Consider the following 130,682-nt stretch of genomic DNA (forward strand, 5'->3'; position numbering starts at 1 on the left):
GGTTTGGCACCAAAGTCAGAGGGTACTTTAGAGCTGGTTTCTTCTCCAGCCAAACATGTTCTTCATCAGCAACACAAAAAATAAGAAGGCATGAACCTCATCTGATGTAAATGTGTTGATGTGACTATAAGCGACACTGCAACAGCAAAGCAACATTCATTTACACCAGCTGAGGCTCTTTCCATGTGGCTTTTTTCAGCAAAGCACGTGCTTAAGACTCATCGGCTTCAAATACATTCTTAAAATCAAACACCTGCTTAAATGCTGTCCTGAATCGGAACCTGCATGTTTTCTAAATTTGTTTCTAGCTTATAAAAAGGAAATGTGTTTGTTTCTTTTTATCATGACCAAAAGCTGTTAACAGTATCTATCTAATTTTTACATTCTTTGTTTACAATAAATTTTAAGGGCCAGATCCCTACTGATGTAAATTGTGACATGGCTTCACTGAAATCTGATTTAAATCCGATGAGACTCTGGCCCTATATTTATAAACATTTTGATTCATAACCTCACCCATCGCACCCTTTTAACTACTAAATTTGTATGCAGACCAGATGGGAGGTTCCCACAGGTATACATGGACTAAAAAAGGTATATTTATCACCACAAATACAGGCATATCTATAATTTACGTATCATGTATACATATTCTATCCCTTCAGGTTCCAAATAAGGGAGGGGCGTAAATAATATTGACTTAAGTGCTTAAATATGGTTTTAGGAACCTAACACTAGGCTACCCATTTTGAAGATCTTGGTCTGTTAATGCATATCTTCACATGATCTTCAATATGGCAATGCTACTGACACCTCCATAATAAAGTGTCTAATCACTGTGGGATCTAGGAACATGCTTCATCTTCAATACCCCATACAGTTCTCCTATTATCTTAGACCACGGGTGGGCAAACTACGGCTCACGGGCCAAATCTGGCCCCTCAGGCCTTTGGATCCAGCCCACGGGACGGCCCTTCATGGCGCCGTGGGCCCTGCGCCGCTCTCCAGAAGCAGCCAGAACCACGCCCCTGAGGCCCCCAGGCCGGGGGGCAGAGGGCTGTGTGCATTGCTCTTGCCTCCAGTCACGGCTCCCCGCAGCTCCCATTGGCCGGGAACAGTGATCCACGGCTAATGGGAGCTTCGGGGGAGGTACATGGAGGCGCAGCAAAGGCAGCACACATGGAGCCCTCCACTACCCTTCGCACCCCACCCCCAGTGGCCGCAGCGCTTCCTGGTGCGGCGCGGGGCCAGGGGAGGCTCCCTGCCTGCCTGCCCTGTCCCTGGCCCCGCACACCACACCCCCACACACACCCGGCACCCCAACCCCCTGCCCTGGCCCTGCATATAATTTCCCAACCCAGATGTGGCCCTCGGCCCAAAAAGTTTTCCCACCCCTGTCTTAGACTTTCCTATTGTCTTAGACCCTCCTCTGCGCAAAAGGATAATGAAAGTAAATTTCTAAGAAGCTAATCAAAACATAATTTTTAAAAATTTTCATTGCAAACATTTTTAAACTTGACATGTGCCTGTTTACAATTTCCTCTGTTCAGAAGACTATTAGAAATATGCTGTGATCTGCTTCTAGAACAGAAAACAATGGCAATAACCAGGGCCACCCGGGGGGGGGGGAGAGCAAGTGGGGCAATTTGCCCCGGGCCCCACAGGGGCCCCGCGAGCCTGGCTGAGAATCCCAGCAGCGGTCCGGGTCTTTTGCGGCATTTTGGCAGCGGGTCCTTCAGTGCTGCCGAAGACACGGAGCGAGTGAAGGACCTGCCGCCGCCGCAGACTCGGAGCGCCGCCCAGTGAGTACAAGCGCCACAGCAGGTGGCGCCTTTTTTTATGTCCGCTCCCCTGCTTTGCCCCAGGACCCCTGAATCCTCTGGGCAGCCCTGGCAATAACTCTTGAACTGAGAGATTATTAGTTTAATTAAGTGATGGGATAATAGGGGGCATTCAATTCACAGATTTCAAAGTTGAACCACAATTGCAGTAGGGTTAGAGAAGGAAATTCCATGTATATTGGAGACCTAATGTTGCATTATTCATGGGGAGATTAATAGTGTACTGTCATTACTTGAAAGTTTGCATCTGATTACTCTTCTCTTCAACACCATGCCATAAAAGAAATGGGATTTTTAAAGATGTTTTATGACCTTTGCCGCAGTTAAAATCTACTGCATTCATTTTCCACCCCCAAAAAAAACCTAGCTCAATCAATGAATTCATCCATTAATTTGTTAAATTTATCTTGAGCTTTTAATACAAAAATATTTGTTCTAGTTATAGAAGTCTTTGATCTTTTATGAGGTTAATAAAACTTGGTAACTATTTCTGTAAGCAGCTTTTGCCCTTTTTTAACGTCTTCTTAACTCTAGACAACATGAAAAGAATAACAGAAATCTGTATAAAAGTTGTGTTCATTTTATTAGACTATGTTAAGTGAGTCTTAGAGCTTGTCTAGGCTGGGGATTTCTGCACCAGTACAATACAGACTGAGGTACCTGCACTGCTGGGAACCCTTACTGTAAATGATCTGCATTGGCTTACACATTTTATATCAGTGCAATGCATCTACACTTGCCCCCTACCTGCTACATTAGTGTATCTACATGGTGCAGAAAAACACAAAATAGACCAACCCACAGTCCATATATATGGAGGGAGACTCAAACATTTATTCCCTTTGCCTCAACTCAGAAGGGAATGTAAAGATGGTTGGGCTTGAGGCTCAAGGAATGCAACATATTTTCCACTCTGCAGTCAGTCAGCTTTGCTTGCATGGTACAAAATGAGAGCTAGAACCCTGACCAGGCTCTCTCCTGCCCCATTTGGGGTGGCAAGCCATGCTAACGGTATTATCCCAGAGTGCTCCTTGCATTCAGATGAGCACAAGCACCATGACCCTGAGTGGGGGTGCAAGCAGGACGAAGGCTCATTGCACCCTCCCCACCTTTTACACCCATGAAGCTGACAGTGAAAATATGGCCCTTATTTTTCAACATGCAGTAGTATATGGATCATATTATGGTGATTATAATTGTTTTATAGTGAATATTTTGCAATGCATTAACAAAATACTTGGTGGAATTGAACTGAAGGCTGTTTAAGTGTTTAACTGCATTGAGTTGCATTATTTTTCATTTTTCTTTTATTATTTGTGATGTTAGATAACTAGCATTATTCAGAAAGGTTAATATATTCTATAATACATATTGCTGCTAGGTAATGCTGTATTGCTTTAACTGAAATAGAAATGGGAAGTACATTTATGAATGTAAATTCCAGAACTGTAATAAATAAAAGCTGTATGAAAAAAGGGCTGCTGAATTTCAGGCCTTCTCTCTCTCTCTCTCTCTCTCTCTTGTAGAAGATTAGGTTTGGAAAAGACCTCAGGAGGTCATCTAGTCCAACCCTGTGCTCAAAGCAGGACCAACTCCAACTAAATCATCCCAGCCAGGGCTTTGTCAAGCTGGGCCTTAAAAACCTCTAAGGATGGAGATTCCACCACCTCCATAGGTAACCCATTCCAGTGCTTCACCACCCTCCTAGTGAAAAAGTTTTTCCTAATATCCAAACTAAATCTCCCCCACTGCAACTTGAGACCATTACTCCTAGTTTTGTCATCTGCCACCACTGAGAACAGCTGAACTCCATCTTCTTTGGAATCCCCCTTCAGGTAGTTGAAAGCAGCTATCAGATTCCCCCTCATTCTTCTCTTCTGCAGACTAAATAAGCCCAGTTCCCTCAGCCTTTCCTCGTAAGCCACGTGCTCCAGCCCCCTACTCATTTCCGTTGCCATCCCCTGGATTCTTTCCAATTTGTGCACAGCCTTTCTGTAGTGGGGGGCTCAAAACTGTATGCAGTACTCCACATGTGGCATCACCAGTGCCGAATAGAGGGGAATAATCACTTCCCTCAATCTGCTGGCAATGCTCCTACTAATGCAGCCCAATATGCCGTTAGCCTTCTTGGCAACAAGGTCACATTGTTGACTCATATCCAGCTTCTCATCCACTGTAATCCCCAATTCCTTTTCTGCAGAACTGCCAGTACCCAGCCTGTAGCAGTGCATGGGATTAATCCATCCTAAGTGCCGGACTCTGCACTTGTCCTTGTTGAACCTCATCAGATTTCTTTTGGCCCAATCCACCAATTTATCTAGGTCACTCTGGACTCCATCCCTACCCTCCAGCTTATCTACCTCTCCCCCCAGATCCTGTAGGTTCTGCCTGGTGTTGGAGCGCAAGCCATAAGCTCAGAGCCAGTGTAGCCAGTTCTGTGCCTTTCCCTCACATTCTCTGCACTGAGGCAGTGGGAAGGTGCTCTGGCTATTCCTAGTTGGGAGACAGTCCCAGGGGGACTGTTTTAGCTGGTGGAGTTTTGAGCAGCACCATGGTGTCTGTCCAATAGAAACTGAGGGTGGCAAGAATCTGAGCCACAAAGTCTGTGGATTCATGTTTCCTGTGGCAGTGATGTGTCCATAATGAAGTCTGATGTGTGTTAACTACAGTAAAGAATAATTCGAGGTGTGAAAAACCACACAATATTTTTCCCCTTCACTGTTCATCAGCCCACATGCAAAGTGAAAATACAGATCTCTGATTATTATTCACATAGGATACCAACACATTACATAAACAGACTCCTAAGTCTTTGGCTCTCTCCCACTCTACTTATTGTCCCAGAGACAGAAGGAAAATGCCTATTATTAATGGGCATTAGTTCATTACAAAAACTCATGAAAAGGAGAGTAACAGATTTATTCTTTTTTAGAAGGATTTTGATGTAGGCAGAATGCCTGGCATGTGGGTGTGTGGATTATATTGCATTAAATGCATTGTGTGCGGTGAGCCAGATTCTCTACTGCCTTGAGCCTTGCCTAGTCATTTAAACCTGTGCAAAGTGATTATAAAATGCTGCCTTTCTGATCTGCTGGCATTCCCCCAACTACTTTGTGTTCATATTGCACAAATATAAATGGTGAGAGGCAATGGTGAATCAAGCCTTGTGCAGCAGTGTTGGGAATGAGAACTACATAGTGGTTCTTTCAGCCATTCTGGTCACCAGCTCATGTCCCAAATGTAAAATCATGTGTTCTAGGTATGTGACTTCATCCAAGTACAGCCACAGTGAAGTTTTTTTTTTTATTAGTGCCTTGTCACTAGGACCTACTGATGCAAACTGATCAATGCGTAATTGTCTTGGAAAAAAGTCAATCAAATTCTCAAAAATCAGTCTTGCCTGGGGAACATAATGGAACATTCAGCTATATCTTACACAAGGGATTTCATTTGACATGAAACATATTAAAGTGAACAAGATGTGTTGGTTTGAGACCATAATCCTGAAAAATCTTTTTAGCAAGGTTATTCCAGGCTGTTTTATCAGGGAGAGTTTTGCGTTTTTAGAAATATTTTGCATTTATAATTGGGAAATATGTGAAAGCTGCTGTCAGTTCATGAAACTAAGCTGCAAACCTGAGTGTCTGTGAGAGGAAGATGTGTAAAAAAATAGCTAGTTATAAACTAGTTGAATATGTAAAAACATCCTTGAAAAGTTATGAATAAAAGAACAATCTCTGTAGAAAACTAAAACAAAAAACCCCAAAAAGCAACAGCACAGGCTAGTGTTTATAATGCTAGTAAATAATGTATCATATCTTTTAATAGTACCTACTACCTTTTTAGTACATAATAGTAACATAGAGAGGTTTAAAGATTTGTCAGTAAAACACTTAAAGGTTCTCTTTTCCAGGCAATGCATGTGAATATCTTCCATTAAAGTTTATTAGGAGTCCATTGCCTGGAGTATAGCCCCTTAACTGGTAGGAGAACTCAGTTTGCTAACGTAAGACAGCATCTCCATATAGATCCAAACTTTTGCTTTGTCATTCCAGACAAAATGAAGTTGCATTTTGTTTCTAGTATCGCTTTCTTGGGTCTTCTGAAATAGATTTACCATTTTGTTTGTCCCTTCCTAATGTGTTCTCCTATACTTAGTAACTCAGTTAGTGAACTCTTTCCTTCATTTGTTTGACAGCTGGTCCTTCACAGCCAGTCCATAGTGTGGGGCAGGACCCAGGTGGAGAGAGGGAGTCACTTCCTTGGGTAGGCTCTGGTGGTTTCCAGCCAATCACAACCTTCCTTAATTATGGAGGCTGCCTTGGTTAATTCCCAATGCTTGTTTCATGGGCTGGGGTTGGCTGGCCAATAAGGGGTCATCTATAAAAGAACCGCAATGGGAAGAGGTGACCTTCCATGATCCACTCTGCACTGCAGCATGAAGAAATGCCTCTACCATTCACAAAGTTAATAGTCATAGATTAGGTGTCTGTCAAATTCACAGCTGTGAAAATCATGTCTCAGACTGTGAAATATAGTCTCCCCCCTTAAATATGGTCTTGTCCGTGAAATATGGTCTTTGGCTGCCCAACTTTGAAGGCAGAGCTGAGAGCAGCAGCTGCTGGCCGGGCACACAGCTCTGAAGGCAGGGTCACCACAAGCAGCAGCAGAGAAGTAAGGGTGGCATGGAATTGCTACTCATACTTCTGTGCTGCTGGTGGTGGCGGTGCTGCCTTCAGAGCTGGGCGCGTGGCCAGCAGCTGCCACTCTCCTTCCACCCAGCCAGTCAGCGCCACTGCCAGCAGCAGAGCAGAAGTAAGGGTGTCAATATTGTGACCCCTAATAGGCTTGCAACCTCCTTTTGAGCCAAGGCCCCCAGTTTGAGAAACTCTGTGGAGAAATCACACATTTTTCGCAGGATGGTCATGGCATAAATAGCATATTTTGCGAATGTGTAACACATTTGTGAAATTTGCTACTTATTCCATGACCAAACCATGAAAAATGTGTTTTTTTGCCACAATTTAAGTAGACCCGCTAATTATAAGGCCAGAAGGGACCACAGTGATCATTTAGTCTGATCGCTGTTTAACGTAGATCATAGAAACTTCCCTGAATTGATTCTTCTTTCACCTACAGCAGATCTTTTTGAAAATCTTTCAATCCTGATTTTAAAATTACCAGTGATGGAGAATCCACCACAACCCTTATAAATTGATCCAATGATTAAATACACTCATTATTAAAAATTTGCCCCTTATTTTAATCTGTTTGTCTAGTTTCAATTTCCAGCCATTAAATCTTATCAGACCTTTGTCTGGTAGATTGAAGAGCCCTCTATTATCAAATTTTGTTCCCCATGTGGGTATATATAGACTGCAATCAATTCACTCCTTAAGCTTCTCCTTGCTAAGTTAAACAGAGGTAGTTCCTTGAGTCTGTCACTATAAGGTATATTTTTCAATCCCTAATCATTCTTATGGCTCTTTGAACCCTCTCCAATTTTTCAACAGTTTCAGCAACAAGGGAAGTTGCTGGAATTGTTATCACCGTTTCAGTGACCTTGGACAAAAAGAGGATTTATTTCTGATGAACGTTTTGATGGTCTACGGAAAGGTTGTTATTTTTCTCTATAGTCCATTTCAGAACTTCTGTACAGCTATGAAAAGAAGCCTTACACTCAAAAGAAAGAAATGAATAAGGTAGGTATTAGTAATGACTGGACTATGGATATGTCAGCTCTTCAACAGCAAAAAAAGTCCACAAATCCCAGGAGCAGGTGGTTGAGCACAATCTCCTGATAACATTGAAAATCCCCCCAATTGTTTGCACAGAAAACTCATCTAAAGTGAAAGTAATGAAACATGAACAATTTAATTAAAGCCAGAGGAATCTGAGTGTGACCACTGAAGGGCACAGCAGCCATCTCTCTCACTCATATCATCAAAATACTTACATAGAATGACACAAGACTGAGTGGAGGTAGTACTGCTACTGGGAGATTTATGTTGCTCTGTTAGTCTTAATGAGGAAAGGCCAGATAATCAAATCTGGCCTTCTTAAACACATGCCCATAAACCATCATTATGATTCTTCTAGATCCACAAACAATTTTTCTCTTTGAGCACCTCAGAGAAGCCAAGAAAATAGTTCAGTTATCCTCTTCTATTGCTCACAGATATTTGCAAGCAGATGGTGATTTGATCAATTGTAGCAGCACTTGTTATTATAAGATCTTGTATTGTGTTTGTTTGAGAAATAGGATTTGACCATGACATTTAGCACTGCGTCATAATGTGCATGCACAAAAGAATATATGTAGCTTGTACAGGCAATCTTATCTTTAGTGTTTCCTGAGTGTTAGCCATGCAACCATAACATTCTTGACTCTTTATGTGTCTTTTGAATGGAAACCCATCTCTTCAACTTAGTTTTACTGGGGTGGCGGGGGAAGCCTTTCAAACACATCAGCATCTTCACACTTTTTCTTTTTATATTCCAATGATAACATTAAGCTTGAACATGCTGGTATAGCTGGAAGAGAAATATTTTTGTGTTGACTTTTTGTAGAATACACTTGTCTGATACTATCATGATAGCTGCTATGCAGTCTCACTCAGAGAAAGATGAGTCAGAATCAGAACCTATTACCTAAAACCTCCCAAACATTGGTGATTAATGGAACATAAAAGCTGAATTACCCCTGGTTTGGAATTTGGAAAACTAACATTAGGGTTGGTTGAAAATTTTCCATCAAAACTACTTTTTGACAGAAAATTATGTTTGCCGCTAAATGAAAACTTTTCCTGGAAAGTGTCTGATTTCAACAGAAAATTTTGACTTTTATTTAAAGAAAACAAAATTTTGGTATCCATTTTTTTTTCAACAAAAAGTCAATAATTTTCCAAATTATTTAGTTTATAATTATATGGTAAAAATGAGAAAGGAAGCAATTTGTCAGTAATAGTGTGCTGTGACACTTTTGTATTTTTAAGTTGGATTTTGTAAGCAAGTAGTTTTTAAGTGAGGTGCTCAAGACAAATCACACTCCTGAAAGAGGTACAGTAGTCCGGAAAGGTTGAGAACCACTGTTTTAGCACATGTAATGACAGGTTACATGTGTATGCCCCCTACTGTCATTAGTTACCTCAGGAGTGTTCTGAGTGCCAGATCCAGATCCTGCTGAAATCAATAGAAAGACTTCCATGAGGGTTAATCTCCACCTTTTTTGTATTTGTGTCGTAGCACTAACAGAAACATATATAACAAATTAACGGAGAATTTTAGGTCAATCATCAAAAGACTCTACTGAGTGTTTGCACATTTTTCTGTCTCAGTTTTATATTAGTACATCATCCATAACATCCTCTGTCACTCTGACTATTCAGATAGTGGTCAATAGTAGGTCAGACAGTCATCCAGGAGTAGAAGCAGGAAGCTTTTTGAATATTTTCATGTACAAGACGACCATGTTATAGCTACATGTAAGCTGAGAAATTAACTTGAGAAAATCAGTAATGGAGGAAAAAATGTGAGGGGTAAAAACCATGCTCATCTCCTAACATTAGAGAGAAACAAAATACAACCATTCATCTGATTTATTGAATAAAATAATAAAATAAAAATATGTTGACTTACTGAAGAGCTTGAGAAGATTTCAGTGAGACCATTATCTGTCTTATTTGCCAAGATACTTGGGGAAAAAATCACAATTGCATTTAACCACCGAGACACAAGAGTAATAGACCAGAGAAGCACTTGTGCTTACACAAAGTACTGCAAAGCTCTAAATCCTCTCAGATCTACTAAGTAATTTGAAAACAATGGATTTCCAGGAACAATAGGCGAAGGTAGTTTAGAACATACATTTATTGTACCAGAACACACCAGTGGTTTATGAGCATCTGGTGTACGTCAATAATTTATAGTTCAAAGGAAGGGATAATTGATTACAAAAAAGGTTGAGGCCTATGTAAACTGAATATAGCCAGGCCAAAGGGTTTGGGAAAGACTGTACGTTGCGTTTGATAGTTAGGTATTGAAAGATTAATCATCATCAAAGGACCTTCATCCTTTCTGAGTTCCCAAACTGTGGTTACATATACCACAAGCAGTACATGAGTGAGCTTGCTGTTCCATTCATTCACTTCACAGCAGTTTTTTAAGAAGGTGGTATGTGAAGCAATACAGTTTGCGAACAACTGTGAGTAGACAGAATCTCCTGGAGAAGGCACTAATCTCTATTGTGTGTTTGATCCTCAGAGAGCTGTCTTGGAAAACAGAGGATACGGCCTTTGACTGAGGGGGCTAATAAGACGGCCCATAGATGAACAAGAGAGAGATCTCTGTGCACACAGCAGCACAAAGCTGTTGCACTGACCAGGTGAGGATGGAGAAGAGCCTTGCTTTCTGAGGAGGAAAATTTTCCTTGCTTTTCTTTAATCAAGCTAAGCCTGAGATTTTGCGAAGTGCTAGGTCACCTATGTGATGCCAACCATTTCTTTTATTTTAGTCTAGTTTTCTATCTCCTTTTAATCTTAAAACTGCTGCTGTGTGGGTTTTTCACACATAGCACTTTCAAAGAGAGCAAAGTCCTTCAATCCTTAAGCAAAGGCACCAGGAGTTTCTGGAGGCTAAGCTCCACTCCCCCTTCTTCAATCTCAATCAAACACGGATGTCCTCTCCCATGGGAGATGTGTTGCAAAGGGCTATAGTGGATGCACATAAAGATGCCCAAGGACTGAAGCTGGAGATATGAGCTGGAGGTTTAAGTGACCATCTAGATAGCCGGTCTTGTCTCTTACAGTGGTCAATGCTAGATGCATCAAAAAAAAAGCTTAAAAATGCCAGGATGCAGCTAACTATGCAATATTATTCAAGGGAGACATTTTTTTCTTGGCTCCGCTGAGGATTATTGTAAATCCTAACTCCGGTGGATTAATAGTTCTTGCCATTTTTATTGTAACTCCTTTTAACTGCAGAATATATTCTTCATACAAATGTCAGTTTAAACAAAATAATATAAAGAGTGTGACCCTGAAAGCATCCTATGTGCCAGACTCCCATTGAACTCAATACATGGCTGGATTTGTCCCTCTGCTGTTTACTTCAGTGAGTAAATTTCAACCTTATTTCCACATCTACAGACCAGTCACAGAAATTACTCTTAATCACCCTTCTTTGGTTTTGAATGGCAGTTCTCTAGCTGTGGAAATCAAGCTGAGTCTTATCTTGACTATTTCAGGACTAAATACCAGACCCAATGCAAGATTCTTTGATAACACCTTCCCCTGCAATGGCATCATCCCAGGATCAACCCACATTTGGGGAGGTTGCGGGGGAGGAAGTAGATGGCAATAGGTCTGCTCTTCCCACACACATGTGCATGCTGGGTACAAGGCAGGCTGTGAGCATATTGCCATTTAGAGCACACTTGGTGCTATTGTTTACTGTTGTTTAGCACTTACATAGCAAGCTAATAGGACTTTCCAAATTTTCTCTGATGGATGGATTAAAAGGGTGTTTAAACTAAAAAGTGATTTAGTAAAAATGGCCTCATGGGATTCCGTTGATTCTCTGACACTCACTCCAGCGGCAATGTGGTCTGTTTACAAATAAGTGTGGGTTTTTCTAACTGCCAGCCCTGAAACCTCAACCTGGGATCTGAAAGTCAAGCTAGGTTCTTTTTGGCTCATATGTCATCACTGCAGCTATTACAGAAACAAAAATTCTACAGGCCCAGTTCTTTCCTCTCTTAAATGAGATTCCACATGTGTAACTGTAGGCAGAATTTATCCTTCTGTTCGTAGCTTTGTTAACAATTCTGCTGATGCATGAGCAAGAACACAACTCAGCTCGTATTGATGCTGCCATCTTGAAATGTAAAATCTAAACTGCTGTGACCCTGAATACACATATAGTGGGATTTACTCCACAGAAGAGTTTATGCAATGTTTAAATCACCAATTAAGACCCATTTTTAGGATTTAAGTGGTGCATGGGATTTTGCATGAGCCCTGTGCCCAAGGCCTATTGGGAATAGAACCATAAAAGTAAGAGAGTGCCATTTTTTCATAGGGCCTGATCCAAAGCACATTGAACTCAATGGGAATTTTCCCATTGACTTTAATGAGAATACATTCAGGCCCATAGCAGGTCAGTTTGTGACCCTGCTGTGGTTTAAGTTCCATATGTGATGCCTCGTACTCCCTTTATCCTTTGAATTGCCCATCTTTGAAGTTCCCTCTTGTCCGAAGCTCTATCATCTGAGATTTATTATTAATTTTCCTTAAGCAGCTCGCAGTGGTTTTAATTAGAAAACTGTGAGAGCTGAATCCTTCCAATCATTTTTACACTGCTTGCTTTTTCGGTGGTATTTATGATTAAACAGTTTTCCAGGGAAATACCTTTTTGGAAGACAGAATGAGGTTAGCGATAAAAGCTTTCGAAATATTGTGGGCTTAAAGAATAGATTCTACTTTAAACATAAACTGTCGTGAGGGGGAACAAAATTACTGAATGATATTATTTAACATGCTTTTCTGAGCTCCTTTTGTGGGTTTTATAAAGGTAATTGTTTTGTATGGGATGTTGCTGTGGTGGTGCTGTGATTGTTATAAAGATACTCTGATTAAATTATGCTTATTTCTAGTTCACTACAAGATTGTTCAGTGGGAAAATGGGCATGTATATACCTACAGTCAACATACAGACTATTGAGAATTGTATGCATTTTCAACAAGTGTATTTGCAGATTTACAAGGCACTTTGTAATGGTTCCTTCAACACATGCGAGCTCATTACCATACAGCCTATTATTCCCACATGGAAAAACATTTAAAATAAAAAAACAAATCATTACTTTGTTTCTTGCTGTTTTCAGCACAAACTGTTACAGGCTTTGAAAGGTTCATGTCTGTGGCAGTTTTTGTTAAACTGAAATCTTCAATAAAAATAAAACCATTCATCAGCCCTTCCCGACTTGTATGGGAACCCTCGGACACAGGGTCTAGTTGTACATTACTGCCTTTGCCTTCCTTGAGCTTTAGGCCCCACATGGGCAATGGAATGACCCCACCAACTTTGGATCAGGCCTCAAATTCTTTTAATAGATGGGAGGTGCTGGGAAAGGATGGTGGCCTTAGATAGAGATGGAGGTAAATGGATTGATGGATTTGGGAAAAGGGGTGGGGGAGTATTGTATCTAGGGAATGGCCTGATTCCCTAGTGAGGAAAATAATGAACATTTCTGATGATGAAGATATAAAAAGGCATTTTCATCTTTGTTAACAAATCATGTAAAAAATTTGATTTTTGAAAACCTGAGACACCAGAGTTGATACACAAATAATGTGAGTGCAGCCACATACCAAATATGTGTGCACATTCACTACAAATATTATATTTGCATCTAGGAGATTTGCATATGCAGATGACCAATTTGGTATTTCTTTTTGGGTACACAGCTATCCGATTTGCACATACAATAGCGGTCATCACGGCAGATCATAGCACGTGTTTTTGCGGGTAATTGTGGGTTTCTCACAGTTTAAAAATCAGGCCCTAAAGTATTATTAGAACACAAATGTTCATGCACCCTAATCCATGCATGCCTTCCACTTCCCTGTTTTAAATTAAGCATGTAGTCCGCCATGGCTAAACAACATTCAAAGCCATTGAACTGAACATGTGTGACAGGATTTCAGACAGCTCTTTTTAGATGTAAGTGTCCTTTAATAGAGTAATGCAGATGTTTATAATGAATACAATACATTTCCCATACTTCAGAATTAAATTATTAAAACCTGGGCATGAGAACCTGATTATAAGACTATAACCTGGGGTAAACACTCAAATAGAATAGAAATATCTTACTAGTTTACAAAATATACAGCAATTTACAGGATAACATAAACTCCCAGCATACTGCTGAGCTATATAAGTAGATTCAATTGTTTTTAAAGTGCACACACAAATTAGCAAACAATTCCGTTTTTGCTTGAGTTGCATGCACAAAAAGCATTCAGGGTGAAATCTTGCCTCACTGACATCAATGAGGATTTTGCCATTGTCTTCAGTGGAGCCAGGATTATGCCCTCAATGTCCACATGCAAATCAGTGCTGCAAATCTTCAAAGGGGGCCAAATCCTCTGCACCAGCCAAACTCCACTCTGTGCAGGGCTAAAGAAGGAGCAATGCAAAGATGGCTTTTGTAGTTGCCAATACAGACAAAGCACACAGATGCCATTTTTAACATTAAAAAAATAAAAACATACCAGTGTGATGACCTATCTTTAGGAACCAATAATACTGGAATGAAAGAAGGAGTTATAGACACTACAGTAATAGATATTGAAATCCAGAAGAATTTCTGGATTTTCTAAAGTACAGTATGAAATAATGTAGACCCTAAATTTGATAGTGTACTTTTCAAAAGACAGTAACAGCTGGAGATGATCTGTGTTTTCATTGTATACCTAGAAATTTACCATAATTTCCTGGTGTCCCCCTTTCGCTGCTGTATCTAATCCTGTTTTGCTGCTGTATCTATCTGAGGTCAGTTTTCAAAGGGGGCCAATCCTGCTCTCATTGAAGTCAATAGGAGTTTTGCTGTTAACTTCAGTGCAGTGAAGGATGGGACTCTGAAAGTTCCTCCTGAAGGTACGAGGCTAAAAATAATACAGGACTCAACTAAGTTAAACAGAAAATTCCTGCAGCAAACATAAAAAGAAACAGAAGTTCTTATAGTAGCACCTTCAGTACATTGTTGTTCTTCAATTAGCATAGTGCTGATTCAGCAGTTTAATTAGTAAGAATGTCCCTTCTTTCCAAGACTCTCTTTTCCTGCCCTGGTTAACAATCCATGCCATCCATTTTTTCATTGTATTTCATCTATTTAGTTGTGAGATTCACAAGGGTTGAATATGTCATTTTTAGCAGCTTCTGCACTAGGTGTGCTGCTTGAATAAGGACTGCTGACATCTGTGAATCATAAAAAAGATGGATAACACGAGTGTAGATGTAGGCAGATTTTAAGCAGACTAGTTAAATAACACTTAAAACCCATTTAATTCACATATGTGCAATAACGAAAGTTCATCTAACACATAAATAATTCACGTTCTGACGCAAACCAGTTCCTCATATTTTAGATGTCTTTTTGATGCTAATGTTTCACGCACTTAGCCCACAGGCGTTCTCAAGTTAATAACCCTCTACTTGTTCCTTACTTATCTAGGGTTGTGCTCTTGATTTTGTATGATGTGTAGTGTATTAAACAGTCACAGTTGTATCATTTTCAGCACATAGCTGCATATGATTTTTTAAGGTATTTCAGAGGCTTCCAAGACTTTCTTCAATTTGAAATCTTAAGAACATAACCATACTGGGTCAGACCAATGGTTCATCTAGGCCACTATCCTGTCTCTGACAATGGCTGGCCAGTGCCAGATTCTTCAGCAAGAATGGACAGACCAGAGCAATTCTGAGTGACCCATCCCCTGTTATCCAGTCCAAGATTCTGGCAGTCAGAGGTTTAGAGCAACCTGAAGCTTGGGGTTTGCATTCCTGACTAACCTGGCTAATAGTCATCAGTGGATCTATCCTTCAAGAACTTATCTGATTCCTTATTTTAACCTAGTTATACTTTTGTCCTTCACAACAGCCCATGGCTACGAGTTCCAAATCTTTCCTCATTTGAAACTCTTTTCCTCATTGGTTGCTATGATATTGTAAGTGTTCAGAAGTTTCTCAGTTTGTCCTGCATTAATTATTATTTTTATTTATTTGTATTGTGGTAGCACCTAGGACCATGGACCAGGACACTATTGTGCTAGGCACTGCACAAATGACAGTCTCCACCCTCACTTTGCTGTATTGTGTTATTCTTTCCAGTAAACAATGCCACTCCTGCTCATTTAAACTTCATAGACCATTCCCTTTAGCGGTGTGCAGTAAGTAAAAGGAGCATTGCGTTGATTTGAATATCATAAGTTTCTGTTTTATCATGGCACAAATGTCCTGTTTTTAGCACTAAACACAGTACATTTTATTGGGCTAAATCTCATCAGTGACTCCAGGTGTTTTTTTTTCAGATAGAAACTAGGAAAAAGTTTAATAGTATAACAACTGTCCTTTTAATTATTGATGTCTGTAACTCACATAAGGAAGTAATAAATACTCCCAGGTACAACTTGTGGGTTTCCTAAGATCCTCTCTCTGACCACCACTAACATTTGGCCAATTTACACCATGATTCAATGATCTCTGAAAATTCGCTGACCTCAGCCTGTTGGCTACTCATTTTTTTTTCTTCAAAATAAAATGCTGACTTTTAATTATCAAATTCACAGGGTCTCAGTTCTACAGGGCAATTTATAATATTCATGAGAGCTGGGACTTAATTAAGTTTTCAAGACAGACCTGCCCAGGGGAGCAAACTTGGGCCCCTAGGCAGGCCCCTGCTCCCTGGTGTAGCCCAAAAGGGATTTTGCACAGATGTAGGGATGTGTCATCACAGAGCAGCTTTCAGGACCGGGGCCTTGGGGAAGAGCAGTCATTCAAACAGAAAGCAGCTGCCTTTGCTTATAACTTTCTGGCTTGTCTCTATAATTATTTCAGGGGTGTGTGTTTAAATAAAAGCTCTTTTCGAACCACACTCTTTTCTGGCTTGATATTGTAGAGAAGTCCCCATTATCCTGGAGGTCAGTCTCTTATTCAGTGACACTGCTGCAGGATCAAGTAGGAAACAAAGATTATGTGGAAAAGGGAAAAGTTAAGGCATAATGTCAAATGTCTTGGATAAATAGCAAAAAGCACAGGAACAAAATTATGGAAAACATGAAAAGTAGCCCTGGATCTGAAAGTCTTTTTTTAATGAAGCTGCAGAAGCTTCCAAGATAGGCCCCCCTATCTTAAAATGTATGTGATCTTGTGGAACACCAGAGGCTACATATTGTGACTGCTCAGTGTGCTGACAGGATTCCTGTTTGGTAAATTGTTTGGGAAACTAGTTTGTAATAAGCAACAGAGAGTCCTGTGGCACCTTTAAGACTAAGGCTACATCTACACTACGGGGGGGAGGGTCGATTTAAGATACGCAAATTCAGCTACGTGAATAGTGTAGCTGAATTCGACGTATCGCAGCCGACTTACCCCGCTGTAGGGACGGCGGCAAAATCGACCTCTGCATCTTCCTGTCGACGGCGCTTACTCCCACCTCCGCTGGTGGAGTAAGAGCGTCGATTCGCGGATCAAATGTCGCGTCCGGACGGGACGCGATAAATCGATCCCCGAGAGGTCGATTTCTACCCGCCGATTCAGGCGGGTAGTGTAGACCTAGCCTAACAGATGTATTGGAGCATAAGGTTTCGTGGGTGAATGCCCACTTCATCGGATGCATAGTCTGTAATAGTAACAGCAACAGCCCTGCTGCTATCATGCTCTGATCACCCAAATGGTATGTGCATAAGGCACCTAGTCACTTGGGATGCCTGGATGTCTAGTACATTGTTGTTGCTCCCTGAAACAAATAATCTAGAATAACAAGGTTTCCCTTCCACTTTGTCTCCCTAAACTATTAGACCTCGGTTCCTTATAACAGGTAAAAGACTGAAGGTGGAAAAAAATAATGGATCCCAATATAAATTCCCATCCTCTTATGTATGTCCAGTTAGCACTAGCTGCAGCCCTATTAAATTCAGTGGAACAGTTCACAGATGTTCCAAAGGCAAAGCATGCACCATTTACCCTCATAAATCCAAATAATTTTCCCGTGGTGCAACTTCCCGGTGGTAGCAATGGTGGAATCTATGGCATAGAGGAATCATGTATGGTTTTTTATATTATGATGACTGTCCTTACTCATCAGACAAGACAGCTGTTACAAAAAAAAAAAAAAAAAAAAAAAAAAACTTTGCTCTGACCAAACTACAGCTTCCACCAGTGGATGTGCATTAGTGGTGATTTTTGTGTCTGATTTTCCTGGTGTAGAAAAGGTCAATGGTTCAAAAACTCACTGGGAGTTAGGTGCCTAAATATCTTTTAAAATCTGGGCCTTAAATGCATGTCACATTTGAAAATGGGTCTTAGACTATTAAGTCACGGGTCATTTTTGAAAAGTTTACCCCAGGCTTTTCTGGCTCTTGTATGATTTAGAGCTTTTTCAATTAAAACAAAATGCTGGTGTAAATCAGGGAAGTCAATGGAATGGTGCTAATTTACACCAGCTGAGGATCTTGTCCTCTGTCTCTGTATAAGTCAATAAACCAGCGTACTTCATACAAATAAGATCTGCATCCAAATTAAAATTAAGGGCTCACGACTTACCAAGGAAATCCATTTGCCAAGCATAGCCATACGCTCGTATAAAAGCATTCTCTTTTATTACAAAAGTTTTCAATTTTGTATAGTTTGCCACACCCACCACAGCAGCTGATTCTCAGTCCCTTGTTAATAGTCCTGTTATAGCTACATAGGTAACAGGCAAAGTCGCTTGACAAAGGAGATAAAACAGAAGTACTTCCCTGTAGAGCTTTGCCCTCACTGAAGTCCCACCTCCCACCATGCCCCCTTCTACTTTCTTTGTAGATCCTTACCTTATGTTAAGTGGCAATATCAACAGACCCTCCTTTCCAAAATCACTCGTTTCCAGAAGTGTTGTAACTCAGCATAGCTTGCTGTATCTGCCATCACAAAATAGCAGACCTAGTGAACCCTCTGCAATGTGGTAACTGAACATTTATAACCTCACAGGTTCCTTTGAATTAATGTTATGATGAAAAATATATCTGTGTTCACCAGCTTCTTTAAAGGAATCTTTTTCTTTGTTTCTGGCTTTGGTCTGCTATCACACGTATTGGACTCCAAGGAATTTTAGTCCCAAGGATAGAAGAAAGCCAAAAAATGTAGAAATCCTGTAGTAATAGTTGCACTTTGGTATAATTTGCAAAACATTAGCCATTGCTTTCACTCATTATGCCTAAATTTAGCAAGAAAAATGTATTTTGGGCAGAGGCATATACTTTAATTAACATAAAGAGAAGCTTTCTTAAAATGTCCTTAAAGGAATGCACAATGTTTTTCTCAAGAGAATGAGAAATCAATGTTGCTATAGTCTGCAGGAAAAGGCTATGGATTACCTGTAAATTCATGCTGCTCCCTGACATAGATCATTTTCCAAATCAATTATGCAGTTTGCGGCATTGCAGAAAGAATACTGAAGGTTCTTGAAACCAACTCATCACAAATGACTGGAATGCTAAGGAGAAAATATCCAGTCTGTTGTGGAGATATATAGCAGCATAACTTCTGCTGGTGGTAATGAAAATTGGCTGAGCAAACACACCGCCCACCGTACTGAGCGAAAGGAAACTGAGACACGATGAAACGCCCCAGAAACTCATGGAATGGAGAGGATACAAAGTGAAATATTTAAGTTGATCTCCAGACTTTAGCCACAATAATCAAACGTGGTTGTTTAAAGTTAGACTTGCAAAAATGAGTCTGTAGCTCATCCAGTGCTTTAATTTTACACACAAAGTGCTGAATTCTAACCTCCTTTTGTACTGATAAAATGGCAGTCAGTGTCTGTTACAGCCATGTCCTCATGCCAGGAAGTAGCACCATTTCCACTGGTTTGGGGGCTGTCAGGAGTCAGAATGGGAAGGTAGAAGAAGATGTTAACTATACAGACACACATATGGGAAGATGTGAAATATGGGCCTGATTCTCCTCTCACTTCATGTGTTTATACTATGTACCTCAATAGCATTCAGTGCGGTTATTCTTGATTTTACACCCATGCAGGTGAGGGGATGAAACAACCTCTGTATCTTGCATTGTGTTTTTCCACCGCATTACAGAAAATGCATGAGAAAATAAATGCACTTTATTCCAATACTTAGTGGGTGTGAATCCTGGCTCTAAGAATGGGAGTTTGGAAGCCTTACATCTCTGCAGTGAAATTAATTACAGGATGGGCACCATTGGGTTCACAGTGATTTCAAATGGACAAGGAGCTGTCTAAAAAGACAGACCAGGAGCTGAAAATAATTGTGATGCTCCTAGGGAGCTTGTACATCCTAATCCATTCAACCTGCAGTCAAAAATTACTGCAAAAACCTCAGGAGGGTTTTTCACCCCCAGGAACAGACTGGCATGATAACAGGCCAGGCATAATTACTGTAACAGAAAACCTATTAGGGAAGCTATTGTCAGTTGCTACAATTTTGTAGAAAATTTAATGATAGATATTTATTTAGCCTTATAAGCTATGTCTGCCTTTTTGCATTGCATGTCATTTTATGCTTAAGCAAATGCAAAACATATGTTAGCCACCTTTTTTTGCTGTTTACATTTTGCTGAGTAAAACCCAAGCAGCTGTTTAAACCTTTAAATATGTTTTGTTTAGTAGAACCAAAATATATTATAATTTATTAAGAGTTACCTTGTATATGCAGCTATATAGTGTGTTGCTCTGGGTATCTCTCTGAGAGTTAAGTGCCAAAACCCCAAAAATAAATTCCTCCATTCTTTATGCTAAATACTGTCCTTGAACCTTGCATAGAAATCGCACTGAAATCAATGGCAGTTCTATCACAGATCAAGGACTCCGACTATGTACATCAAGGATCAAACTGCAATAAGTGATGGTTCTTTCAGAACTCTTGGGTGAATACCATCCGGTCTTGGTGACTTAGTACTGTTTAATTTATCAATTTGTTCTAAAGCCTCCTCTACTAACACCTCAATCTGGATACAGTTCCTCAGATTTGTCACCTAAAAAGAATGGCTCAGGTGTGGGCTCTGCAGTGAAAACCAATGCAAAGAATTCATTTAACTTCTCCACAATGGACTTGTCTTACTTGCATGTTTCTTTAGCAACTCAATTGTTCAATGATTCAATCAATTGTTCAATCAATAGCCCATTGATTGTTTTGGCAGGGTTCCTGCTTTTCAGCTACTAAAAAAAATGCTGTTAGTTTTTGTGGCTTTTGCTAGTTGATCTTCAATTTTTTTGGAGGGGGGGCTGCCTAATTATATGTTTAAACTTAACTTGCCAGAGTTTAGGCTCCTTTCTATTTTCCTCAGTAGGATTTGACTTCCTGTTCTTAAAGGATGCCCTTTTTTTTTTTTTTTTTTTTGCCTTTAACTGTCTCTTTTGCGCTGCTGTTTAGCCATGGTGGCATTTGTTTAGTCCTCTTATTGTTTTTTTCACTTGGGGTATACATGTAGTTTGAGCCTCTATTGTGGTGGGGTTTTTTAAGTTTCTATGCAGCTTGCAAGCTTTTCACTCTTGTGACTGTCCCATTTAACTACCTTCCTCATTTTTGCACAGTTCCCCTTTTTGACATTAAATGCTACTGTGGTGGGTTTCTTCGGTATTCCACCCCCCCTCCTTCCAACAATGTTATATTTAATTACATTAGGGTTGCTATTACCAAGTGGTTAATCTATATTCACCTCTTGGATCAGATCCTCAAGAATTGCCTCTCTCCTTGTGGGTTCCAGGATGAACTGCTGCAAGAAGCAGTCTGTCTAGAAAATTAATCTCTGCATCCCTTCCTGAGGTGCCATGTACCCAATCAATAAGGGGATAGTTGCAATCACTTATTATCAGATTTTCTGTTTTTGTAGCCTCTTGAGCCTCCCTGAGTATTTCATAATCACCATCCTGGTCAGGTGGTTGGTAGTATATTCCTACTGCTATATTCTTATTACTCAAGCGTGGAATTTCTATCCAGGGAGATTCTATGGCACAGTTTGATTCATTTAAGATTTGTACTATATTTGACTCTATGCTTTCTTTCACATATGGCACCTCTCATGCACCAGCACAACCTACTCTGTCATGCCCTCGATATTTTGTACCCTGGTGTTGGTGTGTCCCATTGATTATCATTGTTCCACCAAGCTTCAATGATGCCTGTTATATCAATATTCTCATTTAATACCAGGCACTCAGATTCACCTATCTTATTGGTTAGACTTCTAGGGTTTGCATACAACCACTTATAAAATTTTTCAATATTTAGTTGTCTGCCTTCATGTGATTTAATTGAATGGAACTCTTTTTTCATTTGACTGTTTCTCTTCAATTCCTACTTGTACTTCATCAACTCCTCTCCTCTCCTCTTTTCTAGAATATATAGAGACCCCTTTAATAAGTCCTCCCCTCAGGGACATCTCTGTCCTAACTATCTGCTCCGCCATGCTTGTCAGTTTTCGCCCAGCCCTCAGTTTAAAAACTCCTGTACACACTTTTTAATTTTACATACCAACAGTCTGGTTTCATTTTGGTTTAGGTGGGGCCCATCCTTCCTGTACAGTTCTTCCTATACGGTGGAGGAGAGGGATGGAGGGGTCTGTGCTTATCCAATGAATCCTGCAATGATAGAGCAATGACCCCTTCCTGACTAGATATACACAACTGCCCATCACTTTCAAGTTTCTTTTGCTTTTAAACAATAAGTTGCTACAAAGCAAAACCTTAAAAGCCAAACTTAGCCCTGGAGCCTGACTCTGTGCCCACTGAAATTGGTGCATTGCCACTGCACCTGCATAGGGAAAGTCAGAATTTGGATATGAGGGTCTTTGGGCAACGTTTGCTTTAAAGCACGACACAGCTCCCATTCTGTTCTGCCTACAAGCACAAGTATTCCATTCGCTTCAATGGAACCTCGCTGTAGGATTCCATCATGCAGCTTTGAGAGGAGAATTTTGCCCTATGATTTCAATTTGATGGTAAGATGATGCCACAGTACATGTGTCATAACTATAAAGGAATTGGTAACAGCTGTCCTGTGTACAGTACTATAAAATCCCTCCTGGCCAGAGATTCCAAAATCCTTTTCCCTGTAAAGGGTTAAGAAGCTCAGGTAACCTGGCTGGCATCTAACCTAAAGGACCAATAAGGGGACAAGATACTTTCAAATCTTGGGGGGGGGAAAAGGCTTTTGTTTGTCTTCTTTGTTTGGGTTGTGTGTTCGTTCTCGGGACTGAGAGGGACCAGACATCAATCCAGGTTCTCCACATCTTTCTAAACAAGTCTCTCCTATTTCAAACTTGTAAGTAAATAGCCAGGCAAGGCGTCTTAGTTTTCCTTTGTTTTCTCAACTTGTAAATGTACCTTTTACTAGAGTGTTTATCCTTGTTTGCTGTACTTTGAACCTAAGACTAGAGGGGAGTCCTCTGAGCTCTTTAAGTTTGATTACCCTGTAAGGTTAATTTCCATACTAATTTTACAGAGATGATTTTTACCTTTTTCTTTAATTAAAAGCCTTCTTTTTAAGAACCTGATTGATTTTTCCTTGTTTTAGATCCAAGGGGGCTGGATCTGTATTCACCAGGAGTTGGTGGGAGGAAGGAGGGGGAATGGTTAATTTCTCCTTGTTTTAGATCCCAGGGGGTTTGGATCTGTATTCACCAGGGAATTGGTAAAAGGTTTCTCAAGGCTTCCCAGGAAGGGAATGGTGGCAGCGGGACCAGAGCTAAGCTGGTAGTTAAGCTTAGAAGTTTTCATGCAGGCCCCTACATTTGTACCCTAAAGTTCAAAGTGGGGATATAGCCTTGACAACATGTTTGCCATCTCCCCTGATCTATGGTAGGCAAGGCAAGTTCTGAAATACTTGGCCCAGTATTTATTCTTGCAATGGTTTCATTTTTCTGTTTAAAAATTATTTTACAAAAGCAAAAAATATCACTTGATCAGTGAGAGAGCGGGAACTGTGTGTGTACAACAAAGTTGCATTGATATAGTAACTGTGTATCATTAAATTGTTTAATAGTGGCATGTAATTTCTCAGCATGTGATGACTAATTTAATACTGCCCTGTGACTGTCATGTATGTATCACAGTTTGGGATCAGATTATCCCAGATTTTTGGTTTCTGAGCCTGAAGTAACACCAAGCAAATAGATGTGCTATTTCAATGTATTGCTATTTCCTCCTCCTTTTACATGTTTACAATAAGCAGAATAGTGGGTAAGTGATAACTATTGGAATTGTTGTACTAATTATGGTCCTGTCCCATGGGGATAGATAGATTCCCATTGACTTTAGTGGGTATTGGACCAGATCCTGTAACACCTAAAGGTTAAGAGGTAAGTGTTACATAGTCAAGAGGTTGCTTTTATTACAATCTTTTCTTGCCTAGGTTTGATGAAAAACCTCAGTTATCAACGAGATGTACATGATCCAATATGACATGAAAAGGTGCCGTGTTATTTTTTAAAAGGTTAATAATTATTTGCCTACTACAGCTTTGGAGCATAACTGTTCAACATCCATTCTTGGGTTTTTTACAGATGCAAATCAGTGCATTTCTGAGAACCCAATAAGTTACAGGTGACAAAGATGCAATTGACTTCACATGACCAGAAGTTGATTGAAAAGCCTTGTACTTTTCCCGGTTGATGGTCCAAATGAAAGTTCTAAGAGAATTCAGTTTTTGTCGCATTTATCTCTAGTAGCATTGATGACTGCAATTCTATTAATAAAAGGTTGCCCTTGAGGGTATGTCGACACTGAAGAAAAATATAACCCACAGCGCCAAGTTTCAGAGCCTGGATCAACTGACTCGTGCTATAGGGCTAAAAATAGCAGTGTCAACATTGCCACTGGGGCTGGAGCCCAGGCTCCAAGGCCCACCCTCCTCACTGGCATCCAGGGCCTGGGCCCCAGCCTGAGTGGGAATAGCCACACTGCTACTTTAAGCCCTGTAGCAGCAGCCAGCCTCAATTGGTCTTGGCTCTGAGACTCCTGCCATGGTTTGTTTTTGCAGTCTTGATGTACCCTTAGAAAGGAAGTATGTGCTTTTGTAGGTCAGAAAAGAGATGGCTTGACTCATGTGAGATTTAGTCTCTGTATATGGCATTTTATGCAAATAAGGGATGGATTCCTAATTCCTTTCAACGTGATTTTAATATGTAATTTACATATGTACTGTTGTTTGCTTTTAAATATCAGCAGCTACGTTAAAGGTGAAGTAACAGCAGAAGGTATGCTCTAGTGAATGTAGACCTGCCAGATCACCACATTAGATCTGCTGCAATATCAAGTGCTCGATCTGTCAGAGCCTTGTTACACTATATTGATCATCATAATTAAAGAACAAGTAATTGATTGGTATGGGTCTGGAGAACTTTTTCAAGTATCCCCTAGGCCAGGGGGTCTCAAACTGGGTGTCGGGACCCCTCAGGGGATTGCGAGGTTATTACATGGGGGGTCGTGAGCAGTCAGCCTCCACCCCAGACCCCTCTTTGCCTCCAGCATTTATAATGGTGTAAATATATAAAAAAGTGGTTTTAATGTATAAGGGGGGGCGGTCGCACTCAGAGGTTTGCTGTGTGAAAGGGGTCTCCAATACAAAAGTTTGAGAACCACTGCCCTAGGCCTTCTTGACCTCCCTCAGACTCGCTATGCCTGTTAAGGTTAATATACTTTCTATCATGAGTCACTCCTCTCATCTATAGTACATAATAAACTAGTATGTGTCTGGGTTTCCCCTGTATGGAAAGTAATACCTGTGCAAGTGTTTGTTTGAATACTTATTGTTATACATAGCTGAATGCATATGAGTTTTGGAACCTGGAACCTTCTGGTACCTGCATTCTACAGAAGCACGAATTTTTCATGACTTGCCATTAATGACCACATAAGAAAAATATAAAATTAGTGCATCCCTTTTTGAAATGATATTGAAAGTCTGAGCCTAATGCCAGAGAGTAAGAACCAGGGAGGAAGGGAATGATATAAACAGAATCTCTTCCATGCCGTAGCTCTCAGTAGACTTTTTCCCCATGGATGTGACACTGATTCAATTTTCTACATAAATTACATGCTCCTTGATCTGCTCAGTACAATATTCTTCCTGTGTAGCCCACATAGAAACCTTACAACTGCTATTCAGTTGATAGCTTTTTCTCCTGATAACCCTTGATGTAGAACACACAAAAGATTAACTTCACCCTAGTTACAGAGTGCCCCAGCCCAAAGCATATGCACCACTTCAGCTTCCTTTGAGGGACTCATAAGAAACATATGGTGATATTTACTCCCATACAGAAGGTCAGCACAAAGTTCATGCATCACTTAAGTGGTTTGCTAAGCAGAGCTTCTGCAATCATCCTGTGAAACTTTATTTCAGTTATTTGGGGTCTGTAAATGTATTGATCAACAAAATACAAGGAAGAAACAGATCAAAGACCTTTTGATCTAAAATATTTATTTGTACTGGACCAAAAAGGTGTCGCATTACTTTTATAACAAACAATATTTAATGAATGCATCATCTCTTTCTAATGCGAGCTGTACATTGTTTCTTATTAAAAATAATGTAGCAAAAAGAAACTAACTCAGGGCTTTGGTTTACTTTATTTTTCAATACGAAGTAAAAAGTGGACCAGTCACAAGTGATCTGAGATTAAACCCCACAGCTCTACTCAACCTAAATTTCAAGAATCCTTTAAAAAAAACTTTTACACAGTATTGTTAAATCCCATATAAAATAATTTACTATTTTAAATATTGTTTAAATATTTAATCTTTCTTTAAAACTATTTAATTTATGGTTGGAATTTATTTTTGGCATAATGACAATTTATTTTTTAAATATTAAAAAGCTTCATATTCAATATAAAAACAGACAAAGTAATGTCCATTGTCCAATAATATTGTACATGATATCAGTGCTCTAGAGTGAGCTTTTTAATGTGTCTGCCAGACAAGTCACTTGAGAGAACTCACTCACCACAGTGTAAGATCATAACAGATCACTATCAACATGTATCTTCTATATATTATATACACATAGAGTATATAGTATTTAATTTCCAACTTGATGCGTAGGGTTTTAAGTTTACTTCCCCCAGCATTTAGATCAGACTATCTTTTAGCACACATATATATAATACCTACAGTTTGGAAAGAAAATTTTACCTATTTTGCTCAGCCCAGCAGTCTGAAAATTTACAACTGTAAGCAGTATCTTCACATAACAAAATTAAAATTCATGGTTGTAATTGCTGGCAGCTGTCATCTTGCTATAAAATGGCAATATTTGTCTAAAAGGCTGTCTCCACTCTAGGAAAATTAGGACTCATAATTCATCATTGGTGCATTTCCATGTTGGTGATGATGGAGGCTTTAGTGTAGACAGGATGCTGGCGTCTTACCACCAAGTTGTCAAGCCCTATTCTTAATAGTGTGAAACATCAGTGGTAGAACACCTGAGATTTAGATATACTACGGCCTCCACCCTTGCTACCTGTGGCAGAGTTGCCCCATAGGAAAACTATAGGTCCCACTTTTCCAAGTGTACACACAGTATGGTAACATAGGAGCTCAACGTCAAATTGTAATCCACTTTCCATCTGGCTACACAACTACTTCAACAATGAACTTTTGAGTGTAAATAGAAAACATTTTGTTTAACACTAAATTCCATTTGATGGGAAGCAGTGTAGTCTGACAAAACATTTCTACCACCATGTTACATGGTACCAAAAATTATGTCCACATCCAGCCAGATGGTCACATTAACAACGTTTTCTAAGCCAACATGTTTAGAAATAATTTTTTTTCGAGGGAATGGATAGCTCAGAGTATTGGTAAAGATCTTTGAGAACTACAAGTAGATGAGCAAATCTCAAGAATATATTCCATCGATAGTCACTCAACTAAACAATTGAATTTGATTCATCCTGTACTTGCTCTCACTTTCGGGGAATATGATAACAGGTGAATTGGCTACTAGGAATTTTTGCTGACTCAGCACATTTTAAGAGCTTGTTTAATAAATATCTCTAAAGACATTTTCAACTTGAACACAAGTATTTGCACAAGAAAGTAGCCTGGCAGAGCATAACTCCTAGAATCAGGGAATTATACCATGTGACCTGGGTTTCCACACAAACTCAGATACTCATAGTGAACTGCTGATGAGCAATCTCCAAACCAAGAATTATTCGGTGAATAATTTTGAATAAATACATCCGAGAAACTGATTTCCTCATGGACAAATCAAAACCAAAGAGACTAAATTAACTAATCAGTATAAATTATTTGCTCAGCTCTAGATATTATAGGTGGGATTCTGTGCTGCACTGTGAGGCACAGCACAGGGGGAGGGGAGCTAACATAGCTTTAAGCCCCACCTTGCACCTCCTGATCCTGGCCTCCACAAACCCCTGAGTGCAACATGCACAGGCCTGTCTAAATTACAGCAACCTCCCTGCACTGCCCTATGGGAAGCAGCACTGCCAGGAATCTCCACAGTGCAGTGTATTGTGGCTCAACACCCCTCCCACTGCCAGCATGCCCCCTATGCCAGAAGAATACTCCCCCAGCTATAGAGAGGACTTTTTAGGGGCCCCTTTCACCACTCCAGGGTTTTTATTTGGCAGCAAGTGACCAAAGTGGGGATGAAGCTCTCACCCAAACCTTTCAACTGAATGTCTGTCATTCAAATCCAGCTAAAATCCGTAATAACCAAAAGTGGCTCCTATCCCATTGCTCTTACAGCTGTCAGTTGGATTTGCAGTCTAATATCCACTTCAATAAAAACCTCCCACAACTGGCATCAATTTGCAGCCTTCTTGGCAATCTCAGAACTGAACTAGCTTCTGCTGCCTAAAGAGAGCCCCATCCTCTGAGATCATAGTGCAGGCACATTGGCAGGACAGAGTAGGGACACTTTTCAGCACCTGTTTTGTAGACACAGGACTTCAGTCTCTAGCACTTTCCTTGAGCACCACATTCACTTGAGAAGTTTAACATTCCATGGGGAGAATTTTAAAGGTACAAATTTTAAATGTTAGGCTCCTAATTACTTATTTGTGCACTTAAAACTTTGCCCATAGAATGATTTTCTAAAAAGGAATTCCTATTTAACGCTTCCTGGTGAATATTTACAGATTATGCACAGCAAGAAGAGTTTTCAGCATTAACCAATGCACTGAGCAAAAAAGCTAAGCAGTTTTCTTTCCATAATATGTATTGGTAAGTCAACAGAAAGATGATGCTGTATGTAAAATACTGTGCATGCATCAGACAAAACATTAATTCTGAACATTTAAATGGCTCGTTTTGCTTTAGATTTGCCATTTGTTTTTGAGTTTGTATAGAGATTGTTATTTTTCCCACATTGGAAAGCAATCACAAAAAAGACCCGAGTCTCTCTTTAACAAATGAAGATGTAGAGATCTTGAATCCTGCATTTTCCTTTAAAAAAAAAGACAGACATCTATATAGCAAAATGGGTTCAACAAAACTTAGCAGTTCAAAGAATGTCTTTGCTGGAGAAGGCAGTGGGTATAAGCCCCAAAATTAAATTCCTTGACAAATCATTTGAAGTGTATTTTAAAAATTCAGCCCACACTTTTAGTGCTGTTAAAATTAGGATCTATGCTTCAGAGCCGGCTCCCATTAAAGTTAATAGTGTCCATTGTGGCAGCCTCAGTTTTTAGGAGCCCAACTTGACACACTTTTCAGGGGCCTGATTTTCAGTATTGCTGCGTACCTGCCCTCTGAAAATCAGGGGTCAGCTTGGGCCCCTACATTCACTAGTTGCTTCTGACAACATAAGCTGGTGGGAGTGTTCCCTCATTATAGCGTTTGTGTCGTTTTTTGGCTAAGGGCCTGATCCAAATCTCAACCCTACAAACTGAATGCCCTATTTACACACTTCAGTGGGAGTTAAGGTCCCTCAACATCTCACAGGCTGGAGTGAGCCCTATAGACATTTTACTGTTTTTAGATGGGTCACTGAGTAAGAATATATTCATGATAAGGCATGTTATTTTTTTTTAAAAAAAGACCATGTACTCATCTATTTGCTACATAGCATACCTTGGAGGATCACAGACATTTTTCAGAATTAAGCAAAATCTTTAGACACAGCCTCTACAAAGTTTGGTGCGGACATTAAAATGCCGATCGTACAAATGATTGTGAAGACAGAAAAGGCCATCAAGCAGAGACGGTCTACCACGGAGGCTGCAAACTTCCATTCATTGCAAATGGCTTCCTCCTCGTCCTGGTCTCTGAATCGGTTTGCAATATATCGGACCTCCTCCAAGATCTTAGCCAAATCTGGGTCACCTTCAGAGGGGTGTCCACTGTGCAGGAGAGTCTCTTCTTCTGTTGGCGAGCAGGTCATCCTCCCACAAATTACCCCAGAATCAGTGGTCGGAGTGCAATGGACCCCTTCCAGCCCCCGGAATCCAATATAGAGCATATTCCCATTACTGGCTTGTTGCCCACTCACAGTGTTCATATCCACACTTGACAAGCTACATCGACGCTGCTTATGCTGACAGGCAGGGCGTACTTTATCTTCCCCTGGTCTCTTCATCCTCAGGAACCAGGCACACCAGTTCAGAAGGATGATTCTTGTCTGGAAGAAGATTGAGAAGTAAAACATCTTTGTAAACAGAAAGACTGATCATCATCAATACCTATTTGTATTGTAAAGCCCTGGTGCTCTCTGCTCCCCTTAGGTGCGGTGGGTGCTGCCACACGCCCTGGCTTGAAGTGGTTTCCATTATATACAGGGTTTATTACAATTTGGCTAAATGGCTCTCAGCACTTCCACTGTAAAAACTGTTCCAGCGCCCCTGTGCTCCCTGGTCTCTATTTGCTGATCTTGCCTGGTAGCCTAGAGGTGATGTCATAATTGTCCTACAGTCACTCTCAGCCATTGAATCCACTGTCCCACTCCCAGCAGTGCTGCTAATGGCCATATGCAACTGTCAAATTATTACTGCTGTGGGCTGGTCTGACAAGTATCTCAGTAATGTTGATTTTTTATCACATTCATGTCAGAGCAGTGACATGACAAACTTTGCTGTTTTTAAATTGAAACTATGGATTTTCCTTTTATTAGAAAACAATTATTTTCAATGAGACTCAAAATAGTTTTCTTTATACTTGAGGTAATAAATAAAATAAGTGTTACAAACAGAAATAAGAGTGAAAGAATTGCAGTCTAATACTTCAGTGCTTTTTGGAGGCAGTTGCTAAAAATATGCCATACTAATTGGATTGGATTGCTATATTTTACAGTGTTTTTACTATACTCGCACTCAACCCTTTTATGACAGCTGATTGCAAACTGTATAAAACAGATCTGCATAAACCACAGAGCACAGATGGAAAAGAAAAGTCCTTGGTAAAAAAGATTAGTTTCATTCCAGTTGCAAATCAAATCACTAGGTTTCATTTTATTGTTTTTTGCACTGCTGTTCTCTAGCAGCCCTAGAAAAAGGACAGATGAGTCCAAGAATGCTCCAGTTCAAATTCAGGCTTCCAAAATTCAGCTCAATCAGGATTTCAAAAAGTAATTCCAGTGTTTCTTTTTCCTAGTCATAATGTCATTTCATTGTTTCAAACCACATGTAACTCTTGCAATGTAATTTATATTGGATTTAGTCCATTTGTTATGATTCTAGAATGCCACTTAGAGTAGATATACTCCTGATGACATTTTGAGGGTAAATGTTTTTGCTAAAGACAGATTTCACATGCCCTTGTCTTTATATTTTTCCCCACTAATGTAATTCAGCTAAAAAAATAGACCACCTTTATTAACCCAAGGCCTGATCCAAAAGCCTATTGACTCCTACTGAGTTCAAATGGGCTTTTGATCAGGTCTTCAGTGCCAAGTCTTGCTTATTTTACATGAGTATTCCAACTGATTCCAGTAGGAATATTTATGCAAATGCAGTCATCAAGATTTGGTTTTCTAACTCACACTGCATTGGTCTATACATAATCAGTTCTATTTTTGCATTGACTGATACTTAACCAGTTCTCTTTCAATTTAATTTCCAGTGCCACCACTTAACTGGCTATAGTGTAAGCTCTTTGGGGCAGGGAATATCTAATGTCTGTAAGGCACTGGGGCATGGGACTGTATGAAGTAGTGATCACTCGTTCCTGCCTAAAATCTAAGGAGAGTACTTTCCACCTTTCACCTGATGCTGCAGGATGCAAGGTAAAATATATGGGAATTGAGAATGCACCTTTCCCTTTGCAATACCAACCTATGCAGGACTCATAGGGTATGTCCACACAGCAATTAAACACCCACAGCTGACCTGTGTCAGCTGACTGGGGTTCGTAAAATTGGGGTGTAGACATTCGGGCTTGAGCTAGACCCCGGCCTCTGGGGTTTAGACATACCCTTAGCATGATCTCATCAATATTCAGTTACTATGCAAGATTCTAGTTCTCAGCCATGTGCTTTACATAAAAACAATAATTCATAGTACTAGCTCATGAAGATGGCATTATACTTCAGGGAGAGTGGAATATGACAGAGATACTAACTTTTCATTTGTACTTGACATAGTCCCCTGGCTTGATGGTAAAGTCAGTATATAACTCATAGAAAGCTCAAAAATTTTCGCTTCCACCTTAACATACCTCTCAAAAAGATGGTCACAGCTGCAGCTGTTCACAAGTAAACAATACTTAAATCTATAGCAGCTGCTGTAATGAAATGAATGTGTTCTTATTGGACACAGTACTTCATGTTCTAGGGATTTTAGTTGTATCACAGGAAATTCTTAAAATAGAAACAAGATGACTATCTTAGTTCTTGCAAGTGTTTCCCTCTTACTGAAAAATGAGAGGCCCACAAAAGGAAACGAATGTGGACATTTTTGCTCAGCTGTGAAGCTTCAGGGGGAGGGGGGAAGAGAGAAGGGCATCAAGAAGTAATGGGTCACCTACCACTATGACACATCTCTAATCTGAAAATGTATATAGTGAAAAAGTAGATATAAATGAACTGGAATCAGACCTTACCCACTTTGGCATTTTTCCCCCATCTGGGTCATGATGGTGATATTGCAGAACAATAACAGTGACAACAACAGAAAGGCCAACAATAATCATGGTGCTGGCAAAATACTGAGCTGCAAAAATAAACACATAATTAAGATATGTAAAATTATAGTGATATGCAGTGCTTCATACATCTATTATTGTGTGAATGCATACACCTACATAAATAGGTACTAATCTGACGGAACACAGTTGAAATGGAAAACAAATCTGATTCTACACCAGCTACTTTTTAATGCATTTGGGAGAGATTTTTTCAAAAGCAGAAAGAGTAGTCAAGCTCCTATCTCTCACTGATTTTTCAATGGGAGTTGGCAACTGTTATGTTCACAGTATATACATAGGGAAAATAGATAAAAGAATTAAATATTCATCCTGTAAAGTTGCAACATAACACTGCTTTATTTCTTAGCATCCAGAACCTAACACCCAAGAACCAAAACCAGAGAGCGACAAAACAGTCTGCTCCCTAAGAAAGAGAGGCAGAACTTAGCCCACTTAGCCCACTGACATAAGACACATATCAGACTCTTCCTTACAGAGCCCCCTACCCTGCAAACAGGACCAGGAAACCCCATACATATTTAAAGTGATCATGTGTAATTTTAACAGTTTTTAATACAACATAAGCACCTGACTCTTTTTAGTGCCTTTGAAAATCTCCCCTTTCGTTATTGTTGTTATCATTATTAATTAGTTGGTTAATATCAGAGAGAGTGGTTGGGGTTTTCTGCTTATATATCAATTGCCATGTGGAGGAACTGTAATGGAAAATTCCCTCCCCCTTCCAGAGTATATTTCAATCTGCTGTTTTATAGAGCCCTCGCTTACTGTGTTCCAAGATGCAACAGCTGCATACTCCAAAGGAAATTCTTTGGCATTATCCCCAGCGACATCCCATTTGTTTTCTTTATTATGCTCCAGATCTTCCAGCAGACCAGAGACAACCCCCCACAAGAGGACCCTGCTTATGACAAAGGTTCATTGGATGCCAAGGTAGTAAGGGAGGGAACTATTATGAGGCTTGAGTAGGTGGGAGGCCTGCAGTGACCAAACACTTCAGTGAGCCCCTGTGGGCACCCTGCCCACTCTGCAATGTCTCCTACGCCCGAGTGGTTTCTCACCCAAATGTCCATATGTGACCCCCACTGCGCTTTTGTCCTCCACCAGTGTATCCCAGCACATGTTCCACAACCATTCCCATTGTCCCCATAGTGTGCTCCCTATCTTCTTCCCAATATATGTTCCCCCAGAACAGGGGTGGGCAAAATTTTTGGGCTGAGGGCCACATCTGGGTGAGGAAATTGTATGCAGGGCCAGGGCAGGGGGTTGGGGTGCGAGGTGTGGTGTGCAGGAAGGGGTTCAGGGCAAGGGATTGGGGCAGAGCAGGGGTGCGGGGTGTATGAGGGGGCTCAGGGCAGGGGGTTGAAGTGCAGGAGGGGTGTGGGGTGCGGCAGGGGATTCAGGGGTGCCGGTGCAGCAGGGAGCTCAGGGCAGGGGGTTGGGGTGCAGGAGGGGTGCAAGGTGCAGGCAGGGCGTTTACGGCAGGGAGTTGGGGTGTGGGGCTCCCTGCATGGCTGCCCTGTCCCTGGCCCCGTGCCGCTCCCGGAAGCGCTGCAGCCACTGGGGGGGGGGGGGGGGGGGGGGCGCCGCCCGCCCCCCCCTTGTTGCCCCCCCAGGTACCCCCCCCGAAGCTTCCATTGGCCGCGGTTCCCCGTTCCCGGCCAATGGGAGCTGTGGGGGGCAGTGCCAATGCATGGAGGCCTCTGCACCCCCCCCCCCCACCTGGGGGCCACAGGGATGTGGTGCCATTGGCGCCGCGGGCTGAATCCAAAGCCCTGAGGGGCCAGATCTGGCCCGCAGGCCGTAGTTTACCCACCCCTGCCCCAGAAGAAAGTGCTGAGCAGCCTCGATTCCCACTGAAATCATTGCTCTGCACCATGCAGGATCAGACCTAAACATCTCTGATTCAACTGCTGTAAGCACACACATCATACACTTTCTAACTGCGCCTTATTTTTGGCTTTGAAGTGATTTAATTCCAACTTGTCTGATTAAAAAAAAAAGAGAGCGAATAAGTTAAGGTTACCTATTAACGGCACAGAATCTGATGTTGCTGGCATAATTTCTGCCACAAGTAGCATAAAGACAGTAAGAGACAACAAAACTGTTATACCTGAAAGATAAATATGAAGTACAGAATTAGGACAGCAGCTTATCAGTTAATTGCTATCCACTAAAGAACAGATTTGAAGAAATGCTGTGTGAAATTTATTCTCACAATTCATACCTTTACACTGATTTACTGATTGTACTCAATCCTGTTCTCTTTTGATACTACTTTAGAGGGTAGAAATCTTGCCAAACTAGTTTTAATTTTTTCTAAATCTGTGCTTTTAATAAATCTAATACAAAAGCCTTCATGATTAGGTCCCAATTTTTGTGCATTTGTACAAATGTAGGAGCTGGATCTAACATACCTCTATCCCGATATAACGCGACCTGATATAACATGAATTCTGATATAACACAGTAAAGCAGTGCTCCGGGGGAGGGCGGGCCTGTGCACTCCGGTGGATCAAAGCAAGTTCGATATAACGCAGTTTCACCTATAACGCAGTAAGATTTTTTGGCTCCCGAAGACAGCGTTATATAGAGGTAGAGGTGTAATTTATTTTTGGCCTTGTTAAACCTTGCTATACTAATAAAGCACTGTTCACTTTGCATCACTGTCCAAGGGATTTGATAAAATATGACCAATTAAAGTACTCCTTGTTTTATGTTCCATCACCCCTTTAGAAAAGTTCACGAAGGAGTCTTTTGTTTTGAGCTTTCAATAACTTGATACAGTATGTGATGAACTGATCAATAAGTTTGGAAAACATGAAGCTAAAAAGTACAGTAGTTAATCCCAGAAAACAGAAATTGCTCTGGGAGAGAGACGGATGTTCTCTCTGAAATTAGCTGTTGATCTCTGAGAGTTGCTTGCTCTAAGCAGTTCTGATACTGATTTCCGGATTTTGATTTTTGTTGCTCACTGATCTGCCCCTCTGAATATGACTCAGCTGTTGTCCGGATGGGATCTCAGGACTAGATTGGCACAGAGGGAACCACTGTCAGTTGGAAAGGGACTGAAGGACAGGAGAGCACAAACGAAAAATACAGAGGGCAGTCAGAAGTCAAGGGCTAAGGAAGCTGTTCTGAAATCCAAGAGAAACATACACTAAACATTAAAAGGGCACTTGTGTAGAGCTGCCCAGTTTATATTCTATCTTTTGAACAACCATTTTCATTAAATAGAAGTGAATACATTTGTTACGTCATACCTTAACTATCATCACACAATCCAACATTTAGCCATAAATTTACAAAAAGAAGATAGCCTTACCACTAAAATATTTAAATGGAAGGAGCCCAGCTTTTTCAAAAGGATGCAAAGGGTGACTCCTGGCTCTTAATGTATCACTTACTAGTAAGAGGAATATAAACTGAAAATAATGCCAGACTAAAATGCCCATATACATGTTCTTTACAACATAACCTTTATTCAGTGAAATTATTTTTTCCCTCCAGCACGTAAGTGTCAAACAGTAGCCCTATTTGTAATACAGAATTATACAGCTAAACATTGTAATGCTACTGGTACGTTTTTGTTGTTTATGTAACTCCTAGCTCCATCCTACCTAGTAGTATGACCTTTTCTTTCATATCTTTGCTAAGACACCACTGTAAGATATGCTTTAAAAACACCTACATACATTTATTAGATTGAAATGCAGCAAGACAGACAAACTTTTCCCCTGAGCATGCTGAGGCTATACTGAAATCAGAAGCCTTTTATAGAGCCAACTTTTAAAATACTTGGTAATGTGTTTACCTAGTGAGATCTTCTCTCCTGAGTCAGCTGGAAGCAGAAAAACTAACAGGGCAAGTGCCGATATCAGCATGCAAGGAATGAGAAGATTGAGTCCATAATACAGAGTCCTACGTCTCATAGTCACTGTGAATGTCACATCTGGGTAAGGTTCTTTACAACAGTCATAAAAACTCTCACTCCTCTTTCCAGGAACTCCTGCATAGAAAAAAAAAAAAAACAGGGAGAAAAGCAGAAGCTAATCTGCATATAACCTATGTTAATGTAGAAGTTACATTTAGACAAAAGTCTCCAAGTATCATCTCTGAAGTCCCACAGCAGGTAAAATGTTCCTCTTTAATTCCAATTCTCCTCTCTGTTACATGACCAAAATTAGGTAATAAAGAATCTGAGTCAAAAAGGTTTTCAATGAACTTGCAATGATCAGAGTTCTCTCAATGCCTCCACCTTCTCCATATGTTCTTCACCTTTTATCTTTTTTTCCACCACATTTCAAATGCCACTGTCTCAGACCTTCATAGCGTATACCAATCCACGGCTTGGTGACCCTAACATATAGCTTCTTTTTTCTGATATCTACAAAGAATGCTGGTTCATATGTCTGCCAAGGATCTGTTAGGTCAATGGACTGATGGATCAGCATGCATTTGTACTGGTACTTGCTACCTGAGCTGTGTACATTTTTACTATCTGAAAAAAAAAGATAGGGGGCCTGATCATCATTTACACAAAAATCCTTTTATACTGATCTACCTTTCCATCCACTTTAAAGCCCCTTTACACTCCCAAAGTACAGAGTGTAAATGAAAATCAGGTCCAAGGAGCTTACCTACTAGATCCCACTCTCCATTTGAAATGTATCCAGATATATCTGCTTCTTGCATTTGTAAGTCCAAGGACCATCCACCATAGGTCCAGGATCCAAACTTCAGATTACACTTCTGAACATCAAATGGAAACCAGCGCACATCTATGTAGCATGAGCTCTTGAATATGCCTAAAGTAGAGTGGGCAAAGTTAAGCATGACAGATCAAGGACCCATCACTCAGCACCTTGCAAGATCAAGTCCATAAACATCAATTGGCACTTCCTATGAGCAGAAGGGTAGGAGACTCCATGGACCATACTAAGGACCGCAGTAGATTTAATTTACCTGGGAAGCACTTGGATACTACAGGGATAGTCTCTCTATAAGACCCTAAGATAGACAAAAGAAACCTGATTCTAAGAATTATACTCTAGGGAATAGAAACAGCACCAAGTGTCCAATCAAATACTGATCACTATATTTCAAAATTTCAAATATGAAATACAAGTATTCTCAGGAATGAGCTACAGACCAAAAGAGAAAGTGTTTGGTGCATCATTTCAAATAGCAAATCCATCCAAGAAATTAATAAACTACTTACTATAAGAAAGAATTCATGAACAGAGAGGCCAAATTCATGGAATAAATTATTCATGTTTAATTATTCCCTCAGCTTTAGGAAAAAAATATTCTTTGTCTGTTAAAAGGTCATATTTTTATTTCTATTCATAATTCCAGACTTCTGAAATCATAAATTGATAATAGGAAATGGGGCTAAACCAGTGATATGACAGAGGATTTACATCATTGCAATTGATCATTTATTTTTGTATGGTGGTATCCATGCAAGGATGTGTTCTTAAATGATGCATGCATAGGTACTTATATGTAGTTTATATAGTTTTAAATCTAGCAAACAGGTACTATCTGGATTTATATGTACATCGCTACCTCGATATAATGCGGCCCGATATAACACGAATTCGGATATAACGTGGTAAAGCAGTGCTCCGGGGGTGGGGGGGACGAGGCTGTGCACTCTGGTGGATCAAAGCAAGTTCAATATAATGCGGTTTCACGTATAACGTGGTAAGATATTTTGGCTCCCGAGGACTGCGTTATATCGAGGTAGAGGTGTAGTATGAAAGAGTTTTTATCCAAACTGTGAGATGACTTCATATATGAGTAGGCGAGAGCTATTACATGAAAACAATCTATTTCTTACCTGGGGGTAGGTATTGGCAGTGTCCTGAAGAATTGACTAAAACATTGGTATGAAACGTCGCATCAAATCGCTCATCAGCACTAGAATGGGAGGGAAGAAGAGCTGAATTACACTCTGATGGAATCAATGAGGTCTTAAAGAATTGCAGTATTCTTACAAAATGTGGATTTCCCCCCCCCCCCCAAACCAAAAACCTCTTGATTGTTTTCTCCTCTAACTCCAACTTTATCCCAATGTCGTGTACCTGACTTCAGTGGAGTTACTCCTGATAAACACAGCTGTAAATCAGCAGTTAATGGTCTCATTTGCGCGCTCTCTGATCAACTGGTCTATAATCTAAGATTAGATTAATTACAATGGCATCGCTGATTGGTTTCAATTTGTGAAATAAACCCTTCCCAAAAATCCTAGAGGAACTCTACAAGGAGAGCTGGCCTCCTTTTGTTGCCAGCGGCATATAACTTTCATTAGCATTAAGAGGAGTTAATGAACATTGAGAGGATTTATGACCAATTTCTCCTCCTTGCCTGCCCCCAATACGGCCAATTACTTTTGCTCAGTGAAAAGACTATTTAATATAGCTTAAAGCCTGGTCAATCCCCACTGACATCAACAGGCGTCTTCCATTCACCTCTGTGGACACAAGATTAAACTCTGAGTATTTAACTCAGAATTGACAAATCAGGAGGCTGGTAAACTAAAATCAGCCCTTATTATTGTTTCAGTTTTTAATCTAATAGTGCTGTGAAATAATATTACTATTAGTGCTGTTTGTAATGCCTTAGATCAGAGGTCATCAACTGGTCGATTGTGATCGACTGGTCGATCCTGGAGCTTCTGCCAGTTGATTGTGATCTCCTGCTGCTAAACGTCTGGTGGCGCAGCGGGGCTCAGGCAGGCTCCCTGCCTGCCCTGGCCATGCGCCGCTCCCAGAAGCGGCCAGCACGCCCCTGAGGCCCCAGGGAAGTGGGGAGGCAGGGGTCTCCCTCTGCATGCTGCTCCTGCCTGCAAGCACCCTCCCCCTCCCACAGCTCCCATTGGTCAGGAATGGGGAACTGTGGCCAATGGGAGCTGCAGGGGGCAATGCCTGCAGAGAGGGGCAGCATGCGGAGCCATGGGCTGCAGGGGCATGATGGCTGCTGCTGGGAGTGGTGTGGGGCTCGGGCAGGCAGGAAGCCTGCCTTAGCCCCGCTGCACTGCTGACCAGGAGCCACCCAAGGAAAGTGCCTCCCAGGAGGCACCCGCATCCCAACCTCCAGCCCTGAGCCCCCTCCCAGAGCCAGAACCCCATACCCCCACCTGCACCCCAACACTCTGCCCTAGCCTGGAGCCTCCTCCTGCACCCAAACTCCCTCCCACAGGCTTGCACCCCAACCTCCTCCCATACTCTGAAACTCTCGTCCCCCATCACAGACCCCAACCCCCTGCCCCAGCCCAGTGAACGTGAGAGTGGATTGCACTTAAATTCAAAAAGTAATCTTGGGCATAAAAAGGTGGGAGCCCACTGCCTTAGATTATCAGTATAGATGCAACTGTTATTAAGATTAGGAATGAATTAGCTTCTTTCATTTGTTTTAAAGCATTGCCTAATTGCGTATTTGTGTGTGTACAAAAAAAAAATTATTGCCAAGTGATATCTCAAATACATTTGACCTAGTATGAGGAAGTTCTATGGCTTGTTTTATACAGAAGGTCGCTCTAGATGGTTACAGTGTTCCCTTTTGGCCTTCGACTCTGTCAGTAATGATTTTCTTAGGAGATACACAAGCTAGAAGCTGCTATACGTAACATATATTAAAATGAACCAAAACCAAACCAACCCAAAAAAGCCACTCTTTGTTCCTGAGACAAAAGTTTAATGGATTAACTGCCTTAATTCTATTTATGTTATCAACAAAGATTTTTAAGCTAGTCATAATAGCAAATAGCTACATATTGTTGACTGTTCAGGCTGGTTCCAGGCCTCCTCCTTTCTTCAGGCTATTAAATGAATTTGGGGTGAGTGGAGTGATGGGTATTTGGTTTGTGCCATGTCTTTTTGTTTGTAAATCATGTATGTGTGTGTAACTGGTACATTTTAAAAATCATGAAGTGAGGAACTACTGCACAATACAGATTCTGAGGCAGCTCTCAACTCATGATATTTCCAGATGTTTGGGATGCTCCAGTGACAAGGTCTGTAAAAGTACCACCTGAATGGAACGTCTTACAAGGGTTTGGGGTGAGACTTTCCTTTTGCCAGTGTCCCATGAAGGATTCTTTTGTTCTATATATGTGCAGTACCATAGTACTCTGCTGGTAAGTAACCCTAAGCCGAAGTAACATTCACCGCTCGTTTAAACCAAAATCACCCCATTTGGGTAAGAATTTTTGCCACTATCAAAAACAAACCAGAAGCTTGGTGTAGACAGCTTGGGTTTAGATCTCCTAGCTGTGGACCTGCACCTGAGAAAATCCCAGAAAATACAGGTGAAATTAGCCTGGGCCACAAGGAAATGCTGCCAGCCCCTCTTGAGACACTGAAAATAGGTGACAGCACCCTCAGTCATCTGTCTCCATGGCACAGTCTGTGCTTTAGCTGAACAAGAAACCCACGTTATCTACAGGATGGTTTGAACTTGACGAGGCTCTGCTCTCCCTGCCTATTAGCAGTTTAGATTCTTCTCAACTTCAAAAACAGCATCAGCAGAGTAGGCTTTGGATCTGAGCTAGGGTGAAGGTACAATATTCATGAGCCAGAAGGATAAGAGGCATTGTCAGTGAGTTCAGATGCAGAATTAGGGAGGGCTGTGGATTGAGGGGTGTTAAGGAGGACTAAGGTGGATAAGGAGTATTAGAAAAGGGTTTGAGTCTAAAGGACTCCAACACAGCAAATTCTCCATAACTGAAACTGAGGGTGAGAGGAAGCTGTGCGCCCTTCTAGCACAGACCCACTAATCAATACTAAGAAGCTACCTTTATTGTATGCATTGTTTTTAACCAATCTGTCTGGTATAAGGCAAAACAGAATTATTTTGTATATACCATAGATCGAAGCATTGATTTTGTAGACAGTACTGCAATTTAGGTCAGATATTCCAGTGAGGATTGGTAATTGCATTGATATATTTTTGAATACTGTAACTCAGTGCAGTCATGGAACAAGGCAAGAAGTGTTTGATTAATAGCTACGTATACTCAAACCACTGTATGCTTCCCAATAATTAATATATTTTAAAAAACTAATTCTGAATAATTTGCAAAACAGAGAAAAGAGCCAGATCTGCAAGAGTAATTTGACCAACTGTAGTTACATTGTTTTCAAGTTATGAACAGAAAGTTTACATATTAAGCAATGTAGTTGTCAGTGTCTCTGAAACAAATTAACGTGAAGTCTGAAGACAGGAACAGAGCTAAATTTTGCAACTGTGATGTGCATGGATATTGGTTAGAGAATGTGTTTTCAGAGAAATGAAAGCAGAAGATGCAACTCATTCACTTTAAAAGAAAAAAGGTCCAGTTCTGCACCCCCTACTTACATTAAATACTTACTCATGCAAGTAAATGCACTGACACCAGTAAGGGGTGCTGGCTGAGGCCCAAACTAATTAGAGTTAAAAACAAACATAATGCTGTGTAACATGAGTGGGGACACTGAGGTACATAAAGGAATATTAATGTACTGGGCCAGATTCTAGCCCTCTCTGCCCTCCTACACCTCCCCCCAGAGGCTGAGCCATGCACCACACAGTTATTCCTGAGGATCTTAGCCTGTCCCTCTCCCCCCGATTTCTGGGAATTTTGCGTAGAGTAAAATTTTCCAAAGCATCAAAGTGACTTAGGCGCTTAGTCCCATTTTCAAAAGAGACTTGGGTGCAGAATTCTGACTGAAAATCATCAGTAGGATTTAGACCTCTTACTGCTTTTTAGAAATGGGACTAAGGCACATTTGAAAATTCTACCCATAGTCTAGATTTTTAATTGCTTTCTGAAGTGCAATGCTTCAAATTGAGATAGTTAGCTACCATGTTTTTCCTAATGAAGCTTTAGAACTTCATCACAGGGTATCATCATGATATGGATATAATAATATGGTCACATAGAGGGGAACAGAAGAATCGGACAGTTTTTTAAGAGGTGAAGATACTGATTGGTATAAATTGAGATGAAACAGCTCTTGACTTAAACACAAGGGCAGTTCTGACATGGAGGCATCTCCTCAGAAAACGAATAAATGTAATGCAGTGTAAAACTGTGGTGCACATTCCAGTGATGAGCTCCTAGGCAGCAGGCAAATGGCTAAAGAGCCATGCCACTAACTTTTAAGGTATTATGTAAATTATCAGCTGTGTTCACTGGCAGCCACTGATGAGCAAGGAAAGGAACTTTCCAAAGTGGCTTTAGTTTGCATGTACGTGCAGCTAAAATAGAATACCAGGACTCGAGATCTACCACTGCTCAAACACAGGTCTTCTATTTGTACAGCAGACAGAGTTGGACTTAACAATAAATATGCTATTTATTATTGCAATAGGCAGTAAGTATGCCAATGTAATTACTACATTCACCCCTCCATATTGGGACTGCAACACATACTCCGTACGGTAGGCCTGCCCCACAGATGGCCATCCTTGGAGTAAGTGTGAAGGAGAAAAATTGTTGCTGCATGCAAGGGAGCTTGACTCCATACCAGCTCTGCCCAGGAGACTGGGGGACGAGGGGAAGTTGGTAGTATCCTTAAGAAGGAGACGGGGGCTGTACTCAGACTCATGAAGGAGACGTGCATGAACCAAGGTCTGCAGTAGCAGTCGTGGTGAAGCTGTGAAGCTGCCAATAGTATGCCACTGAGGTGATTTCGATTTTCTCTCCCCCTAACGCCTCACATAGTTGACTATATATTAAAATGTATTTTGTATCCTGAAAGCAGATGGTGAAAGTCTACAGAATAAAAAATCATCACAGAGTAAAAAAAACTAAATTGTGGTTATGAGGCCTAATTAGTCAGAACATTGTAGCTGGAAAATGATAATATCACTAATAAGCACACCACTAATATGGGTGTTCACCATTTTTGCAATACTGTACTATGATAAATTTGCACAAAGTCTGCCTTGGGTTGATATACAGTAGAACCTCAGAGTTACGAACTGACCAGTCAACCATACACCTCATTTGGAACCAGAAGTACACACTCACACAGCAGAGACCCAAAAAAGGGCAACTATAGTACTGTGTTAAATGTAAAACTACTAAAAAATTAAAGGAAAGCAGCATTTTTCTTCTGCATAGTAAAGTTTCAAAGCTGTATTAGGTCAATATTCAGTTGTATACTTGTGAAAGAACAACCATACTGTTTTTGTTCAGACTTACGAACATTTCAGAGTTATGAACACCCTCCATTCCCAAGGTATTCGTAACTCTGAGGTTCTACTGTAGAAGTTTTAAAGAGAAATGAAGGCTTGCAGCTACTATTAATAATAAACTGGCAAAGATTATATACAAAGGCACAGTGGGCTGATAGTAAAGTTTACGGTAGCTACAGTGGGCTTTCCTCCATTAGGATACAGCTACCAGTCAACATAAGTAAGGCTTGGGGAAATGGTTAAATATAAGAATAAATCAAAGTGAAGAAGCAGTCTAATATCTATGGCTTTAAATTTGCAGTTACAGCTACAAGTCCATATATAAGTCAACAGGAAATGAAAGTACCTGTTGCAAAATACCATGCAATTATACGAGACAGTTGTTAGAAGACAATTATGCTACGCTAGTCACAATGGAAAAATTACACAAGAATACGGATTCCTTTTAAAATATAGTCACTTCAGTCATGTAATTAAATTTCTGCCTGTAGGATTTTTTGTAATAAATATATGTACCAAATAGTATTAGTTTTCAGTAATCGTGGTGTAAAGGTTAATGTACCAGGATTATAAAAATAACATGAACAAATTACATTAAACTTCCAGTTATATGAATTAGAGGTATATATCGTTATCATAAACAGTGTAAGTATTCACCTGTACAATCAAGTATATCAAAAAATTTCAAAAGTGGCCTCTAATTTTGGGTGCCCTGATACCTAGGTACTGATTTTCAGGAGGTGCTAGTATCCGCCTTGCCTATTGAGTGCTGTTGGTTTTGAGAGAGCTCAGTATCTCTGTAAATAAGCATTTTGCATGCCCGGCATTGGACAACAAAGTAGAGGTATCAAAAATTATGGGCAACATTTCAAAATCAGGCTTAAAATAACTTTAGTTTGCATCACTGAATAGAGAAAAAATCTATATATCTGTTTGTTAGTATGTTAGATATGATTGTCATACCTCATTGTATACATCAGTACACCCTCTTCCAAAAGAACAGATTTTAAGGCATGCACGTAAACATCTTAGTCACTGGTAGTCTGGACATGAATGAACAAATTGTCCACTTTTGGAGTTGCCATTTCACTGCTAGTCATGCATGAGAGAGCGAGAGAAATGTAGCCAGGATCAGGGACTGGAAAAGACACTCAAGAGAAAACTAATTTGCAGCAAAAGATACATTAAGCAAAATCAATGTGAAAACACCTGCTCAGGCCACATGATGCTCCATCTTATGAATGGAACATTTCAAGGATTTTTTTTTATGCTGATGTGTGGACAAGTGCAGTGCTAATTACACTGCTTAAATTAGAAACAACCACCTAATCCTGACAGCAGTTACGCTAGGTATGGGGAACTCTGTAGCAGAATTCATCCTCAGTTTCCTCACTCATTTAGCGCTGAATGCAAATGCACACAAGCATGCTATAAGCAGGGCAGCAATGTGGGCCCTAGAGAGATGCACTCAAGTGGTTGACAGTAAAACCTTGTCACTATGTGCTGCTATAACAATATTGTGAGTCAACAACACCTGTGACAGTGACATTACTCATCTAGATGATTATCAAGTAGACGGGGGGCAATGTAACTGCAACTGACATATTGGATGCAACTACTGTATACAAAACTAGTCAAACAAACAATGCAACTTCTGAAAGGGAGAAGGGAAATCTGGTTGTTACACACAGCAGGGGTGTGTTTAATCAGAAAACATATGGCAAAGACAGGAAACAAAATCACTAGCAGCCATCAGAAAAACAAAAGGGTCATGTCATTTCCATGGACAAAGAATGATAGGAAAACCTCTTATCTGGCACATAAGAACCAGGAAAACAGATGTACAATACAGATATATTGTCTTTCCCTGAGCTGGGGAATTATATACCTACACCTGCAGCTGACTGCAGAAAAAGACAGGAAGTTAGAGACTAAAGAGCAGCCATCTGTCAAAGCTTTAATATGGCTGCTTTGGTAGAAAGAGTGGCTAGCTAGCAGTGCCAAATGGCATTGCATATCCTAGAGGGCGTATACCTAGGGACTAGGAAAGGGATTGGCTATGGCCATCCCAACCTGTGAATCACTTATGCCCTGCCCAAAAGCACACTGAAGTCAAAGCCAGCCTGTGCTGGAGGAAGCTATACGTTGCTAAACTGCTGCTCCACTGAGCATCCAGCAGACATTATCCCTTCGTATCACCTGAGTGCTGGCGCTGCAGTCCCCAAACCTTTGTACACCCCCTGTCCCTCCAGAGCCATAATTTGGCCCTACAGGCAATTTAGCAATAATCTCAGGTGTGACTGCATTAACCAAAATTTAAAAAGATATCACAGGCTAAATTCTGCTCTTTGTTACACCTCTGCTGATTTCAGTGATACTGCAGGAACACTACTCAGGCTAGAATTTGGCCCAGTATAGCCACACTACAATTAATCTGATTGGGCCCCTCCCCTGATTTAAAAAAAAAGGTACGTAGTCAATGGGGCAGGTTTTGGTATTTACACTGGTGTAACTAAGCAATGCCGTTGACTTCCTCAAGGTTCCTCCATAGTTACAATGGCGTATCCAAGATCAAAATCTAGTCTTATGGCCTAGCTCATGCTGCCAATTTGCTACAGTAATTTTTGATAAAAGCAACAAGGAGTCTTGTGGCACCTTATAGACTAACAGACGTATTGGAGCATAAGCTTTCGTGGATGAATACCCACTTCGTCAGATACAATTTTTGATGAATCTGTGGGACAGGAAGGGGGCTAAAGAGGCCAGAAGACTCCTTTAAACCAGTGTTTCTCAAACTGGGGCCGCCGCTTGTGTAGGGAAAGCCCCTGACGGGCCGGGCCAGTTTGTTTACCTGCCCCGTCTGCAGGTCTGACTGATCGCGGCTCCCAGTGGCCGTGATTTGCTGCTCCAGGCCAATGGGGGTTGCAGGAAGCGGCGCAGGCCAAGGGACGTACTGGCTGCCGCTTCCAGCAGCGACCCACGGCCAGATCAGCCGGACCTGCAGATGGGGCAGGTAAACAAACCGGCCCGGCCCGCCAGGGGCTTTCCCTACACAAGCGGCGGCCCCAGTTTGAGAAACACTGCTTTAAACTAAAGTGAGATTCTGCTACTCTTTAAAACACTTCTAATAAAAATATTCAGGAACATAGGAATTGCCAGCCCAGATCAGCCTCCAGGTCCAGCTAGTCCAGAATCCTGTCTCTGATTGTGGCCAGCACCAGATGCATTGGTGTAAGACTCTCTCTTCTTCCCCCCACTGCCCTGCACCGATGGCAGGTGTGGGATAATCTGCCTCCTCACGTAGTTCCTATCCTGATCGCTAATACTGAGATATTGGCTTAAGCCCTGAAGCAGGAGACTTAACACCCTTCCAAAAATGTTATTTATCTTAATAATGTTGGATATTCTTGTTATCCATCTAATGTCTAATCCTTTTCTAAATCATACTAAATTCTTGGTCTTAATGTCCCGTGGCTGAGGGTCCTAATTATGTGTTACAAGAAAAAGTATCCCCTTCTTAATCAGTTCTGAAATTGCTTCTTTTTAATTTAGTGGAACATGTTCTTGTGTTATGAGACAGAGTGTTTGCTGAATCTTCTGTAACTAAGAGTTCAAGACACTATATGAACTATCAGCAGTAGCTGAGTGTTTCTCTGTCTTCCTATAACTGTTATTTGTATTGTGGTTTTTTTAATATGAAATGTTTCTTGGAATGTGCGTCATACAAGATACATAGGTTTTTGTCTGTTAGGTAAGCAGAGACATCCGATTAAAAATTCATTGAAAGAAATAGAAATATGGACCTAATTTTTAGAACAGCCTCACCCCCAGCTTCCACTGGTGCATCCAAACTCTCACTTTGGAGCACTAAATAGGTTGTAAAAGAGGATGAAGAGCTTGTTCATTTCAGCAACCGAACTGCATGGGCAACCCTTAACTGTGCATTTCCTGGTTTTTCAGAAGTCTGAGTTTTGCTCAACTCAAAGTTCTGCATGGGGATGACAGGCCACCAAGCAACTTCAACTCTGTGTTACTGTATATTTTTGCCACTGAATTTCCTAGTTTTTTGAACAGGAAAAGCTCTATTGTTGGTAGGAGCTAGTAGTAATTTAGGCAGCTGAACATATCATGTCTCTCAATTTGCATACCGAGACAACCAGACCTTCCCACCCACACACATCAGCCCTGCTTTGGCACACCTTCCTAACCACACCTCTGACCCATTCAATGTGTGCACCCCTTCAACCTGGCCCCCTCCCCAATACTGTACCCAGCACGCCCCACTGCCAGCAGGGATCACATCTCCCTGAAGTCCTCCCTCCCTGGTATACAAATATTTCTATTGTTGTTACATCCCCCACCATATAACCTAACTGACAGACAGAGCCTGGAGCAAAGGACAACTATGTTACAATAGAAGGGTGCTCCTGGTCATGTTTTAGAATGGTTGGAGGGTGTGGTTTGTGGCACAGCTGGTGAGAGAAATCACAGACAGGGTTTCTGTTCCGAAATCCTAACAGTTTTATGTTTGAAAGAAAGATCTCTGGCCTCTGCCCAATAGAGGTTCCCCATCTCTGAAAACCAATGTAGTGTCAGAGCTTCCAATGTTTCTATGTCATACAATACACATTTTTGGTCAGCCATTAACCTTCCACTTTCCCAATTAATGTTTTTCCAACAGTTATTTATAACTTTCATGTTGTCACTGTAGCAATTATTTAGCCAAATCAGCAAAAACTCTCACAGCACCTGGGCACAGTCTGATGTAGTCCAAATCTGCTCTCATACATTGTATGAAGCGCATACCAGGAATAAGGCCAGATCATTTCCTCCCAAGTCAATCATCACAATGTCCAGTATACCACAACCTCTTAAGGCACAAGTTGGATGCTACCAACTAGGCAAAACAATGATGGCCAATGCAGCCCACTTCTTTTCAACCTGGCAGTCTGTAGGCAACAATCCCCATGTCATGGTGTACTCCTTGCTCTCCCACAAACTTCTGCAACCTTGTGGTCCAGAAGTTGTCCAGAACCCACACACTAGCAACCTTGACAGCACTCATATTTCTTTTCCCTCAGGGTCAAGGACCTTTGCTGTCAGTTCCAAATCTCCATGCTGTCTTTTTTTGGAAAGACCATGTTAATCTGCTCCCAGATCACGTACTAGCCAAAATACAGATCTTCTCAAACAACCAATCAAAGGTCTGCTTAGCACCTGTCCTCATTTCCCACTCCCTCCATCACCGCAACCCTATCCCTGGTCCCCCATTCCCACCCTCCTACACACAAAGCTCACTGTCTCCAACTCCTCTTCACCCAATAGAACAAAAATGTTGGTTAGACCGGCTGGTAACTATTCTGCGGTGTTCACAGTAAACCTCCTCGTAAATTAAACACATTATAACAGACAACCTGCAGCAAGAAACATGAGTTATTAAATTGTTATTGCTCAGGAGCACAAAGGTTTGAACTAGAAATGTCAGGGGTTGTGTGTTCACCGGGGCAATGGGGTCGGTATATTTCCTCGAACTGCCCAGATAAGCATAAAGTGGCTGCATAGAAACCCCCGCACTTTTTTTTTTATTAGTGCATATGGAATGTAATAATTCCACACTACATATCTATGCAAACAAAGAACATGTTCTTAAATGCTGTTCTGAGGTTGGGTCCCTCAAAGATTTAGTGCAGTGTTTCTCAAACTGGGGCCGCCACTTGTGTAGGGAAAGCCCCTGGCGGGCCGGGCCGGTTTGTTTACCTGCCCCGTCCGCAGGTCCGGCCAATCACGACTCCCACTGGCCGCAGTTCACCGCTCCAGGCCAATGGGGGCTGCTGGAAGCGGTGCAGGCCGAGGGACGTACTGGCTGCCGCTTCCAGCATCTCCCATTGGCCTGGAGCAGCGAACCGCAGCCAGTGGGAGCCACAATTGGCCGGAACTGCGGACGGGGCAGGTAAACAAACCGTCCCGGCCCGTTGGAGGCTTTCCCTACTCAAGTGGCGGCCCCAGTTTGAGAAACAAGGATTTAGTGGGTGCCATGCACTCGCTTTGATAAAACTCAACAGATTAAGACCATTTTGACCACATTGATTCAACACTCATCACTAGCTCTTCGCAAAAAAAAGCCAAGCGAACAAAAAAAATACCTAAAATCTTTTTGGAAAATGGCTGTTTTGGAGAAAATGTGTGGGGGGTAGGGGCTTGTATCTCTGCAACACCTAGTTCAAATGACCCCAGATTTGGATCACCAACCCTATCCTGTACCCTGCTGAGGCACACCATATTTTAAAGGAACATGACTAAGCATGTCAATGTTAGAGGACTTTAAAAGGTCAACCTTTAAACAGAAGTTGGGACAACTCAACTAATGTGGCACTACTATGCCACTATAATACATACACCATTCCTGTTCAACTTGGGGCTGTCATAAAGGTGCTCTCTCAAATACAGACACAGAGCAAGGACATGGCGGAAAACAGCTGTATTAAACTATCACCTCCCATTCAGTCTTTCCCGCTGCGAGTGCCACTGCTAGTAGAGGAAAAAAACATGACAATACGGCTACTGCTGCTGGTAACAGTACACACTCTGGAGTTGCTACTAAACATCCACCGCCTCAGAAATGGTTTGCAATAGATGTTGGTAACATTGTCCATTATTAGGTCTCAGTTAATGAGAAGTTCTGCTTGTTTCACTTCTTGTTCTATGACAACCCCATAAGAATTTGATGCTATCTGCCATCTTCAATCGAAGTATTGCCAAGCTGCATTTCAAAACAAAGTGGAGACATTTCTCAATCTTATGGCATAATGTACACATGGGTTCTGAACAGTCTCTAGACTGAAAAACAAAATCATACAATTTAAGGGATAATTCTATAGCCACACTAGACACTAAACACTAGAAGATAAAAAATTATAATCACCCAATCCACAGAGATACTATATCATGCCAAATACAAATGTGCTAATCTATTGTAGCTTCCAGTGGAGTCCCCTGCTGTGTCAGATGGACAGCACTGCAGCCAAAAGCCCCAGGCTGTATCCTTTGTGTGGTCTCCCAGGCAGTACACAGCAGTGCAGCAGCTATCCTTGGAGAGGTGCAGCATGCCACCTACTCTGCTGTGCTAGTTGCTGAAGAGAAGGACTGGGCTATGGCCTTGCTCTTATTCCACCCTTTCAACATCCAGTACACATGGTTGCTGCTGTAATGGCACAGAGCCCCCTCCCTCTCCACCCTCCTCCCCCCACCACTCCCCAGTTGCTGATTCTTGTTACAAAGTGGGGTGGAGGGAGGGGAGAATGCGTGTGCCTGCACTCGGTCCCACATTGTCAAGCATTTTTCTGTTTTATTTAATTTCATTTCACTCTTTCAAACTCATCAGTTAGGCTCCAATTCAGAGAGGCAGTCCTACTCAGTTCAACACTTAAGCATGGGCTTACAGTGAAGCAAGCTGTTCTGAACAGGGATGCACTTAAGTACATGCTTGAATGCTTTCCTCACTCCATTTCTAGTTTTTGTGCTATTCAAGGCAAACATTTTGAAACTCTAGCCCAGTGTTTCTCAAACTGGGGCCACCACTTGTTCAGGGAAAGCCCCTGGTGAGCTGGGCCAGTTTGTTTACCTGCCCTGTCCACAGGTCCAGCCGATCGCGGTTCCCAGTGGCCGCGATTTGCTGCTCCAGGCCAATGGGGGTTGCAGGAAGCGGAGCGGGCCAAGGGACGTACTGGCCACCGCTTCCAGCAGCTCTCATTGGCCTGGAGCAGCGAACCGCGGCCAGTGGGAGCTGCGATCAGCTGGACCTGCGGACGGGGCAGGTAAACAAACCGGCCCGGCTTGCCAGAGGCTTTCCCTACACAAGCGGTGGCCCCAGTTTGAGAAATATTGCTCTAGCCCCATGTCCTTTGTTCTGAGAGGCCATGCAGGAAAAAAAATGAGTATACAGCATACATATTTAATCTGAATAGTTGTTATTTGTTATTTTCCCATTATATGTTGTGGAATGTATTTGCAAAGTGTGCAAAGACCACACCTGAGAATGAAATGAGAACAGTGTTGCTTCAAATGAGCAACACTGGTAATCAGAGGAGTCAAGAACCTGGCAATATTAAAGCAAGCCTTTGGCTTAATCCTGCTCTCAGATATTGTACGCTGGCAAGCACTGCTGTACAATCAGTTACAGTCCCTGAATATGCAGGCCATGTATCTGATTCTACAAGACATGTGGAGATGCACATGCACATATATGCAATTTCACCATCAACACAAGTGAAATGAATATATAGACTGAAAATGCTACAGTTATTCAACACCAAAACTGGAGGAGAGAGGTTTTAAGGTAAGTTTTGTTTGATAGGTTCTTTAATTATTTTGCCCTGCAGAAAACAATATTGACACTGCATTGGTAGTTTTTGTTAGCATTCAGCAGATTTTTGACACAAAAAGGAATGCTCTAGTCGGAGGCACTAAATTAAAGATGTTCAGAGTCTACAGATGGAGGTTTTTAAATAATAGAAGCTGTTTTTCCTCATGCTCTCACCCATCCTTTATGGCAAATATCAGTCCTGCAACTTCCATGAAAACTTTTTAACCTATTCATTATTTAACAGGGAGGCAAACTGATCCAGCAAAGAAATGTTTAACACAAAAATCAGTATGGATGGATACTTTGTAACATGGCACATGAACTTTAAACTATGTAACATTAAAAAAACTGTGTATTATACCTATTTATAATTGTATGGTCATGTGACATTTATGACTGTATGGGTATAAAAGAACTAGCTGATAACATATGGCACTGATTATATCACACATACACACACACACTTTATCATTGGAAATTGTAATTCTGCTATAGAATAGTTACTCTGAGTATCAAATTGAATTATTGGAAACAAATTTTCAAATATGCCATCTGAGTTGTGCACACAAAATCTGCACATACAAAATAAGTGACTGTACACAAACAAGTATTTGTGATGATTGTAGTTGGAGTGCACATATGCATGTATTACAGACTCAATTTGGTGCCAAAGTCTGTTCCCAGCTTGTTTATGGAACTTTTTCTTAACAATGAGTGAGATAAAAGCTGTACAAAGAGGCTGCTGTATGGGTATAACTAAGGGCAGAATCTGACTTGTTGGATTTACACGAAAGGATGGAGAGCACACTTACTTCACAAAGGAACTACAATAAAGCTCCTTTTGTTTCATAACAGAAACCTACAATATACCATATATGATGTTGATCCAACATTAGCAGGAATGGTGCTCAACTAGCAAAGTCTACTAAATCCAAAAGCCATCAAGATCTGTGACAATACAAATGTACAAGTAGATTTGCTAGCTGAAGGCTATCTTTTCCACTTCATACATTTTGAGTAGAAGTTTTAAAAAAATCTGTTTAAAACTCAGTCAACTTTGTTGTAAAAGTAACATATCTGAGCTCCTGATAGAACTTTGGTGACAGTAGCACTGAAATTACTGTTAGAATCTGCTCTCGCTTCTCCTGATATGGTTCGTATCCCTGTTCAGACAGATGGTCTCATTTTTACAGTATCATAGAGCCTTGGACTATATGAGGCAATTAGTGTAATCAAGGTAATTCTCAAAGTGTTAATATTAATGAAGTGAAATAATTTATTTTCATAATACTTAAGAGAAATTTGAATTCAAAAGAGTAGCATTGGGTCCCATGGGGCTAAATTCTGCCCCATGTGTAACCCATGCAATCCTGTGGATTACATTGGGGTTGCATAGGGTATAATCTGGACAGAATATATCCAAATAGATTTACTTCTGCAATTCCAAACAGCCTTTATATTTCTCATAACTTCTCTTAGATGTGCATCATGAATCCATGCATAATATATACATTATTGAAAGAGTATTTCAGACTGATGTTATATGGTGAAGCAAAGTCTTGCCTTTCAAATAAATGACATGCTTTAACAGGCAGTTCTCACTGATTCTAAAACCTGCAGAAAAACTGACTACACGCTGCCAAAGGCTAGATACACTCACCAGTGTCAGAACAAATGCTAAAAGAATACTTTGGGGTTTGTTACACTGTGGTGATGCCTACACACCAAATTACATTTCATGTGCAAAACAAACCCACATTTCATCTCCTACTACATCAGGTATTTTTAGTAATCAAAGCAGCAGCACCCAGTATTTATCAATGAACTATGAATCTTGTCTTAACAAAATATTGAAGATTAAAGACCTTATTCTACACCCAATTTTCACACAAAACTCCTATTAAAATTAATGAGACTTCTACTTGATGGATGAATGAGGATAGGATATAGCTTTTTTATTATTAAATAAGAAGCTTAGATGGCTTTTGGTTCTGCAGTGTATTTATTAATAGGTGATACTCCTGGTATTAAGTCCTGAATGTACTAGCATGTGTACTCACCTCAGACTTACTACCAGAACACCATAAAGTAAAGGGATTCCATAGTTAAGGTTGCTTTGAAAGTTTCATTATGGCCTTATGGTGAACCCATCTAAAAATTAACTGAGTAAGTGATTTGCTGGAAATATTTTATGTAATATTTTTAAAGTTTCATAGTTTTCACAAGAGTTCATATAAAATTACCCTTGTACTAATTTTGCTGCAGCATCATAATTTTTCAGCCCGTTTCTTCAGCACAGAATACACTTTAAACAAACAAACTGGCACTTGTATAGCTTAGTGTACATAAAAGCATAAAATATGTTTAAAACACTCAGTGGTTTTACAAAGAGCAGTACTGTACCATCTTTGTTATTAAACAAATCCCACAAATGAAGCTGGCAGATAAAGATGCAAGAGGAGGATTTATCAGTGCCGCTCAGACTCCCTTCATTGAGCAATTGGTAATTTCTGCTGCTACCTACCTGCCTGCCCTGAAAGACCTAAAGAGTCAGCTGTTTAGAGAAGACAGCAGCAGTTCCTTTAATGGTATGCTAACATTTTCTATAGCTTGGGGGAGCACAGACAGGAGAATGACCTCCTGCACATTAAGCAGGAAAAGGTGTGTGGCCCCTTTGAGGGCTAGAAAGCCAGTGACTTGCTGCGGCAACTTCAGCCCAGGTCAGGGTGGGGACACTGACACTTCTCCCCACTAAGTGACCAGAAGAGGGGGGTCTATTTAGGGCCACACTGGGGCAGGAAAAGCCCTCTTTTACCAGGACCAAGTGGAGCAGCACCCACACTCCCACCCCTGGGACTAGTTAAATACCAGGGTTTGTCATGATGTGCTGTGTGAATTATGCTAGTTGGTCCTCTCTCAGTGGGCTGGGAAGGACTTTTTTCCCTCAATGCTAGATGGGCCAAGGTGACATGGGGACATTTTTTCCTTCCCACAGCAGGTTGGAGGTTTAGTTGGGGTGAACATGAAATGGGGCGGGGATACGCTGTGATGTTGCAACTCATTATGTAGGCATGGGAAGATGCCAAGTGAAGGTACTCCGTAGGGAAGGAATACAACAAGCAGATTAAATGGATTGGTAAAGGATTTAGAGGAAGTATTCTTTAAAGGAGCAGAAACAGGAGGAGGTTGGGGCTCCTATGAGTGGTAAGAGAGGGAGCCAAACCCCTCCCACCCTCCATAGCCCCCCTTAGCCCTCATTTAGGGCAGTGTTGCAGGGTCCCAGCAGCAGGTTGGCTGGGGACCAGGATGGGTAAAGGGGGGATATGTGTAAATTATACTATCAGGTATACGTAAATGACTATGGCATACCTGTACTGCACACTTTTATCTGCCAAGTACTCCCAGATATTTAGGAATAAAGCTGCGGATTAATTAAAGCACATCCAGTGTCTCCTGGCCTTCTTCTGGCATAACCGGACAAAGAGTAAGAGCGGGCCTACAGGCAATCGAGCTCTTCTACCTCAAAAAGAGTGACATTTCAGGCAGGAGCAGGGGAAAATTGTCCCCATCAACATCATTAAACAGTGCAAGTAAAGTTTAGTTTTCTAATAATCATATTCTAATTATAATCTAATGATCATTCCCCTCTATTCGACATTGGTGAGGCCTCATCTGGAGTACTGTGTCCAGTTTTGGGCCCCACACTACAAGAAGGATGTGGAAAAATTGGAAAGAGTCCAGCGGAGAGCAACAAAAATTATTAGGGGCCTGGAGCATATGACTTATGAGGAGAGGCTGAGGGAACTGGGATTGTTTAGTCTGCAGAAGAGAAGAATGAGGGGGGACATGATAGCTGCTCTCAACTACCTGAAAGGGGGATCCAAAGAGGATGGATCTAGACTGTTCTCAGTGGTACCAGATGACAGAACAAGGAGTAATGGTCTCAAGTTGCAGTGGGGGAGATTTAGTTTGGATATTAGGAAAAACTTTTTCACTAGGAGGGTGGTGAAGCACTGGAATGGGTTACCTAGGAAGGTGGTGGAATCTCCTACCTTAGAGGTTTTTAAGGTCAAGCTTGACAAAGTCCTGGCTGGGATGATTTAGTTGGGAACTGGTCCTGCTTTGAGCAGGGGGTTGGACTAGATGACCTCCCGAGGTCCCTTCCAACTCTGATATTCTATGATTCTATAATCACACTGTATCTGAAACTGAAACTACGTTTTTTGGTAAGCACTTGCATCATCATCTTTCTTGTTGTAAGCACCATAATGGTTGCTTTCCACACACTGTATGCTAGTAACCAACACCTAGACATTCTAAAGGAATAATTATGCTTACTTTTCATGAAGATGTGCCTACCTGTTGTACAGAAGAATATCTGGCTTCCAAATCTGACCATCAGGAAAACGAACATTCTTCACTCCGGGGTAGTCAGACATGTTCCATTGTAAATAGTAATCTGTCCAATACTGACACAAAGAAATGTGTTAGTGTCACTTTTTTCCACTCACTACCTCTCTCTAGAGATTATCTAGCCCCAACCAAAGTTTATTTTTATTTTAAAAGTATTATTTAGCTTCAGACAATGAAATGTTTAGAAAGAATGACTTTAGCCACCTTGAAAATAACATTGCAAAGCACAAAAATTCCATTTTTAGTTCACAGTGATTGCATACAACAGCCTACAAAAGCAGGTTCAATATGCTTGTATTTTATTGTTCATGCTGGCTTGAGCACAAAATTGGAACAGAACAGATTTTTTTTTAATACTAATACTAATTCCAATTACATTTTGCTTCTGAGACTTAACTTGGATAGTTCCTTTTGTTAAAAATGATTGGATTATGTAACCATTCAGAGGCATTTTGGGTATAGCAGCCAAGAGTCTCTACTGATAAGGGTTACACTACTGAATTTCCAGCTTCTAAAGGGAACAATGCAAATCTGCTACAGGAGAGAACGTTTGCAATCAAAGAGTTTCAGTCCATGTTTTTCACTCTCAAAAAAGAATGTTAACTGCTGTGGTTTTGAAAACTATGGGCCCTATCCTGAGAGGTGCTGAACACAACTCCCATAGATAGCTGCTCAGCCCAGTGCAAGCAACAATGGTCAAGACCTAGCTTTTAGTTCAGGGTTAGTTAATCCTGTGTTGCTAGCAGGTCTGGATCTGTCACTCTTTAAGCAATTAATGTAAAATGCATTAATGTCAGGGATCTCATCTCCCACCATCAACTGTATCACACTTTGACTGCAATATATTTTAGTGACTATTTTTTAGGAAATGAGTCAAAATTGGATAAAATAACTGGCCAGAAACGTCACATAAATCTTTCCAGAGATTTGCAAAAGTTCAATTCACTTTGTTTTTAAAAATTGAGTGTGCACGGCTGCTGTCCTGGTTTTGTGTCATGAGGAAGGTTGTTCTCACAATATTTGTCCCAGACACATCACATGGAAACATCCAGATCAAAATTCAGATAAATTCCAATAAATGGGTCAGGGTTTCAAGACCCACTTCTGTTCTCCATAAACAATACAATCCCTTTGACCACTAAGCTGCGAGCAGCTTGCTCACAATTTGAGGTAACCAGCAGCCATGATATTTGGGGGAGGAGGGGAGGAAACAGCTTAATATCAGATTTAAACTGTTTTTTTCCATACACATGCATCTTACTGTTGAAACCGCTCTCCATTACGTCCTGAACAGCATGAATAAGTGTGGTAGACTCAAACCCACAATGTGTTTAGCTCATGCTTGACTATTATTCTAAGAATATCTGAGCACCAACTGGTCAACAACTTTGAGAAGGAAAAGATCAGCTCTTGCTTCAGACCACCTCAGTCTTGAACTGCGTGGTGATAACAGCTCTTGGGGATACTACAATTTATATTTTTACATACATCAACTATTGAGACTACATCTGTGAGACCGCCATGCTTAGCCAACAAAAGGTTGCACCATGTTGCACCACACTGCCAGCACAAAGAAGCCCTAAAGCTGGCCTAGCCAGCCACCGGCAGATCACCACAATGTAGGGATTCTTCCAGTGGCACAACTGGCATAGCAGTTCCTAATAGCTCCTTGCAGACAGCTCAGAAAACAAGGGACATGACCAGTGGCTTCCCTATTAGCATATCTTAGTTGCTATAACAGTCCCTTTGGAAAAATCCTCTTTGCAGCCATTGTAATTTAGAGAAGTCCTTGGGCTCCCCTAATTTACGATATGAGACTAGTCTGGCACACAGACAGCCTAAAATTGGGGGGAGCAGAAAGGTGGCTTCAAGTTGGGCTGAATGCTTCTCAGCTGTAGACAAGGATCTAGAATGTGCATCTGGCTCTTTCCTTGGTTTTTAAATGAGTATGTTCACTATGGAGTATTTCTAGCATTTCCTGTGTAATGACCTCTCATACACTTAGCTCATCATGATAAATGCCAAAAGATCTCGCACCAGCTAGAAGTATTGACTTCTCTTCTGCCCGGTCTTCTACAATTGTCTCCTCCAGCTGCTGAAAAGCTATATTTTAAAAGGGTTCAGGCTTTAGTCTGTCATATGCTTTTGTGGCCAGAATTATGACCAGTGTCACAGTAACCTCAAAGTCTTCATCAATATTATCCAGTACAGAAGACCTTTTAGGCTTAGCAGGTCCTTGTAGCCCTAAGTCACCTAAGCACATACTTAGAGGTATTGCTGAATTGGTGCCACAACAGAAGTTTTTTTCCTGGTTACCATTTAATATTAAAGACTATCATTACAAGAAGGCTTGCAATGGCTTATTGGTGACCTGTTCCCAAGAGCGCTTCTGCCAAGCCACATGAAATTGCATACACTGAGAGCTTTACAGGTTGATTAAACCAAAATAGGGCATGTAAGTGGCTTTTGAAGTGTTTTATTTTCTTGACACTGAGCTTGCACTTCACCCCATATCAACTGGCATTTTTGTCAGAAAGCAGAGGCAGTACACATATATGCAATGGGTAGGGGTGATTATAGTATGATACATGCTCATACCATGAATCTTTGAAGTGCATCTTTCCCTTGTGGCAGTTCCATCGCACAAAGAGCTTCTACGTTTTTTGGTAAGATTTAACATTGTGTTCACTGAACATGTGGACAATTTCCTTTTTAGCTCATATTGGCATTTTGCTTTAACTTGATTTGATTTCTCTCATAGTTTCAATGACATTTTACATACCCTTTCATTATGCTATGCATCACCTGTTCCCCTGCATTAACTTCCACCCAAACTAGCCATGAGATATCCTCCATATAATACTTCAGTACTTGCAGGGCTGCTCCAAAGCCAAATGGCAGGCTTTTAAACATAAACTTTCCAAACAGGGCATTAAATGCACACAATATGAAATTTTAATCATCCAGTGGCACTTGCCAAAAATCTCTGACAGGCATTTAGAACAGAAAAAGATTTACCTTGGGCTTTCTGGAAATAACATTATCTATCATTCTCATGGGGTAGCATTCACATCCAATTGCTTTGTTTAAATCTTTAGGGGATAGACAAATGCAAATTCTACTTGAGTTTACCACCCTGATCGGTCTGTTGCCCCAATCAGAGTCCTATTACTCACATTCAAGTTTTATTTTATTTTTTTAAACATTTTGCTTTAACAAAATTGTGTTGTTAGAGTAGCACAGTTTCAACGTGATTAGTTTTGCTGCATGCTGTACATGTGACACCATGTACTGGACACTTTTGCCTTTTCTATAGTCGTCGCTATAGAGTTTGCTGAAATATGTGCTTTTCACGCTTTGTCTAATTTGTTTACAACACTGTCAGCCTGACAAATGATCTGAGCAGTATGTTGTTTAGTCCTTTAGCTCTACAGATGTCAGTTGCTTGACATAGACTTAAATCGGGATATCTAAGTACCTTTGGGGGGTTTCCCCCCACCCTGCTTATTCCACTAACAATTATTTTTAATCAAACAGTCTGAATTGCTAAAGTTCCATATTTTCTATAAGCTGAACAATTATTTTCTGTCTTCCAATTTCTGCTAAAGAACCTTACCTATGCCAATTTTTATAATGACTGCATTATGTCTGAAACCTTTTAATTATTTTGTCATTTTTAACTTGTCAACTTCCGGATCCCTTTGAAAATAAATATGATTTTTTTTTTGTCCCTTCCCTTCTTGCAGTGTGTAGCAATGTTGAGTCTTTCCCTGTATCTGGATTTTTGATTGAGTCTACTAGCATGGACACATATTTTACATGTGTAAGCAGAGTCTGAATGAGCTCTCCCCTGACATATAGTGGTGAGCTGTGGAAAAGGACTTCAGGAGCTGATCTCATTTGCATGGACACACCCACGTTGCCCAGCTACTCAGCAAGATGGTATTGCTTGCCCAAAGGATCACTGGTGGCTGGTGTTGGATCCCCAGGCTCCTTGTTATTGGGACAGGAGTAATAAAGGGTTGTTATCCTTGTTGTGTGAACCAAGGGCAGCAGAACTGTACCAGGCATACCCCGATGGAGGGACTCACCCTCAACTGAACGCCGGGCAGGGGACATGGGTTCCAAAGCCCAATGAGTTGAGAGAGGGTGTGGCTAGGTATTTGTACCTGGTGATATGGGCCCTGTTTAAGAGACCTAGACACCATTTGATTCTTCTTCTCTTCACAAGTAATAAAAGAGCTAATTGAGAATCTTATTGTACTCTACTGAGCTGAAATCACTGATATTTAGGTCTAAGCATTAGACCTACTTTGGGGCAGTGTCTCTATTGCAAGACACTGCCCAGTGTGCACCAGCAGTGAGGCTCCCCTAACAGCTGAAATCAGTGAGAGCTGTGTTAAGTGGTGGGCCCTGAAGACATCTCAATGAGCAGCCAGCCAGGTGGCTGGTGGAAAGGTGTGGCAACCAGCCAGCAGGGCGGTTGGCAGAGAGGGCCAGAGCAGAACCCCACAGAGAGGCATGGCAATTGGCCGCAGGCCAATGAGCAAGTGCACGAGCAGCGGAGCATGTTAGTTGCCTCCTTACCCCCACACGCTTCCACCCACGGTGGGAGGTGAACTCTGGGGCTGCAGGCCAACGACTGCAATGTGAGTGGGGTGCAGAGAAGGGACGGACATGTTAAAGAGACTTTTGGGTTGCTGGACTTAAGAACCTGAGGGGAAAAAGACTCTGCCTAACTTACTTGGGGGTGGGTCTTTTGCTCATGGTTTATGTTTATGAACCCTAGTTGTGCTGTTTTCCCAAATTAATGCTGAGTTATTTCCCTCCTTTTATTAAAAGTTTTTGCTACACTCAGACTCTGTACTTGTGAGAGGGGAAGTATTGCCTCTTAGAGGTGCCCAGGGGATGGTGTCTAATTATATAATTGTCCCAGGTCACTGGGTGGGGGCTCGAGATGGTTGTGTGTTGTATTGTTGAAAAGGAACCCTAGATACTGAACCCGGCCCTTGTTGTTGCCACATTCCTTTCAAAACAATGTGTACTCGGTGGCTTCAGGGAATTAATTTTAAGCTGTTTTGTACAGGAAGTACTGTCCATTCTGTATTTCATTTTCATCAGAGGTTCCCAGACTATGGTACACAGAGCACTTGGTGGCTGTCCAGACAACTGGCTGATTACGTGGTGCTGGCTCTCCTTCTCATTTCCAGCTACTAAATTGCATTAAACGATAGTTAGACATGAAATATTTTCCTATTATTACTTTCCAAGTAAGCAATTTATATAGTTGCCATATGGACATGATGTGATGGTGAATGGGCAGGAGATGGTCCATGAAAGAAAACAATCTATGCATTAAAATGTAGTCCACACTAGGAAGAGAGTTTGGAAACCTCTTACTTAGTCTAACTGGGTCAAATCTTCAAACTAACGTGCTCTTTTGTGAGCATTCGCCTTAAGCATGTGCACTAGGGCATTTTCACACCCAAATTGCACACACTTTTAAACATTTTAGGCTAGATTCTCTTGATGCACCTGAAAATAGGGAGCAGCTCTGGGACCAGCTGAAGTCCCTCCTGGGTCCTGTTGTAACCTAGAGGAAATTCAGGGTTACTCCTGACTATCTCCATGTAGGAAGATATCAACAGGTTTATATTTTTCACCTCAAGAGATAAACTTAGCATTTACACACTTGGATAATGGACAGATAAACATACTGCTGGTATCAGTAATTGTAATCAGAGATATAAGCACAGTTTATTGTCGAATTACACATATGCAGTGAAAGTCATTCTTCTTAATCCAAACAAGACAACATAATAGAAAGATGACCACCGAATTCAATGGGTTTTGAATCAGGCCGATCTATGAATTTTATTGTTATTTGTTACCAGACTAGCCATACAAAAACACTTACGTCATTGATTCTTTTACTGTTCATATAAACTCAGTCTACATATTGGCCACAAGCAGCAGTTACAGTATTGATAGTAAACAGCTGATCTGGCAACTGGTGTCTTTCCTGCTCCATATAGAATACAAAGACAAATAAAAGGACAGTTACCTGTTCTGTAACTGGCATTCTTTGAGATGTATTGCTCAGGTATATTCCACAGTAGGTGTGCATGCTCGCCACGTGAACTGGTGCCGGAAGTTTTTCCCTTAGCAGTACCCGTAGTGGGGAGCACCGCTGCGACCCCTGGAGTGGCACCTCTATGTTGTGCCATAAAGGGGGCTGCGCACTCCCCCCATCCTCAGTTCCTTCTTGCCAGACAACTCCGACAGAGGGGAAGGAGGGCAGGACGTGGAATACACCTGAGCAACACATCTCGAAGAACGCCAGTTACGGAACAGGTAACTGTCCTTTCTTCTTCGAGTGATTGCTCATGTGTATTCCACAGTAGGTGGCTCCAAGCTATACCCGATGGAGGCGGGTAGGAGTTTAAGGGTTACCCGGGCGGAGTATCGCCCTACCAAACCCGGCGTCATCCCTCGTTTGGGAGACGATCACATAGTGCGATGAAAAGGTGTGGACAGAGGACCATGTAGCAGCCCTGCAGATGTCCCGAATGGGGACATGAGCCACGTAGGCTGCTGACGAGGCCTGAGCTCTCGTCGAATGCGCCTTCACTATATTAGCTGGGGGAACCCCTGCCAGGTCATAACACGTGCGAATGCACGAGGTGATCCAGCGGGAGATCCGCTGGGTGGAAACCGGTCGCTCCCTCATGCGCTCAGCCGAAGCAACGAAAAGCTGAGGGGATGTCCGGAATGGCCTGGTTCTGTCTAGGTAAAAGGCCAGCACCCTACGCACATCTAGCATGTGCAGGCATCGTTCCTTATTGGAGGAATGGGGCTTAGGACAGAGGACCGGGAGGAAAGTGTCCCAATTCATGTGAAAAGCCGAGACTACTTTCGGCAGAAAGGCTGGGTGTGGGCGGAGCTAGACCTTATCCCTATGGAAGACCGTATACGGGGGCTCAGAGGTCAGGGCCTTAAGCTCCGAGACCCGGCAGGCTGAAGTGATAGCCACCAGGAATGCCACTTTCCATGACAAGTGGGACCAAGAACACGTGGCCAAGGGCTCGAAGGGGGGCCCTGTGAGGCGGGAGACCACTAGGTTCAGGCCCCAGGGCAGGACCAGGGGTCTAGCATAAGGGAAAGCCCGATCCAGCCCTTTTAGGAACCGGGATGTCATGTGGTGTGAAAACACAGAATGGCCCTGCACCGGTGGGTGGAAGGCCGAAATGGGGCCTAAGGGACAGGAGGTAGTTGAGGATGAGCTGGAGAGATGCAGAGGAGGAGGAGGAGCCCCTCTCCCTCGCCCACATGGAGAACCGATACCATTTGGCCAGGTAGGTTCGACATGTGGATGGCTTCCTGCTCTCAAGCAGGACCTGTCTAACATCCTCATTCAACCATGGAGCAGCCACGCTGTCAAGTGGAGCGCGGCCAGGTTGGGATGGATGAGACGTCCTCCCTCCTGGGAGAGGAGGTCCGGTCGAAGCGGCAGCCTGTGCGGGGAGGCCACTGAAAGCTGCAGGAGTGTCCTGTACCAATGCTGATGGGCCCAATCCAGGGCTATGAGGATAATCCGCGCCCCATCTGCCTTCACCTTCTGTAGGACTTTGCCTATCAGGGGAAAGGGCGGGAAGGCGTAGAACAGGCGGCCCGACCATGGGATTAGGAACACGTCCGATATCGCCCCTTCGCCCTCTCCCGCTCTGGAGCAGAATCGTGGGCATAGGCGATTCTGGGCAGTGGCGAAGAGGTCTACCTGGGGAATACCCCACTGTAGGAAGAGCCGCCTGGCCACCTCCCTGTGTAGGGACCACTCGTGTTGTTGGGAGAAAAACCTGCTTAGGTGATCCGCAAGCGTTTTGCACTTGCCGGGCAGGTGAAAGGCCCTCAGAAGGATGTTGTGGGCTATATAGAACTCCCACAGGAACTGGGCTTCCTGGCACAAGGCCACGGAACGTGTGCCCCCATGCCTGTTGATATAATACATTGCAGTCGTATTGTCCGTGAGGACTCTGACCATCTTCCCTCCTAGGTGCTGGAGGAAGGCCATGCACGCCAGGCGAACTGCCCTGAGTACCCTGACATTTATGTGCAGGGACAATTCCGGGGGTGACCATCTGCCCTGAGTTTTGAAGACAAGTGTCTGTCTGGTCCACGAATAACGCCTTGCCATCAAATGGCAGGTCCTGCATTAAGGACTGGGATTCGAGTGAGAGCCCTGACAGGGAAAGCCACGACGCCCATCGCATGGAGATAGCCGTAGCCATCGAACGAGGTGCCATGTCAGCTGCATCTGAGGCGGCCTGGAGAGCTGCTTTCGCTGCCGCCGCACCCTCAGCAACTAGAGCCCTGAACTCCTTCCTGTCGTGCCTTGGAGGGAGGGCTCAAATTTTGGCAAGGAGCCCACAAGTTGAAGTCATACCTGCTCAGGAGTTCTTGATGGTTTGCCACCCTGAGCTGGAAACTGACAAAGGAATAAACTTTTTTCCCAAAAAGTGTCCAGTCTCCTGGCCTCCTTGTCCTTGGGGATTGGTGCGGGCTGGCCGTGTCGTTCATGGTGGTTGACTGACTCTACCACCAATGAGTTCGGGGTAGGGTGAGTGTAAAGGTACTCATGCCTCTTTGTTGGCACAAAGTATTTCCATTCTGCCTTTTTGGAAATGGGCGGCAGACAGGACGGGGTTTGCCATAGTTGAATCGAAATGTTGGCTATGCCTTGGTAAAGCGGTAATGCCACACGGCCCGGTGCCGAGGAGGAGAGGACATTAAACAAGTTGTCTGAAGGTTCCTCCATCTCCTCCGCCTGGAGCTGGAGGCTGGTGGCTACCTGCCGGAGGAGCTCCTGGTGTGCCTTGAAGTCCTCCTGAGAAGCGGGGGTGGTGGTGCCGCTATGGACTCATCCAGTGCCGAAGGGACGACCAGGACGGCCCCTAGGGCATCGGTCGGTGCCGGTATGTCGCACTCCATGTCCTGGTCTGGGTGCGGTACCGGTGGCGCGGTCCCCGCAATGCCGAGGCGGGGACGCCGAGTGGGCTTGGGATGCCCCAGCCACGGAGCAGGGCCCTGGCGGTGCGGGCACCTGGGCCACGGTGCCCACTGGCACCACTGTCCTTACTATGGTGCCCCTTGCCATTGAGTCGTCTGGGGTCCACCAAGGTTACACGTTCCTGGGGGAAGATGCAGCCCGGGGAGGGACGGCTGGGCGCCGAGGCAGAGGTGGCCGAGGATCGCACGGTGCCGTATGAGCGGCTCGACCTGTCCCGTCCACGTCGGGTCCAGCCCCGGGATTTAGACCTCGATGACGATGAAACGTAGACATCAGAGGTGCTATCTCTGGTGTCCTGTCGATGGCTGTGGCTAAGACGCCTCGGTGCCAGTGACTGTCTGGATACACTCCGAGCATGGCGCGCGCCGTGATACAGTCGGTGGTGCCGATGGGATCGAGACCTGCTATCACTTCGACTGGACGAGGAGCGTCGACGCTTCCTGTCTCAGCGTCTGCAGTTCCTGCGGGCTGAGGAGGACTCCGGTGACTCATTCCCAGGCAACCCCGACAATGGAGTGGAGGTCTGTCGTGGGCTTCAGGAAGGCCCCGCAGATCAAGCAGAGACCTCTACCTCCGACCTCGCCGGTGAGGGCTGGTGAGCGCCCAACAGCGGCTTCCCTTGGGACTGGGGCCCCAACTCGGGCAGCCCGCTCGGTACCAGCAGGACGAGGATGTCGCACGCTGCCTGAGCTGTCTCCGGCATCGATGGAATCCGCATTGTCAGGGAGGCACGCGCTGACAGGGCTGGACTACTCCGCTCCACACGAGTCGGAGGTCTGGGTCCCGAGGGGAATTGTGGGCTGCCCAACTTGGGTCCAGCCTCACCCCTGTCCTTGTCTTGGCGCCGCTGGGTCTTGGCTTGCTTCTTAACAGGGGAGCGGTGCCGACTGGTGGATGGGGCATCGCTCTGCACCGAAGATGTGGTGCCCGGCGCCGGGTCAGTTTGGCACGCCGGTGCTGAGGCCAGTGCCGACTCCATAAGTAGGGCCTGGAGACAGATCTCACGTTCGCGCTTAGTCCGGGGCTTGAAGGATTTACAGATTTTGCAGCGCTCACTTATGTGAGCCTCGCCCAGACAGCAAAGACACTCGGAGTGTGGATCACTTCTGGGCATGGAATTGCGACAGGAGTCGCACGACTTGAAGCCTGGAGCTCGGGGCATGCCCCGAGCCAGGCTACCAACTGTAGAGACCAGTAACAGTCGAAGATCGTACTACTAAGGAAAGCTGCAGCAATGCTGGAGCACAAATTCCGACTACCTTCACTGGCGGCAAGAAGGCACTGAGGGTGGGGGGAGCGCACAGCCCCCTTTATGGTGCGACATAGGGGCACCACTCCAGGGGTCGCAGCGGTGCTCCCCGCTATGGGTACTGCTAAGGGAAAAACTTCCAGCACCGGTGCACGTGGCGAGCACGCACACCTACTGTGAAATACACAGGAGCAATCATGCGAAGAAGAATGAAAAGAAACTTAATGTGACAGTGGAAAAGAATTAAGAATTCCCTTAGGGGAAAAAAACCAAAAAAATAAGGAAACAGGAAGAAGAGAAACATAAAAGACAAAATAAGTAAATTATAGTCTTTGGAGAATGAACTGTTGTTTCTTATCCTGTGTTGAGAAATCACAGTGACTGATGTCACTGTAACTCAGAGCCGAAAACAGATTATATTTGACAGTTTTAATCTTATTGTAAAACTACTGTGTAAACAGCATGAGCTGACTGCTTCCTCCACATCAGCCTCTCTTTGTGAACAGATGTAGCAACCACACTATCCTCAGTAGCTTACCAAAATTGTCCTTCCTTTGTATCCTAAGATCTGCCAAAATGAGAGAGGCACTCTATAAAAGTTATAGTAAAAGGAAAAAGATGGACTCACAGAGAAAGAATTAAACTGAGTGAGTTTATCATTTTGATTAAAACAAAAGAGATCAAATTTCTGCTGACACAACACGGTTGTTCTGAACAATAAAACTGTTTTGTAAACTACCACTTAACCCAACGAGTTCAGGTTCTCTGTTACAAGCAGCGGTTAAAGGAAAGGAAAGTTCCTATCCCCTCTGCTGAAAGTGGAGGGAGAGCTCCCCATCTCCTCCCCGACCCAGTCTCAGGAAGCACCGACAACCTATGCCAGTCTCTCCATCTAGTGGTATGAGGACCCTGTCTCATCAGGCAGGAGAGCAAGAAACAATAATCGTGAGGGCTCTCTCCCATTGGAGGTACTGCCCAGGGAGGTAAGCATCCTGTTCTGCATGTGTGAGCAGGAGCAAAGTACTCTATCGGTGCTCATAGTCTCCCCTGCTAAAAACCAGACACTGCAATCTCCCTCTCCTATCTGACCTTCTTTTGTTATCCATTGCCCAATTAAGGACTGAACACACAGTTATAGTACATTGTGAGCGGAGGTGGTTCCCACAAGCTCTGTGGTAGAAGCAGAAAGGAATTATGCGTTGTTTCCATATAAAATTGTAAATGTCAGAGATGTGATGTAAGCCCAAAGGAAAGTGCCAAAGCATGTGAATAATTCTCCTTGCTTTCATTCATCCTTCTACATTTGCTCTTTCAATGTCAGCCCGTGCCCATTAAACTGCAATAGGCTCCAACTTGGAATGAGTCAGTCCAAAGCCTACATTAATGCCAAGCTTGTGGGAAAATATTACAAGTCAAATCAAAGTAAACGTGCATGGGCATTAGTGAAATTTAAAAAAAAACAACCCCTCACAAGGTGCTACCTTTTAAAATTCCATTGTATCTTCCATTGGCAAAACATGAGTGAAACCCATTTGCCATCTGTTCCCATAACGTCAAGAATTAGATTGTATAGGGCCAGATTTTTCGATGGTGTAAATTAGCATAGCTTCACTACGATCATTTAACATCCACCAATTTACATCAGTAAAGAATTTGGTATTCAATGGTAACTGCAGGGTAAGAGTTCTGTGTCAAGAATTTGTCATTGCAGCATACTTAAAGATAGGGCTAAATTTTGGAAAATGTGCACCTTACCATACATGCACAAAACAAATAGGAGCACAAGAAGAATGCATGAATGTGCCCATAACTGAACATTAGGCAACTGGAGACAGTGTCTGCCATTACCCGTGTTTTGCATGCAACTAAATCTCAGAATTATGGACATTTAACCCAAATAATTCCTTTCTTTTCACAGTTACTTTTGACACAGTACTATGTATAAATAATTTCTTTTAGGTATCACTTGCAATCATAGGCATTTGATTAAAATCATCTTGCAGTTTCTTAAGAAGACAGACAGCAAATGTAGCAGACATGGAAAGATTGATATCCTTAGGAGAATGGCAACAAACCACAGGAATAAATAACTCCTTTGGGATAAGCCCATCCTCCAAAAGAAGAACCATATAGAGAGTCTCAGAATAGTCACTCTATCAACAAGGTTGGCAAAATAGTTATATAAATGTGTGAAATTGTATTTCATGTTCTCTTTCACTATCAAATATGATTTAAGAAAAGGTGCCAGATTTGTTGCAATTGATGCATTTTTTACAATACCATAAGTATCACTACCCGGGACCCCTTAGGACTGCAATATCTTGCAGTGATCTAGTGTTTAGAGTGACTGAAACAAATGCAATGTATGAGGTTATAAATCCATCATATATGGTACAAGACAACTCATACAATTGTATAAGTATCTATGAGATGATGTGAAGTCCTTCTCCTGACAGTCTAAAACCTTAAACCCAGAATCATCTATTCTACAGGATGTATCACCTCAGAGCTATCCCGTATGTCTCAGAACAAAGAACAAAAACTTGCAAGCGACATGAATGTGGGTTTTATATTTGTTGAAAATGAAAAGCACATTTAAAGCTGCATTTGAAGAGAGATTTTATGTTTCACAACTTACCATTTGTAACCAAATGTTGGTTGTTAAAACTTGATTCTTTTCATCCTGGGGAGAAGAGAAAAAAATAAAATAAACAACTCAACATTTGTTCATGGAAGGGACTGTGGCAGGGGTGGCCAACCTATGTCTCCGGAGCTGCATGCAGCTTTTCAGAGGTTAATATGCGGCTCCTTGCATAGGCACTGACTCCAAAGCTGGAGCTACAGATGCTAACTTTCCAATGTGCTGTGGGGTGCTAACTGCTCAACCCCCTGCTCTGCCCCAGGTCCTGCCACCAGTCCACCCCTTCCCCCAAGGACCCTGCCCCTTGCCCCGAGCCTGCCATGCCCTCAGTCCTTGCCCCTCCCCACCACAGCCTCCTGCACACTGCAAAACAGCTGATTGCAATGGGTGGGAGGTGTGGGGAGGGAGGGGAAGGCACTGATTGGCAGGGCTGCCAGTGGGCAGGAGGCATTGGAGGGGGTAGCGGATGGGGGGCTGCTGACATATTACTGTGGCTCTTTGGCACTGTTCAATGGTAAATTCTGCCTCCTTCTCAGGCTCAGGTTGGCCACCCCTGGACTGTGGTAACATTGTTCAAGAAGTTGTAGTGAAATCAGATAGTCAGACAGTTATGTTAATGTAGCTTTCAATAAAAGTGATCCTGAGTAGTATGTCCTGTGTTAGCCTATGTGAAACCAGTTATGACTCTCTGTACCCCACTGTAACACTGTTTTTGAGGGCTTTTTTTTTTTATTGTTTTTATGCTACTACAGCCCTCTACTGTTGGCATCTCCAAAGTGTTTCTTCTTGGTTTGTCCCTGAGCCTTTTTCTTTAATGTAGCATGTCGCAAAGGCAGAACTAATTGCACTAGAGGTTGACCATTTCAACTTCGCTTACAAGCAGCTCATCTACTAGTTAACCTAACACATCAGAAATGGAGTTACACCAGCAGGTACAAATTATAGAAACAATATAAACAAAAAAACCCTGGATAATTGCAAATGGGTATTTATGCAAGGTTAGAGCCTGTTTCTGCTACTCTTATCCATGCGGAGTAGTATCTTACTGTACAAAGTCCCGTTGATTTCAATGTATCATGGTTTTATCAAAACCTTGTGTATGGGGAAGTGTATTGATAGAATGCCCCAAGAGCATCCTGGAAACCAGACTGTGACTCAAAAAAACCTCAATTTGTCTCAGAGTTCCACACAAACACACTCCAGGTGGATGTATTTTGCACCAGCCATATCACTGAATAGGTCCTCAGTATACTGGCAGAAAAATTGCCTCACATATTATGGGGTGGAGCGGTTGCTTAGCTGGCCACCCACCAGAGTGGGATGGGGAGTAGCAGCTCTGCATAGCCCCTAACTTACCTACATGGTCACACACAACATAACAGGTCAAGAAAATGTTATTATTCAATGCAAGTAAAGGTGGCAGAACTAACACCTTAAATTTAGAGTTAACTAAGAAGATAATTTCCTCAGTTCTCAGACATGGATAAATATTTGTAACCTCAAGACCCTGGACCTATCAGCAATTACTCAGCCCTCCACCAGACCTTCCTTAGGGTATTTCTGCCTCAGTGGGATTCTATCAAGGTAGTGGGATACACTGAACTCCAATTCCCATCACGAGAATTTGTTTTCTAAGCTGAATGTAAAACACCAGCCTTTTCTGTCTTAAATCAAACTGAAGCTCCTGCTCCATAAGTTTTACCCCCACCCCCGAGCTCTACCAAAGAAAGTACATGGGAACTCTTTGGAAATTCCACAGCATATCTCAGAGTCACCTATACAGTGTGGAAGGACTCTCAAACCAGATGATACATCTACAACCGCTACAATTTTAAAGCAAAAGTAATCTGTTTTATTCTTCACCAAATAATAAATGATCAAAGACAACTGTATTCAAATTTTTACATTCAATACAAGAGTCTTCTTAAACTGAAAATGTATATATGCAATTTAATCTGTAATCCATTTGTTTGCAGACAAACGAATGGATGGAATGAATGGAAGGACTGAAAGACCTTTAACTGTAGCAGTATCAGGGCAGTGCAGTAATAGTTATACAGCATGTAAAACGAGCTATAGCTGCCAGAGAAGATGACATTTTAATAGCAAATAGAGACATTTAAAGAGGAACATCAATAAAGGTGGGAAACTGTTACTGAATCACATGGGATCCCAACAACTGAATGTACAGCATAAAGGCAAATGAAAGAATTCAGATAAAAATACCCCTTAATTAGTATTCTGCATGGCTCCATTCTCCCCCTAGATGAGTGTACCTAGCCCCCATAAAAGTCAATGGGATCTGTGCCCACAGCCAGTGGCAGAATTTAAAACTTTCTTTTTATATTCTGTCGCATTCATTCAGTGAATCCTGCCTTTCATCCAAGACTCCCTCCAACAAGCAAACATTCATTTATGAGTCTTCGGGGCGGGGGGGAATTGTCTCATCTACCCTTCAATACTAGAAGTACGGTACTTGCTGCAGGCTAAAGTTATGTCTTATGAGAGTAAAACAGTAATTAAAGCTATTATGGTTGCCAAAATATATAGCTGATGGTTGAGTAAAGGTGTTGCTTTTTCTGCAGTCCTTGATCGATGTTAACAGCTATTACTCTGTAACATTTGTGTGATGCATCACTCAAGTACCTATCAGTGTTATTAGAGAGTTTACCAGTCCCAGTAACATAACAGGACTAGCTTCCAGTGGACATTAACTCATAATTAATGAAGAAATGATGTCCATTGGATCATTCACCATATTGCAATCAAAAGGTTTAAATACTTTTCTATTCACTAGTGTTATCCATCTTTTGAGTGAGGAGTAAAATCAAGATTCTGACAACTTGTGATCAATATCATCTCCAGCAGTTGCATCCGACTCCACTCCCATGGCTCCCAGTTCTGAGCAATATTGCTCTTCCTCATATCAGATGAGTGGTTGCCACTGGCAAGTTACTGGAGAAAGTACGTGCCAACTCAAGCCTGCCACTGCCAATGACCTTTTTAAACCACCAGCTGCACATTTGCTGTCACACCAGGATGTTAGGGCAGAAACACTCTGGCAAGAGGAAAGGATATCTGTTATAATCCCCAACCAGTCCCTCATCGCCAACCCTACAATTTGCCTGCCTGGTTTTGACCTGTCCTGTCGCCAACGGTCCCTGTTGAACAGGTTCCAGACCAGGCAAATTCTCTGTGCAGCCAACCAGTATCGCTGGGGCCTTTGCGACAGCCCTTTGTGCAGCTGTGATGCAACACAGATGATGATGCACATTGTCGATGAATGCCTGCTGACTAGGTTCAGCAGAGGCCTAGAAGAACTGTATTATGCCACTGAAGACGCCATCACTTGGCTAGATGACTATACACATGATAAATAAATTAAAGATCTCATAGCACTTTTCTCAAGGCTATGCGTTTTAAACACAGGTGGGCAGACAAATTCCAATTACACCCTGTCTAGTCTGTAACAGCCATGCAAAAGCATATGCAGGACACTACCAGCGTGTGAATTCGAATTGGGAGCATTTTACATGCACTTTCCTCGGTGTAAATGGCTGCACAAGGTGCAAGGCAGTAGAGAAGCAGGTAGCTGGTTGAAATCTTGTTACAGAACTGTTAGCCTAGTGAATGTGCATCATTAAGCAACACGCTGCCCTCCTGTTGTGTATTTTGTTATTTTAAGAGTTCAGAACCTGAAAGAGGGGATTTGAAAATAATGGCGCCCATTTGGATCACGATATTTAAGGCCCCAACAGTGTTTTAATCATAAACCCCCACTTCTAGGGCATTCTAACTCAGCTGTAAAAACTTCACTGCAGGCTGAAGCTTGGTTTATAATATTCCTGTCCTGGAGAAAATTATTTCACATACTTTAGTTAAAATTGGTTTGGCTGGTTTTCATCAAAAAGAGGGGCAGACTGGCAGTTCTCCGGTTTCAGAAGCTTTGCATTGCACTCTGCAATCTCACAAACAACTTCAATTGGGGTGGGAGGGAACAGTCTTCAGGGGTTTTTTTGTGTGTGTGTCGCATGCTGAACAATGCTTTTGAATATGATGGATGAATTCTGAGAAAACAGCTTCTCAGCAAAACACATTTACATTGTTTTCCATCACAGCTGTGCGCAACCTCTTAACAAAATGTTTAGACACTAAAATGGATCATGAAATTTTGCTCAAATACCATCACATTTCAAATTTGTCATCATTTTGCAGTATTTTAGCAGCAACTATTTGGGGAAAAAAGAGTGTCACAGCCAGTGAGGCAAACCATTTCTAGAGCTTCTCTTACAAATATTGTTTTTAATATGATAAGGAAAGGAGTACTTCACATTGCCTGGAGGTGTCATAAACAACAACACAACACAGAAAACAAGGCCAGGAACAAAATGAGTCACTTTTGGGGGGGTTACTATGTTAGCTACTTTAGTTAATGCAGGCCTTAAATCACACAAGAACAGGGGTTCTCAAACTGGGTGTTGTAAGGTTATTACATGGAGGTCGGGAGCTGTCAGCCTCCACCTCCAAGCCCCACTTTGCCTCCAGCATTTATAATAGTGCTAAATATAAACAAGTGTTTTTAATTTATAAAGGGGGTCGCACTCAGAGGCTTGCTGTGTGAAAAGGGTCGCCAATGCAAAAGTCTGAGAAACACTGCACAAGAATAATAGTGTGATTTGTGGTGACTATTGAGAAAGTATCTGTCAAACAGCTCATCTCACTAGAGAGCATTACTTTATTCATTTAGTGGTCTGACTAATCCTTTGGCTACCAAACTCATAGCTATAGTAATAATTCAATACTGTACAGGGTAAATTGTCGTCAAGCTAATTATGATAGCAGGCTGGGTGTATGGAAGTAATGAAGGGGAGGTAACTGTGATCAGTGAGGCTGGGGAGATTATACATTCTCTATCCTTAAGTGGATGGGGATGGAACTGAAAGCTGGAAATTTCTCTGTGTAAGCTTCTAACAGTAATAGCTTCTAACAATGCCTTCTCTTCCCCTTTCCTTTGTTGTTATTCTTTACATTCAACGATCTCTCAGGCTAACTTTCTTTGGGAAACCCAGTATCAGATCCTCACCCTACTCTTCCCCAAACTCCACCTTCAACAAAACACGCTTAGAGAAGATACAGGCACAAGCCCAGCTAGTATTCATGTCTCAGATTTTAAGCACATCAAAGGATGTGCAGTGAACAGCGGTGAACCCACCTGCAATTCTGTGATAAATGCTAAAGGGATAACTTTCTCCCTAATGACAGTGTCTGGGAATCCACCTGCCCATGCACTCCAAAACAGAATTAAGGGCTGCTAGACGGTGCTTTTCTCACTTAGCCATGAGTTGAGGGGCAGCATGCAGCTGCACCACTGTCAGAGGAACTGCAGGAGGCACTGTGCCTCACAGAGGAAGAATTCCTCTCCAGCTCTCCTATTGGTCTACTAAGAAAGTAATTTATTTCATCCTTCTTCAGGATTCAGCTTACTCCATTCAGCCCGCTCTTCTGACCGATGTATGAGGTACAGGTGAGACAGAGAGTGATGGCATGGCTCCACCCACTTCCACCTATGCCCTGGGAGAACACTGGCTGCACAACCCCTACTCTAATCCATGTAGTCCTAATGCAGCTGCACAGAGGATGGGCAAGACCCTTCATCTCCTGTGCAGGTTTGGTGTCAATCTAGTCATAAAAGTTCCCATTTGTTTTTCTTAGCAATTGCATAAAGTAAACGTGTACACTGTGATGTCAAGTGGTTTGAACAGGGAGCTATTCAGACATTCAGAACATTTTCAGCACTTGCTGATGGGCTGTTTTGGAATGTATCACTAACTATTAAAACTATCAGAATATGAAGGCTATATGCAATGTTTAGTGAAGCTCCAACTCAAGCTTGATTCCTCACAATGTATTTCTTACTTACAGACAACATGCACTAAATATATGAAGAAATGTAACTCTTATATAAACCAAACTGTAGCTCCACTAATATCCAAATAGTGACCATTAATACTATTTAATAATAATTTACTGCTTGGTTCTTATTCCTGCTTGACCATATGGTAGAACAAAACATAACCAAGCAATAATTTACAATTCCACAGCCATATAATTAAAAAAGCCGAATGCTCCCCTGAACTGTGCTGCAGTGCAATTCAAACATTTTATAAAACCAGTAAGCTTTTACGTTTACTTTAAGAAGTGACACTATTGAGGACCAATCACACTTCTTGGGTACCTTTCCAACCAGTTCTTCTCAATACATTTGTTATCCCTTTTACAATTTCTCTATTAAAAATAACCACTTATGTTAACTCTTTGGACTGTTTCAGTCTCTCTAAATGTTTTGTTAAGAAACTGCACAGAGTTGTGATGAAAAATGTTAACGTGTTTTGTTGAGAAAGTAATTTTTCAAAAATCACTGAATGCCTGTTTCAGAAAAATATTGTCCCAGCCCAAGATTTTCAAAAGTGACTCATGATTTTGGGGTGACTCAGTTTATGGGTCTCTAACTTGACAAGTCATAAAGGAGCCTGATTTCAAGAAGCACCTTTAAGGTTGCTCAAGTTGAACACTCAAAAACGTTGGCACCCAAGATCACTAATCACTTAGAAAAAATCTTAGCCCCCAGTGTGACATTATGAGTATAATATAATATCTCATTGAAAGATGACAAGGCCAGAAAGAGTTAATTAACTCACCGACTTTAGAGACTTTAGAGTCTCTAAACTTTAGAACTTTAGAGACTGGCTAGGAAGATAGGTAAATGAATAGAGCTTTGAAATGTAAGTCTGCATTGTTAGAGATAGAAGGGGAGATGTTTGCTCAGGTCTTGTGATGTAAGCAAACAAGTCTTGTCTATTGCTACAGCTTTAATTCAAATATCAAAGAAGGAATATTAACATTTATGATGATACTTGAGTAAAATAGTATTATTGTCTATATGTCTCTTTGAAGGTTGTGGTAACCTGTATCTGAACTGTTTAATGGATAAATTATACTGCTAATTGCCATGATGTTTAGCAGAAGGAAAGTTGAGACTATTGTTTTCTCAGGCCAAAAGGCTGCTGGAAATGTATAAAAACCTTGGGACACGATCCTTCTGCATCTCAGATCTGCTTTGGGTTTCAAGAGGGGGAAACCTTAAACCATAAGGATTGAGATCCCCAATCATTGACTAGAGCCACCCTGAATATGGTCATTGGATTATAATCTATGGACTATATCTAAAAGGACTTTTGGCAACTACAAGCTCACCTCTGCTATGTATCTGGACCTCCAGAATTGAATTCAAGTCTGAATGGATATTGATCTTTTAACCAACACTCACACTCTTTTCTTGTTTTTAATAAATTTTAGTTTAGTTAATAAGAATTGGCTATAGCGTTCATTTTGGGTAAGATCTAAGTTATAATTGGACCTGGGTATGTGGCTGATCCTTTGGGATTGGAAGAACCCTTTCTTTTATATGATGAAGTAAGATTTTCAATAATCATCATATCTGACGTATGTGTCTGGATGGAGGCCTAAGGCTGGGTACTTTAAGGGAACTGCATTGTTTGGACTTCTGAGTAACCTGTATGGTAATATAGAAGTTGTTTTGTGCTGGCTTGGTAAATCTAAGTATTGGAATATCCACCAGCGTTTGGGGTTTGTCTGCCCCATTTTGTTTGCAGTTCACCCTGATTGAGTGACCTCAGCTGGCTCCCACGGGCAGCACCGTCACACCCAGCACTCTTGGACCCTATATTGGAAAGACCAACCATTATAATGCTTATATACGTGGCTAGTAAGTTAGAGTGGACACTGGAACCTTAACTGTGAATTACCTAGTGTACTAGTTTTCACTTGCACTCCACACATTATTTTAATGTAAGTAAATGAGTGAAATACTGGTCATGCTGAAGTCAATAGCAAAACTCCCAGTGACTTCAACAAAGCCAGGATTTCAACCAATGATTTTGAGAAGGAAGTCTGTTCAGTGTTTGTTGGCTGACCACATCAAGCCTCTTAAATGTTAATTTTTCATGTGATTAAAAGTCACAAGGATGATCCTCTAAAAGGTTTCTCCCTTCCTTTAATGACACAGCTTGCTTCCAGACTCCACCAAGAAAGGCCTCCTTGTACTGGATCAATTTCACTGTATCTTAAAGGATTTTTTAAAAAACATTGTAAGGCATACCTCATTATAGAAAAATGCTGAGCTCCCGAACAGCTAATCATAATGAGACCAGACTGTTTCAGCCAGATGCTGGCCACCAACAACACAACTATCAATTTCTACAAGGGGTAGGCAACCTTCAGAAGCCGTGTGCCGAGTCTTCATTTATTTACTTTAATTTAAGGTTTTGCATGCCGGTAATACATTTTAACGTTTTTTAGAAGGTCTCTCTCTATAAGTCTATATATTATATAACTAAACTATTGTTGTATGTAAAGTAAACAAGGTTTTCAAAATATTTAAGAAGCTTCATTTAAAATTAAATTAAAATGCTGATCTTATGCCACCGGCCTGCTCAGCTCGCTGCCAGCCTGGCGTTCTGTTCACTTAGGCCAGCAGCGGGATGACTGGGGCTTGACCTCTGAAACCCCCCATGCCCCCAGAAGGGTGGGTGTGGGGGGCTTCAGAGGTCAGGGCAGAGGGCTGAAGGGGTGTGGGGGGGTGCAGGGCAGAAGGCTGGGGGTGGGGGTGGCTTCAGAAGTCAGGGCAGAGGGCTGGAGGGGTGTGGGGGGGTGCAGGGCAGAAGGCTGGGGGTGTGGGGGGCTTCAGAGGTCAGAGTAGAGGGCTGGGGGTGTGGGGGGGTGCAGGGCAGAAGGCTGGGGGTGGGGTGGGTCAGGGCAGAGGACTGGGGTGGGTGTGGAGGTGCAGGGCAGAAGGCTGGGTGTGTGGGGGGGTTCAGGGCAGAGGGCTGGGGTGCTCGGCTCCTGGGGGTGCTCCCAGCCCCCTGCGCTCTGCCCTGAGCGGCTCATGGCAGAGGGCTGGAAGGGATATGTCCTGTTCCACCCCCTTCCCCAAGGCCCCGTCCCTACTTCTTCTCTGCCTCCTTTACCCAGGGCCGGCTTTAGCAAGGAGACATGGGGCTGCCTTGCGCCTGCTGGAGCTCCGGCCAGGAGAGCAGGGCCGCGGGGCTTTTGCGGAGCAGCGAGCACGCTGCCATTCCTTCTCCCTCCCTTTGCAAGGGCCGGCGCAGGGAAGGAGAGGAAGAGGGGCAGGAAAGCAGGCTGCACCATGGCTGTGGGAAGAAGCCGGGGAGGGGGGACGAAGCTTCTGCCTCCTGCCCCAGCAGGGGAGAGTGGTGGGCGGGGGGGCTGTGTGCGGCTGGGGGTCGGAACCGCGGCAGGCAGCCGCGTGCCATTCAAAATCAGCTCCTCCCGACCCCTGTTCTATACTGTCACTTATTTACAGGTTTTAGCAGGATAACATTCAACTAGGTTATTCACTTCATTCTCTCTTATCTCATTGTCTCAGCACTTCCTAAGTAAATATTTGAAGCATCTTTTGATCTACCAAGTTAAATAATTGGTACTTAATGATGCTTTTTCCTGCTTTTTTGAAACCCTAACAATGTTCTCTAGTTAATGAATTTACCATTTAATTGAGTGAGGTTTTCCTCCCTTTTTAGGGTCACACGCTGAGCTCACTATACTGTACCTCAGCAGAGTGAAAGAGCCAGAATTAATGTCTGATCCCTTCAGCCTCCACAGCTTTACTGTTCATAGATAAGGCTGGAGGGTGATTTAGAACCACCTAAAAATCAATTGCAATTGGCAAAAAATCCTCTCTACACTCCGTGCTGCTCCTTGGCTTCTAATTGATAGTTTTGTGACAATGTCATACCAAGCTATTGCCAAGAGGAAGCTGAGGTTCATTGAAGCTTTCAGGCCGTATGAGACATAAGCAGATACATTTATTTTAGTAGTGATGTGCTGGAGGTGGCTGCTAAAAGCCCCTTGCTACAGTTCTGCCACAAAACTAAACAGGTTGGGATGATTTCCCTGCTCCTGAAAGCAGTATTCAGAGGATGTGTGAACCTAACTCATCCATAACATTTCAACTTTTATAAGAGCCCCTCTTAAAATTAGCAAACAAAACCTGTCTGGAGAGGAAGAAAGGTCCAGTGGCCAGGGAACTAGCCCAGACCCTGTTCTGCCACAGATTTTCTGTGTGACCTTGGGCAAATCAGTGAGTTTCTCTGTGCCTGAATTGCCCATCTGTAAAATGGGGAGAATAGCACTTCCTACTTCACAGGTGTGCTGGATGAATAAATCCATTAAAGACAGTGAGGTTCAGATTGTGCTGTGATGGGGATTATATTGATGCCATAGATATAATGGTAGTTAAGGTTGTGGCAGGACAAACACCATCCATCCAAATGGAAATAAGAGATTAAGGGGAAAGAGTGTGCATTCCGCTCTACTTTCACATTTCCTGCACTATCAATAATGCACTCCAGCACTTCCATCTCCAAGAGATACCCAAAAGAAATATGTATCCCATCTTCATCAAACTTGCATTCTAACATGAAACCTAACAGTGACCTCATATGCTTTTATAACAGTAAGTCAGCACATTTGATTGTCGCACATTCCGTGCAGTTAGGAAATTAATGCTGCTGAGGTAGTTGTTAAGGTTTGATGAAGTTAGGTTATGCTTACTTTTTGTTATCTGGAGGTGAGCACCTTATGGAGTGGGTAACTGAGAGCACTCCAGGCAATATGAAAATGGAAAGCAATGCAGTGGGTAAGATTTGTTAGAAGAGGTAAGATGTGAATTTCTGGTTTCCTCTTTCTCAGCCCAGGGAACTATTCCCTAGGCTACAGTGTGGTGGGTGGATGAGTGGGTGGATTGGATGGGGTTGGTCTCTTCCCTCCCCCTGGGAAGAAAGTGATTTATTCTTGTTAGACGCCTATATGGAGCTGAGTGCTAGAAATTTCTCTGTCACTTAGAGATAGGGAATGTTTAACCTCACACACACACACCGACAACAACTACCTCCCCCTTCATTAATTAAACAGAGCCTACCAAAGTATTTGTTTTAATAAAAGTTATTTCTAATCAGATTGACAACTGCTAAAGTACAGAACATAGCCAACTAACATGGTTAGATAGAGGGATCATTGGATGTTGGTTATACATACAAACCAAAAAATAAACAATAAATAAATAGAATCATAGAAGATTAGGGTTGGAAGAGACCTATGAAGGTCATCTAGTCCAATCCTCTGCTCAAAACAGGACAAACACCAACTAAATCATCCCAGTCAGGGCTTTGTCAAGCTGGGTCTTAAAAACCTCTAAGGATGGAGATTCCACCACCTCCCTAGGCAACCCATTCCAGTGTTTCACCACCCTCCTAGTGAAATAGTGTTTTCTAATATCCAACCTAGACCTCCCCCACTGCAACTTGAGACCATTGCTCCTTGTTCTGTCATCTGCCACCACTGAGAACAGCCAAGCTCCATCCTCTTTGGAACCCCCTTCAGGTAATTGAAGGCTGCTATCAAATCCCCCTCACTCTTCTCAAGACTAAACAAGCCCAGTTCCCTCAGCCTCTCCTCATAAGTCATGTGCCCAAGCCCCCTGATCATTTTTGTTGCCCTCCGCTGGACTCTCTCCAATTTGTCTATATCCTTTCTGTAGTGGGGGGGGGCAAAACTGGACACAATACTCCAGATGTGGCCTCACCAGTGCCGAATAAAGGGGAATAATCACTTTCCTCAATCTGCTGGTAATGCTCTTACTAATGCAGCCCAATATGCCATTAGCCTTCTTGGCAACAAGGGCACACTGCTGACTCATATCTAGCTACTTGTCCACTGTAATCCCCAGAACTGCTGCTTAGCCAGTTGGTCCCCAGTCTGTAGTGGTGCATGGGATTCTTCCGTCCTAAGTGCAGGAATCTGAACTTGTTGTTGTTGAACCTCATCAGATTTCTTTTGGCCCAATCCTCCAATTTGTTTAGGTCACTCTGGACCCTATCGCTACCCTCCAGCGTATCTACTTAAAACACTAATCAACTAATGTTTGTCAACAGTCAATTTGGGGGTTCAGTTTGGAGCACGTATTTACCATTATGTCTAAAATCTTCTGTAGACAAACACTACCAATGTAATTAATATACTAGGAAACAGTGCATGAGGAGGAATGGTATGGACAAAGGACAGGTCCCAGAGTGCTTTAGATTTCTTGCAAAAGGGGTACAAATAAAAATGAGACAATCTAGTGAAAAAACTGCCAATAGAATAATAGTTTAAAAATCATTCCTTTCTGTATCGATTCATTTTTCATCAAACCACCAAGAAAAATTCAAATCATACTCAAAGTTTAGATTCTATATTCTGGGTTTTGTAATTCCAATAAGATATTTTTGCAAAACATAGGTTTAAAGCTCTGTTAAAAGGGAATTCTGTAACACAGCCTTAACTACATTGCAGCAGCTATAGGCTTGACAATCCATCACTGTCTTCAGCTCTAAAAATGATAGCAAAAGACACAGCCTATCACAAATGGAAATTAAACAGGTGAGCTAGTATACAGCCAAATCTGCTGTATATTTCACCTCTTTCATGGTTGCTCCCCCATCCTAGGCTTCTGATGTAAAAGGAGTTTCCTCTTAAACCAACTGAATGCTAGATATACCTGATGCATCTGGCAGTGCTGGAGCAGACTGCCAAGCTGTTCATTTTGGACCCGATCCTGTAAAGTGCTGAATGCCTCCTGAAAGCCACTGGCCACTCTAAACCCAACCACTCCAAGCGCCGAGTGGAAGTTGAAGGCATCCAAGACATCACCTTTTTTCCTCTTCTACATTCTACATACAAGGCCAAATTCAGCCATGGGGCAACTTTACTGGTAGGGTTGTACTGGACTCAGTGACTCTCACATCCTTTCAACTCTGAATCTCTCTGGCTTTAATCAGAACATTAGAGATAAAGTATTACAGCAGTGCTCAGGACTGAGCCATGTGCCTCCTGTAACATTAATGGGAGTCTTACTGGAAAATCCATACAATCTAGCCTGAAAATGTCTCCAATACTTGTTGGTTGTTCTGTGGTTCAATGTAGTTGAACATTTTATTGAAGTATTAAAAGAAATGTTAAAAAACAATGAAACTTTTTTAAAAACTAAGTCTAAAAAGAAAAACCTTTCCATTAAAGTGTGAAGGCCCTTGGGCTTAATTCAATTATAGTCTATGACGCATGTACAGCTGCCTCCAGCTCATTCTCGACACACGATCTTTGTAAAATAGGAAATTAACATGTGTGAGCAGCAACTACTCTAGTAAATGAAGTATCTCAGTTATTTTGTTCCTGAGAACAAAAGTTGTTAATGTATGCAAAGAAATTCTAATATATAAAATTATACATATATATAGTATGTGGGCGCGCAAGTGTGGTTTACGCACGCGCGCACACACACACAAAATAACTTCCAAATTGTCTTTTAAAATGACAGTTTTCAGTTAAACATGCATGAAAGAATACTTATTATTACTGATGCCCTTTATGCCATGCAGAAGAAGAAGGGTGCTTTAACCCATAAAATACCCTACACAATTCTCCGTGTGCAGTCGTGGTATGACATCTTTAACTCTTTCTGTGAAGAGTTTTATCTTGGGTGCTTATGATCTCTATGTGCAAGTCATCAGCACCATCTCCTATTCTGAAGGGCATGTTGTCAAGCTAAAAAAAAATTAAAGATAAGGAATAAAAGTGTCCATCTTCTTTACGAGTTAAAGGGCTAGCAAAAGGCTAGCTTTGCAAAACTGCTACTACAGCCAATCACAATACTCAGCACTACTGTAAACATTTTCACAAGTGTAATCTTTTGCACTGCAGGTATAGCTCACCTTGTTGCAGCTGAGAGTACCACATGTGCTTTCACCAATTCCAGAGGTTTGCATACATTAATAGGGACACGGAGAAGAGAAAGGCTGGGAGACAAAGCAGAGTAACACAAAGTGTCACTTCAAAAGGGCACAAATATAAAAAAATACAGTGGGTAGAAAAAAGCAGTCTGGGGCAGTTTGGATCCAGGGCTTCAATCTTTAATTATTGTGCAGTCCATCCACCAGAAAGGTTTTGCTTTCCCCCAGGCCACTGTGTAAAAGCCTGATCCTGCAATTACTTAATACCAGGCTTGCTATCAAACTATTCAAAGTAGCAATCCACATTCTTCTTAGTGTATGGTTGACTGGGCCCTTAGCAGCCTGTGGAAAACCAAAATCTTTTTTACTGTATGGGCTACAGAGTCATCAAACACCAAAGCTCTGAATCTAAACTGTTCCACTACACTGCTAGTGTGTGCCACTCACTACCACTGATAGTTATGCATGTGCATCCAATGTAGGATATACTGAAATCACTTTATATGTTGGAACAGAAAAGCTTTAAAGGTACTAAAGCTATCATCTTCTGTCCTCATTTTTGGATTCACTGTTTTTGCTTCTTTGGGTGAGCTGATAGGAAGGGTCTTCTTGGTTTGTTTCTTCCCTCTTTGTAGATTTAAAATATATTTTTAAAACAATGAGGAAAACTTAACCAAAGTTATGTCAAAGCTTGGTTCAGGATCACTTTGGGTTTGGAGCAAGAGTTGGAGGCCTCAGATTGCTTTATAGTTCCTTAATTACAGATAAAATTCTACACTCTTTTAAGAGACAGCTCATGTGGTAACACCACCTTAGGCATCTTGAAACTCCACAAGATTACACACACACACACACAAATCACCCCTGTTTCAGGGGCAAGCTTTGCCTCTCCCCTTAGCCCCCCTTCTCCCAGGGAAGAAATTTAGCACAAAATTGCAGCACAAAATACCCAGATCTTTCAGGATCATCCAAATCTTGGGCACACCAAGGATAACGGGTGATCTGGACTGGGAACCTGAAGCAGCTCTGGGCCCTGCAATTCTGTCATGCTCTCGGACAACATCGCTGATTCCTTAGGGGAAAGAGGCTCCTGAAGAAACTTGAAATAGCAGAAAAGTCAACAGCAAGAGGCTATGTTCACCATCCCTGGTCCCGCTTTTCACATAGATTCTTTGCCCTATAGTGGAGGAACAGAAAAATACTGCCATGGTGGAAACACCCACAATCCTATTCAGCATGGAGATGGGATAGCCACAAATAAAGAGCTCCCTTGATGCTGCAATCAGAACAGCAACATTAGGGTTACCGTATTTCAGCAAGGAAAAAAGAGGACGGGAGCCCCGTCCCATCCTGCCCTAGCCCCACCCCTGCCCCACCCACTTCCCCCCCTCAGAACCTCCAACCCTCCCCTGACTGCCCCCTCCTGGGACCCCTGCCTCTAACTGCCCCCCAGGACTCCACCCCCTACCTAAGCCTCCCTGCCTCTTGTCCCCTGACTGCCCCCTCCTGAGACCCTCTCCCCATCCTAACTGGCCCCCTAGGACTCTACCCCCTACCTGTACCCTGACTGCCCCAACCCTTATCCACACCCCCACCCCCACCCCCAAACAGACCCCTGGGACTCCCATGCCCCATCCAACCACTCTCCACCCCGACAGTCCCCCCCAGAACTCCCGACCCATCTAAACCCCTCTGCTCCCTGTCCCCTGACTGCTCCGATTCCTCTCCCCACTCCTGCCCCCTGAGACACCCGCCCCCAGAACTCCCAAACACCCCCCCCGCTCCTTGTCCCCTGACTGCCCCCTCCTGGGACCCCTGCTCCTAACTGCCCTCCAGAACCCCACCCCCTACCTAAGCCTCCCTGTTCCTTGTCCCCTAACTGCCCCCTCCTAAGACCCCCCGCAAATGCCCCCTAGCACCCTACCCCCTACCTGTACCCTGACTGCCCAAAACCTTATCCACACCCCCACTCCCAGAAAGCCCCCCCCGAACTCCCGACCCCCCCGTCTCTTGACTGCCCCCTCCAAAACCTCCCTGCCCCTTCTCCGACCCCCTGGCTCCCTTGTTGTTGGCCTTCGCCTAATGTCTCTGTGAGCTTGCTCAGGAACGGCCTGAGCCCTTAGTTCCGGCATGCTGGGCAGCAGTGGGGGAGGAGCTCCAGACTGCCGGAGGCGATCTGCGAATGCAGGGAGAGAGGGAGTGATCTCTGCTGCAGGGGAGGCGGAGGAGCAGCTCTCTCTGGCTGTCGGAGCCGCATGTAAGTGGCACCATCCGGCCGGCTGCCCTGTTAGCCGCGCGCTCTGCATGGGGGGGGACGTCCGGACATTTACAAATTCCCCCCGGACACTATTTTTAGCTCAAAAAGCCGGACATGTCCGGGGGAATCCGGACGAATGGTAACCCTAAGCAACATCTGGGCCTTAGTTTTTACACCATACTTACTCTGCAAACTCTCATTATCCTTCTTGTTCATCACTGATGTTCATTCGACTTTGCCTGAGTGAAGGCCTCATCCTCAGTTATGGCCCTACCTGTTCTCTTCCAACTTCCTAGCAAAGAAGTGGATGTTATAAATACACTCAACTACCACTCGCTGTGGAGCTCCAGTTATAACAGGCATTAACTACATCATGGTACCCCTCCAGCTCATACCGAGACTTTATTGCAATAGTAGCTGCTTTTTATTTTAATTTATTACAAAAAAAGAGTGGTGTGTAACTCTGAACACGCACTTATTTTCAAAGAAGAATAGAAAATATGCTTGTTAAGTCAACAGAATAAATCCCAGCTAATTAAATACTTTTTAACACACCTTGTTTTCCACAATATTATCATGGACAGGATACTTGAAAAAGAGAGAGAGAGAGACCACATTTGATCTGCTTGATTTATGAATTCGCACAACTCACTGCACACATTTCTATTCATCTCAATTATAAAATATATCTGAAGACTTAAAACTATAGTTACATTTACTGAGCATGCACTATAATAACTGTATTCTGTACATTTATTTTAGGGATAAATTTCGATTCCATTGAATTCACTCGCCAAACTCCCAGTGACTTCAATCGGACCAGGATTTAACCCTGAATTAGAGTTAAATGCTAGATTTAGGGCCAGATTCACATTGACACTCAGACAATGCAGAGGAGCTAGACTCGAACTGGCATCAGAAAACTGATAATCTCACCATGGGTAGGGAAGCTCTTAATTGGCAGAAGGCTGGCAGTGTGTTCCTGTGCTAACTTCCCCACACACACCCCAAATCACACAGGAGACCTATTAGGGGATGGTGGGGAGGAGAGAAAGCAAGGAGGGAGGAAGTTGGCTTTACCAGTTCTCAGCTGGTATGTGTTCCCTTAGAGACCACACACCACTGGTGTCAGTTAGAGTAGTCTATCTACGAGCTGCTCTAACTCATGCTGGAACCAGGTGTAGCACAGAATGGTCCAGAGCTTAGGCACAAGAAGGGATCCATCTCTCTCACTTTATATTTTAGTTTATTACAGTTTGAGGATTTTTTTTTAAACTTTCCATATAGAACCTGCACAACCAGCCAATACACAATGTATAAATCAAAAGGCCAGGGAAGCTTCTAATTAAAGTTTTATGACTTTTTGATTTACTCTATGTTTACACTTATCTCTTATTTACACTGTCTCTCTCTCTTTCTCTCACTCATTCAAGTATTTATCCTCACCATAAGCATATAAGGTACAGAAGTATTATCTCAGGGGTTCTCAAACTGTGGGTCATGACCCCTTGAGGGGTCACGAGGATATTACTGGGGAGGGGGGGTCACAAGCTGTCAGCCTCCACCCCGAACCCCGCTTTGCCTCCAGCATTTATAATAGTGTTAAATATTTTTAAAAAGTGTTTTTAATTTATAAGGGGGGGGTCGCACTCAGAGGCTTGCTATGTGAAAGGGGTCACCAGTACAAAAGTTTGAGAACCACTGTATTATCCCCATTAACAAATGAAGAACTGAGGCAGAAAGATCAGACAAGTTGTCCAAGGTCATACAGAAAGTCCATGGCAAAGCCATGAATTCACCATAGCTCCAAGTCCCATTCTAGTGCCTCGACCAGAAGACAATCCTTCTTTCCTATGGTGATTGGAGGTCTAGAAATACACCGGACCCAAGCATCAACCCCCGTGAAAAGCTGCCAACATACTTCATTGATAAGATCAACCAAATATGTATGGAGCTGACGGGGAAAGAAAATTCCACTCCCAAATTTTTATTTACCTCATCACCCTGACTGAGTTTAGCCTTATCATGCACACCAAAGCCATTTTAAAGCCACAACCTGTGAAACAGATCCATGCCCCTCCTGACTGGTAAAAGCCAGTAAAGAGCAACTATGTCTTCTACTAAGGGAAATGGTTAATGACTCTTTCGGAGAAACACACCTACCACGCTCCTTGAAAAATGCAGTAGTTCACCCAATCCTCAAAAAGCCAACACTCAGCCCCAAAGCTCTCTCCAACTCCTGTCCCATCTCCAGCTTCTCATTGCTAGACAAAATAAATGTGAAAGTAGTAACCCATCAGTGAGCATCCTGGATATCTCACAATCAAAATTCAGACCAGGCCACAGCACAAAGACAGCTCTGGTGGCACTAAAAGATGACCTCTTCGTGTCCAGGGATGAAGATAGTATCTCCAGGCTCACACTACCGACCTCTTTGAAGCCTTTGACACAGTGGACACAGTGGACTCCAGCTGTGTCACTGCTAATGTGACACAGCTGAAGTAGATGGTCCAGCACTATAACAGCTCCAACTGTTCCTTTCCAGCAGAGTTCAGAGCAGTGATGGGTAACTGCTCCTCCCTCCCAAAAGCCCTCACCTGTAGAGTCTCGCAGTGATCAATACTGTCCCCTCTTTTCTTCAATATCTACATGAGACCCACCCAGAGATGTAGTGAGACACTAGAGGCTTAGCTGCCAACGGTACGCTGATGACACTCAACTTTATAGCTCATTCTTAAAAAATGCAACCACCCCCACTACTACAATGTCAGAGCCTGGCCATCTTTAGGAAATGTTATAAAAACCTTCCTCTTTGAGAAAGCTTTTTCCACAGTAAGTGGCGCTGTCCCAATACAAACATCCTCCCCAACCCCAGCATCCCCAAAAAACCATACCCCAAGCAGAATTTTGACCCCAAAAGGGAGAAGTGCCAGAGACTCCATGAAGACCACTAGAGACTTCATTATTTCTATTGATTTTACATGTGAGGTGCTTAGATACTATATTGATGGGTGGTAGTATAAAAAGCAAGATAAATACCATAGATAGAAAAGGGTTCAAATGTAAAACTATTTACATCTGTTTGTATAATTAAAGAAAATTATACTGATTTTATTAAAATAGTAACTCAAAAGTATTTTACTGGATAATGCATTCAGCATGGGAGTCAGGAGGTTTGAGTACCAAGTCATGTAACCTCTCTTGCCTCAGTTTCCCCACTTTTAAAATCGGGATAATGACCCTTATCCACATCTAAAAATGTTCCTTGAGGTCTATCAATTAAAAACTCTTTAGTGGTGCTAAGTAGCATTAATATAACTATTATTTATTTAGTTCACTATTTTGAGTAGGGGAGGAGAGAGGGTTTTACTTCTTGCTAACTTCGAGCCATTCTATGAATTTACAATTTTCTGGATATTAGTATAGCCAGATCTGATTTAATTTATTACTAATGATAATAGCACTACAGTGACCTGTACTAAATCTGTGATAAGAAAAAGTCCTCTTTGGACTGTACCTGCACATAAATGTTCCCACAACTCAAGATACTGAAGTTCTATATTTAACCCTTCACAACAGAATTTGCTCTGATTTTGTACAATTTAAGCAGCATGTAAGTAAATATGATTTAGTTTTCAGTTCAAATCTATCTCCATCCAAACTGGAAAGTGCAAGTGTTGTAATGGGTCAAGCACTTCCACAAAAATGGAAAAATCCCTAATTTTATAGTAAATATTGTATAGCTGTTACTTTATAATAAATGGCAAGTTATTCCTTTAGAATTCAGAGTAATAAAAATTATGTTGACGTTTATATGCACAGAATCCCCTAGTAAACACCAACAAATGTTATGGATAACTCTGACCAAGCATCGTATGATCAACAGAGCTTTTGTGAACTGTTACACAGAAGCTGCAAATTCTTCAAAATTCATGAGTTATCTGCTATTCTGCAATTCAATCCTACATTAGGAAAAAGAGTAGGCTAGCACCTACATTTCTAAAGCTCCTCTCCATATAGTTTCTGCAAATGGTATAGTACAATAGCAGCAGGTTCATGATCTTTCCACATATCAGGTAGCTCCTTATGCTCCCAGCCTCCCACAGCTGACTATCAGCTCAGGGTGTTCTGAGCAGCAGTGGGTGGTTTGATTGAATATCTGATATTTCCATCCAGTTGGGCAGTAACTGATTAGTGCATTTAATAGGGCTGTCAAGCGATTAAAAAAATTAATCGTGATTAATCACGCTGCTAAACAATAATAGAATACAATTTATTTAAATATTTGTGGATGTTTTCAACATTTCAAATGTATTGATTTCAATTACAACACAGAGCACAAAGTGTATAGTACTCACTTTATATTTAGTTTTAATTACAAATATTTGCACTGTAAAAAACCAAAAGAAATAGTATTTTTCAATTCACCTAATACAAGTACTGTAGTGCAATCTCTTTATCATGAAAGTTGAACTTAACAGTGCCGGATTTACAATGGCTCCATGGAGCCGGACCCATGCTGAGAAGGGGCCCCAGCCTGCTCCGCTTGCACTGCACCCCAAGATCCCGCTGGCTCGCCCCGCCCACCACTTGCTCCTCTCAGCCTGCCTGCCGGCTGACCGAGGGCTCCTCTCCGCTCCATGGCCCCACCCCCTGCTCCTCTCAGCCCCCTGGCGGGACCCCAGTGCACCTCTGGCTCTGGGCAGTCTCTGCTTTCCACCACCTGTGGGGCCCCCACTGTCTCCCTGAAGCTGAGCTGCTTGGGACTGGTGCAGAAGCCTGGCCAGTCTCAGCCAGAGGTGTGGGGGACGGGGGAGACAGTGTGGAGGGCTTGGCTGGGCCCCTCCAGGCAAGTGTGTCTTGAGGGAGCCCGGCTGGCGCAGGCCCTGGCCTGGCAGATCGCGCCACTCCTGAGGGGCTGGAGCAATTCCCGGTCCCGGCTGCGCTGCTGGCTCAGCCCAGCAGGCACAGTCACCTCCCAGCAGGGCTGGTAAGTGCGGCCGGGAGGCAGGGCTTGGGGGAGTGGGTCTGTGGGGAGTATGGGGCATGCTGGGCTGTGAAGGGGCAGGGAAGATCTGTGTGTTGGGGCACTAGGGAGTTGGGGTTCTGTGGAGGGTGCTGGGCAGCTGTGGAGGGGCTGTGGGCAGGGGTGGTGTTTTGCAGGGCGCTGTGCATTTGTGGGTGGGTCTGGGGTGGGCGCTGGGCATAGTGGGTCCGGGGGGGGGCCTCTGGCCATAGGGAGTCGGGGGGGGGGGCTGTGGGATGTGGCATGGGCCTGCCCCCAAGGGGAAGGGGCATGCTGGCAGCACAGGGCTGGGCAGGCCACTGTACGTCTGGCAACTGCCGGTTTGTAAATAGTGCCCTTGGATTGGGCGGAGCAGGGCTTCTCCTGCCATGCCGTGTCCCATTGCCTCTAGCTGGCCCCTCGCTCCGGGGACTGGCCTCCCTGCGCCATGCTCCATTGCCTCCATGGGGGCCCACTAATGTTTGGCGCCGGGCACACAAAAGATTAATCCGGTCCTGCTTACAAATCTGGAATTATGTACAAAAAATAACTGCATTCAAAAAGAAAACAATGTAAAACCTACCGGTACAAGTCCACTCAGTCCTACTTCAGCCAATCGCTCCGACAAACAAGTTTGGTTACAATTTGCAGGAGGTAATGCTGCCGGCTTCTTTTTTAGGTCACCTGAAAGTGAGAACAGGTGTTTGCATGGCACCGTTTTAGCCGGCGTCGCAAGATATTTACATGCCAGGTCCGCTAAAGATTCATATGTCCTTTTATGCTTCAACCACCATACTAGAGAACGTGTCCATGCTGATGACTGGTTCTGCTCAATAGCGATCCAAAGCAGAGCAGACCGACGCTTGTTTGTCTTAGCAACTGGCTGAACAAGAAGTAGGGCTGAGTGGCCTTGTAGGCTCTAAAGTTTTACATTGGTTTGGTTTTGAATGCAGTTATGTAACAAAAAAAATCTACATTTGTAAGTTACATTTTCACGATAAAAAGCTTGCACCACCGTACTTGTATGAGATGAATTGAAAAATACTATTTCTTTTGTTTACATTTTTAAAGTGCAAATATTTGTAATAAAAATAATATGAAGTGAGCTCTGTACACTTTGTATCCTGTGTTGTAATAGAAATCAATATATTTCAAAATGTAGAAAAACATCCAAAATATTTAATAAATTTCAATTGGTATTCTATTGTTTAACAGTGCGATTAATCACAATTAATTTTTGAGTTAATCGCCTGAGTTAACTGTGATTAATCAACAGCCCTAGGATTTAGTGATATTGTTGTAGCATCAACCTGATTAAGAGGCCTGTTTCTCCCACTGAATTAGACAATGGAACTCTGGAATTCTTCAGGGAACATTTCTAGGGCTGCCAACCTCAGAAACATCCTCGTTATAACTAAGGCTACGATTTTGTTAGGGAGGTCGTGGAAGTCATGGAATCCGTGACTTCCAAAGACCTCCGTGACTTCAGCCCCAGCGGCTGGGAGCTGCAGGGTCCCGCTGCCTCACGCAGTGGCAGGGAGCTGTAAGGTACCCCCAGCAGCCATGGGCAGTAAGGGTACTCAGCAGCTCCCCGGCCGCCGCGGGGAGGGGGCAGGGGACCCTGGAGCTCTGAGCCTGCCCCCAGGTGGTGGGGGCCCTGGACCTCCCAGTCACCCCGCAGTTACCCAGACCTTTCCCATTTTATCATGGATATTTTTAATAAAAGTCAGGGACAAGTCAAGGGTTTCCATTAATTTTTCTTTATTGATCATGACAAAAAGCTTAGCCTTAGTTATAACAACCGAACAAACAAGAAGCCACTAAAACACCACATGGAGCTGTTTTAGAAGTAAATCTGCACATTGGTTCAGGACACCAGGGATGTTTATTGGTTGATTTCCCTGCAGGTGGTTCCATTAACAAGGTTAAATAAGTGGTAAGCAGACACGCGGTTATGGGCTTCATACCACTTCCTGAGCACTTCAGATAGATTACCTGTCTAAATTTCCCTAATTTTATATTTCTGCAAATAGAATCATAAAGTGCTTTGTTCTTGGTGCCTCCCATTTTAGGCTAAATTTTGCCTTCAGTTAATAGTATGTAAATCAATGGGGTGACACAGATGTAAGTGAAGGGAGAGTCTAACTCTTCTTTCTGGTTATTCTTAGGGAGCAAACATGTTTAATTTTCAACAACATAAAGAGGTTGGTTTTTGCTACTCCATATGCTAGTGCTTTTATATGTAGCGTACATTGTCACTGTCTCATTCCAAGTATATCTAAGCTAAAAGCTAGAAGCATTGGTTTGAAGACTGACAGGCAAACAAGTTCTATTCAGAAGACACAATATTAATTCAAATAAGTGCCATGTTTGGTTATAATATTTAAGATTTGAATTCTTCTATTGGAGAAGTAGTCTATAATTTGGAAAAGGGTTTTCTTTCATTCTATTGACATTCTATTGAAAGTAGTTTGTTCATATTCCATCATCACTTTTTATATCAATAAGTTGCACGGTAATAACTTATTATGGGTATATCCTTTTCTGCAAGAGTTCATATAAGTTTAAATTAAAAGGAGAGTATCTAACATTTTATTTACTACTTTTGGAACACAGTAGTATGTAGGGGCAGATCCACAACTGATGTAAATCAGTGTAGCTCCATTGACCCCAACAGACTTACACCAGTTGAAGACAGGAATGTTGTAAAAATCGAACATGGACAAAATTCAGCGCTCACATACTCGTCTATTTCCCATTAACTTCCGCAGGGATGTAACATTGTAGAATTTGGTCCATATATGTAAAGAGAAAAGTTTTCGTTTTCCCTATGCAGCATGGATTACGTAATAATTTGATTTACTGTTCAATGGCTGCAACATAAAACAGTACTTAGTCTCCATTGTTCTCTTTTTTAAAAAACAACTGAAGAACAATAACTCTGAACTTTCTTTTCCATTGAATGTATTTATTTCAATCCCAAAACTTTCTTGACTTACCAGTTATGTAGAAGACTACTTGAGCTAGCCAGGCTCAGAGCACAGAAACTACGTCCAATGCTGTAATTTTATTTTATTAGCTGCTTTATGGTGACTATTAATAACGACTGTAAGACATGTGAATTTGCTGATTCTGTTATTTTAGTAAAAGGTACTATGTAAAATGTGAAAGCTTTATGTTCTCATCCCTGTACTCTATAGCAATCCATCATTAAAGAACCTCTTTTTTCCAGGACCTTAATCATTTTCACAGTAAGGCTTCAAACCTCCTCAATCACAGGTGGCATATTATTAAATGCCCACTTATAAAGATGATGCGTTAACTGCTATACTTTTTGAATTAATGGAGAATCCATACCTACATAGTTGGGAAATGTAAAGAAGTGAAGTAGTTTGCTTCTATGAATACTGCTAATTAGTTAATTCATTGCAAATTATTTGCCTACAATTGTACCCCAAAAGGAAAATGGAAGAAGAGGAGGTTACTCACCTGTGCAGTAACTGATGTTCTTCAAGATGGGTGTCCCTGTGGGTGTCCACTGCAGGTGTCGGTGTGCCCTGCGCCTTCGCTTGGAGATTTTTACGACAGTACCCACACAGGCCTCACGTGCCAACCGAATCTCAATTTGCATGGCCAGGCTCCTCAGTTCCATCTCTACAATGGAGACCACTCTTGACTTCAAAGCAGAGCGGAAGAGGATGGGTAGTGGAGCACCCACAGGGACACTCATCTTAAAGAATGTCAGTTACTGCACAGGTGAGTAACGTCCTCTTCTTCTTCAAGAGATATCCTTGTGAGTGCTCCACTCCAGTTGACTGAAAAGCAGTGTCTCTTAAGGAAGTAGGGACTTCGGATCTGGTAGGAAAGCTGTGGATAACACAGCCCGGCCCTTACAAGTATCAGTTAGGAGTCCTTGAGTAAGAGCATAGTGTTTTGCAAATGTATGCTCAGAAGCCCAAGTGGCAGTCTTGCAAATATCTGCGAGGGAAATGTTACGTAGGAAAGCCACAGACGTCGATTCCTTATGATGTTGAATCTGTCGAGCGGGAGAGATGCAAGTCTGGTTATGGAATCGAGGTGTGCACCTATGAACTCCAGTTGTTGAGTAAGAGTCAATGTGGATTTATTTTTGTTTATTTGTAGGCCAAAATCCTGGAAACAGTCAATGGTCATATGTATGGCTTGAACGGCCTCCTCGAAAGTCTGCACTTTGAGCAGGCAATCATCCAGGTAAGGAAAAATTATCACTCCTTTTTTCCTTAGGTGACCCGTTACCACCGCGAGAATCTTGGAGAAAACGCAGGGTGCTGTTGAGAGGCCAAAGGGCAGAACCTGTATTAGTAATGATTTGAGCCCATAACAAATCTGAGAAAATGCCTGTGGGCAGGATGTATAATTACATGAAAATAGGCATCCTGCAGGTCTAGGGCTGAAAAGCAGTCTCCTGCTCCAGCGCTGGAATTATGGTTGTGAGGGTAACCATTTTGAATTTTTGCTTTTTGACAAACTTGTTGAGTCGTCTGAGGTTGCAAATGGCCATCCCCCATCTTTCTTTTCTGTTAAAAAATAGTGGGAGTAAAACCCCTTTCCTTTGTGTTGGTCAGGCACTGTCTCCACTGCTCCTATTTGCAGGAGATGTTGTACCTCTCGGTGTAGCAAGTGGTCATGAGAGGAGTTCCTAAAGAGGGACGGGGGGGGGGATATAGACAGGAAGGGAATGGAGTAGCCCAATTTGATGACCTCTAGGGCCCATTAATCCGTAGTGATGGCCTGCCAGTTGTGGTAGAAAGGGAGCAAACGGTGCTCAAAAATCTGGGTAGGTAGTATGAGCGCTGGAGTGGGTGGGAGGTCTTCTATACCCTTGACCATAGCTTCAAATCTGCTTGTTAGGTGGTGGGGGTTGGGACAGTGCCGACGGTGTGGGGCGATGACATTGGTGCTTAGGTCTCTGGCGTTGTTGATTTTGTTGATCATATAATCTCTGGTGTTGTTGAGTGTAGGCCGGACAACGTGGGCATTGATAAGGCTGATACCTATATTGTCTCATTCTAGTCGATGGTGTGTGGATTTCTAGGGATCTGAGCGTCGCTCTGGAGTCCTTCATGGTGTACAACACTTCATTGGTCTTTGTAGTGAATAACTTCTTTCCATCGAAGGGGAGATCCTCCATGGTATTTTGAATCTCACGTGGGAAAGAAGATGTAAATCATGAAGCCCGACGCATAACGACAGCCGTCATGGTGGACCTGGCAGCCATATCCGCAGCATCAAGGGCAGCCTGTAGTGCTGTGTGAGAAATGATTTGTCCCTCAGAGACTACGGCTTTGAATCGTTGTTTCTTGTCTTCTGGGATGTCATTAATAAAGTCCATGAGTTTCCTGTAATTTCTGTGGTCATATTTGGCCAGTAGAGCCACGTAATTAGCCACCCTGAATTGCAGTGTAGATAACGCATAAGCTTTTCAGCCGAGTGGGTCTAGTCTTTTACTGTCCTTGTCAGAGGGATTGGACAAGGGTGGACAAATGCTGCTATTTGTTCCTTTGGTTGGCTGCTTCAACTACCACCAAATTTGGTGCTGGGTGTGTGAAAAGGAATTCTGAGCCCTTGAATGGGACATAGTATTTCCGGTCTGAGCGTTTGCAGGTAGGGGTTAGAATTGCTGGTGTTTGCCAGATATTCTTGGCAGGGTCCATAATGGCTGCATTAATAGGGAGGGCAATCTTGGATGTGCTGGAAGGTTGTAATATGTTGGTCAGCTTGTGGTGATTTTCCAACACCTCCTCCAGAGTAATCTTGAGTTTGTTAGCCAATCTTTTGAAGAGGTCCGGAAAATGAGTAACATCATCTGCTGTTGTTGGAGGTGGGGCAATAATAGCCTCGTCTGGTGAGGGCGATGAGTTATTATTGGTTGGAGAGGTGTCAGGTGCCCCCTCTTCCATGTGCAGGGTTGCAGATTGTTCCTGTCCTTTAGTTGCAGAAGTATGCACAGGCTCAGGAGGAGATCTGTTGTCATCTCTTCTGGGGCTGTGTCAGTCACTATAGTGTCTCCTGTATGATCCTCATGGGCTCCTGTAATGCCATTGACTGGGGCATGGCACTGGTGGTCCCATCCTCGGGTGTCTATACCAGGGTGGTAGGTCCTTGGAATATGAGGACTTTGATCTCCTTGGTCCCATGCTAGTAGGAGTGCGAAGAGGGGAGGAATGGTATGATGAAAAAAATCCCTGAACATCATCATCCTCATCACTAGAGAAGTGAGAGGGAATAATGGTTAGCTGTCAAAGCCATGCGGATGGTTCTGGTGAGAGATCAGTACCGAGCAGCGGGGATTCTGGGGTCAGTGATACTAGCAAATCCCTTGAATGAATGAACTGCAGTACTGAGGTAGTTGCAGCCATAGTATATTGTGTTGGAGGCGACGGCAGTGCCGTGGGGTCGGCCGATGCCGAGTGCTGCTGTGCCATATGGGCAGGCATGAGTGGTTGAGGTGTTGGTGCCGCGGCAGCAATCGTACTTGGCTGTGGCATGGGCAGGTTTTGCTGAATTGGCACTGGGTCTTTTGCAGTGCTGATCTGTGCCGTATGAGAAGAGGCAGGCAACTTTAAGCCTGAAGCCTCAGCAGCAGCCGGGATACAGGCAGTGCCGGAGGTGCCCGGAGCATCGTACGTGCTGAGCCGCACAGCGGTCAGCACCGACAAGACAGACCTGCTCGGAGATCGTTTGGAACGCAGTTGCTCTCTGTGAGGAGAGGAAGGTGGCCATTTTTTTATCCTTTACTGACCTAGCTGGACTTTGTCTTGAAGAGGACTCTGCACCTGGGTCAGAGGCAGGTCTGAGGGACTTCTCCTTTGAGATTAACTTGAGTCTCAGGTCTCTGTCTTTTCATGCCCTGGCCTTTAACTTTCTGCACTGGGCACATTTTTGGGAGATGTGGGACTCCCCCAAACAGTGAACACATAGAGAGTGGCTGTCCGAGATGGGAATGGCATCTCTGGATGTAGTGCATCTCTTAAAACCTGGTGAGCCAGGCATAGTATGAACTGACAGGAAAACGGGAAGGGGAAAAAAAAAATTTTTCTTTGCCAAGAACGGGAAAAGGAGAATTCAAATTAAATACTGGGTAAAAGTATGTAAAAACTAACTAAACTTGCTAAAGTGGAAAAAAAATTGAGCGAGTCTGCTGAGCTCCAGCTCAGGCCAGGACGGTAGAGAAGGAACTGGAGAGCCCAGCTGCACATGTGTGCTATTGAGGCACAGTTGGCGCGTGAGGCAGGCACCGCACATGCACAGCCTGCACAGGCATTGCTGTAAAAATCTCTGTGCGAAGGCGCAGAGATGCACCAACACCTGGAGTGGAGCACCCACAGGGACATCTCTCTCTCTCAAAGTTAAAATCTTTGGGTCAAAATTACAGATGGGCTCAAATCAAAACCCCAGATCCAAATTCCCACTCCCACTCATAAAATATGGGACACGTTTCACCATGAATTTCCTGCTTTACATTCATAAAATGATGGACAGAGGTCATGACCTGATTCTTTCTCTGAAAGCAATGAACCAAATTCCACCCTGAGTCAGATTACACAGGTATAAATTAGGGTGGAATTTGCCTAATATGGATAAATCTTACCTAACCAGAGAGATTTCTGGGACATATATTAACATGATTATTGTATTAACAAGAGTTGTAATATGCAGAACACGGCAGGTAATTGTCCCATTCTAAGTGGCATTGTGAGGCTTCAGTTGGAGAACTGTGTCCAATTCTGGGTGCCACAATTTAGGAAAGATGTGAACAAGCTGGAGAAAATCCTGAGGAGAGTAACAAAAATTATAACAGGTTTAGAAAACCTGACATGAGGAAAGGTGAAGAAAACTGCACAAACGTAGTCTTGAGAAAAGACGACTGAGGTGGAACCTTGTCACAATCTTCAAGTATAGTGAGGGCTTTTATAAAGAAGACAGCAATCAATTATTCTCCATGTCCACCGAAGGTAGGACAAGAAGTAATGGGGGCTTAATCTTCAACAAGGGAGATTTAGGTTAGATTTTAGGGAAAATATTCTAAATATAAGGGTTGTTCAGCACTGGAATATGCTTGCAAGGGATGTTGTGGAATCCTCATCATTAGAGGCTTTTTTAAGAACAGGTTGGACAAACACACAAGAACAGCCATGCTGGTCAGACCAAAAGTCCATGTAGCCCAGTATCCTGTCTTCCGACAGTGGCCAATGCCAGGTGCCCCATAGGGAATGAACAGAACAGGTTATCATCAAGTGATCCATCCCCTGCCACCCATTCCCAGCTTCTGGCAAACAGAGGCTAGGGCCGGGTTCTCACAATAATTTTTTTGGTGGCCTCAGAATGCAGACATCACCTCTTACTGGTGGCCGCTCAGACAATTTTTCTTGAAGTATTTAACTAACTTTAGAAAAAACAAATAAATATGCATATATACATGTCCAAATCATAGTAATTTATTAATTAGGGGTTTTTTGAAGACTCAATATTAAAAATAACGTACAGTTGTCTCCATTCTTTACTGGACCTAAACAGAATAGAAACACAAATAAGGTGCTCTGCATGTACTTGTCCTTTTTTATTGTTTCTTCTGCTTTTTGTTTGAATTTTTTAGACTTGCTAGCTAGTAAGTTTGCTGCTGTGAAAAGTGACATTTGCAAGTTTGTTAATATCACGTTTCACAGCAGCAGATCCCTTAGCTAGCCCGGAGGCAGTGAAAAGTGATATTAACAAACTTGCAAATATCACTTTTCACAGCAGACTTACTCAGCCCTGGCAAGCTGGGGTGCAAGTTAAGCCTTGAATGGGGAGGTGGGTAGGGAGGCAGCAGGGACCATGAGGGGGATGGTGAGCCTGGGGATGGAGTCCTGCAGCCGGGAGATGCAACCCGTTGCTGCCGTAGCCCAAGCCCAGAGCCCGAAGTCCCACGGTCAGAGCCTGTGGCCGGAGCCCGCTGCCATGCAGCCGGAGCCTGTCGCCCACTACCCCAGGACTGAGGCCAGAAGCCTGAGCCCCACTGCCCCTGGGAAGGTGGGGAACACACACCAGCTGTCTGTTCCTCCGGTATTTGTGGCTCCAGAGGAGGGCAGAGCCCAACCCCTCTTGACAGCCCCAAAGGAGGGGCCGCTGTTTTGCCCCTCCTCCCTCAATCACCACTCAAGAGGCTATAGCCGCAAGAAAAGCCTCTGGTGACCTCAGGGCTGGTCTAAGTTTACATGGTCCTGCCTAAGCACAGGGGGCTGGACTTGATGATTTCTCAAAGTCCCTTCCAGCCCTACATGTCTATGATATTTTAATTTCTCTGGTTAGGCAAGATTTATCCATATTAGGCAAATTCTACCCTAATTTACACCCTACAGTTGATGTTGCATTATCCAGTCACCATGGTCTAAATTTTCAGAGGCTAACTAGTAATTTGGGGTGGCTCCATTTTGTTTACCCAACTAGAGGCACCTTAAGCAGTCTGATTTTTAGCAAGTGGTGAGCACATAACTCTGAAAAATGAGGCCCCTTTAAGTGCCTCAAGTTGGACACTGAAAAATGAGGCACACAAAAAGTCACTTGTCACTTTTGAAAATTATGACTTCTCAATGGAAGCTTTGCACTCCACCTAGAACCTTTTGGTAGGCAGCTGTGCTTGGCTCACTCCATCCTACTTTAATCGTTGCCAAAGCACAGCTAAAACCTAGCTTAATTATTGACCTTAGCCTCACATCCCCAACCACGGTGCTGGAATTCTGAAGACCAAAGAAATAAATTAGGAAAAGTATTTGACGATAGAATTTTGTTTATTTACTTTTATTTAACACAATCATTCAGTCTGCTGATTTGCTGTCACACTCAGGATATATTTTCACTGTTTTTCCTTTTCACCCACCTTTACTATGGTCTCGAGTATTCCTTGGGGTACACACAGACCCAAAATGAAAGAACTAACAAAAGCCAACAATGTCCAATGCAAAGGTCTTTGATTTTGCAGATGTGTCCCCCTTAATCTTATTTACAAATATGTTTTGCATGCATTTATTATGGTATAGGAAACCTTATTTATGAGATTGATGGGTTTAATGAGGAATTAGACTATTTATATGAGCAATTCAAATTATGCTATTTATAGTACATATTAGAATCATCTATGTGCTTTCCTTCTGAGCATGCACATTTCAACTAGAATTCTGAAAATGCATCATTTCCACCACACTAGGGTAATATCCAAGTCACTGTATACATTCTTTCTTTACACTTATTGGGCTTGAACCCCAGACAAGCCCTAATGCCCTAGTACTATCAAGAGTCACTATCCACCCTTTGTGCCTCATCTCCTGACAGAGAATGGGGGCTCTGCATTTATGGTTCATGGAGTCCTATCATTAAACCCCTTTGTTTTCAGTTTAATCTGATTTTTACTGAAAAATTCCTCGGCTTTACAAAAAGTATTATTCAGTTTTTTCAGATTTTCACCCTACTTTTGTATCATTCAAATATATAAAAAATAACTTGTTTTATTATGAAAATACAATACATTGAATGAGATACATGTATTACAATCATACATTAGTCTGTGTGTATATGCAAAGCTGCCTGTTGAAGTAAGGCTGTTTTGTGCATCTTCTAGACTAATACATAAACAAACAGGCATGCACGCAAGCTCTGAAGTGTGTGCGCATCTGAACGTACTGATGACTCTCATGCCCACCACATACATATTTCAAGCTGTTAGCAGATAGTTTAAATATGATACACTAAAATGGGAAGAAAATGAAAATCTGTATCAGAATACGTTTCAGAACACAAGGAAGAACAGGTATTCGAAAGTTTTAAGAAAACAAAAACAGGACAAAAGGATGAAGTTGAGTGGATGCTCTGCAAATGGTGTGGCCCAGTTATTAAATGTAATTATTTATAGGCTAATAGTTCTAAGTGTGCAACAGTAAACTGTTTATTGAAATGAAAAGTTGTATTTGGGGATTAGAGATATATTGTTTTCTTAAGCTCAGAGGTGGTATTGTGTTTTGAGTTCTGCAGCTAACCATATGGATGAACAGAATTCAAAGCATTAATCTACTGAAAACTTTTCAAATAAACCCCAATATTTACCTAGAAAAATTATTAATAGGTTTTTGCACTGATTTTCACCTGTTTTTGTTGTTGTGGTAATAAACACTGATAAATTCCCAGGAAAAAAATAAAATAAAAACTACCTAAAGTACACCTGAAAAATCCCCAATGCATCCTTAGACCTTAGTTCCTCCTGAGCCATTGACACAATGGGCAGTCCAGTTCCTCCACTGATTACGGTCACTCGCTAGTTGTGGTACTTCTTCCCAGCTGATGCCAGATCATTCAATCTTTCTGTCACCATCCCCTGCCAATTCTTCCTTGGCCTTCCTCACTTTCTCTTTCCTCCCTCATGTACCCAATTCAGTGTTTACTTAACATGTCTCCTATCTACCATATGGTGTACATGTCCCAACCACAAACCTTCTTTCTGGGACATTTCCTAACATGTCCTGCTCTGTCAGCTCTCTTACTCTCACATGTATTATTTTGCCTTTCCATGAAATGTAGAATATCTTCCTCAGCCATCTGTGATGGGCAGCTTCCTTTTTTGTTAGTCCTTATCAGCCAAGTCTATGCTACACACAGTAGCATGCTCAGTACAATCACATGGTATAATGTAACCTTTAATTGGGTATGGAGATCTCTGACCAGATGTTGTTTATTTTTCCAAAATCTGTGTTTGCTTTTCCTTATCTCATATGAATATCTTTATTGCAGCCACCTTCAAATGTCACCACACTCCCCAGGAAGGAGAATTCTTCTACCTGTTCGATTTCTTTTCCATCCATGTACACCTTTGCAACAGTTTTCCAGTTTCCTACTGTTATAATCTGAGTTTTCTCTGCATTTACTTTCAATCTAATTTTTGCTGCTTCCTGTTCAACCTCTGATGTAAGGGCAGTCATTCCATTCTTCATCATACTTAGAAAAGGAATGTTGTCAGCAAAGTCAACCTCATGTAACTCATTTCCACTAATCTATTTTAAACCATCCACAATGTCTTGTGTTGTCTGTTTTATCACCAAGTCTATTGCTTACATTGATCAGCTTGTTTGGTATCCCAGAGCGGATCTCTGTGGACACTACTGAATGCTTTCTTAAAGTCAATAAAATTGATTAAGATAAGTCTTTGCCAAAGAGTAGCTTTTTCGATGATCTGTCAAAGGGTGAATATCAGTTCACCACATGGTGCACCTGTTCCTCTCAACATTTCATCCACTGCCTTCTTCATTCTATTCAGCATAATGGTAGACAATACTTTACGCAGGATGATAGCAGTATAATACATCTCCAGTTCATGCACCGAATAAGATCACTCCTTTTTTTGACAATGCCACAATGATATCATCTTTCCAATCTTGTGGCACTTGTTCTTTCACCTGTATTTTGTTAGAGTTTTGTTAGGTAGTCAATCAGATGTTCACTTCCCACCTTTAGTACCTCTGCTTAAATTCTGTCAACTCCAGGAGATTTCCCATTTGAGTACTACACACCACACCAAGAAACACCAACCCAGGAACCAATCCCTGTAGCAAACCTCGTTGCCTACTCTGTCCCCATATCTACTCTAGTGACACCATCGGAGGACCCAACCACATCAGCCACACCATCAAGGGCTCATTCACCTGCACGTCTACTAATGTTATATATGTCATCATGTGCCAGCAATGCCCCTCTGCCATGTACATTGGCCAAACCGGACAGTCCCTACCTAAAAGAATAAATGGACACAAATCGGACATCAGAAACGGTAACATACAAAAGCCAGTAGGTGAACACTTCAATCTCCCTGGACATTCTATAACAGATTTAAACGTAACTATTCTTAAACAAAAAAACTTCAGAAACAGACTTCAAAGAGAAACAGCAGAACTAAAATTCATTTGCAAATTTAACACCATTAATTTTGGCTTAAATAGGGACTGGGAGCAGCTGGCTCATTACAAAAGCAGCTTTGCCTCTCCTGGAATTGACACCTCCTCATCTATTATTGGGAGTGGACTACATCCACCCTGATCGAATTGGCCCTGTCAACACCGGTTCTCCACTTGTGAGGTTCTCCCTTCTCTTCATGTGTCATTATATAATGCCTGCATCTGTAACTTTCATTCCATGCATCTGAAGAAGTGAGGTTTTTTACCCACGAAAGCTTATGCCCAAATAAATCTGTTAGTCTTTAAGGTGCCACCGGACTCCTTGTTGTTTCTATCTTTCCTGCATCTCTTCTTTATCTTTTCCTTTGTATCTTTCATATGCCTTTAAGACTTCTACCTGTGCCTCGCGCTGTTTCTTTTTTGCCTTCAGAGCTTTCCAATTGTCAATCACTGCCCATGTTCCAGATATAATCCATGCATCTTTCTTCCACCCTCTTTGGAAGCCCATTACTTCCCTCTGCTATCTTGACTACCACCTTCTTCCAGACTTTCATCAGCCTGGTCCTGTAAAACATTGGAATGGTTCCTAAATGAAATCTGAAGTCTGATCTGCATTTCTTTATCCCTGAACTTCTCTATTGCTATAACACTTTTTGTACACCTTTGTGATTTTTTGGAGTTTAAGTTCTAATGTGGCTGCTAGAAGATAATTATCTGAGCCAACATCAGCTCCTTTGCTGACTCTGATATCCCCCAAAGAAGATGCTCATTGTGACACTACACCCCACATTCATTATGGGGGTATGATTATTATATGATTATGGCATAATTATGATGCATTTTGTACAAGATGGGTCATGTAAGGTGTCATTGGAAAAGTTATGATTTGCTGAATATGATTATCCTATTTGTATGCATGTATCATTTTTGTATCTGAAGTTATGAATATTTAAATGCGTTTACTCTGCAAAAAACATCCACAGCCCGCCTTTCAGGTACAACAATGATGAAGCTAGATAGTGCTAATGACTCATCAACAAAGACAATGATCTGTGGAAAAGCTCAGCCTTCCTGTAAACATTTTAGCCGGCCGGTAAGTAATGGCTGCTATGACTCAGTTAGGGCTCGGGGGTACCCCAGTTCCAGGTGGCACCTGGGGAGCGGGGGGGAACCCGTGACACTCATCTCTTAGATATACAAACAAGAAATATCTGGTTGACAGTTGCATTGTCTGGTGATCTCCGTGTCAGCTAGTGAAGCCTCTTGTGCTGGAAGAGATTGTCTCCTATATTTGTGCCACAGAGCTGTTTGCCATTATCACTTTGGATGCCTTCCATTGCCCCACTCATGACTTCTTCCCAGCCAATAAAGTTGTTGCCAATTTGTGTATAGCAGTGGCCTATAATCAACATGATATCATAGTTAGGCAATACTTGCGGCACTTGTTCATGGAATGTATCCTTTTCACCATTGCCTGCTGCATCTGTCAGTGCATATACTTGGATTATTGTACACTTGACATGTCTTGTTTGTAGCCTGGCTGTTATTAATCTGTCATTCACTGACTCCTAAGCCAGCAGTCTTCGCTGTGATGTTATCCAGCATAGCTCCTACATCTCTTGGGTGTGTTCCTCTTTCTCAGTATAAGACAATAGCACCATCAGACACCATCTTGCCACTCCCTGTCCATCTTGTCTCACTGATGTCAAGCACATTCAAAGGGTATTTTTTAATTTCTCATATAACTTGTGCCAATTTTCCAATACTATACAAAGTAGGCCCATTCCATATGTCTACTCTTGTTACAGATTTTGTCATCAGGATTCGATGAGTCAAGATCTCAGCTTTCATTCGGCTTTCACTGAGATCTGTCATGCTTGGGTTTTGGCTCCAACTGCACCTACCATCCTCAAATTTGGATTTAACTGAACTGTTTCCTCACAATAAGGTTTTACATGAGTGAGTCACAAACCCAACTGCAGCACCTTCCTGTTTTATACAGGCTTGGGACCGACACCATTGCTGACAGCAGCAGGGTTCCTAATGCATCACTGAGGGAAAAGATACCATTGTGTTGATTTTAATTTAATGTTCTTGAAGTTGTTCCCAGAAAATTTGCTAGGAGATGATACTACAGCAACTGTCCCATGGCCAACTCCAAACTAAAAATCAGAGGATGATTGATCTTCTAATGGTTCAAGAAAATGCTCTCTCAATGCTTAAAGAGTTTGATTCTCTAAGAAAACATGTTTCACAAATGAGCTTACATTTTATTTAGCTGACCTAGGTGTCAATTCTGAGATGCAGGAATAAGCCACAATTAAATAGAGATGATGGAATACTGTTGGCTTTACAGATTTTCACACTAACTGGTGTATATGGGACTGACCAGAATTTTTATGTTTCAAATATGGACCAACTCACTTTCATTCTTAAATATATGCTAGGAAGCTTTCTGCACTTTCAAATTTCTGAACTTTTGAATTTTCATACACTGAACATCTGTACAATCTGACTTGAGTGAAATTTCTTTCAGCACTGCCACATTAATGCAAGAGAATGCAATCGACCAGAGGCCTGGAATAACCTTTCTAGCAAGAACAAAGCTTTCCTGGTAAATTGTTAACTATTATTTAGAAAAATTGGACAGAATGATTTGTCCAGAAATCAGCAACCAGGTGAATTAAGTCATTAAAATCAAAAGGCCTTGAGACCACTTTTCTAGTTTTTTTCCTAATGATGTCTCTGAATATTGTCTACATATAACAACCAGAGTTGAACAGAGACTATAAGTATTAGATAAGACTAAGTATTTTAATTATACTACTGTAAAATAAAACAGAGTCCACCACCCCCATTATTAATCACAAAATGTTTGTATGGCTTTAAGATGAGTGCTGGAGAAATTTGATTCACTTTTCTGTAATTTATATAGTCATATATATAATTATTTGACTTACATTTACTGATAATGTATTTTGAGCTATAGTATGTAAAGATGATAGGTTACAAACCACTCTTTCATTTTTTAATATACAGAAGAATATAATGCCCTCAGAGCATTTAAAGTCTCATTTACCAATCCTAATCGTAGCCTGATTTCCTTGGAACCTTAAATACTGAGATCCTAGGTTAGAGACTACAGGAAGTGAGTTTTCACTTTGTTGTTTTAGAAGGAAGCTAGGAAGTGTCTTTAATACTTGCCTTTGTTTACTGGACACCAAAAAATAAATTAAAACAAAATAATTAACATTGAAGAATTTTAAAAAGCAGGCACTTATCTTGAAAAAGGAGCTCATCAGTGGACTTGCATCAAGGTAACATCGTGGTACTACCAACTTTTTAGGGCCAGATTCTACAACCCTTACGCATGCTGAATGGACACCAATAGTCCCAATAAAGGCAATGGGACTGGGTGGTGTGGGTAAGTGCTGCTCAATGCAAGGGGGTTGCAGAGTCTGGCCCATAATGCATTAGCTCCACATTTTCAAAGTAGTATGAAGTAATTTAATTGGGTAGCTCTCATTATTATTAATTACATGACTAAAGTCCTGCACAGAATCTTAGGAACGCTTCTTATTTTCTTGTTTATTGTGTTCATTATTATTTATTATTTCTGTTGTGGTAGCAGCTAGAGGGCAGGGCCCCATTGTACTTACAAACACATAAAGAGATGGCCCTTGCTTCAAAGAGCTGATGTGTTATTGTGATATGGTTATGGTTTAATACAGTGGTTGAATAGGCGCATAATGTTCCGTAGGCCCCTCGAAATCTGGATGCTGTATCTTGTGAGGATTTATTGCTCTAGGTAAAATAGTTAATATATACATTAGTAGTGTTTCTTTAAGAACTGAACATTCATGCCAATCATGAACCTATTGTCCTGTTAACAAGAAGTTCTGCAGATGATCTCAAGTGACTGAACAGAGCAGACCTTTTGCCCTACCGTAATAATAAGTATTCAATAAATCTTTTTATGACACAGGAAGTTGTGTGACCCCTCTATTTGTAATAACAGCATGGCCTTACAAAGGATATGAGAAAAATGTTAGATATATGAATTGCTTTGCTGATAACTAATGAAAATATTTTTCTTCTTGGTACAGTTACTCTGAGGCAATTTTCTACACACATTACCCATTGCAAAATAGCCACTCTCCTGGACATTGAGAGGAGAGTTCACAAGTCCTGATGTTCATAGACAAGGGCCTGATCCAAAGTCCAATGAATACAGAAACAGTTTTACAAAAGAAGAAACATTGTGACCTTTATTTTTCTTTATGCAAGTAGTTTAAACTAGTCCTTTGTTCTTCACCATTGTGCATCCTATAGCATACTGAATTTATTTAAGGCCTCTTTCAAGAGACAGCGTAGCTTGAGAAGAGTGGTTGGGAACAGGAAACCAACAGAGGCAAAATTATTAGCCAAGCCGTAAATTAGAAAGTAAAATAATTAAGAAGCATATATAGGCCCTTCCATCTCGCAGGGTCCTAGAGCCCAGGCTCCAGCCTGAGCCTGCATGTGTACACAGTAATTCAACAGCTCCTTGGCTCTTAGCCTGAGCCCCACAAGCCCGAGTCAGCTGACATTGGCCAGCTGCAGATTTTTAATTGCAGTGTAGACATATCCTCTGTCAATCCAGTAACTTTCAAGCGCACCAAATTCATTTAAAATTATTGGAAAATATATTCCAGCACTGTTCCAATTTACTACAATCCAAGGAAAACTTATAGTCGTTTAGAAATGTCATCAAGGAGATGAAAGGGTTGCACATTTTCTCTGCAGCATGGAGAGAGGAAGACAGAGCAGGGAAAAGAGAGCAGAGACAGACTCAGAGAGACTTTTTCTAAAGTCCACAAATGAATGCTAACAATTACAAAGAACAATGCAGATTTGATGAGCTTCTCCCAGAGCTATTGTTTGCGAAAGAAGCTGTTGAGACTTGATAAGCAGCTTATGCATGTCCTTAGCACTCATTTTCAATGTTCCTGTTGATTCAGATGCATTTTATTAATTTCTTCCAGATTTATTTTTCTTTCCTCTTTTCTTTGATGGGTGATTGGTTTTATAGAACTCATTGTTCTCTCTGAATAAGAGTATGATTTTCTTTTAACATTTCATAATATTTCACACTGATATTTGTTTATTGGATCCAAGTGATTTGTGATCTAACTTAGGCCCTGATCTTGCAGAGACATATATGCAGGCTTAACTAAGCATGGTGTGTATCCCTATTGAAATGAATGGTGTTACTCACAGTGTGTAAAACTTAGCATGTGCAAGCCTTTGCGTGACCAGAGCCTTTGCTTTGTATAGCCATGTTTCCAGAAGTGAGAGTATGATGAGCAATCCTCAGTTCAGCTGAGATAAGCTGCCAGAAGTCTGGATCCTTTTATATATTTTGTCTGCAAAACTGAACTGAAAAGCCAACAAGAACACATTTGCACGAGATACTATTCACAAACAATATTTCAGCATTTTTCTTTCAGTCCGGAGTAGAAATGAAACAGACCAGAAGCAGGAGAAAATGAAAAATAATGGGGTGAAACATTTATCTGAAATATTTGGCAGATGAGGCGGTTTATTTCAATTCAGTGCAAACATTGCCAAAAGTTTGAGTCATCTCTCAGGTTAATTAGAACAGTTCAACAGTACCTAGTTAACAGACTATTTAATAGTTGTGAGAAAAAAATCATGAAAATACTCCACACAAAATGGTTGCTTTCATATCAAAAGAAGCGAGACTTTGAAAATAAATTTAACCATCAAAAAAGGAAAAAATCAAACAAATTTTCAAAATATTGATGTTTGTGCCGAACAGCAATACTATGTTTGTGTGAAATGGTTGCAATTAAAACCACAAACGACACAGCTCACTTGGTTGAGGATTTTGCTATAGAATCGAAAACAGAGACCATTTTTGTCTAGCTAGAGACTTTCCAAGGTTATGAATCTAGCTCAGTTTTAAGAGCACCTAAGTTGATTTGGTTTTGCTTGGAAATTATAAGAGGTACATGAATTTTATGTGAAATCAGGATAAACTCTTGAGTTTTACATTGAGATACTGTGTACAAACTCTAGATTTAAAGTAAAACATAAGGGGTTTAAACCCATGCATCTCAAAAGAGAATGAAGTATACACACAAACATCTGCAAACTAAAAAGTCCCAGTTTCTACTGAAGCTCTTATTACTGGACCCTACCAGAAAGCATATACCTAGCTTTATAAGCCAGGGTCTGGTCCAGTATAGCAATTCTTGTATTCCTCCTAACTTTCAAATGTCGCACCTGGTTAACAAAAGTCTGCATGGACAGGGATAACTTGCATACAAAATTCCAATCCAATGTAAAGGGACAGAGGCAAGATATCTCGCCCCCTTACACAGACTCCAAATGCTCCCACTTCACGGTTTAAAATGAAAACATTGACAAAACCTTATTATACCTCCAATTCAAAAAAGCACTTAAGCACCAGATTAAGTCTCAATGACAACAAACACATCTCTAATACTTTGCTGATCTGGGACCTAAAAGTACATCAATGGATGCCATTAGGATATATTTACACCAACAAGGAAGGAGACTGCTAATGCCTTGAAGCAACAAGCTCCCAGACACAAAATGTTAGTTTTGAAAGAAAACAGCACAAGCAAAAACATTCAATTAAATGAGTTCAACTCTTCATTCTGTTTGAGCTGGAAAAAAGGAGACAAGTACAGCATGGAAGAGGAAATGCTTTGAAGCAAATAGCCAATAATTCTGTTAAACTTCATCTAAAGTATTTTTTCTTGTATCAGACAGTCCTGTTGGAGAGGGCAAAGGGACCTGAATGGGTTTAATGGGACAAGGGTTTTTAAATGCTGTTTCTGCAACCTCTACAGATTCAAAAAAAAAAAAACCACACATAAAAGACAGTACTTGAACAGTATAGCATCTCAGATGTTCCAACTCTTTCTCCCTGACTCTCTTGAGACGTCTACAGTGGGGACTAATGCTGATTTGACATTCATTGATTAGAGTTTTCACATTATGTCTCATGACATTCTGTGGTGTCCCTGAGGTCTTTTGGAAAAGCTTCTCTAGATCATGTTATCTCACAGTAAACCTAAATATATTCATTGTGAAATTTCATAAGAGGAACAAAAAACTCCTGCCATCATCATTGTATGTTATTCAGCTACCATCTTTCCTTTCTGAGTGTCTTTTATAGACTTGGAACTGCACTAGTTTTGCTACCTACGTCAATTGAACAGGGGAAGGGCAAAATTTGCCCCTAAAGTCTTAGGCAGCGATTTCATATCACATTCCTATGTAGCTCCAGGCTCAGACTTACAATAGTGTGAAAAGTAAGAGAAGGTAGGAAAAAATAAGATAATCAAGTCATGTTTAAAAAACACCCTCATTTATCCCAGGGGGCAAATATATATTTTCAATAGATTTCATAAAATATATTGTGTGAGATTTTATATACTGGCAGCTTTTCATGTTATACAGAATTATTTTGATTCACATCCAATGCGTATACTAGAGAGTGTGGAGGGCAGGATGGGACTAGAAGCATAGCCGTTTATGGAAGTAGTATGTTTCCATCTCTGGGGATAGGGAGAATAAGAGCAGTCTACATAAAGGACTGTGTTTTTAAAAGGCATGCTCCACATCTTTTAAACATGCTCATTGCTGATGCTACTATATTCTACCCACCCAGGAATCCCTCCTCTACTACTGCCACTAACAGGTACAGATACCAGAATACAAAAGGGGGGAGTTAATTCTCCTCTCTCTCTGCTCTTGAAATGTTCCCATTGCTCCCATTTTCCTGTTAGTCATAGTTCATTTCTTACTCCTTTTATTTCCAGTTTATTTGTCTTGATCCCAAAATTACCAAATGCAACAGGCCCTCTGAATTTGAATATCAGACCATTTGCCCATCCTAAATTGCTGTGCCACAAGAAGTTTCAAAATAAGATTTCAGCAAATGACAAGTCACAGAGAAAGCAGGTTATTTTTCACTCCCTTTATCAAAGTGATTGGCAATTCCCATTTCAAAAAAGGTGAAACAAAAATAAAGTCTATGGGAAAATATTAATCTGTATCTGCCCTTAAAAACCAGTTCCGGTTGACTGTCACCTCCTCCCCTTAAAACTTGAGGATGGATACAATATGGAAAAAAAGACGAGTTGGACAACACAAGATAAAGATTTCAGTGCATAGAGGTGCATGCAATGATTTTCTATTGGTGAGCAGAGTAATGAAGACCAAATGGTACATAGAACCCACCCGCACTCTTAGAAATAAATTGTCACAAATCTCCTTCCACGCCCACCTCTACTCAACCACAGGACTGACTCTTCCCGTCCCATCTCCCACTCATCTTCCCATCCCAAATCCCATCTTTCCTCTGAAGAATCCTCCCCAATCTCTCCTCTTGATCCCCTCCAGGCCTTCCCCGTTTCTCCTCTTCTTAACAGACCTCCCAGTTTCCCAGCATCTGTCCTTTCTACTGTTCCCTGGCTTCTCTCTTGGCATGGTCCCCTTGTTTCCCCTCCCACTTCTTGCAGTCCCTCAGTGACCACTGTTCCCATAAAGCCTGGTGCTAACTCCATCTCTCAATCCACCACCACAAGATCTGAGTAGCTCCCTCTCTAAATAATGCTGATGTCAGCCTCTAAGCTGACATCAGCTCTGTGATAAGCACAGCAGTAAAGAGGACTCAGTAGGCTCAGTACCCTTGGGGGGCAGGGGGAAGCATTCACTGGGTCTTTCAGGGACCATTAAAAACTGTGAGGAAGTAACCCCCACTGTGGCAGAGGGGCTGGAAGTACTTTCTGCCCCTTTCCCCTGTGTAGGAGAAAACAGAAGTGAGATGAATAAGCTGGGCAGTGGGCTTGCACATTCTATTCACCAGGGGAAATTAAAGAGCCTTCTGTAGAGGTGGTGTCCAGTCTGGTGCACTAGAGATGCACCCTTAATCCACCACTAAGTGAGTCAAGTAAAGTGAATGCACCAATCACCAGGAAATATGTTGATGGCACATTTTGTTACTAGCTCATTAAGTAATTTGTTGTGACGAGTACTCATCATTCCCTTCAGTATTTGATTCTTGTTGAAAATGCAGAATACTCATTTATTTTATATTGTGAAGCCTGGTTGGTTTCTCCCCATGCCTGTCAATCCCAACACTTGGAGGGAGAGAGGCAATCAATTTTACAGTGAGTAACTACAGTATCACTGGCTTGTTGTGGTTTGAATTAAAAAAAAAAACAATGTACAGAAAGGAGTTTTCAATCTATTGATAAATGGATATTTGCCTTTTCCTTCTATTATTTTTTATTATACCCAACAACTCCAGAAGAAATGACAACTCTGTAAAGTTCACTAGCTGTTGGCCTTTAGCCATTTGAGTATCCAACTATTTGCACTCTGGTTAGAGTTCATTGGGGCTCGGTCTACACTTAACAGTGTTGCCTGCATTGCTATGTTGGTTATGAGTGTGTGGGGGAAAATCTTGCCCCGCAACATCATAGCTATGCCAGCAAAAACTCCAGCCTTTGTGCAGTTATATCAGTGACAAAGCCTCACAGCATAGCTTATTTCATCCAGAGAACTGGTATAAGAATAGCAGTAAAGGAACAATTTTGTTGATATAAATTACATCCTCATTAGGAGGATTTGCCAGTACAGCTCTACTGGCAAACCCTTTCTAGTGTAGACACAGATTAACATATATGGTCCAAATTAATTCCAGGTGTAATTGCATTGACTTCAGTAAGGCTACATCACATATGTCTATATTTTTAAAGCCCTTAAATGTAATTAATTTTGTTATAAACAGCACCTTTAATTATTAAAATAAATCATTTTTAAACTTCTTTCATCTTTTCATGCTATTTGTTTGCTTTCTGTATTTCAGCTCAAACAAATATAGACTAATCAGTTTTCTTATTGTCTAGCTGACTAGTTCCCTGTCAATTTCACTTTCAGGTTCTCAGGCATCAGCATATGCTGAAATGGGTTAAATGCACTGCAAAGGGAGCACTGATTTGCTTTTGCTTTTTTTAACAAAACTTACTTTTGGAATTAAAAACATATGGAAACACTCTGATTGGTCTTAGGTTTTATACAAACGTATTTGTACAAGAGGCACAGTGTATGGAGGGGACCGTGCTGCACTGTCCGAATTCCTGCAAGGGAAGGCACATACTCAAGCAGGAACTCTGCAGCTGGAGGCCATGTTGGAAATTAGATCAATGGTGTGGAAGGCTTTTTTGAAGTCTGTTTGGAGTTCAGCTAAGGTACTTCGCACCACGTTGAAGTTTGCATTTGTAACTGTACATAATTACATATTAGACCAGAAGAGGTGGCAGCCAGATTTTCAAGTGCTCATCGTCCAGAGTGCTGAACTCTGTTGCAAGTCTGGCCCCAATAAGGAGTGCTGAGCTCTTCTGATAATTCTGGAACTATCAAGGCAGGAAGGCACAAAGAGATGAAATCTAAATAAGTAAGTAGGTGCAGAAAGCACACACGGGGAGCCAGAGAATCCGGTCGGGACCACCCTTCCTCCCCAGCATCTCTCTGGACCCAGAACTGAGCTGAGATGCCTCCTCTACTCTGGCGGCACTAGGACCCAAGTGATGCCTCTCCTCTTCTCCCCTCTTCTCCCTCCCCACGTGTCCTTAGGGAACAACTACTGAGAGGAACCAGCCAGAGTCTCCAGCTGGTAGGAACAGCTGCAGAAGCAGCCAATGCAGGGGCCTTCGGACATTCAGGGAATGTTCTACAGTTGAGTGGACTTCCTCTGCCTGCACTGACTGGCTGTTTGCTCCAACCCTCTCCTTCCCACTCCGTTCAACTCAGCTTCCATCTACATCAGCCCCTATTACCCTCTTGTCCCCTGCCCCGTCCCCCTTTCCTCAGGGAGCTCTCTTCCTTCATTTTTCTTTCCATTTAGCTGATCCCCTCCTAATTAAGCCCACCCCACTCCCCAAAAAAATGTGGAACTAACACGTTTGCTGCCATCACATTGTTCATTATGCTTCTGTTTAACACCCCTTCCCCCATCCGGTGCTTGTCTTGTCCATTTAGACTGTAAGCTCTTTGGGGCAGGGACAGTCTGTAACTCTGGATTTGTACAGCACCTAGCACAATGGGCCCCCATTCTTGGTCAGTTCTTAGGCACTACCATAACAAACAGTTACTACTAGTACCATCACCCTGTATACCATCCAACAGGGAAGGTAGTACCATCTACAGCACTAGTCTACTGCTGTGCCTGTGCTTCTGACCCACATCATAGTTGACCTCTCCCGATACTATGTGCCTATGCAGGTGCAGCCACAGTCTGTGATTAAATTATGCAGCAAATTTAACCTGCCAGTGCCTCTTCAAATTGCCTATTCCAGCCTACATAAAACACTCATCCTTCCCTCCCTAATGCGCCTAGAGACACGCTGCCTGTAATTTGTGTCCTCCTATCCAGTGTCCCACCAGTTCCACAGGTTGATGCACCATCAACCCATGGAACTCATTGCCAGGGGATGTGGTGAAGGCCAAAAGTATAAATGGATTAAAAAAAGAATTAGATAAGTTCATGGAGGATCAGTCCATCAATGGCTATTAGCCAAGATGGTCAGGGATGCAACCTTACATTCTGTCTGTCCCTAACTTGACTACTAGAAGCTGGGACTGGAGGGGGATGCATCACTAGATAAATTGTCCTATTCCGTTAATTCCTTCTGAAGCACCTGGCACCAGCCACCGTTGGAAGACCGGATACTGGGCTAGAAGGACCATTGGTTTGACCCAGTATGGCCAGTGTTATGTTCTGATGTACCATGTATTAAAACTATTATGACAATAGCCACAACTAGAATATAAGTGATAGGTTTACTTGTTGGCTTTAATTGCACAGACACAAAAATTTGCCTACTATTAGCTACACTCATGTCAGTGAATAATAAATCTCACACTGGAAATACCTATCATGATTCCCATTTAGATCTTGGAAATCTAAAACTTGCACACTAAAAGTGATGTTTACTAGAGACTATGAACATTTAAGCCTGCACAGCTCTCAATGTACTGACCTTTTGATAGTAAATCAACAATGACCAGCTTTTGCCAATCGGCATCTTGTAAGGAAATAAAAAAATAACAAGCTATCTGTCATGTATAATCCCATCAGTTTATTTATTCTGCTGCTCCTAATGTTTTTTACTTTGAACATCGGCTGGAGACATTATGGCATTTGGAGGTTAACTATTAGTTTTTAAATAACTAACCTCTTTACTAAATGACTTTAAATCTAATAAAAATAAATGATGTGGTGAACAGTAAAGTATAACCACCCCAATATCACATATCAATGACCTCATGTGGTACATTCTAGCTATTCATGGGATTTTTCCCAGCAGTTTTGTCATTTCACAATGCAAATATAACAAACTCTGCACAGGAATCATTTCATTCACCATGGATATGCAGCCAGTTGTGGCGTGGAACATAGCAACTAATTAACAGCACACAGTTACATAAAAGTTTAGGATAGGACATGAAGAACAGCTTATCTAAATTAAGATACAGGAGAATGTAAAATGCAATGGTCCAAGGTGAGATCTGGCCGGATACCCCACCACCAAAAAGTGCCACGAGTTCTTTAATAGCCACTGTAATCAGGATCTTTGTTTTACATCTCTTTCAAAAGACAGCATTTTCACGTTGGATCAAAGTATAATTAAGGAATAGAATAAAGCAAAGAAGAAACCTTGACTCTTTCTTTGAAAGCGATCTGTTCTGAGAATTGGTAGGTTTGTGAATATCTAGGAGGTTGAATAGATCTCAGAAAGAGACTTACATTTGACATAGCTAAAATCTTGATTTATTTTTTTAAAAATGAATCAGTCAAAACTTGGCTTTGGACTGTCCGAGTTACCCGCGCTTTCCCAAAGAAACTCTACCGTCCACCCATCACCGTCATATTTCCATGGGTAAGTCAATTGGGTGCAGTAATACTTAGCCTTTTAAAGAAATAGCATCCTGTAATGTTAAAGACTTACCACATCCATAATCTGCATGAGGCTAAGAGTGAAGTAGACAGTGAGCGGCTGGGAATCATTGGCCACAGGCCTCTCCAGAGGATTGTAATTCTTCAGCAACTCCTTATAGAGCTTCCTCTGGAACTCTCCTTGCAGGGACACTTTAAACAAGTAAATTGTTTGAATAAGTAAATTGATAAATACTTAGGAATCTACTGCCAGCATCATGATGTAAAAGAATGCAGCGCTCAGAAATGCTTTCCACTCAGAATCTGCTCCTATTAGCCAAATCAGCTATTATGTTAGCTTTATTTTCTACTTCCTCCTTCCAAGAAATGCTACCATAATTCATGTATTACATCTATTCCATTAATTACCATAGCAAACTCTTATCCCAAAACTGCTACCACTCACCTCTTCTCTTCCCTGACTTAGTAGGTAGAACTTCTGGTTGATGTGTCTCGCCTTTCAGAATCTGCCACTCTGGCCAGTTCCCCTCTTTAGCCAGGGAGAGCAATTTCCAAATGTTAAGATCAATGTGTCAACATTTGCATCCTTTGTATCAGGGAGGAGAACTAGTGAGATGTAGCAGTTTTTAATGGATGAAATACACTGCTCATAATTTGATAGTTGCTGTAGCATAGCTATAACTAGAAAAACAGAAGAGTGTGATATACCTGAAAAGGACAAGACAAAGACAGAATAACTGGAGGTTACAAGGACAACCAAAGTACCCATATCTTGGATTGTAAACTCTCTGGGGCAGGGATAGTCTTCTTGCCCTGTGCTTGAACAGCACCTAGCACAATGGGGTCCTGGTCCATGACTAGGATTCCGAGGCATTACAGTAATACAAATACTAAATCACACCACTGGGGAAATTTTATCATCTTTGTGCACCTCAAAGCTCCATATCATTCTGTCATTTACTTTTGGTGAGAGAGAAATCATACCCCTGGGGTGGAGGGATGGAACAGCAAATACAGGAGAGAAATAGAGGACTGTGTACAGGTGGAAATCCACATCACTGTAGGAATCAGCCCTTTTTGTGTCTGACCTGTGTGTCTGTCCCCATCCCAAAGCAATGTCATCTGTTTCCCGCCCCACACCTTCACCCCAGCTTATTTCCTGATCACCAGCCCTGTGTTCCCCACACAAAGGAAGCCAGGGTCCTTACCCTGAGGAGCTTACTGTCTAAAAGCCAGGGGTATGTTCCCCCCCTCATCTTTTAGCCCCTACCCCTGCCAAGGGGGTAAAAACTATTGAGGCTGATCCCAGACAGTGATCTGGGCTAGGGAACAGTTTTCACTCCACTGATCTGAGCACCAATGCAACAGAGAGGACAATATGGGGGTGGGCATCAGTCCACCCACCACTGCAGAAGAGTCCTGCAGAAGACTCTCCAAAAGGATTTAAAGGCAATTGCCTTTCTTCCTAACCCACATGGGTATCCCCCTTACATGCCAGCACATTAGGGATCACATCCCCTCTTCTCAGCTTGCCAAACATTGCCCACAGCTACCTGTTGGGCTAGGGGCAGTTTGCAGAGCATCTGCACAGTGGCCTCATCACCAAGGCTACACCTGATGACTAAGAACCAGGAGAGTAAACTCCAGCCCGAGCCCTGTGGAGAGAAGGGGCTTAGCAAAGGATGCGTGGGCAAGCAGAGCCCTCAGATACACAGCCACAAGGGCAGAAAGGGAAAGAGGAGCACAAAAGTCCACTCACCATGTACGAGCCCCACAGCCACGATCAGCCAGACAGTCAGCTCCCGGAGTCCCATCCCAAGAGCCAGCCTCGCTGGGGAAGTGCAGCGGCTGCAGAGTCCCCAACCCAGAAGCAAAGTTAAGCTCGAGCCCCAAATCAGCCAGGCAGCTGCCGAGAACAGGCACTCGGAGCGGGATAAAGAACGGGAAAGAGACGCAGAGCAGAGACTGGAAGGCGAGTGCTTGGTGGCACACAGGGCTGAGGGGTTCTGGGGGACCGGGTGTCAGGAACCGGGCTCCAGCTCCTCTTCCTGGTCCCAGCTCCCTTCCTGGGCTGGCCCCGGATCTCTCCTTGAGATGCTGCCAGTTCAGGCACAGCACAGGAATGCTAATGACCGCCCCTCTCCCTCCACCTCCTCCTCCACGTGATGGATTTCCCTACTTTCCTTAATCCCTCGAGACCCTCAGGCAGGGCAGAGGGGAGGCAGAGACGTTGTTGCTGCTGCAGCAGCAGGAGAAATGCAGCCCGTTCAACAGAGCAGCCCTAGCTTTATAGGGCTGTGCGTGTGAGCTAAGAGCGGATTTCACTCTCCACCCCTTCCCTCCCTACTCAGCCCTGTGACAGTCACTCAGGCACAACTCCCCTCGGGCCCCATCCCACTGCCCGTCTCGGCAGTTCACTCCAAGAGGGGCACTTCACTACCGCAGGATGCTCACGTTTTAACAACCAAGCTGAGCTGGAGACTTCTCCTTTGGGGTGCGAAGCACCGAGGAGGCAGGCGCTCTGTCTCATCCCTGCCTGCAGAGACCCTTCTCTCTGCACAGCAGCCAGGCCCTGGGGCGGCCACAAATCCAGCAATTCCTAGTAAATGGAGCTGACTCCGCAGTAGGGGGGCTCCTCTCCTGGGACAAATAAGGGCAAAGCAAAACTTGTGCCAAACTTGCATTTATTTATAAGGCAGGAATATACATTCTGGTGGTCCCTCAAGTNACTCTATGGTACTATCATTTTAGATGCAGTTGTGATAAAAAATTAAGAGCTGAAATAGGCAGATCTTCCTTTTACAATTTCACCTTTAAAGTAGTACTGAGTATCAGTGAATGCAATGAGTAATACTAAATGAGCAGTATGGTAATAATAATTAAATAACTGCATTGACTTATTTTGTTTAGGAGAATCCATCCTCTACATACAGGATTCTGAAGACTATCCCCCTTCAAGATCACCGTCATTATCTATAGTTTCAGAGCTATCTGCCAATGATAGTGTTTCAGTCACATCATGTATATCACATAGCCAGAGNTGTGCCAAACTTGCATTTATTTATAAGGCAGGAATATACATTCTGGTAGTCCCTCAAGTGAGAGCACCTTATTGGAACCTGATTAGCTTTAAGTGCAATTAAAGGTCCAATGACTGGAAAACTGAGAATAAGAGCCCCCACTCCTACCTCACTCAACCCCCTGCACGCTGGTCTTCAGCAATATAGCACCTGATTCTCTGGCGTGGTGCAGCAGCCAGCATCTCCTAAACCCAACTTAACTGGCCCCAGGAAGGATAACCCCATATAAGATACTCTGCTGGTGCAGAGGTGGCTTTATGCTTCTCTCACTCCAGGCTGCTGGGGTAGCAAGGAAAAAGAGAGTGTGGCTGGGACCCCCATGCTATACTGCTCCTCACTGGTGCCTTCGGCTCCAGGGGCCATTGCAGACTGGCCGTGGCACGAACTTGCTGCTCTAACGTGACAAAGAAGGGCACTGGTCTATCGATAGCTGCAGCAGGATAGAGGACCGCAGAAGAGAACTATAAGTCACCTTTGCCCCCCTCCCCAACTCCGACTTGCAATGTGTGCACTGCAGCCATAGCCAAGGATCTGACCCCAGTCACATTTGTTTTGGGGGGGCAGGTGGACTCAGATAACGTTGTATATGCATGAACCACTTTGTGATCTTTAGATCCCAGCTGATGCACAGAGCTGGGAGCTCAGGTGTGAGATGGTTATTTTTCCAGTGTCTAGAATACCACAAAAAGAGTTGCAGGAGAAATCCATGGCCCCTGATTTATTGATTATGCTAAACACATTTTTTAAAAGACATCAAAAAGTCAGCCATATCCAATGATCTGGGACACAGCCCACAGCCTCAAACCCTCGCCATGCTACGCACCCAATGAGATTCCGGTCTGTTTGCTCTTACACTGAAGCAACAAAAATATTAGTCTTCTGAGGTCTGGTTTTCTTTCCTTCAAAAAAAATTGTCTTCCTTAAGAGTTTCAGTCCTCCTGGGTGCCAAACGCTGGATGTTCAGCATCCTTCACATCAATGGACTTCAACAGGCATTGAAGCCACTCAGCAGGATCAGGCTTCTAAAGCTGTTCAGGAGCATATTAAAATAGTGGATTACTTTATACCTAATAGTGTTTCTATATTTGCTTGTCTTTCAACCAAAGGATACTGAAGCACTTTAACAAACCTAAATTTACACACAAACCCCGTACAGGGATCACTTAATCAACCAGTGAAATGTAATCATAACTCTGACAAGCCAGTGGTCAACAGCCACCCTTCTCCCCCGCCCCCAGCCCCCCGCCATACACACCCTTGCTTAAACCTTCTGTGAAGCTCAGATTTGCAGAGACATCTTCATTTTGTTGGAGAGCTTTACGAATTGCTAATTCGTAGATCAGCATCTGTGGGGCATTTTACAGTTCACTAAACCGTAACTTATAGTAAAAGCACATTTCCAGGGAAACAAACATTTAGGCTACTGCCTTAAAACCATAAATCCTAAGTAATCAGTGCTTAGGAGAAAAAAAATGTGCATTTGCCACAACTCTGTACTTTTGATTGGAACTGGCTAGAAATAGTCAAAATACAAATTTATTAATAGGGTTTTTTAATGTACCTATTTTGCCAGAAACTTTCACTTAGCCTGAAATCCAGAGCCCAAGTGCAGAACCTGAATAAATGGGTGAGGCTGGGGGGAGCTTGGGCATATGTAGATGAATTTTTTCTCCTAGCAGCAGAACACACAGTGGATCCCTGAAGTTCACAGATATACTGACTCTGCCTCTACCTCCTCAAGCTCTCACTCTCCCTCAGCTTAAGCACACATCCCTAGTCCCTACACAAACACAGATACTGATGTGGAGGAGTGCCACCATGACGTTTAGGTCTGGTCTACATACTGTTTTGTACCAATTCAATTATTTCAGTTAGGGACTTGTTTTCCTATTGAAATAATTAACTCTGTACAATCCCTCCTGTGGCTGTAGCTATACTGTTACACTTTATTCCCCTTACCTTATAAGAAGAAACTATACTAATTTAACTGTGTGTGCAGTAGAGGGGCTGTATCACTAACTATATGTGGTGCAATATGTGCGTAGACAGGTCCTCAATCCCACAGTATGTAGAAAGATGGAGAGTCTCTCATGCATAGCCTCTTCTCTTCCCGGCCCCCTTGCACGCAGCACAGCCAGGGTGTTTCAGTTTCACTTGGGCCTTTCTGCAGCCATATTAAGGGAGCCAGTGAATTTCACTCCTAGGGATTGACTAAATCCTGCTAGGGCAGTAAAGTACAAACTGCAACTCCTTGCACTAGCAGATGCCAGTGCATTTCAAACCAAGGATTCAGTCTCAGGGAGGATGGCAATGTTTGCACTACCCTTGCTCATGATGTGTGCTACCTTGTAGTTGAGACTCCACTGGATCTTCACCAGCAGGCATTGCATGTGAATCACACTCCCACTGGCTATCCCTGGCCACATTTTAGGTTGTGCTGGCTTACTGCGTACTCCCCTCTCCAACACCACAATGCAAGATTTAATGGTGTAAATCAACCCTTCTCCATGCAGACTTTCTGTGGTCAGGAGCTCTATGACATGGGTTATACTGTGCAATGTCAAATGGAAAATTAACAGCAGAGCTGGGAGGGGGAGGTGTCAGCGACTGAGCTGGTGACTGCTTGGAGTGTAGGATCCATTTCTGATTAGTTTTAGTTGTTAAAATGGCTTTAGGTACGTTTAACCACCCCATAAATAGCTGTCACACTGTATTTCTGAGAAACATCAAAGTTTATTTCATGACAAACACATGACTGAATAGAAAAGATCTGATGCAATTCTAATATACAAAATTTGGAAAATCATCATGACACATGCAACATTTATTATGTATTTTAAATTATTTGACTGTGTTTCCCATTTACAATTTTAAAAGCATTTTAAGTCAATAAGTGGGTTGTTACTTTCGGTTCAAATCCCTGACCTCAGATTCTGTGCTTTTGCTACAATAGTTTAATGTCCTGGGTAACTGCATCTGAGCAGATATTTGCTATTGTTTTGCTTATCTGTGATAGACCACAGGGAATGTTCATCAAATAATATAGAAAACAGCAGTTTATCAGTCACTGTTAGTTTAGAACTCTGAAGGGCCACTTACCCCAAACCCTAATTAGCTAAGATACTCACCTAAGTTACCTATCATATCATCTGTTTAGTTATCTCTAAAGTAGGGTGACCAGACAGCAAGTGTGAAAAATCAGGACAGGGGGTGGGGCGTAATAGGATCCTATATAAGAAAAAGACCCCAAAATCGGGACTGTCCCTATAAAATCGGGACATCTGGTCACCCTATCTCTAAAGGGCCTGTCACTTGGTACCTAGGTGCCTGCATTCAGGACCAGGAACTAAAAGCAAACAGCTAAGTGTGCACAGCCTGAGCAGGGCAGAACATTTCTCCTTTTTCACATACAAGGTGGTGTATTTCCTGCAGCCTCTTCGGGACACTGGCCAATGAGATGCAAGCCGAGGCAATAGAAAAGCCAGGCTCGTTTGAAATCACACAGTACCCAAGGCGTGTCCGGTCATCAAGACCAATCCCCCGCCCCGGGGATATACTTTTCTGACAGGGTAACGCCTCAGCGGCTTCCTTTTAAATACTGAGGCTGTGACTGGAATCAGATCTCGGCCGCACTGAGGAGCTGGGAATCAGGGACAAACCCGCGGCTGACCGCGGCTTCACTGCAGCCAGAGCTCGGTAGCATTTCTCCTCCCCCATCACCCCTTTGCAATCCGCCCTCGCAGCGCCCGGCTCCAGAGGCTGCCCGCGCCCGCTCTGGTTCTGCCACAGGCCGCCTGCGGGAGCCGCCTGCGCACCGGTCCGGGGACCGCGTCCGCAGCTCAGCGCTGCCCTCTGCTGGCGGGCTGCGCTCCCGCCGCTCCGACCCTTCCCGCGCCTCGGCAACTTGAGGGCGCGGAGCCGGCCCGCGCTGGGAGGAGCTCGGCAGCCCCGGGGCAAAGGCTGCGCTGCAGCTTTCCACGTGCCTGCGCACCGGGCCGTGCAGAGCAGGTCCTGGGCCCCCTGCGCTGCGTGTCTCGGGGCAGTAGCCTCAGGCTGCCCCTGCAAGTGAGGGCGGGACGCGGGATGCCCATGCTGTTCCCCGCAGTCTGAAATGGGGGCAGGACAGTTACACTCAGGCCTGGGTGCACCCAAAGGTCTCTTCGCCCCCGGACTGTCAGCACTCACAGGAAGGAGCTAAGAGCAGCTTTGTCACAGCGCAGTCAAGCGTCTCATGCTGTGCCCTTTATAGACTCACAGAACCACTTAAGAGCAGTGGTTCTCAAACACTTGTACTGGTGACCCCTTTCACATAGCCAGCCTCTGAGTGAGACCCCCCTATACATCAGTAAACACTTTTTAATATATTTAACATCATTATAAATGCTGGCGGCAAAGCGGGGTTTGGGGTAGAGACTGGCAGTTCACAACCCCCCATGTAATAACCTCTTGACCCCCTGAGGGGTCCTGACCCCCAGTTTGAGAACCCCTGACTTAGAGGAACCCCACTGGTCACCTAGTCTAAGGTGCAGGATTACAGCCCAGCAGTTTGGGTGATCCCCTTGGATCTGGGCGACTTACCGTCAAGTCTCTATTGCAAATCAGAAAGAAGAAATTTAAAAGATCTCCTACATCCCAGCTGAGTGCCCTACCCAGAGGACTATTGGCTATAAGGGCTCACACCACTTAACTCCAGAAGAGGGTTCAGAGCCATGAATGCTTAACAAAGAGGCACCTAAGTCCCTTTGTAGATACTAGGGTGACCAGATGTCCCGATTTTGGGGTCTTTTTCTTACATAGGCTCCTATTACCCCCCACCCTGTTGCCGGCACAGAGGGCCCGAGGACAGCAACAGTGGGATTCGTTGCCCGGTGTGCTTCGCGCCAATAAACACACCAGGGTGGAGAAGCAAACAAAGTTTATTTGAGATCTCAAAGTGGTGCAAGGAGACAGGCAAGTCTCAGATCAAGCACACTGAGACAAACAGTTTTTCCCTCTTTATAAATTTTACAACTAAGCCCCTCCTCTTCCCCCTCTCTCTTTCCCCCATTCCCTCTCCCTTCTTCTACAAAAGCCATATTTATACATTCAAGCAATTAAATCATTCTAGCGGCTATAAATCTAGCTTGTTAGTAATGCCTGGTCCACACTAACCCCCCACTTCAAACTAAGATACGCAACTTCAGCTACGTTAATAATGAAGTCGAAGTACCTTAGTTCGAACTTACCGCAGGTCCAGACGCGTCAGGCAGGCTCCCCCGTCGATGCCGCGTACTCCTCTCGCCGAGCTGGAGTACCGGCGTCGACGGCGAGCACTTCCAGGATCGATCCCAGAAGATTGATTGCTTACCGCCGGACCCGAAGGTAAGTATAGACCTACCCTAACACTCCTCTAAACTGTTATCTGGTCCTGTTTCCCTTTGATTTATTATCTCCTCTCCAGTCAGAAACATACAGGCCTCATTATTACCGCTTGGTATCAGTGTGAGGGGGGTTGTAACTGATAACTGGCTGTTTAGATATTCCATGCCTCTAGCTTTCGAGGTCGATTAGAGTTAAACATTGAAGAACTTTGATTCACTCAGGCCTAGTGACACCAACAACCCCGTTCCAATTTTTCACATTTGCTGTCTGGTCACCCTAGTAGATACAGGCCCTAAGTGCTCCCCCTTCTCCAGTATTTCACTCCTGACTAGCTTAGGCAGTTCCCTGCTCAGCTTGCTGGCTTCTGTGAATCCCTACAGTGCATGGGGTGCCTGGGCACCTAACTTGGAGCTATGAATTCCACTAGGTGACAGGGCACCGTTAGGTGTTGCAACACCTAAGACCCCTTTGCGAATCTTGCCCTATGCAGTCTAGACTGAGCTTCCATGCTAGAGCAATGCTCAAATCACCAACACATGCCAGTTAAAGACAAACACAGCCACGTTATTTAGAACCATTTGGGGTCCTCAACATCTTTCCTTCTTAGTAATTAAAAGCAAACTCAGTTATAAAAATTCTGCTCTGTTTCCAACAATGAGCTCATTAACATTAATAAAGAATAAACTTGCAGTAAAAATAAACTAACACTTACCTATAGCAACTCAGTGTAAATCAGCAACTTAATTGTTTATTAGGAAAAGTTAAAAGGAAATGTCTGTTCTTCATGGATAATATGGAAGCCCAACCTCCAGTAATATAAGAGCTGAGAGAATAATTCATAAAAATAATTTCCTTGATAAATCTTATTTTTCTGTTTGTGGAATAACTCACATTTGTTATTTGAAGTTATTAAATCCATTTTATATACTCCATAGTTTGCTATTAAATTCAAAATCCATAATGTGAACTTTGACACTTCGCTGTGAGTGGGCACATAAATCTTGTGGTATTATTTCTGTTCCCTCGCTGGAGTTTAACTCTTATGAGATTTCTGGTGTGAATGCTCACAGGAAGTGGCTCAAGTTTAAAATATTATTGTTAATATTCATAAAGAGTGAAAAGACATATGAAGCAAACAGAAAAGGCTCCAAACATGGTTGTACATTGCTGGGCTGTTTCAGCAGCCTGGGCAGATAAGCAAACATCACATCCAGATCCTTTAAAGGCCTTTGACTCAGGGCTCCATTTATAATTTGTAAACAAAGGACATAAATAACACAAAAGAAAACAACTCTGCTGACAAATGCTCTCTCAGTCCCCCAAGGTTTTTCCCTTGCCCCCAACACCCAAGAAGAAAAATCCACTCAGTTCCAGTCAACCTTGTAGGTCCAGCTTCCTCTTTCTTACAGATGTCATCCAGCCATGTGATAGGCAGGGATCCATTAGCCCTTCCCAGGGAGCTGCTTCACCTTGTCACAATGGTCAAAGCCAACTCATTTAAAAATGCAAACAAAAATCTGCAGAAAATCTTGTGCACCCACTTCTGGGTAGCATGTAGAATGCAGAACGATTAGCATACCAAAATACTGAATATAAATTTTGTTTTTCCAACCTATTGATACAGTTTTTCAAAATTAGAAAATACAGTTGTATCAATACACATCTGTGATTGCCTAATTTTAATGAGTGTGACTCAAACTGTGCATTTGGAGGTAAGATTGGGCGCAAGCAAATATCTGTGCACAAATTAACTTGAAAATGTGGCCTGTTTCTCTCTCTCTTATGCAAAAAGATAAATGTATCCCAGTGCAGCACATCATCCACGTATTGCATAGATCCCACTTAAACCCTATTTTGAGAACTTACATTAAATTATAATGGTGCAAAGGTCTCTTGGCCCTCTGCACAGGGGTAAATTCCACCCAAATAGCACAGAAAACTACTGTTGAAAAAGCTGCAAAATCCTGCACTAAAGCTTACGTGAAACCCCTCCTCCCCCACAAATTGTTACATAAACCATAGCTCATTTATACCTGAGAGCTCTTCTAGTTTCATATACAGTATAAGGAAGTTTAGTATAGTTGTCAATGCACAGGGGACAAGGATTGAAGACAATTCAAAGTGATTTGCCAGTTGACTGCAGAATTATTAGGATTGTGCAGTGATTGCAATATGCTGCACTGGTTCAGTGACTGGTTCATATCTGTGAGTGAAGATCTTTTTCTCTCTGCAGAGACCTAGGACATGCAAAGCAATTAACATGACAGAAAAATGATATGACAGTCCTGAGATTATATCATTGCAAAAGTGACTGTGATTTAGATGCAACTAGAAAGGGACTGTAGTGGTTTCTGACTTTGATATAATTATTGTATGACTGCAGTGACCCAGGACTTGCCATGTCATAGAAGATTTGATTTTGCAAGACATGTAGAGCAGATACAATAGATGTAGAATAAGCTAGAAGAGTATGCCTTTCAGTTAAAAAAAAGTAAACTGATGTAAGCAGAGTCAGGATGAGCTCTACCCTGACATTTGGTGGTGAATTATGGCAAGTGTGGAAAAGAACTCCAGGGGCTGATCTTATTTGCATAGGCACACCCACTCGCCTGGCATGAAACAACAGCAACTGAAAGTGGTTACTTCGGCTGGTGTGGGATCCCCAGTTTCTCTGTTATTGGGGCAGGGAGAATAAAGTTTTATTACCCTGATTCTGTGAATCAAGGCCAGTGCAGCTGTTGTATGACAGAAGGACTCACGATTACCTAAGTAGCACTTGCTTGACAAGGGGCATGGGTTACAAAACCTAGTGAATTGAAAGAGGTTGGGGGCAGGTATTTGCACCTTGTGGTGTGGGTGCCTTTTCTGAGTGTGAAACATCAATTGCACCTCCTTCTTTCTTTTCTGTTGAATGTCAGAGCTAACTTTGATTCTATTAGGAGTCTAGTTCCAGGCTGCTGAACTGAGTTCACATTGGGCCAATAGTGTACCAGCACTGGGGCTCCCCTACTACTAGCAGAAATTACTAAGAGCTGAAATCACAAAAGAGCTAAAGTTACTAAGAGCTGAGATCACTGAGGCTGTGTTAACTAGTGGGGGAGCCTGAAGCTATATTGCTAAGCGGCTAGCGGAGCAGTTTGTGGGGACAGCTGGCGGAGCAGCTAGCAGAGTGGAGCCTTGTGGGGACAGGCGGGGCGCAGCTGAGTGGCCGGAGGAGCTGCTAGCAGAGCGGAGCCTTGTGGGAGCGGCCCAAGGGACGGCTGAAGTGGAGCGAAGCTGAGCAGCTCACAGGTTGGTGAGCGGAGCGGAGCAGCTGGCAGAGCAGTTCGTGGGACGGCAGGAGCGGCTCACGGGACAGCTGGTGGAGCGGCTCGTGGTGAAGGCTGCGGCGGAACCCCACGGAGAGGCAGCCGGTCACGTAAGGTGCCCCTTAACACCCTGCGCGCCCCCCCCCTTGAACTCTGGGGCTGCACTGACCAGGGACAGAGACTTTGGGGGGTTGTTGGACTTTTGGGACTTTTGTGATTCTTGGGTTGCTGGTTTCAAGAACCAACGGGAAAGAACACAGCCCAATCTGCTGGGGTGGGTCTTCGCTCATGGTTTGGTCTATGAACTCTAGTTGTGGTGTTTTTCCAATTTAATGCTATGTCATTTACCTCATGTTATTAAACATTTTCTGCTACACCAAGGCTCTGTGCTTGCGAGAGGGGAAGTATTGCCTCTTCGAGGCGCCCAGGGGTGTGTGTAAGATTTTCCCAAGTCACTGGGTGGGGGCTCGGGCTGGTTCTGTGTTACTCTGTTGGGAAGGGACCCCTATGTACTGAACCCGGCCCTTGCTGCTATCAACTGGCCTGGCAGAAGGGCTACACTACAATATATGTGAGCAATTCAGTTGCTTGCCCTACAAAAGAGGACTCATTCCTGAATATATTTAAATTTTCTAATTATTCAAATAAAAATATTTTATGTAACTGTTTAGTTACTTCCCATACATTCAGATCTTAAGGTGAGTCCTAGCAAGCACTTTCCATGTTCTACTTCTTGGACTTTCTTTTTCTTTCTGGGCTACTCTGACATTAAACGTATTGTCACCTTTTTGCCAAGAGGTTGCAGATCTTGGAGCCTTGCAGGTCAGGTTACGACTGGAGAAGAAGTCAGTGAGTTGGAGCCTAGGTATTTCCTTAGTGCAACTTGTTTATTTACAATACACCTCTACCCCGATATAATGTGGTCCTCGGGAGCCAAAAATCCCTACCACGTTATAGGTGAAACCCCGTTATACCGGGGTAGCGGCGGCAGGGCTCCGACGGTGATTTAAAGGGCCTGGGGCTCCTCACAGCAGCCAGAGCTCAGAGCCCTTTAAAGTGCCACCGGAGCCCCGCTGCCGGAGTCCCGGGGTAGCGGCGGCAGGGCTCCAGCGGTGATTTAAATAGCTCTGGGCTCCGGCCGCTGTGGGGAGCACGGGCCCTTTAAATCGTCGTCCGAGCCCCGCTACCGCAGCTCCGGGGTTGTGGCGGCAGGGCTCCAGCAGTGATTTAAAGGGCCCAGGGGGCTCCCCGCAGCAGCCGGAGCCCCGGGCCCTTTAAAGCGCCGCCCGAGCCCTGCTGTCGGAGCCCCAGGGTTACCGCGCTATATGCAAACCCGTGTTATATCGGGTCGCGTTATATCGGAGTAGAGGTGTATTTAGAACACTTATCAGGGACGGTCCAAATAATACTCAGTTCTGCCTTGAGTGCTAGAAGACCTCTCGAGGTCTTTTCCAGTCCTATGATTCTATAATATATATACACCAGTTCTTGAACAGAGGTGGACACAAACAGTGCACAGGCAATCTGTCCTTTTAGAAATCTCAGCTCCAACACCAATGTCAGAGAATCATAGGGCTACAAGGGATCACAAGGGTCATCTAGTCTAACCATCTGCCAAGATGCAGGATTTGTTGTGTCTAAACCATCCAAGTTTTTCCTGAGATTTAATCTAAATCTGCTATACTGTAGTTTGAACCTATTGCCTCTTGTCCTGCCCTCTGTGGCAAGAGAGAACAATTTTTCTCCATCTTTTTTTATGGTAGTTTTTCAAGTATTTGAAGACCAATATAACGTCCCCTCTTAATCTCCTCTTTTCCAAACAAAATATAGCCAGTTCCTTCAGCCTTTGCTCATATGGGTTACATTCCACCCAATTGATCACCTTTGTCACTCACTTCTGGATTTTTTCCAGTTTCTCTACATCCTTTCTATACATTAGTGACCAAAATTGCACACAGTACTCCAGCTGAGGCCTAACCAGAGTAGAGCAGTACTATCACCTCTCGTGACTTGCATGCTATGGCTCTGTTAATGGAACCTATAATTGCATTTACTTTTTTTGCAACAGTATCACGTTGTTGATTCATGTTGAGGTTGTGATGCACCACAACTCCCACATCCTTTTCAGCAGTGCTGCTGCCAAGCCAGTTATCCCCCATTCTGTATTTGTGCATTTGTTT

The 130,682-nt window shown here is 42.7% G+C and overlaps 1 protein-coding gene across 1 annotated transcript; it reads right to left on the reverse strand.

Annotated features, from left to right (window-relative positions):
* Positions 1-26,066: 26,066 nt before the first annotated feature.
* On the reverse strand, positions 26,067-118,980 carry CHRNA7 (cholinergic receptor nicotinic alpha 7 subunit). Its single transcript, XM_034784619.1, has 10 exons — positions 118,513-118,980; positions 116,806-116,945; positions 69,668-69,712; positions 56,660-56,769; positions 38,597-38,676; positions 37,392-37,559; positions 36,566-36,760; positions 34,778-34,864; positions 32,650-32,759; positions 26,067-30,235 (listed from the first exon to the last, which is right to left on the reverse strand). Exons 1-10 carry the CDS (start codon positions 118,565-118,567, stop codon positions 29,717-29,719), a joined length of 1,509 nt encoding a protein of 502 aa, XP_034640510.1. The 5' UTR covers positions 118,568-118,980; the 3' UTR covers positions 26,067-29,716.
* Between the last annotated feature and the right edge of the window lie 11,702 nt (positions 118,981-130,682).

The sequence above is a fragment of the Trachemys scripta genome, chromosome 10 (genome assembly GCF_013100865.1).
Source record: "Trachemys scripta elegans isolate TJP31775 chromosome 10, CAS_Tse_1.0, whole genome shotgun sequence".
Classification (NCBI taxonomy): domain Eukaryota; kingdom Metazoa; phylum Chordata; order Testudines; family Emydidae; genus Trachemys; species Trachemys scripta.

Bases quoted from the DNA above. Each gene is read 5' to 3' on its own strand.
- CHRNA7 (XM_034784619.1), bottom strand. From the start codon at position 118,567: ATGGGACTCCGGGAGCTGACTGTCTGGCTGATCGTGGCTGTGGGGCTC. The intron at 69,713-116,805 runs GTAAGTCTTTAA...TCTTCTCCCCAG, and splicing joins TCATGCAGATTATGGATGTG to GATGAAAAGAATCAAGTTTT. The intron at 34,865-36,565 runs GTAAACACATTA...TTTATCTTTCAG, and splicing joins AGGAGAGAAGATCTCACTAG to GTATAACAGTTTTGTTGTCT.